Genomic DNA, 114,067 nt, shown 5'->3' on the forward strand with positions numbered 1-114,067 from the left:
GCTGGGATTAAAGGCGTGCGCCACCACCGCCCGGCCAAAAACAACTTTTTAATAAACAGCTGTGGTAACTGAATTACAACACACAAAATGCTAACTTGATTTTTACCTTAACTTTATACAAAACCTGACGACCTCGAGGTGAAACATATACCTGATATAATAAAGAAAACTACAGAACAGACAAAAATACGAGGAAAATGCCTTGACTGGCAAAGGTTTCTTTTTAAAAATTATTTTTGATTTGCATTTCCCTGATAACTAAGGATGTTGAACATTTCTTTAATTGCTTCTCAGCCATTCAAGACCCCTCAGTTGAGAATTCTTTGTGTAGCTCTGTACCCCATTTTTAATAGGGTTATTTAGTTCTGTGGAGTCTAACTTCTTGAGTTCTTTGTATATTTTGGATGTTATCCCTCTGCCAGATGTAGGATTGGCAAAGATCTTTTCCAATCTGTTGGTTGCTGTTTTGTCCTATTGAAAGTGTCCTTTGCCTTACAGAAGCTTTTCAAGTTTATGAGATCCCATTTGTCAATTGTTGATCTTAGAATCTAAGCCATTTTCCCCATGCCCGTGTGTTCAAGGCTCTTCCCCGCTTTCTCTTCTATTAGTTTCAGTGTATCTGGTTTTATGTGGAGGTCCTTGATCCACTTGGACTTGAGCTTTGTACAGAGATAAGAATGGATCAATTTGCATTCTTCTACATGCTGACCACCAGTTGAACCAGCACCATTTGCTGAAAATGCTGTCTTTTTTCCCACTGGATGGTTTTGGCTTCTTTGTCAAAGATCAAGTGACCATAGGTGTGTGGGTTCATTTCTGGATCTTCAATTCTATTCCATTGATCTTACTGCCTGTCTCTGTACCAATACCATGCAGTTTTTATCACTATTGCTCTGTAGTACAGTTTGAGGTCAGAGATGGTGATTTCCCCAGAAGTTCTTTTATTGTTAAAAATTGTTTATAATATCCTAGGGTTTTTTTTGTTATTCAAGATGAATTTGAGAGATTCCATTTCACATAAATCAGAATGGTTAAGATCAAAAACTCAGGTGAAAGCAGATACTGGTGAGGATGTAGAGAAAGAGGAACACTCATCCATTGCTGGTGGGACTGCAAGCTGAAAAAACCACTTTGGAAATCAATCTGGTGGTTCCTGAGAAAAATGGAAATAGTTCTACCTGAAGACCCAGCCATACCACCACTGGGCACATACCCAAAAGATGCTCCAACATATAACAAGGACATATGCTCCACTATGTCTGTAGCAACCTTATTTATGATAGCCAGAAGCTGGAAACAACCCAGATGTCCTTCAACAGAAGAACAGATTCAGAAAATGTGGTACATTTACACAATGGAGTACGACTAAGCTACTAAAAACAATGAATTCATGAAATTCTTAGGCAAGTGGATAGAACTAGAAAATATTGTCCTTGAGTGAGGTAACCCAAACACAAAAGAACACACATGGTATGCACTCACTGGTAAGTGTGTATTAGCCCCAAAGCTCGGAATACCCATGATGCAACCCACAAATCATACGGAGCTCAAGAGGAAGGAAGACCAAAGTGTGGATGCTTCAGTCTTACATTGAAAGGGGAACAAAATAATCACAAGAGATGGAGGGAGAAGGGGGAGGGAGAAAAAAGGGGGGCAGGATCAGGTATTGGAAGGGACAGGAGAGAAGTACAGAGGGTCAGGATAGCAAATAAAAATGAAAATATGTAGGAATGGGGGATGGGGAACTGTGGGTAGCCACTAGAAAGTCCCAGACACCAGGGAAGCAAGAGGCTCCCAGGACTCAGTGGGGTTGACTTTAGCCGAAATACACAATGAAGGGGGGATACAACCTGTAGAGACCACCTCCAGCTGAGGGTTGGGGCCACCCACCCATCTCAAAATTTTTAACCCAGAAATGTTCCTGTCCAAAGGAAAGACAGGGACAAAAAATGGAACAGAGACTGAAGGAAAGGCCATCCAGAGACCGCCCCACCTAGGGATCCATCCCATTTGCAGACACCAAACCCAGACACTATTGCTGATGCCAAGAAGTGCTCGCTGACAGGAGCCTGGTATGGCTGTTCCCTGAGAGGCTCTGCCAGAGCCTGACCAATACAGATGCAGATACTCACAGCCAACCATTGGACTGAGCCCGGGTACCCCGATGGAAGAGCTAGGGGAAGGACTGAAGGAGCTGAAGGGGACTGTAACCTCATAGGAAGAACAGTATCAACTAACTGGACCACCCAAAGCTCTCAGAGACTAAACCACCAACCAAAAAGTATACATGGAGGGTTCCGTGGCTCCAGCCTACATATGTAGCAGAGGATGGCCTTATCTGACATCAATGGGAGGGGAGGCCCTTGGTCCTGTGGAGGCTTGATGCCCCAGCATAGGGGGATGCTAGAGGGGTGAGGTGCGAGTGGGTAAGTGGGTGGAGGAGCACCCTCATAGAGGCAAAGGAGAGGGAGGAGAGGGGAGGTGGGATGGGGGGACTGTGGAGGAGTAACTGGATATCATTTCAAATGTCAATGAATAAAATGATTAATAAAAAAGAAAATTATTTTTATGTGTATAGGTACTTTGCCTTCATGTATATCTGTTGCATTAAATGCATGTTTGGTGCCCTCAAAGGGCAGAAGTCCCTAGGAGAGACTGACGCCCTTCACTATGCAGAGTAAAGAGCAGTATCCTTGGAATTGGTTTATGCTTTGTTTCCATGTCACCTCCATCTATCTGGAGCTAATGGTCATTTTTTAAAAGGTGGGTGAGGTGGTTCAACTGGTAAGGAAGCCTGCTGCTAAGACTCATAACCTCAGCTTGATCTCCAAGATCTACATGGTCAAAGGAGCAGCTCTTTTCTTTCTTTCTTTTTTTTGGTTTTTTTGAAACAGGGTTTCTCTGTGTAGCCCTGGCAGTCCTGGAACTCACTCTGTAGACAAGGCTGGCCTCGAACTCAGAAATCCGCCTGCCTCTGCCTCCCAAGTGCTGGGATTAAAGGCGTGCGCCACCACCGCCCGGCGGAGCAGCTCTTTTTAAGCATCCTCTGACTCCCACAGGTTAGCCCTTGCCTGTTGCCCGACCCACACAAACACTCATAAAATAAATAGAATGTAATACAAATTAGACTAAAACAAAAACCGGAGAAGAGGGTATTACATAATATACTGGTTACAGATATATTAAACACAATTCCTGCTGTCACACTTATTTTGGAAGGACTAAAAAAAAAGTCCTTCTTTCCAGCTTTTAACAAGCATGTCAACAAGCTTGGCCCGGGAACAAAGGTGCAAGCGAGTGACCCCCGCGAGGGGGCGCTCCACCACGCCGCCGGTCCGTGTCGGGGGCGCCCCACCCCCGCCGGCCACCAGGGGGCGCCGCTCGCATCCAGGGAGCACCGGCGAGCGGCAGAGGCCGGCCGGGTGGCGGCCATGGACCGCTTCGTGTGGACCAGCGGCCTCTTGGAGATCAACGAGACCCTGGTGATCCAGCAGCGCGGGGTGCGCGTCTACGACGGCGAGGAGAAGGTAGGGCGGAGGCCGCCCCGCCCCGCGGGCTCTCGGCTGGGCAGGGCCTCATCATCCGCCCTGGGCTGCCGGCCTCGGCCCGCCGCTCCCGCTGCACGGTGGACGGCGGAGCCGGGGCGCGGGCCAGCCGAGGTCTCGACAGGTCGGAGCCCGGGACAGCCCAGTTCCGCCTTGTGGCGAGCACGCCACCGGAACGCCGTCCCCACCCTCCTGCCGGACCGGTGATGATTTGTTCTGGGCTGAGCCGGGATCCCTCGCCCGAAAGGATTTCCGAAGGAGGCAGCCGGGTCCAGCCCCTTGGGGTTTTCTGTTTGCTTTGTAATGACTTTAGGAAGTGGGCTCCAGGCTTCGTTTGTTCTATGAAGTAATGCAGTTAAGCCCTTGCCTTGGAATGCAAGCTTAAATCTTCTGAGCCGATGCTCGCAGAGAAAACGCCGAATGCAAGTATTCTGTACCTGGAAACCACTTGCCATCTTGTTATGAATTAAATGTACGACCTGAAATCAGGAGTGGGAAAAGAGCTCACGTCCACCACTACCCCCACCCCACCCCACCCCCAAGCACTTTTAGTTTCCAGTTCTCACTTGGGGCATTCCGCCTTTCTCGCTGCTGTGGAAATGAAACCTCCCTCTGTAGTTTGATACACTTATTCCTGGTCAATGCTTACAGCTAACCCAGGTCCCCTGACTTAGGGTGTTTCCCTGTGGACTGTGCTACTGTTGCTTTTGAGGCAAGCTCTTATGTGCGACTGCTTCCATAAAGTTTGACTCACTTTTTAAGTAAACTTAGATTGTTCTGGGTTTGAGTAGTGAATATAAACGAGCCTAACTAGTCTGTCAGGGTGAGATAATAACCCACAGGAGACCCCAAAAGAACAATCTCGCCACTACAGCAACAGCCTTTCACGGTTCCTCTTGCTCCTTGACACAGCGGTGGTATACACTCTGGCTTGAGCCTTAAATGTATAGCCCAAGCTTTGATTTCAAGAGGAGAAAACGCAATGGTTCCTAGCCAGAACTGTTTGCTCTAAGGGAACATCATGCGCTTTCAAGTTAACATTTGTTTTGGAAATATGAATTTTTACTGATTAACACACACACAGAGAGAGAGAGAGAGAGAGAGAGAGAGAGAGAGAGAGAGAGAGAGAGAGAGAGAGAGAGAGAGAGAGAGAGAGAGAGAGAGATTCTTAAATTCAGTTGTTTGGTTTTGCGTAAATCAGATTAGCCGAGACGCTTAAAGTTAGGCCGGGTTACATGCTAGAAGCACTTGAGCATTACTTTTTTTTTGTTTTTAAATTTTAAAATTTATTTATTTATTTTGGTTTTTCGAGACAAGGTTTCTCTGTGTAGCCCTGGCTGTCCTGGAACTCACTCTGTAGACCAGGCTGGCCTCCAACTCAGAAATCCGCCTGCCTCTGCCTCCCAAGTGCTGGGATTAAAGGCGTGCGCCACCGCCCAGCTTCTTTTTGTTTTAAACATGTTCTTGCCTGTGGGTTCCTGTCATGAGTTCCTGCCCCTGACATCCTTTCAAGATGGAGTATAAACTGTGAATGGAAAGAAAACCCTTTGCAAGTTTCTTTTGGTCATGGTGTGCATCACAGCAACACAAACCTAAGTGGGAAAATATCCTTCAGGGAGTGCATTTAAACTGGTGGTGGATTTTATCCTTAGAAAAGAATGTTTTAAAATGTGTGTCAACGTGTCGGCTATTTGTTCTATGTGTGTATTCTTGGTTTAACATAAAAAATGCATATATTTCACCGTTATATGAAGCTACATATGTCAGTGACAAGTTCTTTTGTTGTTTTTGTTCCCAAACAAATATTGGTTAAGTACAAGTTTAAAAAAAAAAAAAAAGGTAAGAAAGAAAAAGAAAGAAATTTGAAATAATCATGAGCAGCACTACCCAGAAGACTTTTGGCATAGTACATAGGTTTGATATAAGCATGATATGTGGGAAAATGTACTTTTTAGTGTAATAAAATATCATGGATACCTTACAGTGTTGTCAACATAGTACATAATTTAACTTCTACTTAAGAATATCCAAAACAGATGCAGGTGGATCTCTGTGATTTCAAGGCCAGCCTGGTCTATAGAGTACTCTTTAGAACAGCCAGGACTACACAGAGAAAGCCTGTCTCATAAAACCAGGGTGATGGGATGATACAAGGCTGAAAAAGTGGCTCAGTCAGGGAACCAGCCAACAGCAACCTAAGTTTTATCCCCAGGTCTCAGATGCTGGGAGAACCAGTTCCTGAAAGTTGTCCTCCCAACTTTTGGATGTGTGGTATAGCACACGTATCCACATAGATATGTACAATAAACAAACAAACAAATATATGTAGTATAAAATGTGCATGGGTTTATAGAATGATGCTTAATAAGGCTCCTAGTAGTTACTTATTTAATACATTTTTTTTCCTGTTTGAGAATTTCTTACATGCGTATACTGTACTGATCAAAGTCCCTACCCAACTATTCATTCCCTCTCCCCACTATCACTTCTGCCTCATTTCATGTTCTCTCTCTTTTTTTTAAAAACCCATTGAATTCACTTAGGTGCTGTCAATATGTGTATGGTTGTAGGGCGTCCACTGGGCTGTAGGGCATCCACTGGGCTGTAGGGCATCCACTGGGCTGTAGGGCGTCCACTGGGCTGTAGGGCGTCCACTGGGCTGTAGGGCGTCCACTGGGCTGTAGGGCATCCACTGGGGATGTAGGGTGTCCACTGGGGATGTAGGGCGTCCACTGGGGCTGTAGGGCGTCCACTGGGCTGTAGGGTGTCCACTGGGCTGTAGGGCGTCCACTGGGCTGTAGGGCATCCACTGGGGATGTAGGGCATCCACTGGGGCTGTAGGGTGTCCACTGGGGCTGTAGGGCATCCACTGGGCTGTAGGGCATCCACTGGGGCTGTAGGGCGTCCACTGGGCTGTAGGGTGTCCACTGGGCTGTAGGGCATCCACTGGGCTGTAGGACGTCCACTGGGCTGTAGGACATCCACTGGGCTGTAGGGTGTCCACTGGGCTGTAGGACGTCCACTGGGCTGTAGGGCGTCCACTGGGCTGTAGGGCATCCACTGGGGATGTAGGGCGTCCACTGGGGCTGTAGGGCGTCCACTGGGCTGTAGGGCATCCACTGGGCTGTAGGGCATCCACTGGGGCTGTAGGGCGTCCACTGGGCTGTAGGGTGTCCACTGGGCTGTAGGACGTCCACTGGGCTGTAGGGCGTCCACTGGGCTGTAGGGCATCCACTGGGCTGTAGGGCATCCACTGGGGATGTAGGGCCACCGCCATCTACTGGAGCATGGGGAGTCTCTCAGGGGCCTGATCCCTGAAGAAAACTGACTGGCCCTCTGCCAGGAGCACATTCAGCTAGAAGAAGATTCCCAGCTTCATGATCCCACCCCCATCCATGCTTTGATTTTGTCTGGTTTATAACAAACATTAAAGCAAACATTCTCAGCCACATAATTTTAAACTCAGAAGACTTCTCTCATTACTTGAAGTAAACTGAATCCTTACTAAAATCTTTCTTCATTAGTATGTGGTGTGAGGTAGCCTTGAAAATAGGTCCAGCCTTATAACTTTAGAGATAACTAAACACTCCTGGAAATGATTCAAGCAAGCCTTATATAATGGCAAATTCTGCTCTCTAGTATTTAGAGGAATAGTAACCTCTAGCATGTATATATGTATGAATATATGTGTGTGTGTGTGTATGTGATACACACACATGTATACTTATTTTAACAGAATTGAAAGTATTTAATTTATTAATCTCTTGAATCCTAACTCTAAATTGGTTTATTATCTAATTTTCAAGAATAATAATCTATGAAATTAAAACTTCTGTCATAAAGACACAGATGACATCTTTTTCATGATTGTATAACAGTATTTTTATTTTTTTGTTTTTGAAGGGAAATAGAGAGAACAGGGTCTTACGTGGCTCAAGCCGGCCTCGAACCTTCTGCTTCTGCCTCCAGAGTGGTGGACTCACAGGCATAGGCAGCCATGCCGGTTTTGGTTGTGCTGGGGACCCACCCTGGCTTCATGTGTGCTGGACAGTTTATGAGCAGGTGCATCCCCAGCCCACGTTCGAGTTTTTAAAGCAGTTCAAAAACTTGTTCTAATACTGCTACAGACTCGGTGATGGAAGCACAGAGGAGTAGGCTCAGAACTTTCTTTCTCACAGTTGAGGAGGGAGTGTTCTAGGCAGATGCTGGGAGCCTTGGGGCTTTGAGGCTCTTCTTCTTGCCTTGCAGACAACTACTATCTCGCTGTGTGTACCTCAGCCTCTCCTGGTTTCCTGCCTGCAGAGAAAGCTTGCATCTGTTGTTCATACAATGACTTTGCTCCATCACTGGGCCTCTATCCCGTGACCATATCCAAGCATAAGCACTTCCCAGTGACTCTAACTCAAAATACCATCGTATTGGGGGCAATAAGCATACACAAACACACACACACACACACACACAACCAATATACATATGCATATATGTTATATGTATGCATGCATATATATGAATACTTTGTATATGTATATGAATACAATGTATACTTTCCAACTTTCTTTTTTTTTTAATTAAGGAAATTGGTCTAGAGACTATGCTGCATTTATTGGCTCTCTGTGTACCTTTTGTTTTTTCTTTTTTCTTTTTTTTTTTTTTTTTTTTTTTTTTTTTTGGTTTTTCGAGACAGGGTTTCTCTGTGTAGCCCTGGTTGTCCTGGAACTCACTCTGTAGACCAGGCATCGAACTCAGAAATCCACCTGCCTCTGCCTCCCAAGTGCTGGGATCAAAGGCGTGCGCCACCACTGCCCAGCTCTGTGTACTTTTCACATTTTTATTATTTTGAAATCTGGGTGACTAGCCAGGCATAGGGGTGCATGCTTTTGATCCCTGCACTTGAGAGGGAGATCTCTGTGAGTTTGAGGCCAGCCTGGTCAACATATCAAGTTCCAGGACAGCTGGGGCTACATGGATGATTGCTATAGTCAATGGCATCCTATCAGATACATTTAAATGCACAGTTGTTTGCTTTATTGAATACTGTGAGTACAGTCTCCATATTCATTTTCTTTAATACCACCCATGGTAGTCATCAGTGGGGATCTGTTAAGGTTTTACTGCTGTGAACAGACACTGTGACCAAGGCAACTCTTATAAGGACAACATTTAACTGGGGCTGGCTTACAGGTTCAGAGGTTTAGTACATTATCATCAAGGCAGGAGCACGACAGTATCCAGGCAGGCATGGTGCAGGAAAAGCTGAGAGTTCTACATCTTCATCTGAAGGCTGTTAGTGGAAGACTCACTTCCAGGCAGCTAGGATGAGGGTCTTAAAGTCCACACCCACAAGGCCACTTCTAACAGTGCCATTCTTGGGCCAAGCATATACAAACCATCACACATGTTCACATCCATTTCTGGATTTTCTTTTATACAGATATTTTAAAACTGTAATCTCATTGTAAAATCATCCACTCAGTTTTATAGAACAAAGGAGGTGGGGCTGGTGATGGCTCGGCAGATGACAGCACAGACGGATCTTCCAGACCAGCCGCTTGCTCCCAGCACAGCTCACAGCTGCGTAACTCCAGCTCCGAAAGATTCAACACTGTCTTCTGGCCTTGGCAGACACTGGCAGTCATGCACACACACTCACATGCACACATTAAAATAAGTCCTTTAAAAAAAGGATCCTTTGCTTGTCTCCTCCCATCTCCTCACCCCTTTCCAGAAATAATCATTGTTAACCATGCACTCATTTTAGACTGCTTTTGGTACTTATATAGAGATGTGTGTACACACACATAGAAAACACATTTTGTTGAAGAATTTAATTCTGTGTAATACATTGCAAATTCCCTTTTTCCCTGCCAGTTCTGTCTTAGCATTCCATGATAATATATGTAGCTCTACCTTGTTAATTAACTTTGGTATGTGTGCTGTACTAAGGATATATTTTATTTAATTACTCCTGATTATATATCTAGATTATGGATTTTTCGTAGAATTTTGCATAATTCTATAATGAATATATATGCATATATATGTATATATTATGGAATTATATATATTATGATGTATAGCTTATATTTATGAAGTATATAGCTTTGCTTTTTAATTTGCGATACTCCTCATTCTAAAATGTTTAATAATTTCATATTGTGTGCTTAGCGAGTAAGAAAACCTGGCTAATATGGAGTAATATTGACATTTTTGTAATGATCTTATCGTTTTAGATAAAATTTGATGCGGGGACTCTTCTTCTTAGTACACACCGGCTGATTTGGAGAGACCAGAAAAATAATGTAAGAGACATTTTCAGCACCTGCCTGGGGCTTTGTTTAGTTATCTGTGTATTGGGAGTGTGAATTGGCACTGAACACCTTGTCCCAGCTGAGTGCTTGCTTCATCACTGAACAACAATCTTAGCTACCCCATTCAAGACTTTCAGCTTGTGTCCTCTCGTTTGTTTTTGTTTTGTTTTGAGACAGGGTCTTACTCTCTAGCCTACTCTGACCTTGAACTTGCTATATATAGACCAGTTGGGCCTCAAAAGAGATCTATCTGCCTCTGCCTCCTGAGGGAGGTTGCTTAATTCTTATGCTTTCAAACATGGTTCAGTGTGGGGGAGAGAAATCCTCTCATCAGCTGTGAGGATCCTTAAAAAGACAGCATGTCTTCTGAACAACCCATCATCATCGTACCAGGTTACTGGGAAGCAGAAGCATTCCGCTGCAGGGACTGGCCTGGCTGCTGAGAAAGCCTTCCCCTGCATCACTCAGGCAGAGAAGAGACTCCTCACCTCGCCCTGACTTTATAGCTTTTAGAGAGAGTGAGGTGTATGTGTACAGAGCCAATGTCTTCATTTCCAAAGAGTTTTAACTCTAAAGTTACAGCTGCCAGCAGGGTGTTAGTCTAGTCTAGATGTCTAGAATCTAAAATAATTTTATCATTATTTTCCTAATTATTCTCCAGCTCCAGCTGTGTTATGTATGGGTTTTCAGTGCACAAGTCTTTGCACCATGTGTGTAGTACCCACGGGGGCCACAAGAGGTCTCTGATCTCTTGGAACTGGAGTTAGAGAAGGTGAGCTACAGTGTGAGTGCTGGGAATTGAACCTGGGTCTCCCCAGTGCTTTTAACCACCGAGCCATCTCTCCAGACCCTCACCATAAATGCCTAGTACCAAAATGAACTTTAAAGTACCATTTGGAAGAGTTTTGTAGTAGTACTTTAGTCCGCTCTAAACTCCCCAGAGGGCACTGCTTCTCTCTACTCCTCCAATCCCCTCTACACACACGCACACGCACGCACACGCACGCACACATGCACTCGGCCTTATTTTTAATATGCCCTAAGCAGCTCAATGGTTAGGCCAGTGCCAAACTTCTGTGTTGCTAACGCCTCCTCTCCAGTATTCCTGAATTATTACTTACTTAAGTCTATAGTCCGTCTTTGCTACCCTAGACCCAAGCAGGGGGTCCCCTTAGGGCCGCTCTTCCCTGACTCCTACATGGCTGAACACTCTCCAGCTCTATGCCGGATCTTCCTGCCTCCCCATCATGGCGATTCTAAATCCTTCTTCTGGTGGTTTCCTTGTCTGTGTCCGGGAAATCTAAAGTCCCTCCTCTGTCTCCCTACCCAACCATTGCTGCCACCACCACCCCCCGCCCCCCAGCAACTTTATTTACCAGTTAGAACCAGCTGAGGGCACGGACCCTCAGCATCTCACACACAGGCGCACGAATTCCTGTGTAATTTTGGGACCCAATTAACATAATATCAGCAATGAACGAAATCCACAACAGAAGCGTGCTAGCTGTTGCAATACCGGGCTCCGTCCTTTAAGAACCATTTTCCCCTCTTGAGGGTGATTTTGCCTCATTTGATGCAGCCTTCATTAGTCTGTTAATGCTATGGAATCATTTTTAAACTATGTGCAGAAGAAAAATCTTTAGACGATGACGAGGTACCTGGAAACTAGATGTTGATAAATTAATTTTGGTGTAACCTTTCAGTTACTACATAGAGAGAACATTTAGGCAGGGAAGGGAAGAGAAGATTGCAGGGTAGATGGACATGACTGGTAAGTGATGTTTGCACATATGGAAATGTTAATGTGAATCCCATTGGGACCATTGAGATGGCTCAGCCAGTGAAGACGCTTGCCTCCAGAACTACAGACTTGACCTCTGTCCCCAGACAGCACATGATAGAAGTAGACAACTCATGTTTGCAATTTTGATCACACACATGGGGCTGCAACATCCATGGACATGCATGCTAGCGCAAATATATGCAAAATAAACTGTAAAAAAGGTGAAACCTATTAATTTGTACAATTAAGTATTAATAAAAAAAGAAGCCAGTCTTGAATTCTTAGACCTGTTATATACCAATCAGTGTAATGATTTAAATTAAATTTAACTTTTTTTAAAAGATTCATTTGTTTATTTTATGTAAATTTTAGTGGTCTCTGCATGTACACATGCATGTCAGAAGAGAGCATCAGATCCCATTACAGATGGTTGTGAGCCACCATGTGGGTGCTGTGGAAATTGAACTCACAACCTCTGGAAGAACAGCCAGTGCTCTTAACCACTGAGCTATCTCTCCAGCTCTTAACATTTTTTTTTTTTTTAAACAAGGTTTTACTGTGATGCCTTGCCTAACCTTCAACTCGAGTGGTCCTTTTTACTCTCCCAATAACTGGGATTATAGGCATGTGCCACTACAAATGAACTTATAAAATACTGTGAAGTTTGTAGTTAGTAATAACAAGGCTGCATTAGTATTCTCTCTTGAAATGTATATACATACATGTGTTCATATCTAAAGTGGGGAAATTATAAAGGAATAAAAAAAATCACCCGTATAAAGTGCACTCCTTAGAATTGTTTTGTTTTTCATATAAGAAATATGAGTTTGAGGCCAGCCTGGTCTACAGAGTAAGTTCCAGGACAGCCAGGACTACACAGAGTTTTTCCTGTCTCGAAAAAACAAAAAAAAACCAAACAAACAAAAAAAAGAAATATTACATCATTTTTTTTCATGCAGGTTCACTTTAATTAGGAGTTTGAACAGTGCAGATGGCGAATTATTTTACATTGGCTATAGATCATATTTTACAAAAGAGATATTCAAATTTTTTTCATAAATTTTATTTGAAGTATGCCAACTATAAAAACAAAGGTAGTTATAATTGTTTTATTTTACTTAAAATGATTTATTATTAGTTTGTTTCTTTACATGTGTGTAGTCACATCTATGCACATGTACTCACATGTATGTGCATGTGCATGTGTGCAGATGCCCAGGGAGGGCAGAAGAGTGCATTGGAGTCCCTGGAACTAGACTGACAGGCATTAGTTGCCCAACATAGCTGCCCGGAACTGAACTCTGGTCTTTGCAAGAGAAGCAATGCTCTTAGCTGCTGAGCCGTGTCTGCAGCCCCATTTACTTTTACTTTTTAAAACAGGGTCTCACTGTGTGTAGCTTGGGCTGAAGTCGTAACCTCCTGTCTCGGATTTGCAAGTACCAAGGTTACAGATGTATCACCATCTGGGTAGTTACATCTTTTTATTATTATTATTTGTGTGTGTGTGTGTGTGTGTGTGTGTGTGTGTGTGTGTGTGTACCGCTGTGCACATGTGGAGGTTAACCAGCAGATGGTTATTGTGCAGACTGGTTCTCTCTTCCACCACATGAGTCCCAGGGACCGAACTCAAGTTTAAGCTTGGGGGCAGGCATCTCTACCCACTGAGCCATTTTGTCAGTCCTGCACTTGCCTTTAAAACTCTTCTTATGTCTTCTCATGTACCAAATGCCAGCATGGAATGTTATTTAAATTCACCTGCCATTTATTAAGGCGATTGGAAGTGTAGCTGTGGTGGGGCCAGGGAAGAAGGAGCAGTTTCTTCACGGATTACGGCACTGTTGGTTTGGTACCTCACAGGGAACAGCACTGTAGTGCTGTTGGAGCCCATCTTCTGATGAGTGTAACGCAGCTCTTTTTCTGTTGGTTTGCTTTAGGAGTGCTGCATGGCCATTCCCCTGTCTCAGATTGTTTTCATCGAGGAGCAGGCAGCTGGAATCGGGAAGAGGTGAGGTCTAAGAGTCTTCATTCACAAAACCATTTCCTGTCACAGTCCTGGCCTGTCACAGTCCTGGCCTTTAAGGGTGTGTTTCTACCTTGAGTCCATTCTGAAGTCTGAATAAAGTAGTAAGGCTTGCTGTAGTATCCTTACGTCATAATAAATAGTGTGGCCCTGCTCTTACCGTGTGTGCTTCCACAAGCACACAGGACTTTCATGTATGTGCATTATTCAGCATTTAAACCCAGAAACATCTCATCTGAGAGAAAGAACTATTGATATTGATAACTTATTGATAACCCCATTACCTTAGGGTTATCAATCCTTGTTATGGTTCATTGGGTAGGACTATGGTTCGTAGTGTCATAGTTGGGTAGAACTATGGTTCATGGGGTCATAGCTGGGTAAGACTATGGTTTGTAGGGTCATCGCTGGGTAGGACTATGGTTCATAGTGTCATTGCTGGGTAGAACTATGGTTCGTAGTATCATAGTTGGGTAGGACCATGGTTCATAGGGTCAATGCTGGGTAGGACTATGGTTTGTAGGGTCATAGCTGGGTAGGACTATGGTTCATAGTGTCATCGCTGGGTAGGACTATGGTTCATGGGGTCATCACTGGGTAGGACTATGGTTCATAGGGTCATCGCTGGTTAGGATTACAGTTGCTTCTTTAGAATGTCACCTTCTGGAACCATGACCTCAGGGGGAGGCTTTAAAGTCAGAACCATGTTGGGTCCTCCAGATCACGTGTCTGAAGTGTGTGGTGTCCTCAGCAATAGAGACTTAACCTCCCATGTCTGAGAGACAACCAAGGCAAAGGCAATAGCCTAGACTGTCTGAGGAGTCACCAGACAGCCCTGGGCAGTCAACCAAAGCAGAGCCTCTCATGCTGGTGTTGGGGTTTTTGTTAGATAGTCTATGGCTCTGGAAGGGAGTATTGTCACAGTTTTCTCATGACTTTTCAGACATCCTGTTTTTACTAACCCCCTTCTTTTTGATTTATCTTCTTCTACATCCCTAATTAAAGCCTCCTGCCCCCCACCATTTGTCAGGTTTTCCCTTCACATCAGTAGCCTTCTGTTCAAGTACCTCCTCTATTACCTTCCCCCTCTGTGGACTCTTGTGATTTCCTGGTTTCTGTGGTCACTACAGGATACATACTTGCACTACAGAACCTGAGGAGGTTAAGAGTCTCAGATGGCACTTGGGAGGCAGAGGCAGGCGGATTTCTGAGTTCGAGGCCAGCCTGGTCTACAGAGTGAGTTCCAGGACAGCCAGGGCTATACAGAGAAACCCTGTCTTGGAAGGGAAAAAAAAAAAAAAAAAAAAAGGAAAAATAAAAGAGTCTCAGATGAGAGCGAGCAGGGGAAATCTGTCTTTCTGGGTTTGAGTTACCTCAATCAATATGATCTTTTCTGCTTCCATCCATGCACCTGCAAAGATCACGATTTTATTTCTCTTTACAGCTAAAGAGTATTCCATAGTATATGTGTACCACGTTTTCATCATGTGTTTGCTGGTTGAAGGATACTTAGGTTGTTTCCATTTCCTAGGTATTATGAGTAGGGTGGTAATGAACACGACTGAACAAGCATCTGTGGAGTAAGATGTTCAGTCCTTTGGAAATAAGCCAAGGAGTGGTGTATCTGGGTCTTACCATAGATTGGTTTTAGCATTTTAAAGGGTTTTCCACATTGATTTCCACAGTGGCTGCACAAGATCGCAACCCTGACAACAGTGAGCGAGGCTTTCTTTCTCCCTGTGCTGTCTGTACATTAGTTGTCAGCTGTTTTGTTATCTTTGCAGTCTCACTGGAGTAGGGATGGAATCTCAGTTGTTTTGATTGTCTTTCCCCAATTGCTAGGGATGATGAACCTTCAGAGGATATTTCCTAGGCATTTTTTGTCTTCCTTTGAGAATCTTCCTTTGGGAATCACAGATCCCATGTGTGTGTTTTGAATGGGCCATTTGTCATCAGAGGAAACATATAGAGAGATAGAGAGAGATAGAGACGTCAGATGTATAGCTGACAACAATTTGCTCTCATTCTGTGGGCTTCCTGTTCACACGATTGATTTTTTTTTTTTTTTTTTGAGACAGGGTCCTCTGCTGTGTTTTGAGAGTTGTTTTTAGTGTCAGATCTTCTAGGTCCTTGCTGCCTGGGTGGTATTTTCTAATGAACAACATTATAGAATGTTAGCTTTGGATGAGTTTTTATAAAATATCAACCAGTCTATTTTACAGATAACTTTTCACATGTTGTTTTCAAGTAAGGCAGAATGCTTTGGTAGAAGTCATTACACCCCTATAAACTCAGGAGATGGCTGTGTAGGTGGGAAGCCTAGCCATAAGCCACTCAAAATGCCAGGAACTTATTTTAAATTCATTTCTAAAAACCGTACTTTTGTTTCATTTATATAGCCAATAACATTTAGTTCATACCTTTTGTATTTATTTTTTTAACTTATGGGGGAAAGGGTTTATTAGAACTGGAACTCGTACAGGGCGGGCACCTGATGGCAGGAGCTGGTGCAGAGTCCATAAAGGAGTGTTGCCTGCTCCCTTTCTTCTGAAGCCTTGCTCAGCCTGCTTTTTTTCTTTTTTTATTCATACCTTATGAGTTTTACTTTTGCAGGCCTTAATGATCCTGAATATAAATTAGAAAAGAATGTCTTTTAGGAAATTCAGTGTTTTTATATAAATTTAAGAGTCATTTGAAATATAAAAGAAGCTTTAAAAATCAGTGCTTGTAGTAGCAGCTCACACTGTCAATCTCAGCATTCGGGGGTAGAGGCAGGAGGATTTCTGTGTTGGAGGTTAGCCTGGACTACAAGCAAGTTCCAGGTTTGCCAGAACGACACAGTGTTCTGTGTTTAAGATCCTCCCTTAAAACAATACATAAATAAGTAAGTAAATACAAAGTTATAAAAAACAGAATAAGTGATTTTAAAATGGCCAACATATTTGCTGTTTCATTAGCGCCAAAATCGTGGTCCATCTGCACCCAGCTCCTCCTAACAAAGAGCCTGGTCCAGTCCAGAGCAGTAAGAACTCCTACATCAAACTCTCCTTCAAAGAACATGGCCAGATTGAGGTAAGCTCCCTCGAGAGTGCAGTTGGATTTGGAAGTCTGTATTGTCTGTTACTACGGCAGAAGACAGTATTATGAAGCATACCAGATTTTGTTTAACAAAACAAAATTTGTGTTTTGATCCTTATCAAAACTGACAAGCAGGGAGGCGTGGTTATATCTGAAGCTAGAAGCCTACCAAGCGGTGGCCCTGCATGGCTAGTGAAGTTTTTAGTGGTTAGTTGATGAACATGTCGTGGGAAGACATTAAGCTGACCTATCTGAAAGCTCACCAGCAGGCACCTGGTGTCGGATAGTCACCAGCAGGCACCTGGTGTTGGTTAGCTCCATGCAGAGAGCGATTCCAGTAAGGTCCCCCAGCATCAGGGTTCAGAGGACCTAATTAGGAAGTCGCTGGACACTTGTTCTTAAGACAAATGCAGTTGAAGTGGCTTTGCCAAAGGTGTTTTCATTATACTAGAAAATATATTTGATTTTTTTTTTCGAGCTTAGCCACATTTTGTCCCTGATTTTGGTTTTGTTTTATGTTGTTTTTTGAAACAGAGTATAATGTGGCCCATAGTGGCATTAAATTTGTTATATAATTGAGGGTAACCTAGAACTAATCCATCTGCCAGGATTTTAGGTGTGTGCTTCTGCATCTGCATCTGGCTTGTCCCTAAATGTTACTTTATATTCTCTGCTGCTTTTCTGGAAAAATGGTCAAAAAGTGTTCCACATACATAGGATTGCTTAAAGTGAGGGCGTTCACTTCAGTATTGCTCACATGTGGGGAGAGAACTGCGCTCTATGTAGAAGGCCAGTGTGTGTGTGTGTGTGTGTGTGTGTGTGTGTATGTGTGTGTGTGTGTTTTGATTTCTTTGTTCTTTCTGTAGCTGACCCTAGAAAACAACTTCTGACTTGCTTTGCTGTCTACGGGTCTAGTCTTGTTACTGATGACTGAACAGAACCTTGTAGTAAAGAAATGTTTATGGTATGTATGCGATGGCTGCCACTTGACTCAGGTCTTTGCATGTGGTTTGCAGTTTTACAGGCGTTTATCAGAGGAAATGACGCAGAGAAGATGGGAGACTGTACCAGTTTCCCAGTCACTACAAACAAATAAAGGACCCCAGGTATATTTTTAAGAACTATTTGTAAGTGTAGTATCTTCCTTTTGTTTGTGTTCTTACGACAAGGTGACCTAGAACTTGTGCATAGCCCAGTTGTCCCCTGTCTTGAAGGGGTCCTCCTACCTGAGCCTCCCAAGTGTTGGGATCATGAGTGTGAGACAGGCTCAGCTGGTACAGTGTTTTCATCTCTGTACCTGTGTGCCCTGTAAGAAGACTCTGGCCACGTGGTGGCGCACAACTTCAGTCCAAGGATTTGGGAGGCAAAGACTGGAGTATCTCTCTGAGTTCAAGGCCAATCTGGTCTACACAGTGAGTTCCAGGATAGCCAGGGCTACATAGAGAGACCCTGTCTCAAAAAACAAAAACAACAAATAACAACAACAACAACAACAAAGAGGAGGAGATCACAAAGTTGTCAAAACAAAATAGTACAGTTCTAATTGTAAAAAAATGAATTTTCCTAAAACTGAATCTGACTCATTCGCCCAGCTGTGGACAGGCTCTCAGTTGTGAGAAAATAGCTGAGGAGCTGATCAGCTACAAGAATTTATACATTTGATAAATTCTCAAGTATCGAATATACAATAGATCCCCAAAGAATAAAAAATGAATAAGAAATTTAACTGTACCTAAAATACAGAGAAAAAAACATGCATGCCGTTGATTAGTGGATTATAACTTTACTTTTTCCCTTAATATTTGAAGGTTATTATGTGCAACCAGAAAGAAGCAAGTGTTTTGAAGGGAAGGGAGATGCAATTGTATGCGGCTTTCTTTGTGGGTTCTTTCCCACCTTTGAAAACTCAGTGTAGTTTACAAAGGGTTTTGTTTCCTTCCTGTCTTGTGTGTTTTATGAGCTACTTTTTTTTTCTATTTTTTTTTTTTTCCCAGCCAGGAAGAGTAAGAGCCGTTGGGATTGTAGGTATTGAGAGGAAACTTGAAGAAAAAAGAAAAGAAACCGACAAAAACATTTCTGAGGTAATCTTTAAACATCCTCTTACGGCTTTGACGGTTCCGGTCTGTAATTTGGAATATATTTAGCTTGCCCACAGCTCCGTGGTCTCCCGTTTCCTACAGATCTACCTCAGCTTGGCATACTTTAACATTGTTTTCCTTTCGTGGTTACTCTTCCAGAGAGAGTTTGGAATAGCGAGCTGTTTTCTGTTCTTCGATTTCCTTTTTTCTGAAGGTTGTTGAAATGCTCAAAATAAAGCTCTTAATTTATGAAATAAATTACTTCCATTTTCATGGATTCTCACACCTCAAAGAATTCTCCACAGACACCATATTCTGTGCAGAGCCTGACTTATTTAGGAAATAGTTCTTGTTATCCACACTGTGACCTACATGAGGAACTGTGGCTACTCTGAGGGCAGACTGGGTAGACGGGCAAACTGGTGTATTGACATCAACACACCTTGTGAAGAGAGAATTTAGGATCCAGAAGGATCCATGACATCACGCTTACCATCTCTGGGGGTCAAAGACTTGTTAACAGCAGGAAGATGGGATCGAAGACCAGAAAGATGAATGGGTGTTGGTGTCACCAGCGTCACCAGCGTCACCAGGTAGAGGGTGGGCTAGGCAGAGGCCTACAATCTCCATTACAGAGACAGAAAACTCAGACACGTGTGGTCGTTCATGAGATGAGTAACTGGCCAGAGCAGTGGCTGCAGTCGATGTAGACCAGCACACAGGTATCTGTGCCTTCAGACAGGCGCCCGTTCCACACAGGTGAAATGGGAATCTGTGGTGTGAAGGTAGAATGCTCTGTAAACCGGAGGACATAATACTAGCATGGGCGTGTGCTTCCCTCTGGCCTAAGCTTTTATTTTACATGCCTATCGACACTTTTTATACTTCACTGATTTTATAGTTTATAATAATAATAGAAATAAAAGGAAGGAGTCTTTTGTTAGTGCCTTGTAATTACTTAAAATGTTTTCTAACCAATTCTTTTAAGGTACTGTGATGTTTATATTTTTTTATTGATTACAACTGATAAAGGATGTATTCTGTGTACACTCAGGATTTTAGGGTTTTTTTATGAAAATATACAACAGTGATTTCTCATACTTATTTTACATATACAAGTAAAATAAATCTGTTAACAATTTGTGTAGTCCATGTGAAAATCCAAGATTGCACCATGTATCTTTGTTCTAGTTTTGAAAACTAGGTTGGTGTGTGATTTAAATGTTAGAATTCACTCAGTTTCATAGCTGGTGCCCGGAGCCTCCCACAAAGGGCTTCCTGCATCTGCTGGCCCTTGCTGATAAGAACCCCGTGTCTAAGCCTTTGTTTATCTGAGGAAATTCCTGTGAGGTGTGTGCACGTTCCTTTTGTTTTCAGTGTTAGCTTAGTGAACTGCCTATTAAGGATCTTACACGACTATTCTTACACTATTCTTTGAGCCAAAGGGGGGGAAAAAAAATGCAGGCAGTACCTTCCTGCAGATTAGCGTAGCTGATCAGAGCCATGGCCCTGTACATCAGAGCACATTGTGGGCTGAACTTTCAATTAATGATAAGCTCTTAATTGGTTTTCAAAAACACACAGCTATCTATGCACATCACTTAGTTGAGAGATTCTGCAGTTATTTTCAATAGCCTGAAATAATTTATTAGAAACGTATCTGATTCAGTTTGAAGAAGCCCCTGGAGTAGTCACTTGCTGTGGTGGTTTTGTTTAATCTGTTCAGGTGGCATTTGTATGCTTTTTGCATGTAGCCGATACATGCAAAACTGTAAGTGTCATGGTTTAACTAACGTTCGTGGGCTAAGGCTCAGGCAGGTCATTCCTGCATTTGAGCCAAAATAATTATGTTGGGGGGAAAAAAAGTATTCCTGCAGCTGAGTATTGTCATTTTCAACCTGGAAATGGTTTGTTACTTTTTTTACTCAATGTGTGTCTGTGTCTTTGTGTGTGTGTTAGGGACGGCACAACCCAGGACATCACAGATGCCAGAAAAGCATTCTATCACTGAACCACACCCCAGATCCAGATTTTCTTATGTGTTCAAGAATAGGAAATAATAATCTATGGTTGTAGTTTGAGGAAGTTTACAAGTTTCTTAAAGTAGATTTTTAAAATGAGGTAGAAGTATTGCTTATACAATTAATAATAAATTGATATTTGTAGGAAAGTTTTTTGTTTGAATCATTGCTTTAAAACATCTTAATTCCTTACAATGATTGTATCACAAACCCCGTTTCTCATTTCAGGCCTTTGAAGACCTGAGCAAGCTGATGATCAAGGTATGTGGCATGGATCCACTCACACTCAGTCATGATGATCTTGAAAATATATTTTCTTAGAAGGTTCTTTGTCTTTTCTCTACCCAGGCTAAGGAAATGGTGGAGTTATCAAAATCAATCGCTAATAAGATTAAAGAGAAGCAAGGCGACGTCACAGAAGATGAGGTGAGGGAGGGTTTTTTTGTTTTGTTTTTGTTTTTAATCTTTACAGGGTTAGACACTGGATGGAATACGGTGATGTCCTTGAGGTTGACCAGTTCTCTCCCCTCCCACTGAGCTATGTCTGTGGCTTCTCACAGTTTGCTGCCTTCTAATTTTATTATTATTACATCTATCTATCTATCTATCTATCTATCTATCTATCTATCTATCTATCTATCTTTCTGGGCAAGCTGTGCTACAGTATGCATGTAGTGGTCAGAGGACAACCTGTAAGAACTGTTTCTCCCCATTCCATTATGGAGGACCTGGGCATCCAGTTCAGGTGTTTAGGTTTGCTGGCAAGCACAGCTGCCCACTGAGCCACCTCAATGACCCTGCCTTGTTAATGTAATGTTTTTATTCCTTAGGTGAATGTGCTAAGGGGAAATTAGGTCATGCTCTTTGTTTTTTGTTTTTGTTTTTGTTTTTGTTTTTGTTTTGCTAGTTCTACAAGGATTCAAGATTATTTCAGTGCTCTTTCTTATGGTGTAGGAAATAATGCTATTGAAATGTCTGAGAAGTAGCTGTTTCATACGAATCTGTTTCTGATGCCTGCTTTCTTAAGTTTGGCCATAATCTGGTCATATCCAGTTCTCCCTTGTAAGTTTTTAGTTTTAGCATTTGGTTAGCATTAAAAATAGCATAATTATTACCTAATTTACCTCTCATATAAAACTTCGAAAACAAACGGTATGGTAGACTGGGATAGAAGGAAGGAGAATAACGATTTGCTGAAGGGATGACTAGGAAGTTCCCCGCCTTGTAGTTCACAGCATGGAAACACAGAAGACATGGTTCTATAGAGAAGTCATGGAGCCTCACTGACTTTATGAGTTTATGATGAGGAGTCTCGAATGCTGTGAGGAGAAGCTCGTGTTACAGTCTTCTGATGCATCCCTCCCCTCTCTTACAGACTATCAGGTTCAAGTCGTACTTGCTGAGTATGGGGATAGCCAACCCTGTTACCAGGGAAACCTATGGCTCAGGCACACAGTACCACATGCAGCTGGCCAAACAGTTGGCTGGGATATTACAGGCACCTTTGGAGGTAGGTAAAGCCAAACCCCAGCGTACTTACAAAGCTGTGCCAAGTTATTTTCCTGTAATCAGAATCTCAAGAGCCTGTTTTTTTTTCATGGTGTGGTTAACACTAAATGATATTTTTATTCTTTCGGGACTATTAAGTATTATTATTAAATATTATTATGGTTTTGCTTAATTCTCTATACTTTCTTCCTTTACTAAGTAAAATGAATTAAAACATTAAATACACATTAAATTTTGTTAGCATTTAACAACCTTCCTCTGAGAGGCTTCAAGCCACCAGGCTACTTGGCCCCCAGTACCTTCTGCTTTCTTCTCAGCTCTCAGGCTGCAGAATCAGGGAGGTTCTCCAAGGCTCTGTCATAGCCTCCATGCACTTGCCCATGATGGGGTGGCTCCAGGCTTATCTACTTGTGTCATTTCACCAACTGGTGTCACAAGGCTGAGAATGTGGCAGAGGCTTGCTCCTTCTTTGCCTCATGTGGCTCTGCTTCATCCCACTCTTCCTGAATTAGCCAGTGTCATGCTTGTTGAAGCTTACCCAATAGTGACACATGTTGCCAGCATTACTCTGGCCTCTTGGGTGCTTCCAGTGCTTATCAGTGTGGCTGTGGCAACGACACACGTGGCCCCTAAGTTCTCAAATTTTTCTTGATCTGAATCACAAGTCTGCAGCCAGAAAGCCTAAGCACACCTTTTGGGACATGGTATACTTCCCTTCTTTTCATTTAAATCATATTAAAGTCCATATATGGAATTTGAACCACTACAAAGTATGTCAGTAGGCTCTCTGGTATATAATAAATACAGCTTTTTAAAGGAAAGCGGTGTTCTAATTTGTGATTTCACTTAGATCGTGGTCTCTGTTAAGAAGTGCTAAATGCTTGTTGTGCTCTCCTACCTAAACAGGAACGTGGGGGAATAATGTCACTCACAGAGGTGTACTGTTTAGTGAACCGGGCCCGAGGGATGGAGGTAAGAAGAACAGTTTTAGATGATTTTTTACTAAAGCTCCCTTCTCTAGTGAGTACACATTGAGGAAGGGTACGTCAGAGCTATTTTCAGAAGCCAAGTGGTGAGAGAAAAAATGTTGACCTGGGGTCCAAGAAATAGATTCTGTTCCTGGTTCTGCCAGTGACCACTGAGCAGCCTTCCACGGTGTGCTACACTGTCTTGGTCCTCAGTTCTGTTACCTTGAAGTGAGTGGTGCCCATCATCTATACGCTCCGTGTTTGCACTGGATAAGTGGAAGCTTTTCTCCGTAGGGATTTAACTCTGACATGAGCTCAGCTGGACTCGGATTTCTTTGTAGATGGTGCAGAGGCAAAGCCCCCTCACTCTTTTGGCTGTGTGTGAGGTAGAGCTGGCTGTTCTTTAGACACTTAGTCAATCACACCTGGTGCATCAGCCTCTGACACTCTCTCCTGGTCCCGTGATGCCCCGCAGTCCAGTGCAGACTTGTGTAAGCAGTCACTTCGTGTGACTCATGGATGCCTTTCCAACCCTCTCCCAAGCCCCATGAATGCAGCCGTCCTCATGTCACCAGACATAGGATTGTCCGTCAGCACATGCCACCTGTTGCTCCACTTACCCTCAGTGACTCGGTGACACAGCTACTTTTACTATCCTCGCCTTGAAGATAATTTGGGGGATGAGGAAATTAAGGTGTAAATAATTTGGCTGAGGTCACCTGGAGACAGTGGCTTAACCAGTATTGTACTTGGGCTTGGCTGGCTCTGTGCTTGTGTCTACCACAGCACTGATTTATTAAGGCTATGTTATCTAAAACAAAGGCCACTGGTAACTACATGGAACAGTTGTGAATTATAATACAAAGATAAAATAAGCAAAGGTCAACATCTATGTCCAAAAGGTTTTGTTGTTATTAGTTATTACAGAACTGAAATGTGAGCCCAGAGCCCTCACACACTAGGCCAGGGTTCCACTGCTCAGCTCCACCCCCAGCCCTTTTTTCTGTTTTGATTTTTATGCGGGTCCTAGAAACTGTGAAGTCATGCGTGCGACCTGCGCTGCATTCGTGTTGGACAGCGCTGCTGAGTGGAGTGTTCGGCTTCTTTGTTTATCCTTTTTGCCTTATGATTGAGTTACCTGCAGTACTGGATGAATAACACTTTTTTTAAAACTTTATAAAAAAGCATTTTAATTTTTATTATTAAAAAAATAACTTGAAAATAAAACACCCCATACCAAAATTAAACAGACCCAAAGCTTGTACACCTCGGCGAGCTCCCCTGTGGTTAGAATGGACACTCAAACTGAAAGCCATGAGGTTTCAGATTAAATGTAACATTTCCAGTATCAAGGATATTTTATATACTTATCCACCATCAAAACCAAAAATCCTGAGACAGAATTATAACTAGAGAAATAGCATTTTCTCCTCTTTCCTAACCCGTCTCTGTCACCTGCTTCGGTTCTTCCTCATCCCCTTAGATTAGCCTTTCTCGCTCTTTTTCCCCCCGTTATATGGTACCCACATGTGCATTCCTTCACACGCACGCACACACACACACACAATGTTTCATTATCCACTCGTCTGCTGATGGACAAGTAGGTTGAATTCAGTTCTTTGCTATAGTGAGTAAAACAGCAATAAACCATGGGGTACAAGCGTCTCATGGAGGGTACGCAGGGCCCTGGGTGTATGCTAGGAGTGAAATGACTGGGCCGTATGCCACTGAGTTTTTATCTGATTAGGGATTATTACAGTTATATAGGACCACTCTGTTGATTTTCAGTGTAAACTGGATTTCTTTTCCTCATTAGTTGCTCTCACCAGAAGATCTAGTAAATGCATGCAAGATGCTGGAAGCACTGAAATTACCTATCAGGTAAAGGAGTCTTCAGGGGAAGTTTTCCAGCTGTAGCCATGGTTCTCCACAGAGCAGACCTGAGTGAGAGTCTACCCAAGCTTACCACTGTGCACGGCAAGCCAGAACGATGGCCTCTTGAGGTTATGTTGTATGTGATCTGAGTTCACCTGTACCGCAAGCGTCTGCTGTCCTCTAACCTTCATCCTATCAGGATGGGTGTGTCCTGGGACAGATCAGATTCACACTCTTGTGATTTCCAAGAGGACACTCAGGAACCTTCAGTGGGTACACATGTCCAATTCTGAATTGCCTGTTCCTTCTCCTCAAGCTAATATCACCCCAAACCAGAAAAACCTTATCGTGTAGATTGTAGCCCATTGTCTTATTGTCTCTTAATTCTGGAATTCTTGAATTCTATCGTGGTTGCATGTGCTCATTACGGCTTAAACATTGTGTGATTGCCCTCAGGCCCGGGCATTAAATCAAATAGAGCATGGTTTGCTTCTCCTGTGTGGTTGAGCATTGTAGATGTATCCACACTTTGTTCTCGCTTCTGTGTTTCCAGGCTCCGGGTTTTTGACAGTGGTGTCATGGTCATTGAGCTTCAGACTCACAAGGAGGAGGAGATGGTGGCCTCGGCCCTGGAGACAGTATGTGAATCCCTTTTCACCTTTGCTAAAAAGGCACTCACAGGATCAATGGTTTGTGATTGATAATGGCATGCTCATTTAACCAGCATCCGTAACAGGATCAGTGGTTTGTGATTGATAATGGCGTGCTCATTTAACCAGCATCCGTAACAGGATCAGTGGTTTGTGATTGATAATGGCGTGCTCATTTAACCAGCATCCGTAACAGGATCAGTGGTTTGTGATTGATAATGGCATGCTCATTTAACCAGCATCCATAGTAAACGTTTTTGAAGTTTTTGTCCCTCTAAACATCATCATCATCATTGAGATAGATTCTTCTCTCATACAACACAGCCCCACCACAGTTTCTCCTCCCTCCTCCTCTCCCCGCTCTCCCCGCTCTCCCCGCTCTCCTCCCCACTCTCCCCCTCACCAGACCCACTCCCCCTGTTAACCTTCAGAAAAGAGCAGGCCTCCAAGACACACCCGCCAAAGGTGCTTTCTTGTTGAAGCTCAGCATTGGGAAGAGGTTCTCAAGTCACATTCTTTCCTGGACCTGATTATAACTCTGTGTGTCCCCTACCAGGGCGTGTGATGCACAGAGTTTGCTCTGTTCCTTTGTTAGGTTTTCATTAAGGGCCTGCTTACATCATGAATGGCTTCGTGGTGTTCTGTAGCCTCTGCTCTACCTGTTCTGAGTCCATCAACCTCTATAGAATTGATCACTTCAGATCTGGTCCTATGGGAGTGGAGAGATGACTCAGTGGTTAAGAACACTTGCTCTCCCGAGGACCTAGGGTCAGTTCTCAGAACCCTCATGGTAATTCACAACCATCCATAACTCCAGTCCCAGGAGATCTGACCCCTCTTCTGTCACAAATATGGTGTACCTCCATGCAGGCAAAATACTCAGACACATAAAAGTAAATCTACAAATAAAGAGGTTTAGTTTAATAGTGGCTGTTTGGGTTTTAGGAGAAAATCCAGTAAAACATTTCCTGCACGTGCTGACTATCTTCCTCTAAGCATACTAGGCTAATCATGCTTGCTTGCTTTTCTTGCTTATTTGTTCACTTTGGGTTTGTTTTGTTTTTTGCTGCGTGTTGCCGCTAGGTTTCAGAAAGGGGATCCTTAACGTCAGAAGAGTTTGCCAAACTTGTGGGAATGTCTGTCCTTCTGGCTAAAGAAAGGTAAGGAAGCCCTTGCCCCCTCGACATGGTGTGTGATGTGTTTCTGAATGAGCAGATCACCGTGGGGTTTTTCTTTTTGTTCCCAGGCTGCTTCTTGCAGAGAAGATGGGCCACCTTTGCCGAGACGACTCCGTGGAAGGCTTGCGGTTTTATCCAAATTTATTTATGACACAGAACTAAGAATTTTGTACCTGAAATACTTTTTTGTCAACACACTTGCATTTTGCCAAAGTCTCATGACATTGAGTTAAGAGATTAAACCCCCCCAAAACAAAGAATTTGTTAGAACTTCATAGTATAATATAAAACTCTGAATCTCTCCCAAAATATGGTCTCAGAAACTTATTTAGGGTACACATAGGAAAATACAGGAAAATGAATATGCATTTAAAGTCATGCTGTAGCTGTAGAACTCCTGGGAAGTAACTTGAAACCTGGTGGATATTAATTTGATCCTGAGTTCAGGTCCTTGGAGGAAGAAGAAGTGAAGTTGCATGTTTGGATAGATCAGGTAATCATTTCGCCATGACTAAACCTCACCGAGTTGTAAATGTTTTCCTCTGCATCTAATGTGCCCATCTTTGGGCCAGGCATGAAGGGAGGGGACAGCTGCTCTGTAGTTTAAGAACCAACATTACTGAAATGAAAAAATAAAGAAATCAAACTGCAGAAAGCCGTACCAGGCTCTTCCCTGGGGGCATTGGAAGCAGACTTAGGCATGCCTCTACCAGATCAAATGAAATACCCTTGGAAAAGGAGAGGGCTCGCCCAGGATGCAAAGGCCTTGGGCTTCAGGCCTACCACCCATGGGGAAGAAGGGAGTAAGAAAATGTTATGCATTTACTCCTCAGGTTCTTTTTAGGTTTTAAGCGATAATTTCATGACTAGCATTTTTAAAGCCTACAGCACTATCATTTTGTTTATGAAATGTGGATTTTGAAACGGAAGTAAAGAGCTGTATAGACAAGCCCTGAGTTGTAATCACAGTGGGAGAGTTAGAAAGTTCTGGTTCTGGAAGGGCATGCAGTGCATAGGACCTTAGGAACTCTTGCGTGTGAAGCTGGGTTGTGAAGTAGGAAAAGGTTAGCAGATCTCCTGTCTCTTCTCACAGGAAGTCTCAGTACTCAACCAGAAGCAAATTCTTATCATAGGCCAGCCATGTTCCTTTCGTCTATGCCCTACATGTTATCCGTTGTGTAGAAAAAGCACCTGACTGTAAGTATTGCTGATAACAGAACCTGGGTAGTGCCACCTCCAGATTGCTGGAGCTTTAGGTTGTCTGACTTTATATGTATAGCATGGTGACATTACCTCAAACTCGGAGCCCATAGGACAGAAGGTGACCGACCGCCTTTCAGAGACTGAGCTGGAAGTGGAAAGGCGGTGATAGTGTGGCCTTGGAACCACAGGGAGGGATGCCCAGGGAGGGATGCCCAGGCACACTTCCTGGGAGTTTGAGGATACTCTGTCTGGGTGAGGTGGAGGCTACTGCAGATGCCCTGTGGAGAAGTACCAGTGTCCTCAGCTGCAAACCAGGGAGCTCCACCCTGACACCTTTCTGGAAAGTGACTGCTGCCACCTCTGTTCTCCAGTGTCGTCGTGAGACCACTGTGGCCAAGGCTGCCTCCTTAGTGTGGGTTTTCCAGTCTGTCACTGATTGTAGTGACATTAGGTCTCCCCTAATCACCTCATTGTTTATCTCAGGGTTACTTGAGGGTTAATTCAGTGTTGGCTACCCAAATCTTCTAGGGATTGGGTAGACTAGTGTCAGTTTATCAGTATGTCTCGGCTCTCTCTGGGATGCACATAGTCTATCACACGGTCCTGATGCGCGCGTGTGTGTGTGTGTGCGCACACACACACAATCCACAGGTCACTGATAACCTGTTTTAGCACTTGGATTGGTTGTAAGGTTGTTGGGTTGTAGGGGCTGCTGGATCTAGCTCTAATGGTTTGGCTTCACCACCACAAACATACTACATCTGTTTATTCAGTGTGACAGGAGATTAACAAAAATGGAGCAGTCTGATTTGTAGAACGTGGATAAAAGATGAAGTGACATAAACATACTTTGAAAAAGTCACATTGATTTAAAAAAAGAAGAAACATTGTTTGGGTTTTTTGTTGTTGTTTTTAAATCGCTGTTTCTGGACCTTGGTTTATCCTTTGGCTTTCCTTTTCCTGCCCCGTATGTCGCTGTGGTCCTTTGGTACTGGCTGTGTTTAAATACAAACCAATCAAGCCCTGGGTGCACAAATGTCCTGCTCTTGGTGCTCATCACTGTCATTTTGGTTTTCCTGACTTTGCTCTTAGGAGCATGAGTGTGTAAATGTATCGTAACAAATAGTTTAGTCACTGTCAAGAAAAGTAATTTACACTGTATAACAGAAGGTGGTTTTCAGGGTTAGATGCTTCGTATTGATGTATATGTAGTAAAATTATTGTAAAATTTTAAAACTGATTTTCTTGACTTGATGTTCTTTTTAAAATTTCTGTAAAATACATGAAAATGATAAATGTTTAGTCACACTAAGTCAATATGGTAACTTTTCTGTTTTATAATTAAGCATTGCTTACTGGTTGTCTTTGAGATTTTATAATTTAGTTATCATAAAAAATGGGAAATGAGTTACAAGCTTTTTTATAACTCTTGATTCAGACCTCACTGTAGACCAACTGTGTGTGTGCATTTACGTGAGTGTGTTACCTTATGTTCCTGGTTACTAGACTAAGCTGACCAGGATGTGTGCTCATCATTATCAGAGGCAAATACTTAAAATGATTTTCTTTTGTGCAACAATCCCTGCACCTTTATTTTGGTACAATGGAGCCACAGCTTGTTCTGTGACGAGGTTTTGAAACTGACTAAAGTCAAAGTCAAGCATGCTCAGAAGGACTCAGAAGGTCTCTTAAATTGCCAGTAGAGTTGCTTCTATGGTCTTACAGTGCGAGTTCTGGGAAATGATATGTAGGTGTGAATTTATTATGCAAACAGTAAACGCAGCACATGATGATATACATGCCAACGGTGGACTTTTAACAGCACTCACACTGTTTAGCTGTGTATAGTGCCCTTTTGACCAATAGCTGTGGTTGGACTCATACAAATCTGTTGTTAGTCCTGCCCTTTATAATAGACCCAGAGGGCAAGCTTAACAAAGACAGGTTTTCCTGACTTGTTCATGGGGAATATTCCAGAGTCTGGACAAAGTTTGGCACACAGTAAGCATTGAACAAATATTTACTGAATAAATGATCTTGATATAATAGATAACATATATTATATATTATATAATATATAATGTGTGTATATATATACATACACATATGACCATATGTGTGGTTTAAAAGACTTTATTTTTTTATAACTTATTTTATAATTTTATGTAAGAAACTCTGAGAAGGTGACCTCATTAGGAAAATAGCCACAAAAGCAACTTTCACTAAAGGTAGAGATTGCAGGTATATGCTGTCACACCTGGTTTAAGGAACCTTATCAATTTATTTTGTAATTTTTTTCTTATTTTTATTAGTTGTGTGAGAATTTCATACAATGCATTTCAGTCTTAATCCCCCATTCTACTCCTCCCAGAGTCAACCCCCTCTTTCCCTGCCTTCCGTCTCTCTCTTTAAAACCCATCAAGTATAGTTTCTGTGCCTCCTATACTCCTGGATGTATAGCCCCTACTGATGGGTGATTAACCCATCAGGGGCTGTAAACCTTAAAGAAAGCTGACTCTCTTCCCAGCAGCTATAGACTGACAGGGATGGGACCTCAGCCCAACTCCCGTCACCATGCTGAGGTTTGGGCTGGCTTGAGCTTGTGCAGATCTTGTGCATCTCAACTGATGTAAATCCATATGTGCAACTGCCCTGCTATATCCAGGAAACATTATTTCCTTATATCCATCCTCTGCCTCTGACTCCTACAGTCTTTTAGCCCTACTTCTGCTGTGACCTTGTAACCTCTGGAGGAGGGAATATGATATAGATGTCATGTTCAGGGCTGAGAATTCCAGTCTCTTACTCTCTGCACCTTGAACAGTCTTGAGTCTCTGTTAATTGCTATCTACTTCAAAAAGAAGCTTCTCTGATGAGGGTTGAGAAATGCACTAATCTATGGGCATCATGATAAGTCACTAGGAGAACTTTAATACTGTGTCCACTTAGCAGAGTAATAGTGGTAGGCTCTCCCCTGGGGCCTATGACCTGCCTAGCTACAGGTTCTTGAGATTGATAACAGTGCCAGGTATGGGTTTGAACTTGTAGAGCAGGCTATGTGGTTGTCAGCTTCCATGACAGTTGATCCCCTACTGGACCAGTGGACATGCCTTGCCTGGCCAGTAATTCTTAAGCTCTCAGGACTCACAGTTCAGTGAGATTGGTGATTCCTTTTCTCCTCTGGTGGCATGCATAGAACATTCCAGTGTTATAGACGTAGGGATGAAGCTTCCAAGTGAGTACCAGCTTGATGTCTCCATGTTCTATGACTCGGGTGTGTGGCAAACACCACAGGATAACCAATAGAAAGCCTAGTGCCGAGAACAGGTTACCTCTTTTGGAGTTACTGGCAACTGAGGTCCCATAGACCCCCAAACATGTCCTCTTGCCAGTGGCCCACTCATGAAGACAGTCCTGTTTCTGGCGTGTGCCTTGGTCTGTCCAGACTTCATTCCTTACTGACTTCCACTCACCCATAATAGACTAAATCGTACCAAGCCTTGTACCGTCCATCCTGCCATAGAAAACCCCATTTCCTGGATATATAGCTCTATTTTTAAAGTTTGTAAAAGTTGCTGTCTTCCCTGTATATTTAACTCTATTTGGTCTTGTTCTTTTAACTTTTGCTTTGAGGCCACAAGAAAATACCAAGTTTCTTTTAAGTTCAAAGATTGCCACTTGTCACATCCTAGGTGGCTCAGGTTCCAGAACCCTGGCTAGGGGAGGAGAAGGAATGAGGAAAGGAGACACATGCACAGATAACATATACTATGAAGCACACATGCACAGATTACATGCACTGTGAAATACACACTGCATAGACATGTACTGTGAAGCACACATGCACGGATAACATGTACTGTGAAGCACACATGCACGGATAACATGTACTGTGAAGCACACATGCACGGATAACATGTACTGTGAAGCACACATGCACGGATAACATGTACTGTGAAGCTGGGATCCGCTGGAGCTCTGTGACCACTGCCACCCTCACAGCCCAGAACCTCAGAATGTTTTTCAGTACAGGAGCAGGGGGTAGCTACTCTCAGTCTCATCTCTTACCCCTCAGGAGGAAGCTGCAGGGTTGGTCTTTGTGCAAACTGATCAGTTATTCATAAGTACTCATATTCGGGCTCCTGAGGCTGACCCATATGGGTAACAGCTTTGCCAATTTATGACAGGCCAGCTGGCTTCTCAGTCATGGACAGGCTGTGCCCACGTCAGAACACATTCACTTAGGGCCTCTCTACAGCCAGCCATGTGGCACTTCCTTTGACTCCTCACTGTCCGACATCATCGAATGTACACAGCACACTTGTAATTGTTAAATTCACTAAGTGGCTTTCAGCTTAACAGGTCCTTCCTTCCAGGAGGCTTCTCAACCAGCTCTGCCTGTCTGAGATCTGCCCTGCCTTACTCAGATGCTAAGGCATGAACCATACCCACAATGTAAGAGGCACTCCTGAGAAGTCAGATTGCTCACACAGAAGATCCCGATTTCACAAGCTGTTATTACAGTGTGAAAATTGGGTCATCTCCGTGCTCCCTTGTGTCCTGGTGTGAAATCATTATTACTTCCAGACCATTGCTTATTAAAATAAAGAACATTTGTATACAGGTGGTTATTAAGTGTATAAAGTTTATAATTGCACAGGTGAGCAGAATATTTGCTGACTCACAAAGAGAGTTCAGTGAGTAAGGGTTAGATCCTTGGGCCCTGCGCAGGCTAGGTGAAGTGTGCTTTTTCACTGAGCTGTCTTCCTAGCCAGGACTCAGTGTATGGTAAAAGCCAGTTTGAGTTCAGCACCGAGGTCACACCACTGTCCTTCAGGAAGCTTTTCCTTCCTCTTATGTTACCTTTATTTCAGAAAAGATGTTTATCATGTTCATCTCCTACAAATACGGGGTTTTTGTTGGTGTTTCTCTTGCTGTAATAAAACACCACGACCATAAGCAGTATGGGAAGAAAAAGGCTTATTTCAGTATGGTCCATCACTGAGGTAAATCAGAGCAGGAACCTGGAGACAGGAGCTGATGCGAAGGCCATGGAGGGGTGCTGCTTACTGGCTTGTTCCTCCTGGCTTGGTCAGCCTGCTGTTTGGTAGCACCCGGGATTATCTGTCCAGGGATGGCCCCACCCACAATGGGCGGGGCCTCCCCCTGCCCTCTCCCAACAATAACTAATTAAGGAAATGAGCCACAGGCTTGCCTGTAGTGTAACTTTTTTTTTTTTTTTTTTTTTATGGAAGCATTTTAAAAATTGAGGTTTTAGATGACTCTAGCTTGTGTCGAAGTGACATAAAACTAGCCAGGATAGTCGGTTTGTCAGTAACTATAATTAACATAAAAATGATGAGCCGTCTCAATAAAGCTTAAAATGCATGTAATATTTAAGTCTCACAACCAAAGGAAGATTTTTTTGGTGAGAGTGCATTTGGGAAGGTTAATACAGAGCAAGTTGCCTTTTATGTGTCCCTGAATCCCCACAAAACTTTATTATATACCTTTTATAGCAGAGAAAAGGTGGAATTGAGCAACTCGGGGCTTCTTGGGATCAAGTGTGGCGGTAAGACTGTACCCGATGAACTCTCCACAGGCCCTTCCACTGAGATTTTAATTTTATTTTATTTATTTATTTATTTATTTATTATTTTTGTTTTCAAAACCAATAGTCCCAGAACTATTTGATGCTTGTATACCAGGCACGTATTTGAAAGGAATCCTTCCGAGAGCTGATGAATGACTAACAGAGCACATCTTTGGCAGTGAGAACAGATGACAGCCGGAGCTTCCTTGGTCACTTGGCTGATTAGAGCCTAGAAAAACTTGAACTTTGATGACATCTAAGTGACTATGCTGTCTTTTAAGATCAACGGCATATTCAAAACTCGAGGTGAAATTTACAAGCAAACCATTAGCAGCAGCAGCCCCCCCCCCCCCTCACCGACTTGCTAAGCAAGAGATCCCCTGCTGATCTGAATTGCCTCACCCACGGTCTGCTTCCAGAAACAGGCTCTCATTTATACAGTCCTGGCTGACCAGATACGTGAAATCCTGTTTCCCCAGTTGCTGAGAATACAGGCATGTGCCCCACATCCAACTCTTAAGTCTCATGGGTTTGACACATGCACAGTAAATCCACACAACTCAGTCCTAACATGCTCACTCCTCCAGAGTTTCCTGGTACCTCTTGCTGGGCGCTAGCCCTCTAGAGTCTGCGCTCTGATTTCTCTTACTAAATGTGTCTGTTAAGTGGTTGTTACACGCAAAAGAAAGCTCATTTCACATCGCTGGATGACAAGCACAACTGTTAAACCATGTGAAACGTAGCCTCCCGTTCTTTCAGAAAGAAAATACTCGCAGAGTAGACTTTTAAAAATGTTTGTTTTTAATATAATTAACCAAGGTTTGCTCCAGAGGAAGAGAAAGGAAAGCGCACTTTACCTGAAGTATAGTCCTTTGAAACTCCAGTGATATTTGGGGAGCAAGTTTACAGATTCCCCATGCCACTTTAGTGGCTCTTCTTGTGACCCCCCAAAAGAAAATGACATGGGGGAGAAGTGAATGGTTTAAGGGCGAGGCTGCTGGCTCTCCCGTAAAGCGCTGGGTCTTTGCAGCGGGGAGGTGGACTGTGGGTGTAAAATATGTGCTGCACTGGCAGCGACCACACCTCCTCCTCCTCGCAGGGCCTCTGGACCCAGAGTTTCCTGCAGGTTTCCTGTCGGGTGGCTGCAGGGCAAGCTAGGGGTGGGCTGGAAAGGAAGATGCGCTGCCCAGGAGTGGGGGCGGGCGGACCTCTTGCGCTTGACCCCCGCCCTCTGAGAGCCCGCCTCGGGGCGTGGTCCCGGCAGACTGGGAGGGTGCCCGAGCTCTGGACCCGGGAGTGCAGCAGCCGGACAGGAGATGCTCGCTCAATCACCCTGTGGCCGCTGAGGCTTCCCTCTCATTTCCACCGTGCCAGCCAGACCGGACCAGAGAGGTAAGGATCCGAACGAAGCGCAGGTGGCCCACGACCAGGGCGGGCACCTGGCGCGGGCGTGGCCGAAGGACGGGACTCACATAGGCAGGAGTTCAGATTGGGACCTTCGGAAACTCAGCGTTGCGACATACGATTGTGACTTTCCAGAAAGAAGTCTTTCTGGGATACTAACAATAAGCAATGACCTCAGTAACAAGTTTTATGACTACCGCTGGGCTTTTGGGCTGGGTTTGCATGCGTGAACTTGAGACACCTTTGGAAAGTGAGTTGGTGGGAGAGCAGGGCTTCACGTGGAAGCTCCACCCAGCCAGCCATCGGGATAGGGAAAGCTTGCTCACCAGCGCAGCTCTGGGATCAGGATTTCCTCCTTACAAACATTATTTCTAGATATACGCCGAAGCTTTGCTTGTAAAATCACTTTGTTTCTCCTTCTATTCTTTTTATTTCCTTCCCTTTGTTCTTTAACAGTGTCCTGTGGATATAAATTAATTTTCCTTTGTTGGCGGCTATGAAACATTTACTTAGCTGCTTTCTGAAAAACATGGCTTTAAGGGGAGATGATGCCGTTAGCCACTGAGAATATCCACACACACACTTTTCTCCATTTTCTCGGCTAGGGCTTTTACAGTTTATCTGTAAACCTTTGTGTGACGCCTCTTAGCTCCAAAGGTTCAAATGCAGGGTCTCTCACAAGCTAGGCAAGCCCTCTACTGCTGACCTAAAACCCAGGCCCTATACACGTATTTCAAACATCTTGAAAATGTTCCCAACTTCTTGTTTTCTTAAAATGATTCTCACACTAAACATTTTACTCAGCAACTACTCAGGGAATTGGGGACATGGTGAAAAAAGTAATAATCAGGTGGCGCCCCCTCCCATTTTAGAGGCTTATTATAATTATTATCATAATGCATGTCATGATGTTCAGGTAGACTGCGTTCTATAATTCCATCTCTGTTAGGCTCTAAGTACAGATCATCACACAAGTCTGTATTTAACCACCCATCTTCATAAGCAAGAAAATGTAATCACAGAATCGGTTATGAGAAAGAGGTTTAAGAAGAATATTATCTCGGAGAAGTGAGCATCAGAGAAAGCTGAGCTCATCTTTCCAGAGGTTGCTGCTAGCTGGGATCTTATGTTGCCCAGGCTGGCCTCAGACTCCTAGGCTCAAGTCATCCTCCTGTGCTGGGGCCACCATGGGATGCTTCCCCTGAGTCTCTCATTGGCAGTCTTCGGCCATATCGCCAATCCAAATTCGAGGTAGTGATTAGATCAAATCCATGATGAGTTCCACTAAAACAACATTTTCTTTTTTGGTGTGCTGAGGAGGGAAGGGAGCCAGTCATCTGCGTACTTAAACCTGCTTCCAGGAAGTGCAGAGATTCCTTTGTTCTACCAGCTTTTACTGAACAAAAGCTAACGGAGACTCACCAGTTTCCTCCCCACTGAGTGGTGGCCTATTTCAATCAGCCTGCTTAACTCTGTCAGTTCTGCCTTCCTATCAGAAGGTATGGAGTCTGTGTTTGCAAAGTTATACCTAGGGTAGAGATGCACCTCAGTGGTAGAATGCTTTCCTGGCCTGGATGAGGCCACAGGGAAATGGTTATCTATGAATAACAAGGGACTGTTAGCATTAAGAAAACATATATTTGCCGGGCGGTGGTAGCGCACGCCTTTAATCCCAGCACTTGGGAGGCAGAGGCAGGCGGATTTCTGAGTTGGAGGCCAGCCTGGTCTACAGAGTGAGTTCCAGGACAGCCAGGGCTACACAGAGAAACCCTGTCTCGAAAAAACAAAAAACAAACAAACAAACAAACAAACAAAAACAAACAAACAAAAAAACCACAAACATATATTTGGTTATGTTTATAGAACTGTTTGCTAGATTCTAGTAAGAAAAAACTACCTGTAAGTGACAAGACTTATTCTTTAGCTCTCTGGTATTTCTATCAAAGTACAGTATCCCTTCCGACAATTCACCGGGAACCACAGGTGGGTAAGGTCTTCCCTTGCCCACCTACGTGGTCTGGGAAGATTGCTGCGTGAATCAGCCATCCCCTGATGCATATCAGCACCAAGGCTTGGAAGACTGACAGGAGCTGGTAATTTTTATTTGTCTGTTTTCTCCTTAGACTACCCAAACAAGAAAAGCAGGGCCAGATGGAGCTCACATTATGTTGTAATAAACTGAGTATCTATTGTTTTGGGTTTTTCCTCATTTTTTTTAAATTTAAAAACATTTTTTATTTATTGAAAATAGATAATTTTTCCTCATACAATGTATTCTGATTGCAGTTTCCTCTTCCCCTACTCCTCCCAGTCCTTCCCCACCTCCCCTCCCATCCAGATCTACACCCTTTCTGTCTCTTGTTAGAAAACAGGCAACTAAGAATAATAATAAGATAACATGCAGTAAGATAAATCAAAAAGCATCGGAATATGACAAAATAACCAGACAAGAAAAAGAGCCAAAGAAAAATCCACAAGAAATATATATAGACAAAGAGACACATTTACATACAAAGGGATTCTATCAAAACTGAAAACCAGAAGAATTACAATATATAGGTAAAGGACCTGTAAGGTTAAAAAAGCCATGAGTTAACATAATGAAACAAAGGGTCTCCAAAGATGGCACTGAGTTCCTCTTGTGCTGGCATCTACTGCGGGGCATGGGGCCTCGCCCTTAGTGTGTGTTTTGTTTCCCCAGTGAGACTTCTTTGGAAAAAACTAAATTTTCATTTGCAAATGGCTATCAATTGGAGATGGCTTCTGGGTTAGGGATGGGGACTTGTGTCTACTTCTCTCAGCTTAGGATTCATTTTATGCAGACCTGTGCAGACCCTGTGCAGACTGCCTCTATCTCTGTGAGTTCATGTGAACACCAGCCCTGTTGTGTCTAGAAGCCCTCAATTCCTTGCTGTCCCCCATCTGCTCTGTCTTTATAGTCTTTCTGTCTCCTCATTCTCAGTTCCCTGAGCCCTGAGGAGAGGGATTTGATGGAGACATCCCATTTAAGGCTGAGTCTTTCAAGGTCTCTCACTTTCTGCATAAAAATAATTTTGTCATACCATATATTTTAATCATATTCTCCCCCCAAGCTTCTCTGACTTTTCTCCCTAACCACCTTCATGTTCTTTTTCTGACTCTCAAAAAAACAAAAACAAAAACAAAAATCAAAACAAATGAGCAAAAAATAAGTGATAAAAAATTTACCAAAACAAAAAGCACACACTATCCACGGGGTTCATGTTGTTTTGGCCAGCTACTCGTGAGAAAGGGTCAGTCCTGGAGTATGGCTGTTATACCCAGTGACACTCCATTGGAAAAACCTGATTTTCCTTCTCCCAGCAGATATTAATTGCTAATAGCATCTTGGTTAGTTGGGGAGACTTTGTGTCCACTTTTGTCTGGTTTGGACTTGTGTGGATCTTGTGCATGCCTTCACAGTCTCTGTGAGTTCACGTGTGTACCAGCCCTGTTTGAAAGACATGGTTTCCTTGGAGCCACCACCTCTGGCTCTTACAATCTTTCTGTCTCTTCTTCCACGTAGATCCTTGAGCCTTGAGGGGAGGGATCTGATGATGACATCCATTTAAGACTGAGTGCTTCAAAGTCTCTCACTCTTTGCCCATTGCCCAGCTGTGAGCTTCAGTGTTAATCCTCTGATGGAAGCAAGCAAGGCACTGATCATGGGTACAGCAATATTTCATTAGGAGTGATTCTATTGCTGGGTTTCTTCAGCAGAATAAAAGGTTTTCCCCCTAAGACTCATGATCAATCTAGCCTTAGGTTCTTGGTCACGTTAGCAGTGTCAGATATGTGTGACATGTCATGGAGGGCCCTTAAATCTAGTCAGAAAGAGATTGGTCACCCCCATATTTATGCCAATGTTGCACCAGTATACGCTGCAGACAGGTCAGTGTTGTCAGTCACAGGGTTTGTAGTTGTGACTGATGACTGATGATGGTCCTTGAGTGATGTGCACAGTACCATAAACTCCAGTCAGAAGAGGGGAAGCTTCTGGTAAGGCTCCATGTCTGACGGCATATGTAAGTTGTGCCTTCAGCAATGAGGCCTCACCAGTAGGTTATGGGGAGCAACCAATAGCCTTGATAATAGTCTGTGATGTTTGGGGGACTCCTTTGGCCAACAGCTCAACAGAATGTCATCTATTCTTGGCATTGGGAGCTTTACTCAGTGACGTAAGACTTCTAGTTGGCCATTGTCCCCCCCCCCCCCAGTAGATGGTAACTCCATTCAAATCCTTTCCATATATGTATACAAGGAAGTATCTACAGCAGGAGGCTTCATTTGGCTTCTCAAAAGCCCTCTAGGATGAGTGGTCCCTCCCCATATTCCCTTCTTTATCCCGTCCCCCCATCACCCTGTACAGTTAAAGCTCCAACTTTATCCCTTTATCTCTTTATAATACTATGTTCTATTTTCCACTTCCTGGAAGATTGTCTCCTCTTTCTTAGTCCTTCACTAGCTACATAAGCTTGTGACTATTCTAATTGACACCCATATATCTAAGCCTTAAAAGCTAACATCCTCATATAAGAGGAAACACACACTATTTGTCTTTTGGGCTCCAAACTACTTCACTCACGACGACGGTCATTCCCAACTCCATCCATTTACCTGCAAATCCCATTTTACTGAAAAGCTTAATAATATTCCATCATGTAGATTTACTACATTTTCATTATGTAATCATCAGTTGGTGGATATGCAGGCTGTTTGTAATTTCCAGCTATTATGAATGAAAGCAGTAATGGACACAGATAAACAAGTACCACAGGAATAAAATGCAGAGTTTAATAAAATGCCTTAGTTTAGGCTCCCGTTACTCTAATGAACCACCATAGTCAAAACCAAGCTGGGCAAGAAAGGGTTTATGTGAGTTATGTCTCCACATCCTTAGTTGATCAATGATGGAAGTCAGACCAGGAATTCAAACAGAGCAGGAACATGGAGGCAGGAGTTGATGCAGAGGCCATTGGTAGTGCTGCTTCCTGGCTTGTTTATCATGCCTTGCTTGGTCTGCTTTCTTATAGGACCTAGAATTACCAGCCCAGGGATGACACCACTCACAATGGGCAGGGCCCTCCCCCTTCAATCACTAATGCCCTAAGGCTGGATTTTATGGAGGTATTTTTTTTTCAACTAAGGTTCCTTCCTGCCTGATGACTTTAGCTTATATCAGGTTAACATAGAACTAGCCAGCACACGTCTTTGGGGTATATGCTCAAGAGTGGTACAGCTAGATCTTCTGTGGATTTTTGAGGAACCTCCACACTGATTTCCATAGTGACCTTACCAGTTCCCACTCCCACTGGCAGGCAGTGAGTGTTCCCCTTTACTTGCACCCTGGCCAGCATGTGCTGTCATTTGCTGTTTGTCATGTGCTGTTTTATTAACCTTGGCCATTCTGACTGAGCTTAAGATGCAATTCTAAAGTAGTTTTAATTTCCATTCTTTGATGGTTAAGAATGTTGAACATTTTTAAAGGCATTTTTTAAGCCATTTGTATTTCATTTTTAAAGAACTTTCTGTTTAGTCCTATGCCCCATTTTTAATTAGATTATTTGTTTTCTTGATCTGTTTCTTGAGTTCTTTGAATATTCTAGACACTAGCCATCTGTAAGATGGAGAATGGGTCAACATTTCTCCACATTCTGTAGTCTGATGCTTGGTTCAAATGCTGGTATACAGAAGCTTTGTGGTCATTTATTAAGTGTTGGTCTTCTGACATTTGACAAAAATTACACACTGTAAAAAAATGACAGCATCTTCAACAAATGGTGCTGGCCAAACTGGGTATCTGCATGTAGAAGAATGAAAATTATTTCCGTATCTATCACCCTGCACAAAGCTCGACTTCAAATAGATCAAAGACCTCAACATAAGGCCAGAGACCCTAGCTCTGATGGAAGCAAAAGGGGATGAATAGTCTTGAACTCATTGGCACAGGAAAGAACTTCTGAGCAGGACACTGATAGCATAGGCACTACGACCAACAATAAACGGGACCCCAGAAGCAGAAGGGCTTCAGTAAGGACACTGTCTTAGTGAGGGCTTTACTGATGTGAACAGACACCATGACCAAGACAACTCTTATAAGGATGACATTTAATTGGGGCTGGCTTACAACAGGTTCAAAGGTTCAGTCCATTATCATCAAGACAGGAACATGGCAGCATCCAGGCAGGCAGGGTGCAGGCAGAGCTGAGAGTTCTACATCTTCATCTAAAGGCTGCTAACAGAAGACTGGCTCCCAGGCAGCTAGGATGAGGGTCTTAAAGCCCACACCCACAGTGACACACCTACTCCAACAAGGCCACACCTTCTAATAGTGCCACTCCCTGGGCCAAGCATATGCAAACCATCAATGATACCATCATTTGAGCATGGCAGCAGCCTACGGAACAGGAAAAGATCTTTACCAGTTATATGTCTATAGGGAGTTAGTATCTAGAATTTAGAATCTATATAAAAAAAAAACTTAAAAAAAAAACCAAATGAGAAAATAACCAAGTCAAAAAAGAGGCACAGAACCAACCACAAATTTCTCAAAGGATGAAACACAGTGACGGAGAATTTTTAAAATGTTCAACATCCTTAGGTTCCTCAGGATGCTGGGAATTGTTCAACCCCAAGATCCAGGGCCTATCCAGAGGACTCTGCCTTGTTAGAGACACTTCCTCATCCATGTTCATTGCTGTTCTACTCATAATACGCAGAAATTGGAAACAGTCTAGATCTCCGTCTACTGATGAGTGGATAATGAAAACAGTACATTTAAACAATAGAGTATTTGTTAAATATGTTTTTAAAATGGAATATCTGTTAAAATCTGTAATTATGACATTTAAAAGTAAATGGATGGACCTAGAAAAAAAATCATCCTGAGTGAGTTAATCCAGACCTGAAAAGACAAATATTATATGTTTTCTTTTATATGGCACTGATGGGTTGTAAGCCTTCGGAATGTGTGCAACAGTCTCAGTAATCACAGAGGTTAGGTGCCTCCATATTTAATCCTCCTTCTCTACTTTTCCCTTTATCTCTGCAGAAATATCTTCTATTTCCTCTTTCTGGGCAGAGTGGGGTAAAGGGGGAAACATGTGGAGGGACACTTGAAAAAGTGATATGGAAACCTAATACCACAGAAGCTTCCCAAAACATAAACATATATGAGGACTATCAATGGATGTTCTGAACAATAGGGGAGACAGTGCCCAGCTACAGATCTTATGCCATCAGGTAAACCCTCAAGGGCCAGGATTGGGTTACAGCTTGTTGACCAACCCAAAATAAATTCAATGGTGTTTTTTGTGGACTTTTTGCTTTATTTTTTGCTTTACTTTGGTATTCTTTTGTCTTGTTGGTCTCCTCTGGGCTTATTTTGTTTTGTTTTGTTTTTTCAATTTTTCAAAGAGGAGAAAAAGGACATAAAGAGTGAATGAGTGTGTGAGTGAGTGAGTGAGTGAGTGTGTGAGTGAGTGTGTGAGTGAGTGAGTGAGTGAGTGAGTAGGGAGGATTTGGGGAGTTGGGGAGTGAAAAATATGATCAAAAGAAAACATGGAAAAAAAAACATTAGAAAGAGAAAAAAGCAGCAGTCTGTTCAGACTGCCCTTTCCTTGGCTAGTGAGTTCAAGTCTATTCCCCACTTTTGCTTCTCTCAGATGCAGGTTTCTGGCCTTAAATGAGGTCCTTGATCCATTTTGAGTTGAGTTTTGTGTAGAATAATAGATATGCATCTACTGGCTTTCTTGTACACTCAGCTGCCCAGTATGACCAGGGCCATTTGTTGAAGATGCTGCTTTTTTTCCCCAGTGTTTCAAGCTTCGTTATCAAAAATCAGGTGCTCATACATATGTGGACTTATGTCTGAAAGGAAGGCACACCAATTTTAAAAAAAAATGCCTCCATAAGATCCTGCTGTAATGCGTTTTCTTAATTAGTAGTTGATGAAGAAGGCCTAGCCCATTGTGAGTGGGGCCATCCCTGGGCTCAAGGTCCTGTGTATTATAAGAAACAGGTTGAATAAACAGTGAGGACCAAGCCAGTAAGCAGTACCTTTCCATGGTCTCTGCATCAGCTCCTGTCTCTAGGTTCCCACCCTGTCTGAGTTCTTGTTCTGACTTCTTTTGATAGTGAACTATGATGTGCAAATGTAACCCAAATAAAAACCTTTCCTCTCCAGCTTGCTTTTGATCATGGTGTTTCATTATAGTGATAGTAACCCTGAATAATATAATATATGATATATCCTATATATGTTATATGTATTCATATCTTGTGTGTAGATTTTGTGCCCTACTATTTTGCTGAATGTGTTTATCAGCTGTAGGAATTTTCTGGTGGAATCTTTAGGGATTTTTACTTATAGAATCAAACTAAATAAGGATACTTCGATTCCTTCCTTTCCTATTTGCACTTTCTTGAGCTCCTTCAGTTGTCTTACACCTCTAGCTAAGACTTCAAGTACAATATTAAACAGGAATGGAGAAAGTGGACAGCTTTGTCTTTCTTTTTCTCAGTTTTGTGGAAATGCTTTGTGTTTTTCTCTGGTTAGTTAGAGGCTAGCTATGAGATTATGGTATTTTGCCTTTATTATGTTGAGGTATGTCACTTGAAATGTTCCTTGTTGTACATATCTGTCATAGTTAGAGTTTTACTGCTGTGAACAGACACCATGACCAAGGCAACTCTTATGGAGAACATTTAGTTGGGGCAGGCTTACAGGTGCAGATGTTCAGTCAATTATCCTCAAGGCGGGAGCATGGCAGCATCCAGGCAGGCATGGCAAAGGAGAAGCTGAGAATTCAATATCTTGTTTCAAAGGCAAACAGAAGAATGGCTTCCAGGCAGCTAGGTGGAGGCAACAGGTGGAGGGTCTTGAAGCCCATCCCCACAGTGACATACCTCCTCCGACAAAGCCACACCTATTCCAACAAGGCCACACTTTCTAATAATGCCACTCCCTCGGCCAAGCATATTCAAACCACCACAATATCTGATCTTGCTTTTTTCGAATGCCAGTCTTTGGTTGCTGTTGCACCAGTCTGGATCCTCATCTCGTGTAACAGTTGTGGGGTCCTTGAGTCCCACTGAGTGTGGCAGTTATAGGTTCTCCCCAGGAGAGAGCAATTCTGCAGGTTCTAAAGATAGGCTAGGAGGGATGGATGAAAGGAAACTACGGGGACCCAGGGTGTACAGCAGGAGGCCGAGTCCCAAGGAGATGGAATGGGCTGGGAGGTGGGACCCAAGCTGGCAGATAGTGACAGGTCTAAGAGCACTCTGTATGGGAGAAGCAGATCATAGCCGAACTGAGTCCCAGACAAGTGTCGTGAGTATCTCTTTGGACAAAGCTCATAGGGATCAAGGAACAAAGCAACCAGATTAATACACCAACTTGCGAGCAAAGGCTAATAACCCATTTGTGGTATCCATGCAAGGAGGATTTGAGTATGCATAGTACAGTATTAAATGAAGACTTGGAGACTTTTATTAAACCCATCAGTGTGAAATGCCAAACTTATAATCAGTGTGAAAGTATGTCACCCAGGTCAGCTGTTAGCCTTGATACAATTAAACAAGTAACAGACTCTTCACTGAAGGATGTGCTACGCAGGTGCAAGCTGGGGGTGTTTTGTTGGCACGGAGCATGCTTGAATGTTCTAGGCTAGGTAACTATAGGCCTTTGCTCCAAGGAAAGTTAGTGTCTCCTCCGTCTTTCTTTTAACGCCTCCTAGAAAGTTTGACTTCTTAGAATGGCTTTTCCATTTAAAAAAATGGTCATTTTAAAATTTGTGAATGCTTTTCTGTGTGCCTACTTGAGTGCATGCCAAATGTGTACAGGTGCCCTGAGCCACATGTCTGCAGGTGTCCTGAGTGCATGCCACAAGTGTGCAGGTGCCCTGAGTGCATGCCACACGTGTGCAGGTGCCCTGAGTGCATGCCACACGTGTGCAGGTGCCCTGAGTGCATGCCACACGTGTGCAGGTGCCCTGAGTGCATGCCACACGTGTGCAGGTGCCCTGAGTGCATGCCACACGTGTGCAGGTGCCCTGAGTGCATGCCACACGTGTGCAGGTGCCCTGAGTGCATGCCACATGTGTGCAGGTGCCCTGAGTGCATGCCACATGTGTGCAGGTGCCCTGAGTGCATGCCACAAGTGTGCAGGTGTCCCGAGAGCCCAGAAGAGGAGCATAGTGACACAGGTGTTGTGAGCTTCCAACCTGGGTGCTAGAAACCAACCTCTGATCCTTTTGGAATAAGTAGTAATCACTCGTAACCACAGCCATCCATCCAGTCCCTGGCTTTGTGGCTTTGTGAACAAATGCCATTTGTGGGTTTTATGGTTCTATGAATCATAGATTCTTCAATTTTAAGTTTCTAATTTCAGGTGCTTTTGGGGAAAAAAATCCCACAATTTTGGTGTGAGAAAGGACATGAGGAGACTACAGGCCTGGGATCTTCCCAATCAGAATGAAACCCATGTTGAAAGACTTTTCAAATCTCTTGCTGGTGGTGCTTTGTGACTATGGTAAGTATGGCGGAGAACACATTCAGCCATTGGTATCCATGGGAACCAAAGGCACTGTGGTTGGTTACCCTGCATGGGAGAGGTGGAGTGGACCAATTGAACTCTCTCGAAGTCACAGCCTTGGTGCCCTGGCCTCTCTGGAAGTACTGTACCCTGCTGATTTTGCCTAATTGATTCAAATTTCAATTTAAATGTATGTTCAACTCATAAAACAAAATCTCACTACCATTAAGCAAATGAAAACAAACATCTTACACTTTGGCCTCCCTCCCTTCTCTTTTCTGTCGGAGGCAGTCTTGCTGTGTAACCCCTGTAATGTACTGCATATACTTCCCGATCATTGGGTTAAAGGTGTATGCCATCATGCCTGGCAAAAAAGATATTTCCATAAGGGTTTTTACCCTTTCATATCTACTGGATATAGATGAAATCTATCATTCTGGCTTATCCACCTGTGAGTGCATACACATGTTTTTATGAGTATACCAGTTACTTTAAATTCTGTAATATATGGGAGAAAGGGAAATGAGGGAACAGAAGAAGCAAACAAAACAAAACACTAACTAGTGTGGTTTTAGGATGTTGTAGAGATGTAGAGGCAGGAGGATTGCTGTATGAAACCCTAGCTCAAAACAAAGCAACCCCACTGGGCTATAGGCAAGCCTGTACATCATTTTCCTGATTAATCATATATGTAGGAGGGCCCAGACCACTGTGAGTGGTGCCAAACCTAGGCAAGTGCTGAGCAAGCCATGAGAAGCAATCCAGTAAGCAAGACCCCTCCATGGCCTCTGCTTCAGTTCCTGCCTCCAGGTTCCTGGCTTGCATTCCTGCCCCGACTTCTTTCAGTGATGGACTGTGATATACCTAGTTTCAGAAATGTTCATGTTATTATGGGTGACTAATGAAGAAAAAAATAAATAACATCTCTCACTCACCTAAAAATTCCCTTTTCACCCCAGCAGAAAATACTACTGGGTTCTTTTACTGGTAAAAATTCCTAAGTGCTTATCCTGAATATCAGACAACAATAACTTTGAAGAGAAGTTAAGCATTTTACATTTTAAGTAATCTAGAGCAGTTTTTATTACACCACTTAAATCAAACTTTCTCTAACTATTGTATATTTTCCCTCCAACTAATAGCTAAACACCAGAATTAGTTAATCAGTAATAAGCTGAAATAAACTCTTCTCTCCCAAAGGTATTATTGGCCATGGTGTTTTTATGACAGCAACGGAAACTCAGTAACTAATACATTAATGGAGTGATTTGTGCCTTTTTATCTTAAGATGCACTAGAGAATCACTCTGCCCCCTTCAAATTTAAATTAAAATGACTTTAATGGGGCTGGAGAAATGGTTCGGCAGTTATTAGCAAGTAAGAAGACTCAAGCTACAAAATCAGCATCTGTGTTATGTGGCTCAAAACCACCTGTAACTCCAGCTTCAGGAGGGAATCTGTCTGGCCTCTCGAGACACCTATACATACATGCATACAATGCATACATATATTCATACATTCATACATTCTCTCTCTCTCTCTCTCTCTCTCTCTCTCACTTAGACATATTTTGAGAGAAATTCTTTAAAATTTCTTTTGCCTCTGAATTCCTTGTCTAGTCCGTGACAAGTGTGAGACCCTCTTTGGTCACTAGTGCGCACCTCCCTCAACTCACATTGTCCACAGAAACAAGAGAATAATATTCTTCACCTTCTGTTGTTCCTAAATGGACAAACAAAGCAAACTTTATCCTGTTATGACTTTCAAGTAAGTATCATCATTTCAAATCTATCCTAGTTTTATATATCTTATTTCAGTCTCAAGGAGGAAATGGATGAGGTGCTGACTGATCTTTGTGTTGATATATTCATGGGCCGACTCTCTTAAGCATTGATTAAACATAGACAAGGGGAGTTTAAAGATGGCAAGTGCAAACAAAGATACACGAGCCCCTTTAGACAGACGCAGTATGATATGTTTATACTATGTGTGGATGGGTATATACAGTAAGAATAATAAATTTTTAATTATGAACCTTTTTTTTTTCAAATCAAAAAGGGGTCCTGTAAGTTCTTTCATTACAGAATAATGTCTTATTCCACCGTGGACCAGCTGATTGTTGCATTGCCAAATTCTGCCTGCTTTGATATGTATTTGGATCCTGTTCAGAAAAGAAACAAAGATTCTTATGTGTCTGCATTCTCTGTACCATTTCAGATGCTTTGCTGGGCCTCTTTTTAAAGATATGGTTGATCATAACTTTATGGTACTTGGGAAATTAGTAGTCATCTTTCCTATTAATGCCATTACCGGTTGATGTTATGTCATTAAAGTTGCCAAGGATATGCCTGGTTATTTCAGAAATGTGCATGCTATTATGGGTGACCAATGACAAGTAAATAAATAGCATCTCTTGCCCACCTGAAAATTCCCTCTTCAACAAAGTGGTGAACACTGGTTCTTTTACTGGTAAAAATTTTTGAATGCTTATCTTGAATGTTGGACAGCAATTATTTTGAAGAGAAGTAAAGTATCTTACATTTTAAATCATCTAGAGTAGTTTGAATTGAACTATTTAGATCAAACATTCTCTAACTGTTGGCTATTTTCCCAAATACTTAAACACCAGAAAAATGATTAAGTAAAAAATGTGAAGGACTGAGAATTGTCAGTTATTCTTTTATCTTCACTGTCATTTACTGCAGTTAGGAGTGAATACTGTGAATTCAGACTACCTATCACTACTCACCATTTTAAGCATAAGGATGAGGAGAGACCAGAGCACTTAGAAAAGGACAAACCTTTTCTCAACCTCTTAGGGGCTGTGTGTCACTCTATAACATCCTTGGCTTGGTTGCACATTCTCTGGTGTCTGAAAAAAAAAAGCTATTTTTGTTGCATCACTCATCATCCTGCTCAAATGCATCCTTTAAAATCCAATTCTGACCATTTCCTTTCAGTCCTTGGAGAAGCTGAATACCTCCTCTTACAAGAGCCAGTCCATGTGGCGCTGAGCGACAGAACGGTATCAGTGGGTTTCCACTACCTCAATGACGTCAACGGGACTCTGAGGAATGTGTCTGTCATGCTGTGGAAGGCCAACACTAACCAGACTGTTACCATTAAGTACCTCCTGACCAACCAAGCCCAGGGAACACTCCAGTTTGAATGCTTCTACTTCAAGGAGGCTGGTGACTACTGGTTTGTAATGATCCCGGAAGTGACAGACAATGGCACTCAAGTTCCCCTCTGGGAGAAAAGTGCCTTTCTGAAGGTAGAATGGCCTGTCTTTCACATTGACTTAAATAGGACAGCCAAGGCCACAGAAGGCACCTTCCAAGTGGGTGTTTTTACCTCCCAACCACTCTGTATGTTTCCCGTGGACAAGCCAGACATGCTGGTGGATGTTATTTTCACTGACAGTCTTCCCGAGGCAAGAACAAGTTTGGGACAGCCTCTGGAGATCAGAGCCAGCAAAAGGACAAAACTCACTCAGGGTCAGTGGGTCGAGTTTGGCTGCGCACCCATAGGGGTGGAGGCCTATGTTACCGTGATGCTGAGGCTGTTGGGTCAAGACTCAGTCATTGCTTCTACAGGACCGATTGACCTGGCCCAAAAATTTGGATACAAATTGATGATGGCACCGGAAGTCATTTGTGAGTCTGTGCTGGAGGTAACGGTAGTGCCACCTCCTTGTGTTTTCATCCAAGGAGTGCTGGCTGTTTACAAAGAGGCCCCCAGACACCCGGAGGAGAGGACTTTTCAGATGGCTGAAAACAGGCTGCCCCTGGGAGAAAGGAGAACCGTGTTTAACTGCACTTTGTTTGATATAGGGAAGAACAAATACTGCTTTAACTTTGGAATTTTGAAGAAAAGCCATTCTTCTGCAAAGGAATGCATGCTAATTCAGAGAAATATAGGTTGGTATTGAGATTTCCTAGCCTTTAAGAAAATCAAATCAGTGCCTTCATGTAATCATTGATTAGGATCTAGGTGAGCCGTGGTATTCATGATTCATTCATCCTTCAGGTGATGTCAATTAGTGTTATTGGCTTTGTTTTCTGAAAAATTAAGAGCATATTCATTCATCTTTCAGTTTCTGTGGGAGATTGGTTTGGGGATCCAGAGATAACAGCATTGCTTAGTATTCATATAAAACCAACGTATCACTTCCTGTAACCCTCAAGTCATCTCGAGGTTACTTGTAAGCCATGTAATTCTGTGTAAGTAGTTGTTATACCACACTGTTTCCAGAATGATAACAAGAAGAGAGTCTGGACATGTTCAGTACAGATGCAGTATTTTTCCTGAAAGATTTCTATCCACAGCTAGTTGAGTCTGTGGGTATGGATTGTGGGATAGGTTGGAAGCCAGGGAACCATCCAAGTAACCATGGTAATCAGATGCGCATTACCCCTCTAGGTTTTCTCTTTCCCTCCAAAACTACTAATGGTCAGTAGCTCTTCAGCTAACAATGGAGGCTCATGAGGCCTCTCCACTCCATGGTGGTCTCATTCCGGCAGCCACAGTGGGTTCCCGAGTGCAGGGGTCATGCCACATCCAAAAGACACTGTCTCACTCCTGTTCTCAACTTATGGTTCCTACAGCTTTTAATCCCTTCTATCAAGATGGCCTTTGACCCTTGGGGGTGATGCTATAGTTTCTTTTTATTGAAAACAGCTATTTTTTTTCTTAGAATATATTCTGATTATGGTTTCCCTCTCCCTACTCCTCCCAGTTCCTCCTCACTTCCCCTCCCCCCCAGAGCCACACCCTTTCTGTCTCTCATTAGAAAACAAACATGCATCCAAGGAATGATAATAATACAATAACATAACGTAAAACAAAAACAAACAAGTTGGAACAGGAAAAACCAGACAGAAGAAAGAGCCATAGAGAAGGACTAAGGCGCACAGATGCCCGTGCACAGGAATCCCATTAAAACATAAAACTGAAAGTGATGCAAAGGACCTGTAAGGTTAAAAAAAAATCCCAACTTAACATTATGAAACAAAGACCCTCCAAAGATGGCATTGAGTTCATTTTGGGTTGGCCATCTACTGCTGGGCGTGGGGCCAGAGAGACTCCCTTGGAGAAAACTAATTTTCTATTTGCACATGGCTGTCAGTTGAAGTTAGCTTCTGGGTAAGTGATGGGGACATGTGTTCACTTCTCTCAGCTCTGAGACCCCATCTGGTGCAGGCTCTGTGCATGCTGCCACAGTCTCTGAGAGTTCATATGTACATCTGTCCTGCTGTGTTCCTTGAGTCCTCTGTCTTCCCTGGCTCTTACAATCTTTCCATTTCCTCCTCTGCAAAGTCCATAGCTCTGTGAGGAGGAATTTGACAGAGACATTCCATTTAGGGCTGAGTGTTCCAAGTTATCTCACTCTCTGCATATCATCTGTCTGTGGGTCTCTGTGGGTCTCATCTACTGCAGGAGAGTGTATCTCTGATGATGGCTGAACAACGCACTGATCTATGAGCATGGCAGAATGTCATTAGTAGTCAGTTTATTGCTACAACCCTTCCCCTGCACCCCCCACCCCCCACCCCCGGGTTCCTGACCTATCTAGTCTCAGGTTCTTGGTGACAGCATAAGGTATGTTTTCCATCTCATGGAGTGAACCTTAAATCAAATGAGACACTGGTTGGTTGGACCCAAAAACCTTGTGCCAGTGTCACACAGCAGATCCTGCAGGCGGATCACCATTGTGGATCAGAGGTTTTGTAGCTCTTTTGGTGTTTGCCTTTCTCCTGGCAATGTGCGAGGTTCTTTCCAGCGCCACAAACACTAACTAGTCTGTATGGGTGAAAACGTGGGAGTCGTAAACATAGGGATCCCTGGGCCTTGCTGGTAAGACAGTCTAGCCTAATCGAGATGACCCAAGACCTGGTGAGAAACCATATCTCAAACAAACAAACAAAAGTAGGTGGATCCTGAGAAATGAGTCCCCAGGTTTTCACATGGATGCTGGGGAGAGGGCCTTAGGTAGCAGCACTTTACCCATAATTCCCCCAGCCTCCTCACTGTAATTCCTGTGAGTCACTGGTCACTGAATCCCTTGTTAATCGAAAATGGAATAACGTGTTTATTTCTGTCTCCTCTTCTAAATATGTCTTAGGACCCTAGGATATGGTACGTTTTGGATGTTGCCAAAAGGGACTCACAGTCTTTATGTGATTAGATTGTTCCTGGTACTGTCTTCAGTGCCTTTTGTAAATATTAGCCTGTTCTGGCCTTGTAATCCTGTAGTTTCGGCTCATTGTAGTGTCAGTTTTAGAGATGAGGAAGTAAAGACACAGAAGAGTGAAGTGATTTGCTCAGGATGTTTGAATGAAGAATCAGAGCACCAAGCTGCAGAGACCAGGGATCTAGCTAGCTCAGTAGCGGCATGTCCGCCCTGGGTTCTGTCCCCAGCACCAGGAGACAAGTGAAAAGCAGAGGTTAAGCAGACAGTTTGACGAATAGCTTTTACCACTCTCCTGCATCACCTTCCATATTGTCAACTCCTACAGAAGACAACAAAAAGTTTCAGCTTGGAAACGGTCCTGGTGTTTTACTTCCTTGTTCATCCTGGACTATGAGGCCCTTTCAGAAGACCTACAACTGTTTCTGAGTCCAATGGCTGGGGGGCAGGGCGGGAAGCATAATTTGTTCAATAGAAGTGAGCCATGCTCTGTGCAAAAAAAAGAAAAAAGAAAAGAAAAAAGAAAAAGAAAAAAGAAATCTATCTGCTTTTCCCAGCCATCCCTGGTTCTCACTAAAGTCTGTGGGGTTTTCTTCTAAGTATGTTTTGTTTAGTTACCTTGGTCCCTGGAGCACGGTGTCTTACAAAGGTCAGGATTTCATCAGCTTTGGTCCTTCAGATGGTCTTAGAAACAAGAATACTTCTTCCTTATCACATGCCAGGCAAATTTTGCTCATCCAGAATTGATTTCTCTTGTGATGGTTGGAAAGGCATTTTACCTGGCCAAATAAGTTTGTTTTAAGTATGTATGTATCTATGGACATCTAAAGAGGACCAAATAAAATGACCCTTCATTCACAAAGAACAGCTACTTGGAATAGCGGTCATCTTGCTCTTCGTGTGTGACCTATGAACTATAGATGTCTAATGAATTCCCATTTTAGAGAATTTTCTTCAAAGTTATTTAATATTTTCAAGGATCTGAGGCATAAGGCATTTAAATATTTGTCTGGGTAAGTTTGAGCTTTCCTTTAGTTGAACTAAGCTAATTCCTATTTAGCTATTTCTATTTAGAAAGAGATTTAAAAAAAAATCTGGATGGTGGTGACACACACTTTAATTCCAGCACTCAGGAAGCAGAGGCAGGCAGATCTCTAAGTCTGAGGCCAGCCTGGTCTACAGAACTGGTTCAGGAACAGCCAGGGCTACACAGAGAAATCCTGTGTTTCAAAAAACCAAAAACCAAACCAAACCTAGTTTAAATGTTTACTTTTTTGTTGGAACTTTGAGCCATGCCTTTGCTTTCAAGGGGAACAGACGTCATCTGTATGGTGGATCTCAGTGTGTGTCATGCATATGTGTGAGGGCTGGTAGTTTTATCAGAAGGCACCTCCTTCCAGAGACTTCCTCTCTCTCCATCTTCTTCTTCTTGTTCTTGATCTGGGGTCTCTTACTGAACCTGATGCTCAGGTTCATCTGGGATAGCTGACCAGGTTGCTCTCAGGATTTGCTCGCTCCCACCAATGCCGGTGCTAGAGTTACAGGCAGAGGTGGCCATGCCTGGCTTTTACGTGGGCGCTGGGGATGGATCCAGATTCAGGCCCAATAAGCCCCAAACACAGCCTTTTAAAATGAGATATATTTTGTTAAACATTAAGATTCATGTTTTTATCAAAATAGATTTTCTTTTTCTGGTTCCCACTAAGGGAATTGCTGGTTTTATCTCACAAATGACTTTATGGATTTAAAGAACTTATCCTTATATTTACAAACATTTAAACATATTTTTTAAACAGCATCTAGCTGTTTAAAATGCCTAGCATCTAGGGTCATGTTTTGTTTTGTTTTGTTTTAATTCAACTTAACAAGCTTAGGCTTTTCATTGGTATGCTTAGAGAAACAAGAGGATTATTGTCCTTTGTAACTCTTCATTTCGTGGTATCAATCATGACCTGGAGGAAAGGATAAATCAACTGTATGCTCATCGAATTTTCTATCAGATTGTATAGTAATAGAATTCCCAGTAGATGTTTAGAGAATAAATCACATGAGAGGAACACAGAGAGACTTTTACAGGAGATTCCCAGAGCTTTACAGGCACGAGACGTTCAGCGAATGAGCTGCTCCAGAGCCTGGCAGACAAAGCCTAGTCATTGTTCTTCCCCAGGACGCACTGCAGTGTGAGCCGAGAGGCACAGAACCAATATTGTGTTCAGTTGGACCTCTGTATGGAATATCATTACCACATCTCCATTGGATGCTGGTCCATGCTGCTCATTTATAAAGGCTCATACTCTTGTGAAAAAAAAAATTCCTCAGAGACTTAATTACCTTAATGAACTCAGATTCCATGACTCACCTCTTGGCTCCCCCGAGATCACACCTGCCCTACACATTTTCCTTGTTTTTTTGTAGCGCTTTGTGTACCTGAGGTTGGGTCAGAAGTTTTTGTCCATGATGGATGAAGAGACATTCTATATAGAGGATTTGTGTGCTGGGTAATCTGATAGATATTGGGGTTGAGTGGAAATGGATAGAGAAGAATTTGGATGACTTTCCAATAAGAAATAAGTTATTATGTGTGGCAGTGATTTCATATCTGCTTCTAAGAGAAGTTTGAATTTAACAACAGCTTTTGTCTGAAGGATACAGATCAATGGTAGAGCGGTTACCTAGTATGCCAGGGGCTCTGGGTTGCATTTCCCAGGACTGCAGGAGTGGGGAGGAAACTGTTTGGGGGAGTTTTGTGTGTATTTTGAAGTTCTGTTTATACATGACTCTGCCTTTAGGATTGGTAAGAGTAAACTGATTCATTTGTCCAGCAATGTTCCTCTGTATCCAGGTAATGTCTCAGGTTCTACAGCCAGTTTGGTCTTTTGTTAATATAGACACTCATTTCCTTTCAGTGCTCACAAGTTGTATTTTCTTCTACACTTTTATTTTTTTAATTAAATTATTTATCTATTTATTTTATGTATATGAGTATACCATTGCTCTTTTCAGACACACCAGAAGAGGACATCAGACCCCATTACAGATGGTTGTGAGCCACCATGTGATTGCTAGGGATTGAACTCAGGATCTCTGGAAGAGCACTCAGTGATCTTAACCACTGAGCCATCTCTCCAGCCCTACACTTTTACTTTTAACCTACATGTTTTTAATATATTATACATATTTACATGTGTTTATATAAATAAAGTTCTTGGTTTCAAACAGCACACACACACACACACACACACATATATATATATATATATATACATGTATATATATACATACATACATACATACATACACATATACATATCCACACACCTACACCCCAACCTACCCACACACTTGGGTCATGTCAAATTTTTAATCTAATCTAACAATCTCTGTTTTTTAAAATTGGCATGTTTATATCACTTATGTTTAGTATTATTATATGTTTGGATTATAGTCTCTTTTTCTAATTTCTTCCATTAGATCTTTGTTTTGTTCTTCTAATTTGATTTGTGTAGATTAATTGAAGATTTTTATGGTTTACTTTAACCATCCTGTGAGTTTATGATTTCGACCTTAAAATAGTCTTTGAGGTTGCAATATATACCTGTGCCCCCAGTCTACTTGTGGGAAATAGTTTGGTTTTTTTTTTTCTTTAATAATGTTATTTTAATTGAAATATAATTACATCATTTCCCCTCTTGGCTTTTCTCCCTCTAACCCCTTCTCCTTCCCCCTTACTCTGTCTCAAAATGATGGCATCCTTTTCTTTATTACTGTTAAATATGAATATACACACCTATATATACACACATAAATATATGAATACAACTTGTTGAGCCTGTTTAGTGTTGCTAATATGTATATGTGGCAGGGCTGACCAACTGAGGGGGCTTAGCTCTAAGAAGACTAATTCTCTTAGCAGTTGTTGGTTGCCTGTGGTTCTTTTTCTCATGGTGAGACCTTTAAAGATTTCCCCCCTTCTCATTAGCATATGTATTAGCATTTTCATTGTTCTGGTCTTGTTTAGGCAGCCATGCTGCTGAGATATCATGGCTGTGGCTTCCCTGTCTTTTCTGGGAGATACAATCTCACAGGAGATTTCCTGGTCCAACAGTCTTTCTGCCCATCTTTCATGGTGTTGCCTGAACTGTAGGTGCAGGGGTTGTGTTGTAGATGTGTCTGCTGGGGTTAGGTACCCCATGGTCAGGTGTTCTCTCTATATTTGACCAGTTGTGATTTTCTGTGAGGATCTCCATTTGCTACAAAGACAAGTTTCTTTGATGAGGTTTGAAGTCTACAAGTCTCTGAACGTAACGATAAATATCTGGAATGCAGTTAGGAATTATTCTGGCCTAGCAAAGTGGCAGTGGGAGGTTTCCTCTAAGATCCATAACTTCACTAGCCCAGGGTAGCCCAGGGTAGCCCAGGGTAGCCCAGGGTAGCCCAGGGTAGCCCAGGGTAGCCTAGGGTACCTAAGTTTCCAGTACCAGGTATAATTTCCCTCCTGAGGGGCAGGCCTTAAGTTTAATTAGACAGCTGTTGGTTCCTGCCAAGATAGAGCTCCATTTTTGCACCCTTGGAAGTACCTTGGCATGCTGGTCATTGTTGCAGTTCACAGGCATCAGAGTTGGAAGTACTGATTGCCTCCCTCTTTGGAAGCAGCAGAGCACTTTTTTGGTATTCTGAAACCTAGTCCTCAGGGAGGAGGGAGCTCAGAGATAGCTAGGATTTTCCAAATTTTTTGTCTGAAGTTCATAGTTTCTTCAACAACAAGGACTTGTCTTCAACCCCTCGGAGGCAGCCAAGGCCAACAGCAATAGCCTATATTGTTTTGTCTCTTGTACTCTCTGACTGAAAATTCTCACTCATCCTTGGTGCCAAGGTTTTGTTAGATGGTTTATGGCTTTTGGGGGAGGCAATGGTAGTCCAAGTGGCAAAACCTGATTTAAGATATATGTGTGTGTGTGTGTGTATTTATATGTATGTATAATTATATATGTTATATGTAATTTTAGACAAACATAGACCAATATATATTTTAAGACTTTTCAAACATCCAGTAGGGAGGAGAAAAAAAAAAACTATTTATTTATTTATTTATTTATTTATTTTTAAAAGGTAGTTGGTGCAGCAAGGACTTACTTCCTGAACCTTCCCCTTTCCCTTTGTCTTAATCAGATTGTCACATCAAATTGTGAAATGGAGCTCCTACCAATGGGATGAGACATAGTTGCCTTCGATGTCAGGGATAGGACAGGAGCCCTGTTGGCACTTGTGTGTTGTTAGCCCAGTTTAGATTCTGACACACACACACACACACACACACACACACACACACACGGCAGTTGCCCTGCTGTAGCACTGCTGCTCAGTTTGTGTGCTCCTATGTGTAACACTAAGGTTATTTCTAACATGCCTTCAGGTGTTGCTCCATCCACGAGGTAAATGTTTAACAGAACACTCTCAGTTCCCCTCTCCTGTTCACTGCCCAATAGTTGTCATGTGTTTTACTTGATTGTGGTTTAAATCATATAGCACTGGTAAAATTCCAGTTTGGACTTAGTTATATTTTAGAACCCATGATTTTTGTTTGTTTGTTTGTTTGTGCACCAACACAAAGAAATAAGCATTTTTTGGTTTATCTGGAACTTGTTTGGAACTATGTTCCCTTTGGTTGTAACGCTTGTCTTATGTACTTACGGTAGTGAAGGCTTGCCAGTTGTCAGTTCTCTTAGTCTGGGTTTGCCTGGAGAAGACAGCTTTGTCTTCATTTTTTAGAGATATTTTTCACCGAGTGTGGAATTCCCTAGACTCCACTTGTGGCTTTCACAGTTTGTGATGAGAACTCAGCTGTAATTCCTTGTCATTCTTCCATGTGTGCTGTATCTCCGTCTTCTTCTTCTCAATTCCCAGTCACAGCCTTCAAAGCTTCCTACCTGGTTTTAGTTTTCAGAAGTTTGAATATTGTATGTGTACATTATTTGTTTTTTTTTGTTTTGTTTTGTTTTGTTTTTTAAAGAAATAAAACAGGTGTGTGTGTGTGTGTGTGTGTGTGTGTGTGTAATCATGCCAGAGCCCTTATGTTGAGGTCAGAGGACAGCTCGTGGAGTTGCTGCTTTCCTTTCACCAAGTTGGTCCTGGGGATTGAACTCAAGCTGTCAGGCTTGGCAGCAGGTGACTTTCCTGACAGAGCCATTTCCCAGCCCTTAAAACCTGTGTGTGTGTGTGTGTGTGTGTGTGTGTGTGTGTGTGTGTAATTGCCTAGGAGCTGGGACCCTTGTGTATGATCCTGCAAGTCTGTTCTTCTTCTACCTTTACCCCAGTTTGGGGCTTAGACCTCCGCCTTCCAGGTTTCAGGATGAGCATCTTTATCCCTCAAGCCAACTCAGTGACCCATGTTTCTCTGTTTTGTTTTTCCTTGTCTTTTTGAATGTTTTCCTACTTGACCTTTTCTGAACATCTTGAATTTGCCCTCTAGTATCTTTATTAATTTTGGATAGTTTTAAGACATACCTTTTCAGGTGACTTTTTCTCCCTCTCCTATTCTGCTGAAGTCTTCCAGAATTCCACTTACACTCGTGAGCGTCTGTTTGGTGTCTTCCAGTTGTCCACAGTTGTTTGTGTTTCTCTCGCTCATATCATCCCCCTCATTATCTTACCGCATCTTGGTGCGATACGTACCAACAGAATATCTGAGTCTGGATAATTTATAAGGAATTTGTAATTTATAAGGGGTTTGTTGCTAATTCTAGATCCTGGGGAGGCCACAGTCAAGGAACCTGCATCTGGGTAAGGATCTTCCATCTATGACATCAGGGGGAACAGCAGAAAAGGAGAAAGAGTGCTCATCCCAAGTCCTTTGCGATGAAACTAATTAGCATTGTTCATGTTGGCAGAGCCCTTAGGACTTACATACTTTCCATTAGGTCGAGCCTCCCAACACGTGTGCCAGGGTGGGGTTGGGGCGTGTTTCAGACTCCTACCATGTGCTCTCGGGTACATATTCTGCTTAGAGATATCTTTATGTTTTCCTTTGAGTTGTTTCTAGTTCCCTGTATCCGCATTTAGTTTCTTTAAACGTGCCAATATACTGGGAGCTGGTGGAAGGCATTGTCCATCTTTATCACTGTATTTTTGTGGTTTTAGCATTTCTGCCGGTCTTTTCAGTTTACAGCAGTGGTACGTTTTCATATGTGCATGTCCATCTTGTGTGGCTATCCGAATCTCAGGGATGAAGCAGGCCTCTGCGATCTGTGGCCTTGAAAACTGTGGGCCTAGGACATTTTCAGCTCTTCCCCAAGTCAGGGAACTTCTTTCTTTCCAGTCTGTGGAAGCAATTGGCCTCAGCATGTTCTTTCAACATGAGTCTGCTATGGTTGAGGCTGATGTTTGTGGAGGAGATGGAAAGAAGGATCTGTAAAGGCTGGATGTCTTTTTGTTACTGTGACTTAGCTCCCCCCGCGCACGCGCGCGCGCGCGCGCGCGCGCTCACACACACACACACACACACACACACACACACACACACACACACAGAGTAGAGGCTTGTCTAGTCCCATGTTTGTCCCCAGTCTTTTTGGTGGGATCCCTGAAGAAGAGGCTATGAATGGGTACAAATTCCCCCTCTTATCTTATCCCCCAGGGGCTGTGTGTTCTCATGCTTCTTTCTCAGTGATTCAGTATATTTTAGATGTATTCATCTGATGAGCTTGTGTGGGCAAGTCCTGGACTCTGTCCCAGGCAAACAGGAGTTTGCAGCCCCTTTTTCTTTGGAGGGGCCTGGCTCTCCTTTCTCTGTAGGCTGGTCCTTTGCCCCCTTGACCTCAGCTCTCTGGTGAGTTGCAAGAATGCTAGGACTAGCTAAGGTTTTTTTATAGAATATACAGCTTTTTCTTTCTTTTTTCTTTTTTCTTTCTTTCTTTCTTTCTTTCTTTCTTTCTTTCTTTCTTTCTTTTTTTTTTTGAGATGAAAACCAGCAGAGAGCTTTACATCTGCAAGAATTTTTTTTTTTTTAACTTCTAGCCTTTTAAAACCAGAGCTTTGAGTTTCGCTGCTTCATTTGGATGCAGTTAAATTCCGATTCTCAAATGAATTAGCACTAAAAGCGTGACTTATATCCTTGCAGAAACTTGGGGACCATGGCAGCCGTGGAGCCCGTGTAGCACCACGTGCGGGGATGCTGTCCGAGAGCGTCGCCGTGTGTGTGTCACTTCTTTTCCCTCCAGACCCAGCTGCTCTGGAATGTCCTCAGAGACCTCTCCATGCTCCCTGGAGGAGTGTGCTGGTAGGTGTTCTTGCTTCGTTTCGGTCACTCCTCAGAGCCTCTGTCAACCAGGCCTGTCTGGGAACCACCAGTGTGTTCAGAGGAAGCTTGCTGCTCTGACCATTGATTGTTCTGGTTTTGTACTTAGCAGTGTCTAAGACCTGGAGTAGTCAGGGAAAATAACTTACTGGTGAGATGACAGGATTTAATATTGGAAGTGACACAGAAATATATCTAAAGATTCAGACATATTAAGTAATTTTTTAAAAATACAGAAATCGTTGGCAGAAAGTATCTTGAGAATCTGTTCTTTCTTATCCATGTGGAGTCCAAGGCTGGAGCACAGACTCTCAGGGTTGGCAGCAAGTACTCTACCAGTTGAGCCATCTTGCTGGTATCAGATTTTTTTGGGGGGTGGGGGGTGGGGAGTAAGGATGATCAGATCTCACTCTGTAGCTTGGGATGGTCCTGAATTTTCATCTTGCTCCAGCTCCTGAAATGCTCGGGTTGCAGACATACCCTTCTGCCCTGCTAGTTGCTGTCATTTCTCCCCCTGCATCTCCCATACCAGTCATTTCAAAGATTGTGCAAAGGGGTTGTCATCAATTGTCAAAATGAAACAGTTGTTCCCTTCTGTTCAGTGGCCTAAGCTTATTTGTTACCAGTTCTATCTGGGAGGAGGGGTGGGGATTTTTTTTTTTTCTTGCCATTCACAGGGACTGAATTTTTCTGCATTTTCTAAGCAAGGTCTCCTCTGATAGGTTCTCAACAGGCATTTGACGTAAGCGGTCCATGAAGATGATGATCACTTGTCAAGCCTGGTTTGCTTTCTCTGTGGAGCTGAATGGTACTTATTCAGTTACAGTGATGATGGCTCCCTGGTTTTCTTACACCAGCCACACCCTGAGAAGCAGTTTGGTTGGTTGGACATCTTTTGTTGTGGCCCTGACCTTTAGATAAAGTTCCTCTGCCGTGGCCCACCTTCTTATATGCTCTGTTTCCAGATTCAAAGGCATCCTTAGCTCCTGTGGGGATTGGGAGGAACTAGAAGCTTTCCTGTGTTTGGATCTTGGAGAACCTTGAGCCAAAACCGTAGGCATCTGGCAGCCTTTCCCAGAGTCCTCACCTGTGCCTTTGGAAGGTCTTTCTGTTACTTTGTCTTTCAGCCAGTGCTATAGGCCCTATCTCCCTTGTTTTAAAGTCTGACAAATGTTATTCTCCACTTTGTCTTCTTGCAGCCCTAGGCTCTTCTTTTCACCATCAGTCACTCCATCTTCTTTAATAAGTCCCGAACCCGTCAAAGGAAATTGCATCTGAGCATGTAAAGATATTTTTCTTTTCTTAACATTTAAATTTTTTTGCGTGTACACAAACTCTTGAATGTATGCATGTGCCATGGTACTTGTGCAGAGGTCATAGGATAATTTGCAGACATTTCTTCTTTCTGCTGTGTGGATTCTGGAAGTCAAACTCAGGTTGTCAGTGCCTGTGGCAAGTGCCCTGTAAATGTATCTTTTATTCACCAGAGGTAATTATCTTCTGGGACAATTATGCTGAATAAGCTCACCCTTTCTAGTTCTTTCTGAACTCTGGCTGGCTAGTTCAACTCAGCTGTTCTGGCTCAAAACCCTTCTCTACGCGTCTCAATTCAGCTTCTCTTGGCTTCTGAATGGATTGCTCTGCTTGGCCTCAAACTAACTTTGACAATCTGTTCTGATTTTCTAGCCCCTTTTCACTTTCTGGAATGTTCTATCTTTACCTGCAACTTGTCTCTGTAAAATTGTCTTGTTAATTGCCTCTCCCTCCCCTCTGTCTCCCACTTCCCTGTCTCTTCCTTCACTGCTCTCTGAAGTTGCCTCTCTTTCCTGTCTGTTCTTGTGAGAATTGGGTGTATCCTACCTCTGGCTCATTCTGTCAAATCTTTCTCTGGTTCACCACTTTGTCTGCCTCTCAATTAGATGTCACTTTCAAAGATGGCTGCTTCTTTCTACAAACTAACTTTGTTTACATTGTTTGGGATTAAAGGTGTGTACTAAGGGTGTGTCTGTATTCCAGCCAGAGGGATTAAAGATGTGTCATTCCAGATGGATTACACAGACCTAGAATGTCTTTGAATGTGATCCCTTGCCAGAGCAGTCTTATTGATGGATTAAAATTCCTCTATAGTACCCTTACCTGCTGAGCCATTTTGCTAGTCCCAGCCATTTTTCTTGTCATTATTGTGTGAACAACACAGTATTGCAACTAGTTATACAACTTTTGTACTATATTGAGCAACATAGGTGACCTAAGAATGTCTTTGTGAACAAGAGGATGTTTGTGAACTCTGTGTAAATTAGACACAGACAGAGTCTGATGTCTCCAAGCATCCAGGAGACAATGCTTAGGTACTAAGTGACAACTCTACACCCTTCACATTTCAGAGGAAGGCTCTGGGCACATGGAGGTGCCTTGCCCAGAGTCACAAAATGAGGGATCCAATGGAGTAGTACCAACTCCATAGTAAGCTGCCTGTCTCAAACACTTTGTCTTTATATTCGTGCCAGTGTGGCTTTCTGGAAGAGGCATCAGCAAGTGGATGTAGCAGTTGATTTGAGAGAAACATGATTATATTTCGTGTCCTGACATCTAACTTCTGTTATAATGGATGGGGTCTGGAAATGCACGTGTTCTTAACAAGAGAATTAGGTGCTGAATGTCCCTTCTTGTACACTGAGGGCCTGAGATAAATGATTAGTTGGATAAAATTATTTTTCCATATATTTGCTTTTTTCCTATTCTCTGTCTGCCGCTGTCTAGAGAGGTAAAGATTGACTTAACGACAGGGTCATCTCCTTTTCCTGACTTCTAGGAAGTCTTAGATATGGCAGGGATGGGCTAGACTAGCAGCTCTTTTCCAGCTGTGTTTGTTTTGAAGTGTCCAGCCAGAGCCAGAAGGTAATAGAGCAGAGAAAGCAGCTTGTAATGTGGGACAGGAGTGTCACTACACCCTGTCATCAGGAGTCACGACCTATAAAGGAAGTGATACATCAGGGAACAGACATTCACCAGTTGTTGCTGAATTGAGGATCCAGAGTCTTGACTGGCTATAGAAGGAAATGCTTTGGTGTCCCTGTCTGAGGGCAGCTACGTAACACTTCGACAGGAGAGTACAGCATCCCATGTGGTAGAATAGTGCTCCTTTTGCTACTGTTATTTTCAATAATGAACGAATCAGTCAATTAAACTAAGGTCTGTTGGGCACCAACTATGTGCAGGTTACAGTTAACTGTGAGTAGGATTGGGGATATACTGAATTTACTTACAAGATACATCCTTGTCTTGAAATGAGATGTAGTAGCCTGGAGGGAACATAGAGAAATGTAATGCAATACAAGACCTGAAGTGACAGAGCTACACACAGCTTTCTATGGTAGCATGTAGGGTGAAATTCCATGCTGGGGACAACTCGGTTCTCAAAGCAGGTGATGGTGGAGCTGAAGTTTGAGAAGGGAGGCTGTACCACCCAGGCGAGCAAGCTAGGCAAGAGAGTTTTAAAAAAGTGATTGAAGGTGTCAGAGAAAAAAGCTCGGAGACCTGAAAGCTGCAAAGGGCTCACTGTAGCTAGACAATGGTGTGATGAGAGGAGACGGGGAGAGTGAGGCGTCCTGATAGGTCTCAAGGGTTTGAACCTGTGCTGTGGGTGCTTCTTAGGCCGTAACATAAACACAAATGAAAAGGGTAGGTGTAGGAAAGAGGGCCCCTTAAGGGTTTTTCAGTGCCCTGGGTGGTAACAATAGGGATTCAGGGAGAGGTAGGGGATGTACAAGTGGATGTGACAAGTGACAGGCATGAAGGGAGAAAGCTAGGACCCTATCTAATGCTGCCCACTGAATGGCCTGTGAAACTGTAGTCCCTTAAAATTAGATACATCCAAAGAAGGCACAGGTTCTTGGGGGAGGAGGAGAAAAAGCTAGAGATGTACTTCAGAGACTAGAGCCCTTAGATGTCTGAGGCTCTGGATTCATCCTCTAGAAGGATGTTAAATACAGGTGGTTGTGCTCATGCTTTTCTCTCTAGTAAAATGACTTATAGTCATTGAAGCAAACGGCGGGAGGGGGGTGTTGAAAGAGTCACAGAAGGGCAGACAGTACTGTGGGACTGAACTGTACGGTGAAGGTTAGGGGCTCACTCGTGAGCATAGGGAGAACTGTACTGTAGGAGGCTAAGTTAGTGATAGACCAATGTCAGTAGACATAGCTCTGTCTTCCACTAAGCAGGGCAGGGAAGACATGGAGTATGAGAGGCTATGGGAGCGTGGGGGCTGGAGAAGGTCTTTCTAAGGTAGAAAGAGTGTGCACATTTCCATGCAGAGAAAAAAAGAACTCCATAGGGAAGTCATTGGGATGACTGGCCAGGGGGATGACCCCTTGGGGAAGGGCGGCTTAGAGAGCGTTGGTGGGTAGACCCGTTTTCTCCGGGATCACACCTACCCCCACTCCTGATGCAAGTGTGAGAAAGAGGCCAGCAGAGGTGCAGCACCTGCTGTGCTCATGGCAGAAGAAGCTCTGTGGGGGTCTGAGGTTGAGCAGTGCAGAAGTGAAGCTGGACATTGCATAGGCCTGCCCAGCCATGAGTTTTCTCTATCTTTGCTCAGACTTTAGGTGCATCAGCTGAGAATTCACATGCCTAGGTTGTTTACTGTACACTCTTGCTTCAGGCTAGGGTGGGAAAGGGTGTATTTCATCATACACATTACAGTATACCACTGAGGAAAACCAAACAGAGATCTGGAGGCAGGAACTGAAGTGGAGAACACAGAAGAATAACGCTGTTACTGGCTTGCTCCTGGGTTCCTGTTTAGCTACCTTTCTAATACAGACCAGGCCCACCTGCCCAAGGATGGTGTTGCCCACAGTGGGCTGGGATCTCCTACTTGGTTTATTAACCAAGAAAATGCCCCACAGATGTGCCCTAAGGATAACTGGGTGAAGGAATTCCTCAGCTGAGGCTGCTTCTTCTGGGGTATGTCAAGTTGGCAATCAGATCTTGCAGACGCCTGAAGTACAGTTTCCTGTAACTCCAGCTCCAAGAAATTTGAACACACACACACACACACACACACACACACACACACACGCACGCGCGCGCGCACACATGCATATGCACATGCACTCACGTGCACACATATAAGCAAACACACATGTGCACAAGTACACACGTGCACATGTAGACACAGATAAAAAAAACTGATATTTTAAAAAAAAAAAACAGACCTATCATGTGTAACAGCTTTCAGCTGAAAAGGCTGGGGAGTCACTCTGTGGGATGGACAGACTTCATCTGAGAAGAGGAAGCTGAATGAGGCGCCCTCTGAAGAGAGATGGAGTTTGAGGAGTTTGTAATCAGGTGTGCTCTGGAGACAGTAGAAAAGCACAAGAGAAGCCCTGGGAGAGGTTGAGGTGGCGAAACACGGAGTATGACCTTAGAGAAAAAGGGATAGGTGACTTAGTGGGCAGTGACGGGGTGGGTGGAACTGGGACGCAGTGAGGTCAGCTGGCCATCTGTATCAGGGTACCATGTGTTTGGGTGGTGACACAGGCTCAGACTCCATGGGGCTCTGTACCTTCACAAAACATCTCAACTGTGGGATACGCGGTGGAGTTCGGCTGTGAAGGCAGCATCTCCATGTGGATGCTGGGAAGGGTCGTGACAGTTGAGAGCGGAAATGCAGGATGCTCTTTGAGTTTTATACTAGACGTCCCCCCCCCCCCCTGCCTCTCACAGGTACACTTGATTAGAGGTAGGCTGTGTTCCCATCTTCATACGCGGGGAGAAAGTCTTGGCAGGAGCGACTGAGCACAGAGGTCTCTTGGTGGCTTTCTGGGCAGCCTGCTTTCTCTGGTCCTATTTTTGCAGGGTTTCCGCTTTATTGCTCATCTTGTTTGTCTTCAGCGCTCAGCATGAATCCGGGCGTTGGTTCTTTCCTTCGACTTTTAAATTGCTCTCTACCTGGGGCAACTGCTGGCCCTAAAACCTCGCAGAGAAATCAACATAAGAGAATATATTTGTTTTAACCTTTTTTTTTTTTTTCTTTTTCAAGTTTTCCGGCCACCAGGTCCATCGCCTATTCCACCCCAGGACCCGGTGAAGTCCAACAATGTGGTGACCGTCACAGGGATATCCCTGTGCTTGTTCATCATCTTCGCCACGGTGCTCATCACTCTCTGGAGGAGATTCGGCAGAGCCCCCAAATGCAGCACCCCGGCTCGCCACAACTCCATCCATTCTCCTGGCTTCAGGAAGAACTCGGACGAGGAGAACATCTGCGAGCTGAGCGAACCTCGTGGTAGCTTCTCAGACGCGGGTGACGGGCCTAGGGGAAGCCCAGGGGACACAGGCATCCCATTGACTTACAGGTGCAGTGCATCAGCGCCTCCTGAGGATGAGGCCTCCGGCAGTGAGAGCTTCCAGTCCAACGCTCAGAAGATCATCCCGCCCCTGTTTAGCTACCGCCTTGCCCAGCAGCAGTTGAAGGAGATGAAGAAGAAAGGGCTGACAGAGACCACCAAAGTGTACCACGTGTCTCAGAGTCCCCTGACAGACACTGTGGTGGATGCCACTGCCAGCCCTCCCTTAGACCTGGAATGCCCCGAAGAGGCAGCAGCAGCAAGCAAGTTCCGAATTAAGTCTCCATTTCTGGACCAGCCTGGGGCAGGTACCGGGGAAAGACCCCCCTCCAGGCTGGATGGCATCCTGCCTCCGCCCAGCTGTGCGGTCAGTCCCAGCCAGACCCTGATCCGGAAGTCGCAGATGAGGTCGACTGGTGGGAGAGATGGCTCGTCCGAGAGGTGCCACTCCAGAAGTTCCCTCTTCAGAAGGACTGCTAGTTTTCATGAAACCAAGCAGTCTCGCCCTTTCCGGGAGAGGAGTTTGTCAGCCCTGACTCCTCGCCAGGCCCCCGCCTACAGTTCCAGGATGCGGACCTGGGACCAGATGGAGGATAGGTGTCGGCCCCCCAGTCGAAGTGCCCACCTGCTTCCAGAGAGACCAGAACACTTCCAAGGGGCGGGTCGGACCAGCAGTCCTTTGGGTCCACTGTCCAAATCCTACACTGTGGGGCATCCCAGGAGGAAACCGGACCCGGGGGATCGCCAGGCAGGATTGGTGGCAGGAGCTGAGAAAATGGAGCCTCACCGAGCTCACAGGGGACCGTCCCCCAGTCACAGGAGTGCCTCAAGGAAGCAGTCTTCCCCCGTTTTCCTCAAAGATAGCTACCAGAAAGTCAGCCAGCTTAGCCCTTCTCACTTCAGAAAAGATAAATGTCAGAGCTTCCCCATCCACCCCGAGTTCGCCTTCTATGACAATACCTCTTTCCGCCTCACCGAGGCTGAGCAGAGAATGCTGGACCTCCCGGGATACTTCGGCTCCAACGAAGAGGACGAAACCACAAGTACACTTAGCGTGGAGAAGTTAGTGATCTAGGCTAGGAAGCCGCAGGACTCACCCAGGGTCCTTCAACCGTCTGGCGATATCCGATACTGCTAACGTACTTGCTGTTGGCCGCATTGTACAACCGTGGAAATTAGTTCGCCCAGAGGATGTGTGTGTACGCATGTGGTTTTAATTAATCAGGAAGAAGTGATTTATCCTGAACTTTCTTTTTGTTATCCCCTTTCCATTGGCTTATTTCTACTAATAAAATTTAAAGAAGGCGAACGTATGATGCATTTTGAACACTACACGGGATGTTTCCAATTTAGGAATCCGGGAGCTTTTCCCAAGGGGGAGGAGCCTCCCAATGCCTGCTGTGTATGCAGAACCATTTTCCCTGTGACCTTGCATCTTGCTTTGTTGTAAAGTAGGAACCAAACAAAGGAGTCTAAATATGGGGCTGCTTCTTTTTAAGTTTGTTACCAAGGCCTAATCCCTTTAGGCCCAGTGGCCTAACACTAATCAGCATACTCCATACCTAGCTCCACGCTCCTGGTGACCTCCAGCTACCCCGCCCATCCTGCCCTTAGACTGATTTCCTTCTTTTAGAGTTTATCAGGATGTCAGGCAGCTGGGGAGGTTTCAGATAGGGGGAAATCACAAATGTAAACATGGTAGTTTCAAAAGTTAATATTTGTTCAACTGTCACTTGTGACTTTTTGTTTTTAAATTAAAATGTGCTTCCTTTGGGACTGTTTTAGTGATGACTATTTGCTCTTCAGAAACAGGAGGGGTGGGTGGATTGTCCAGAGCTGTCTGACAGTTGCTATGTATGGATGAAAGAAGAGCCAGGCTTGTTATTCTCCAGTTTCTTTATTTATCGAACCAGAAAGCTTTATTCTTTATCCAAGTTCACAGGCCTGTGGGTCAGCCTTTGACACAGAGGGCACATGATTGGTTGTTCCAGATTTCCCAGTGATTTACCCAGCACTGTCAGCTGGAGACCAAAACAGCTTTGGAGAAGTGGAAAGTTATGAGAAAACACTGAGCTGAGAGATTTCTTGTTAAGTGGTCCTCACCGTCTACCCAGCCCAGTGTTCTGGGGCTCTCGCTAACAGTGAACCCCTGCCTCCAATAGAAAAGAAGCTTCATTGCTGTCTTTAAAGTGTGAGTTGTAAATTTCAGTAAACATATTTTCTGTATCTTACCACCGTGTCTCCGTGTTCTAGCCTCAGTAGCGGCTATAGAATAGGGGCTCAATAAAGACAGAGTAAGAGGCCAGCTAGTGAAATGCCTTAAAACCAGTTGTGGTTGGATTAGAATGATTCTTTATAACACTTTACACTGTAAATCATTATAAAGGAAATGTGTTTGTGAGACATTGTGAGAGTTCAGTTTATAGAGGTCTCACAAACATACGTTTTTTTGGTTTGTTTTATTTTTGGTTTTTTTTTTTTTTGTGTGTGTGTGTGTGTGTGTCACCAATTTGTGTGTTTCCAACCATCCTGCGAACAGTCAGTGATGCTTGGCCAGCATTTTGCTGGTTCCATGTTTCAGATTATCTTAGTATATGTAACTTCATCTGGATAAGCTTGCCACATTTATGTTTATTGTCTGTGTCGTGACCAGTCGTGACGCCCTGCGATGGGTCTGTGCTCACCTTGCTGAGAAGAAATGTTCTTTCTAAATATAGTTTTTTTTTTGTTTGTTGGTTTGTTTTTTGTTTTTGAGACAGGGTTTCTCTGTATAGCCTGGGCTGTTCTTGAACTCACTCTGTAGACCAGGCTGACCTCGAACTCGGAAATCCGCCTGCCTCTGCCTCCTAAATATAGTTCTTAATCTACAATTTTAAAATTAGCCTGAGAATTTCACACAAGCACTGTATTTACACCCTTCCCACCCCTCTCTAACTACTCGCTCTCAAATTCATAACCGTGTGTGGATGTGACTGTGTGTGACTGTGTGGCTGTGTGTGATTCTGTGTGTGTCTGTGTGTGTCTGTGCGTGAGACTGACTGTGTGTGACTGTGTGTGTGTGAGACTGTGTGTATGTGACTGTGTGTGTGTGATTGTGACTGTATGTGTGACTCTCTGTGTCTATGTGACTCTCTGTGTACATGTCTGTGTGTATGTGACTGTGTATGTGACTGTGTGTGTATATGTGTCTGTGTGTGATTGTGTATGTGACTGTCGGTGTGATGTGACTGTATGTGTGACTCTGTGTGTGTATGTCTGTGTGTGTGACTGTGTATGTGACTGTGTGTGTGTGTATATGTGAATGTGTGTGTGTGACTGTGTGTGGCTGTGACTGTATGTGTGACTCTGTGTGTGTATGTCTGTGTGTGTGACTGTGTATGTGACTGTGTGTGTGTGTATATGTGAATGTGTGTGTGTGTGACTGTGTGTGGCTGTGACTGTGTGTGACTGTGTGTGTCTGTGTATGACTATGTGTATGTGACTGTGTATATGTAATTGTGTGTGTGTGAGATTGTGTGTATGACTATGAGTATGTGTGACTCTATGTGTGTGTGTGTGTGTGTGTAGACTGGCCACTTGCGATTGACTTGAAACCTACCCCCTGGAGAAACTTTCTCTCTCTCTCTCTCTCTCTCTCTCTCTCTCTCTCTCTCTCTCTCTCTCTCTCGCAGCCACCAGTTGCCTGGAGCTCTTTCTCTAGAGTTGGGGCCTTGTGTGATTCCCCCTGTCGTGTTGGCATATTGCCTAGTGTTGTCACTGCACAGGCCTTTTTGGCCAACTGTATTGTTGAGATTTCATGGTTACGACTTCATATTCGTCTTCGTCACTTACCTCTTCTTTCTTAGGACACTCCCAGGTTAGCCCATCCAGCCATCACCCACAAGGTAGACTCTCAAGCACATGATTTTCAGCTCTTTGACTATGATCCTTCTAGAATTCTTTGAACTGGTGATCCAACTGTAGGCCCCCACACATCCTTCTGCCCTCCCGCAATGGTCCTATACACAGTACCACACCGACACACAGTTGACCACCAAGGCTGAAAACTTGGAAGAGTCACTTTGAACTTGGTTTCGCCACGTCTGTGCGGCTAGTAACCATTAGACCGTGCTTTCTCTGTTCCAGTTGTACAGCGTAACACCTTCTTTGCTTAATAAATGTTATTTGAGAATGTTGTACAATGGGTTTTGATCCTATTCACCTTCCCAGTTCTATGCCCCCTCCCTTCCCATCCAATCTTGTGTCTTTTCCCCCATCAAGGCAAATTGCCCAAATACACTTCAGTGTGTGGACTTTCACTGGAATGTGATGGCCCTGTCATGGGTTCCACATTTAGAGAGAACTGACCATTCCTCCTGGGAAGCTAGAAACTGCTAACAATAGCTCTTCCCCTAGGGGTGGAGCTTCATGCCCAACTCTCTTCTCCATGCTGGAGTTTGGTCTGGCATTTGTGCACTCTGTCACAGCTACTTTGAGTGCACATGTACAGCTACCATGTTGTGTCCAGAAGGCAGTCTTCTTGGAGACAGCTGCTGCCTGAGAGCCTTACAGTTTTCTCAGACCTTCTGCAATGATCTGTCTGTCTGTCTGTCTATCTATCTATCTTTGGTTTTTCAAGACAGGGTTTCTCAGTGGCTGTCCTGGAACTTACTCTGTAGACCAGGCTGGCCTCAAACTCAGAAATCCGCCTGCCTCTACCTCCCAAGTGCTGGGATTAAAGGCATGCGCCACCACCGCCCAGCATGCAATGATCTTTTGAAAGGAGGGCTGTGAGAGAATTTATTCACTTTAGTCTGGACCAGTCCGAGGTCTTTTTCTTTTCAGTACCTTGGTAAGCTGTGGGTTTGTCTCTGTGTCGATCATTGTTTACTGCAAACAAAAGCTTCTTTCATGAGAGCTGAGAGGTGCCTTGATCTGTGGGTATTATCATAGGGCATCAGGGATTGGTTTAATACTATGCCCACTTTGTAGAATAATGGTAGTGGGTTCTCTTCTAGGGCCTAGGGTCTATCTAGCCATAGGCTTTTCATCCACCATGATCCTTTCTATTAAAATTCTAAAATGTCCCTGTTCTGTCTTATACTCATCTAATTCACTCCACCCACAGAAGCCAGAATATTCTTTAAGAAACGCAAACCTGATTCTTCCACTCACCCCAAGGGACCCCCTTTCTTTGACTCCCAATGGAAGAACTCACACAAAGTTCTCAGCATAGGTCTTTCAGGACCAGGTGTATCTGCTTGACACAGCAACTCTGTACACCTCATGGACTATTAACACAGCAACTTTGTATACTTCATGGATTGTTAATACCCTTCTTCATTCTGTGGGCTTCATACATGATGTCAACACACAAGGCCCTTCTGTGCTGTGTCCATCTGGTGAGCAGTCAAGTCTGCTCTCCTATCCCCCAACAGAGACAATTGCTTTGCCGCTGTCTGCCTTTCTGAGAGGCTTTGAGCATAAGGAGAGAATAAAGGAAGTATCGTTATTTTTTTTAATTCCCACATACTTAGAAAAAGCATCTAGAGCAGAATTCTCTATCTGATTGAACTATAAATCACCACCTCACACTGAACATGAGGGTTGGTTGCTTGTGTTTTCAACTGGTGATCAAATCCAACCGTAAGAGTGCTATCACTGAGCAGATACAACAGATTCAGTCTAGAGGTTGACACGGCCTTCGTGTGCTTGAGGTCCTGGGCTTGTTTCCTACAGCCACCACCACCGAAAAACAAAACAAAAGAGCTCATGGACAAGAGCAAGATTGGGATATTAGAAGCAGGTGGGCTGTGATTTTAGTTATAAATATCAAGAAAAAAAAGTTTTACTTCTGGCAATTGTCATAGCAAGTCTGTCCAGAGGATTAAGAGAAAACCGAAAGCCGGGTGGTGGTGGCGCACGCCTTTAATCCTAGCACTTGGGAGGCAGAGGCAGGCGGATTTCTGAGTTCAAAGCCAGCCTGGTCTACAGAGTGAGTTCCAGGACAGTCAGGACTACACAGAGAAACCCTGTCTCAAAAAACAAACAAACAAACAAACAAACAAAAAACAAAAAACAAACAAACAAAAAAAAAAGAGAGAGAAAACCAAAAACCTAGAGATTTGGCTTGGTGGTAGAACATTTGCCTAGCATGTGGAAGGACCTGGATTCAATCCTTAACATAACAAGAAAGGAAACTGATGTCTGGACTTGCTATATTTAAATCCTCTTAATAGGATAGGGGATGAAGGGCTGGAGAGATGGTTCAGCCGTTAAGCATGCTCTTGCGTAATCCTGCTCTTGCGTAATCCTGGAGTTCAGTTCCCAGCACCAACATGGCCAGCTCACAACCATATGTAACTGCAGTTTCATTGTATCAGATGCCCTTTTCTTACCTGTGAATGTACCGGGCGTGCGCATAGTGCACATACATGCATGCAGACAAACATTCGTTCTTATAAAATAAATAACTAAAAAAAAAAAAAACAAAAAACAAAAAAACTTAAATGAGCGAAAAGCGGGAAACCATGCCTTCGCTGCCTTTGTGATTCTTCATTGTGATCAGAGTAGGTGCCCCATAAATACCTGTTGGATGAATGTGGAACGGCTCCAATTGACGCCATCGAATGCAGCTTTAATGAGTTCCTGGGAGAAGGTAATCTTAAAGTTGCTCCAGTGGCCAGCTGCCAGGTGTGTGTGGTGCCAACAGAGTTGCTAGATGGTTCGTGGATGGAAACGTAAGTCTTGAATAAATGTCTAGGAATTTAGTAAGAAAGGCTTAGCAAAGGCTTGCATAAAACAGCAAATAAAGTGAGGTGACTACTATTTAAGGACAACTCCACTTAGCACACTCAGGAAAAAAACAAAAAGCTAACTATGGCCTGAGAACAGACGCCAACCTACACACTCATTCTGAGCAACAACAACAAAGAAATGTTGGTTGGAATCCTCTTTATGACGGCTATGCAAGCCAACTTTCCAAAGTTCACATAAGACTCTGTTATCTTACTCCTCTCATTAACACAACTTTCCATTGTCTTGCAGCTTAAAGGCAGCAAAACCTAGGAGAGACTTTTGGATGCCAAAGTGGCCTAGAGGTAGGAAGGTAGGATTTAGTCTTGAAAACTGGCTTGACCAAGATTACTAAAGTCATGGATATCATTTCTCTCTCTCTCTCTCTCTCTCTCTCTCTCTCTCTCTCTCTCTCTCCCTCTCTCTCTCTCTCTCTGTGTGTCTGTGTAAGTTTGTAAGTGTGTATGTGTGTATATGTCTGTCTGTGAGTGTGTGTCTTTGTGTGTGTGTGGCTGTGGCTGTATGTTTATGTGTATGTATGCCTGTGTATGCTAGTGTGGATGTGGCTGTGTATGTTGTGTGTGTGTGTGTGTGTGTGTGTGTGTTTCCTCTCTCACTCTCCACTTTATTTTTGAGTTAGAGTTTCTCACTTCTGGATTGCTAAGTAGCTAGATTGGCTGACCAGCAAGTCCCAGGAGCCCTTTTGTCTCTGCCACTCTAGCACTGGGAAAAATTCTTATATTTGACCTTGGTTTTTATGTAGGTTCTTGGGAATGAACTCAGGTCCTCATGATGGTGCAGCAAGTACTTTATTGACTGAGCTCTTGTTCCTGCCCAGCATATTTCAAATTCATCATAAGTTAGAATGGTGTCTCTGTGTGTGTGTCCTATGTGCCTGTGTCTGTTTCTGTCTATCTGTCTCATCTGTCTGTCTCTCCCTCCCTCTGTGCTCTTCCCCCCTCTATACTCTGTGTGTGTGTGTGTGTGTGTGTGTGTGTGTGTAGACAGAGAACCAAAAGTGACGTTGACTTTCTGATTCTTCTGCCTCTCTCCTGAATGCTGCAATTGCAAGCATGTGCCACCATACCGTGTTTATGTGGTGCTGGCCATTGAACTCAGGGCTTTGTGCATCCAAGCCTAGCTCTCTGCCAGTTGATTTGCATCACCAGCCACCATTGTACAGGTTTTGTTTGTAGCTACAGTCTGTGAAAGATTAAAAAAAAAAAAAAAAAGCTGGGCGGTGGTGGCGCACACCTTTGATCCCAGCACTTGGGAGGCAGAGGCAGGCAGATTTCTGAGTTCGAGGCCAGCCTGGTCTACAGAGTGAGTTCCAGGACAGCCAAGGCTACACAGAAAAACCCTGTCTCGAAAAACCAAAAAAAAAAAAAAAAAAAAAAAAAAAAAAAAAAAAAAAGTGTTTCCCAGAAGTATAACTGCATGTTTACTTCCAACAACTAGAAAGCATTTACAATGTGGATTTTATGGACCAGTCTCATGGCACATAGGTGTATGTTACCTATGGCATTTGCACAACTGTGGGAAATTCAGAGTAAGGAATTCTCAAGAGTACCTAACAATCACTATGCAAGAGTGAGATCATGCTTCTCCCCCTCTCTGACATCGGTTCATGATGCAACACATGACTTCCTAGTGTACTTGGCTCTGAAACGAGGGATAGTAATTTCATAATCTTAAGCAATCTGATCTGCTGTAAGATTGTACTAAATTAAAATAATTAGCACTTATTGACTGGCTGCTATGTGTTGACATTATCTCAAGCTCTTATGTGTATCAAATTAATTGAATTCTCAGATCAACTCTATGAGATACCATGCTCACTTTGCAGATGAAGAAAGAAACGTTAAATTACTGTTTGTCTAATGCTACAGGTAATCAGGGGAAAGTCAGGATTTGAGTTGATCATTTTAGTTCCAAAGGTTGCATATTATACATAAATCACCTTGTAGCTATTTTTCTTTAGTTCAGAGAGGAAATGGTAAATTAGACATTAGCCTGCATCCAAGATGTAAGGAAGTAGTTCTGGTTTAAAAAAAAAAAAAAGTCAACGATTTAATCTTTATTGGTATTTTTGACAATTGATACTTTGTTACCAGCCCATCCCATGGCACACATGTACAATTTTGGAGAAAAAGTTCTGGAAACATAGAGTATTTTGAAAGCCGATTAAATGGAGATGGGCTTTGTGTGTTAGACAAACAAGGACAGGGCCATGGAAAATACACCTCTCAGCATGAGAGCCACAGCTCTTCCAGGAAGCTGCAGAATGTTTCTACTCTATCGGCTGACTCTGTTTCAGTTTCTCAGGGAAGATTTTCCAAGTAAAACATTTAGTTCAATCAAATCAGAATAATATCTCATATAGATTACATTGTATCTCTTTTGAGCCATTCATTATTAAATGACTTACAGGAAAATGATACTTGAAATATGTGTGTGCTTGTCTACGTGCAGGTGCATAGGCATGCGTGTACATATGGAGACTAGAGGCAGATGTTGGATGTCTTCCGAGATTGCTCTCCAGTATACTTTTTAAAGATTCTATTCATTTGTTTTGGAATTGTTCTTGCTTATTACTATTTTTTGCTAAGGTTTTGTGTGTATGTGTGTTTGTGTGTGTGTGATTAGACTATAATAACAATATTTCTCCCTGTCTTTTCCTCCCTCCAAACCCTTTCATGTATCCCTCTTCACTCTCCTTTGAATTCACGGCCTCTTTTTTCACTAATTGTTATTGCATGCACATATATATATATATATATATATATATATATATATATATATGTATATATACATATATATGCATGCAATATATATAATTCCTTAATAAAACTTTAGCCCATATAATGCTACCTGTATTTATATAACAAGATTGAGAAACCATTAGACAAATTAATCAAAATAAAAAAGAGAATCCAAACTAATAAACTGAGACATGAAAAAGGAGATGAAGTAGAAAATTCTGGTTTCTTTGGAAAGTCAGTTATGTCATGTGATGTTTTGCTGGGGAAGATGGGTGAGAGGATGTTTTGCTGGAACAGACATGTGAGAGGATGCATGGTGTTTAGAAAGAGTATAAATATGACCCCACAGACAGTGGGAGGAGACTGTTGCATTGGTTTGCCTTGTATCACATTGCAGATCTTCACTTGTCCTGGCTTTGTAAAGAATAACTTGCCAAAGAACTTCTCATGATATTCTGGTGGCTTCTTGATGCTTCCTCAAACTCGGGCTGGTTGGGCAGAATCTCTTGGTTTCTTCCGGATTGAACTGCCGTGGTAATCGTTGAGTGGACTGAACTGCCTCTGCTGATTTGCATTGGTGTTTGCCAGAGGTCTAGACAGCTGACAATGAAGCTTAGAATAGCTCTAAAGAACTATTTCTTAACAGGTCCATAACCCTTGTCTTTTATTAACCTTCCTTTTCCACTACCTCTGGTGGGTGGTGGGCTAGAAGGGAGGATGAAGAATTTAAGAACCCTTATTAAAGTAAGTTTTTGAAATAATCTAAGCCTACAGGAGAGATCACAATGGACGCTGAGGAAATTCAGATCATTATACTTTAAAAAGCACTACTCCTCTAAACTGGAAGACATCAAAAAATGGATGAATTGTAGAAACACTTGGCACACTAAAGTTAAATCAAGATGAAGGAAATAATTTAAACAGAACCATAATATATAATAAGATAGAAGCACTAATTGAAATTCTACTAACCTAAAAATGCCTACTGAGTCTACATGGATTTAGCTTGGAATTCTACCAGACCTTCTTAGAAGATCCAATACTATCCCAAGGTATTTAATAAACTAGGCAAGGAGTTCCAAATTCTTTTTATGAAGTCAATCTGACATGGATGACAAAACTGTATAAAGATGCAACAAAAAGAAAATTATAGGCCAATCTCTCTGATGAACATATATGCAAACATTTCCAGTCAAACGCTTCATGAGAAAAGAGAACATAAATTGTAAGAGAAAGAGAGAACAAAAAGGGGTGTGAGGGAGGGGTTGGAGGGAAAAGGGAAGGAAGAAATTACATAACTGCACCACAATCTCAAAAACAAAAGAAATGATTAAAATCTACTTGTAAACCAAATTTATAAACACATCAAAAAGATCACCTAACATAATCATGTCATCTGCATTCTGGAAGATGCAGGGATAATTCAACTTACAGAAACGAATACATGTAATCTACCACATAAATGGACCTTTGGGCAGAGACCCCAGCATTGTCTCATTAGATGCAGAAAAGGCCTTTGATAAAATCCAACATCACTTCATGTTAAAAGTTCTTGAAAACCCAGGGATACAGGGGACATATCTGCACATAGAGCAGACAATATACAACAACCTCACAGCCAATATCTAACTAAATGGAGAGAAACTCAAAGCATTTACCCTAAAATCAGAAGAAGAGGAAGAAGAAGAAGGAGAAGGAGAAGGAGAAGGAGAAGGAGAAGGAGAAGGAGAAGGAGAAGGAGAAGAAGAGGAAGAGGGAGAGGAGGAGGAGGAGGAAGAGGAGGAGGAAAAAGGAGAAGGGGAGGAGAAGGAGAAGGAGGAGGAGGAAGAGGAGAAGAAGAAGAAGAAGAAGAAGAAGAAGAAGAAGAAGAAGAAGAAGAAGAAGAAGAAGAAGAAGAAGAAGAAGAAGAAGAAGAAGAAGAAGAAGAAGAAGAAAAGACAAAGCTATCTGCTTTCTCCACTCCTGGTCAATATTGTATTTGAAATCCTCGCTAGAGCAGAAAGACAAGGAGATACACTCTGATGGTCATGGTTTGCAAAGACCACCACATTAAATAATCCAGCATAAAACTCCTACAGCCAATAGACAAATTCTGCAAAGTAGTCAGGCACAAAATTGACATATAAAAATCAGTTCGTGTCCTCTAACAACAAACATACTTAGAAAGGAGTCAGAGAAACAACCTTTAATTCACACGAGCTTCAAAAAAAAAAAAAAAAAAAAAAAAGAATCTTGGGGTACAGAAAAGCTACTACTGATTTTTATGTATTTCTCTATTTCATCAGAGGTACATTTGAAGCCAACTGAAGAAGCTGGTTCCTGTGCCCATTCTTCTAAGAAGAAGCTTGGTGAAAGGGCTGCAGCCAGACACCACTCACTGATAAATCACTTCTTTAGAGTGACTCCTTGGTACTTGAAATCAAACAAGCAATCTCATTTCTCATTCTTTACTTTGCAAGGTTACTTTATTATCTTAACCGCATTTCTTCTAGATTTCCTGGAAGTACACTTCACCGACTCATAGAAAATATCAAGCCTGGCCCTTTGTGGTGGTCCGAATGAGAATGGCCCCGGAGACTCACAGATGGGAATGCTTGATCACTATGGAGTGGCAGCATTTGAAATGATCAGGAGGTCTGGCCTCGGAGGAAGCGTGGTGGGTCTGGGGATGGGTTTTGAGGTTTTCAAATGCCCAACCTGTGTCGATTTGTTTATATAAAACTCTCAGCTTCTCCCCCAGCACCATGTCTGCCTGTGTGCAGCCGGGCTCCCCACCATGATGATAATGGGCTAAACCTCTGAAACGTAAGCAACCGGCAATTAAATGCTTTCTTTTATTAAGAAATGCTTTGGTTGTGGGAGTAATGGGACACTGGCTAAAAAACCCTCCCCCCCCAAAAAAGATAAACTGAGATTTCAAAGATAGTTCTTGCTAAATTGCTCAACCACTTTTAAATTGTTCTTTACACAGAAGTTACTTTCTTAGAGTTGATGACAGGAACTCATATGCCAAGATATTTCAAATCTGCCCTCATCTCTGCACCTCAAGTCTAACATGCTTGCTTCTCCAGAGCTCTGCTGCAGGAGCATTATCTGCCTCCCCTTTACAGGGCTGTCCTTCTCTAAGTCATTTTATTCTATTTCCAAGGACCATTTATTGAGTGGAGTTAAGATGAAGCCAGGCATGCTGAGTGTATCCTAATAGGCCCTTCCTGGTCTGACTCCAGACACCCTCATCCCCCAACACCCTTTCCCTCAGATAACATACACTATCACGCCGCCTTCTTTGGGTCCTTAAATGCATCATATCTTTTCCTCCTTGAGGCCTTTTCTTCTACCCATCAATCCATGTTTTGATTTAAAAAAAAAAAAATTAAAAAAAAAAAACGGTTACTTTTCACTTGCTTTGATTATAGGCGAAATCTAAAAATTAAAACACAATAAATATAATTGGAGAAATGGTTTTGTGTGAGAGCAAACTGGTAATAGGATTGAATCTACTTTAAAAATTCCACACTTACATGTTTAGCCAAGAGAAATGAAGCACAGGTCCACGAGATGATTTGTTCTCTAATATCCTTAAAAGCTTTTATACGTAATATCCTGTGGTGACTTAATCTTCATTGTCAACTACATTGTATTCATAACTTATGCTGATTAGAAATACCTCTATCTGTGTCTATAAAGGTATTTTCCAGGTTTCATTGAGCAGCAACGACTCAGCCTGAATATGGGCAGCCCTTTCCCCACAAGCTGGGGTCTCGTACTGAAGAAAAGGGAGAGATCAAGCTGAATGTCAGCAGTAATTCTCTTTGCCTCCTGGTTGTGGCTGGAATGTTCCCAGTCTGTTCCCCACTAAGATAGACTGTATTCTCAAACAATGAACAACAAATACTTTCTTCCTCAACTTGCTTTGGCCGGGCATTACATTACAGAACAAGGAAAGGAACTGATGGTAACAGTCTTTCCCAAACTGGAAATGACCCAAACTCCAGCAGAAGAAGGGATCAACAAGTTGCGTTATATTTATATATCACAGGACTCCATTAATGAACAGTTCAAGGGCAAGCAAGCATGCATAGAGATAGAAATCAGGAGTATTGCTTCCACTTGTGTGTGGAGGGGGTGCGGGGGGGGGGGCAGTGCGTTGTGTAGGTTTGAAAGGCATAAGAAAACATCCATGCGTAATGGAAATGTTCTGCATCTTTCTTTGAGTAATGAGTTGACAAACACATTCTCAAAACCTATTAAACTGTATTGGAGGCCTATGTGTTTTATGTATATGTATATATATGTATACATATATGTGTGTATGTATACACATATACATATATACACCTATATACACACACACATATGTATGAAGTACATCTCAAAAAGTAGCGTAATGTTGTATTTTTGCAACCTGGTTACTCAAAAGAGACTCTCAAAAGAACCATGTCTGATGAGTCATATTTTCTTTCTCACTTCCTTTGCTTCTTTTGGATCATACTCAAAGCTTATCTATGTCAGTGTGAGTGGTTATCATACACTCTGCATTCTAGGTCTAAAGACTTTTATTTTTATGTATAGTGTATGGCTCCCCATATCATCCCAAAGCTACATTAGATTAGAAGATGATAAAACATACACAGACAGGCATGTGAGCCACTGTGTAGGTGTGTATCGTGACACTAGGAAGGCAAAGGGACGCTGAAGCATGATCTAAGAATTCTAAAGAGCGTGAGCTTGGGATAACAGATAAAAATCAGGCTGTTGGATGTTTCCCTTCTCAGGGGGAATTGTATTTCCTAATATGTTTCATCCAGAAATCTTAAAGTTTAGCCTGTTTAAAATGCAAGGCAGAATACATAAATGACAATACTGTAAAGAAGTGTCTTAATGAAGTAATGTTTTTAAAACAACGATATTAAAATAAATAATTATTTATATGTAATATGTTATGCTGCTTGTTATTATTCAGTACTACAGAGAAATAACATTTTAAGTACATGGTCAACCTTTCACGGAACAAAATGAGGACTAATGTTGAACTAAATGGCGTGGCCTTGACATTATGAGTAATCTGTTTCAAATCTGCAATCTCAGATTATTGTCTGTTAAATTAAAAAGAAGAGTATTTCTCAAAAAATAAAAAAGGGAGAACAATTTAAATAGTGTGTTTGTTTTGGTGCTCATAGGTATAAAACTTTAGATATTTAAATTCATCCAGATAGGGATTAAAGTCATCCCGTGGTATCCTGTGTAGGATCGTGGTTAAAAAGTCACCTAAGAGGAAACAGTTACTATTAAACAACCAAGTACAATTCCCAGCAGCTGAAAAGGGCCATGTAATCCCAACAAGTACTGACTGAGCACAGTCACTGCCGGTAAATAACCTTCTTCCTGTGGTGATGGTACTGAGGGGTGTGGAAAGCACATTCTCCAAGGCCTCCTGGCTCTGAACACCCTCCAGATTTAAGCCATTAAAATGGTCTTGCTAGTTCCTCTGGAAGCACACCATTCTAAATGTCACCCCAGAGAGCCTTCTAGATGAGCTCTACAGAGATTTAATTGTAGAAACTCTCCAGTAAGCCTTGAAAACAAACCAAACAAGCCAAGCTAAGCCAAACCAAAACATTCTTACAAATGCTACCAACTCTCAGTTCCTGTGTTGAAGGAGACTCTTCAGGAGTCAAAATTAGAGGAAAAGGGTGACCTTCCAAAGAGAATCTTGCCTAAGGTAGGGAGTCGTGAAAAGGATGGAGTCCTCCTGCAAGGCTGTGTCCCTCAGATCAGAATCTTGCTTGAGTCAGATGCAGGGATAAGGAAACCCTGGAGAAATAAACAGAGGGAGACAAAAGCTGATGGAGGAAGAAGAGAGCCTGGAACATCAGACCTAGTCGGGAGAAATGTGCATTCAGTGTGGGAGGGCGTCTAGGGAAATGATCACTGCCAAGCAGATTTGGTTTTTTGACTGCCAAAAGCATTCCTGGGATAGTCTCCCTACTTGCTAGGACTAGAGAGGCAATACATTTCAACAAGACTACAAGTACAAGCAGATGTGGGTTGTTTTTTTTTTTTTTTTTTTTTAAATTATGGATTAAGTTTAAATTATAGAGTTAAGTTTAAATAGCAAATAACAAATATATTTGTGTAACTCTAAAGATGCTTTGATAATCCTAGGGGGAAATGGGACAAAGTAACTCTTATTAATTGTGACGGGTTATTGACCTACAAGCGTCAGGTGGCCTGAGAGGCCCTGGACAGGAAGGCTGACTTGATGAGCCCTGTGGAAGCTTCTGATGAGGAGATCCCAGTGCCAACCCTACTGCTGTCTACACATCCAGACTGCGGAGGACTCACTCCTCCATCCCCAAATTTCTCCCTATTCCATCCTATCAAACCCTATGAGCCCACATCACGTGCTCAGCCTCACTTCCGGGAGAGATTAAGGCCTTCCTTCCACTGTGCTGATTAAGGAACAATCCTGCTTCTGGAGATGCCTGCTTTTTCATTTATCCTCTCGGGTGATCCCTCTCTACAAATCCCACTACTCTTTAACGGGTAATATTGTATTTTTATGTTCTCTAACAATTTTTATTTTGTCTCATAAAAGCAAAAACTCTCTCTTCTGGAAATAACTTTCAGCGGGGTAAGTTTCCTTTTGGCCTGAAAGCTTTTGAAGACACTCCCGGCTCCTCACCAGTTGGGAACGGTTCTTCAGGCCTCTGCCATTTGGAAACGTGAGCAGTGGAGATGAATTGCCTCAAATGTAATTTCATGATTTTTGCCAAGATTCCTGCTTTTAGCAAGCGCTCATCTGTGTTTGTTTGCTTTGTTGGAATAAAGCAGGAGAAACTCCCAAGTGGGAAACTCGACCATTCTGTGGTTCTCAAGTGGACTTGAAGAAGCATCTGTCCCAATTCATTCTTTAGTGAAGAAACAGGCCCCTGAAAATTTAAAGTTACTAGAGCTTAAGCTTAAATCAAGGTCTTAAAATTAAAAATTTAACTTAAAATTAAATTAATTAAAAATGAATATCATTATATTCTAGTAAATCTGTAAAAACCCAGCAGAACATATGTGTACACCCTTCCCCTGGCCCCTGCCAGCACTAACCAACTCAGCCACAGCAGATTCGTCAATGTTAACACAATATTATGAAACTATAAATATTATTTAATGGCATGAATTTCCCCCTTAGTATCTTTTCCCCATGTTGTTGGCTATCTTGATTTGTTTCAGATATTATAAATCCTGTCTTCTCTTGTATGCTGAGAGTATTAGAATTGCGTGTGCTTTCTCTTCATTTTTATTTATTTATTTATTTATTTGGACACAGGTTCTTGTGCATTCTAGACTGATCTTGAACTCAGTACGTAGTCAAAGGTGACCTTGAACTTCTGATCCTCCTGCCTTCACCTCCACAGTACTGAGAGTCCAGCTGTGGGCAATCGTGCCTTTTTATGCAGAGCTGGGGATGAAGCCCAGGGCTCACTGCCTGCTTCCTAAGTATTCTACCCACTCAGCTTCAGTCCGCCCGAACTTTCTCCTTTATGACACTGACACTTTAAATTTACTTGATTCTTTAACTTGTGCATTTGAACTACACACACACACACACACATACACACACACACACACATACCGGCTGTTAAAAACCAGGCCTTCTGTGGAGCAAGAGAATCTACATAGCCCAGATACATTCACCTGGTGCTAACTTTGTTGCTGCAGACCTCATGCTGAGTAATGTTTTCAACCTTCCTAATGATGTGACCTTTTAATACAGTTCCTCATGCTATGGTGACCCCACAACTATAAAATTAGTTGCTACTTTATAGCTGTAATTTTGCTACTGTTATGAATCATAATTACATATCTGATATGCAGGATATCTGATATGTAACTTCTGTGAAAGGGTCGTTCAACCTCCCTCCCCAAAGAGGTCTCAACTCATAGGTTGAGAACTGCTGAGTTACAGCTAAGAATTTACCTATAAATTAACACATCAGAAAAGAATGTAATGAACTGGCGAGATGGCTCAATGCGTAAGAGCACTGGTTAATGCGCTCTTCCAGAGGACCTGGGTCTGTTTCCCAGCCCCTATATGGCAGCTCACAATTGCCTATAACTCCAGTACTAGGAATCCAACACCCTCTTCTGGCCTCCACTGGCACCAGGTACACATGTAGTGCACAAACATACATACAGGCAAAACATCCATATGTATAAGATAAAGTGAACATTTAAAAAATACTATATTTATAAAAGAATGTAACTGTCATGTGAGGTAGGCAGCAATTTTGAACTATGTATGTATTCCTTAACACCTTGTCTTAAAAAGTAGTTGTATGCAATAGGGATCGTTCTAGAAGATAAGAACACCTAAACAGTGTTATATAACTTTGATGAAAATGTGCTCGTCAGATCTCAGCAATAACCTGAGAATTATGTATGCACTATCACAGAATGTATTTAAGTGTCTTCAGAACTTAAAGTCGGTGTTACAGAAAATTTTAAATGTAAGTCTTTGACAGTTATTTTTGTAAGTTTATTTTTTAATGTATTTATTTTATGTATATAAGTACACTGTTGCTGTCTTCAGACACACCAGAAAAGGGCATCCAATCCCATTACAAATGATTGTGGGCCACCATGTGGTTGCTGGGAATTGAACTCATGACCTCTGGAAGAGCAGTCAGTGCTCCCAACCGCTGAGCCATCTCTCCAGCCCCATTTTTGTAAGTTTAAAAAACATAATTACATCATTTATCCCATCTCCTTCCTCATACCCCTCCCATGTCTGCCCTTCTCCAGTTCGCAGCCTCCTCTTTTTAAATTGTTACACATACATATAAAAGAATATAAAAAAAAATATGTCCTGCCCAGTCCATTCTGTGTTGACTGCAAATATGCTTTTATGAGCAACCAATTGGCATTGGATAAACAATCAAGGGACTTATCCTTGGAGAAGACTAATTCTCCTTCTCTTGACAGATGTTAACTGCTTGTAGCTCTTCATCTAGGGATGGGGGTTGGGCAGTGAACTTTCACCCATCTCTATTGAGATGTCAAGATAAAACTCAAAATATCAGCAATCCACAGACATACCTTTTGATAACTCTGACATGGGAAGTCTCAGGACTCTCACATTAAAAGCATTGTCCTAAAAAGACAAAAAAGTTATTTTTTAAAGAACTTTTTTATGTTGTTACTTTGGGGTTTGAATTGATATTTACATTGCTTTTGTTTTTGAGATCTATGGTATGCATTGAGAAACAAGCTGATTTCCTTGGACTTTGTGTTATCCCATTGTTGGTTTTCAACATTGATGCAATGTTAAATATAAAATGTTCAGTAGTTAGGGGGTTTCTTTACTTACAATATCACTGGGAATTATTAAATTGTTTTCCTTCTTAAAAAGAAGAATTTAAAAAAACAAAAACAAACCAACCCCAATCTAGTAAGTGACACGAAATAATAAAAATGGTAAAAATCAGAGCAGAGATAAAAAGAAAGAAGACAACATAAAGAATCAATTATTCCTAAGTGCTGGCTCTTTGAGAAGATAAACAAGATCAACAGACCCTTGGCTCAAAAACCAAAAGAAAGAAGACTCAAATTAGTAATACTAGAGATTAACAACAGACACACACACACACACACACACACACACACACACACGGAAGAAAAAAAAGGAAAAAAGAGCATTTTAAAAACCTATGTGTCTTTAAGTTAGAAAACCTAAAAGAAATGGATAACTATTTAGGTTTATTCAAATTACCAAAGTCAAATTAGAGTGAGATTAGCAAGTGAAACAGGCCCATAACAACTAAGGAATCAAAACTGATAAAAGTCCTTCTGTCTAGAAGACCAGCTGCAGATGGAATCATAGCAGAATTCTACCAGACTATCAAAGATCTAGAAAAAAAAATCCTTCTTAAATTATTCAAAATAAAAATAAAAACAGAGCACCTTCAGATTACTTTTGCAAAGTCAGTATTACTCTAAGATCCGTGTAGAAAAGGACTTTGGAATAGGACCCTATTAGCTCAGAAATTAAGGCCAACAATTGCCAAGTGTGGCCTCATAAAACAAGGAAAAAAAGCTGTATAGCAAAAGTAACAATCTGTTTGGCGGTTATATGACTGGCAGAGGACTAACATCCAGAACATACTAAGAACTCAAAATAGTTTAAGAGGGGCCTGCAGAGACTGCCCAGCACTTACTGCGTTTTGCAGAACTGGGTTCAGTTCTCAGCACACACATGGTGTTTCACTAGCATCTTTATCTCCAGTTCCAGGGGATCCAATGCCCGTATCTTACCTCCGTAGGTATCAGTCACCCACTTGGTATTCATACCTACATGCAGGCAAAACATTCACACACATAAAACAAACCCAAAGAACTAGTCAAAAAAAAAAAAAAAACAACCAAGAGGATCTGAACAGAATTCTCAAGAAATAAAAACATCTCAAAGAGTGTTCAACATTGTTAGTGATTAAGAAAATGCAAATTGTAACTACTTTTGACAGATTGGCCATGACCAAGGGAACAGCTGACAGCAAATTCTAGAGGCTGCAGGAAAGGGGAGAGCTTCTTTCACTGTCGGTAGGATTGCAGCCACCATGGAAATGACTGTGGAGAATTCTTAAAACGATGAAAGTACATCAGTCACATGACCCAGCTACACCACTCCTTGGCTCAAGTCTCCATCCCACTCCAGAGATGCTCACACAGCCATATTAAGGTGCTGCTCTCTGCACAATAGCTAGGAAATGGACACATGCTGAATGTCCCTTGGCTGAGGAGTTGATGATAAGAATGTGTGACGTGTGCACCACAGATTTCTAGTCATCTGTAAGGAAGAGTGAAATGTGCAGGCAAATTGATGGAGCTACAGAATGTTTTACCCAGTGAGGTGACGCAGACTCAGAAAGACAGACTCCTCATATCCTCTTATTTCCGGATCCAAGTTTGGAATCTTTAGGTGTGACAGGGAGTAATTAGCAGAGACTAGGAAGGTAAAAGGAAAACATGGTGTGTAGAAAGCACTCCGAAAAGCAGGATAGTGGGACACAGATGCTCTGGAGCGGGAAACAGGGAAAATGGAAGGATGTAATTCATCAGGGGAGGGGAGAGTGGGGCAGTACAGAGCAAGAGCAAGGCAGGAGGGTACAAATAACACTATGGATGATTGAAAAAGCCATGCTTATTTCATGTTTACTTAAAACAACACGTAGAATGTATATGTGTACATACATGTAAATAGTTTAAATGAAATTGTGCTTTTGGGGGTGATGTTGCTCCCCTCAAATGCCGTAGACTACCCAGCAAGCCCCAGTGCCACACATAGGAAGCCTCCTTTAGTTAGCGGAGCTTAAGGTTTCTAGAACAACATAGGCTGTGGCTGTTGCCCTTGATCGTTTTCTAGAACCTGAAGGTAAGACCCCATTAATGAAGACGCCATGCACTTCAGACATAGAAACTTGGAGGAGTCAACCTGGGACCTGATGTGGAAATCTCCTCCCTGGGCATGGACTCTCATCAGTATCTGGAGGCACAATGCAAGCTGCCAAGGGAGAAAAGCAATCGTAGTCCTACCTAGCCAACATGCCTGTGAGCCACGGGGACCAGAAAGGTAAGATATACCCAAAGGTGTACAGTAGTGGCACTTTTACTTTGGGGAAAACCGATAGCCATCTAGTTGGACTTGAGGCCTGCTCAACAGGAGGCAATTCATACCTGGTACTAATGTAAATGTAGCTAGTGATGTCATGGGCCCAAGAGGGGATCCCCCACTACTAAAACTTTCCTAAACCAGTATTATAATTCCCAGCTGTGATTTAAATTCTCATCCTTATATCCACAGATAAGTGTAGTTCTTGCTCCTTATCAAAGAAACTTCTTTTTGCAGTGGACAGAGACTACTCACATTTGGTCGGAATGTAAAAACCAACTGACCGTGAGATTCTCATCCCCAGTTGATATACCCACAGCACAAGGCTTGGGAAACATCAAGGAAGAGAGAGGGTCTGGACAGATTGTAAAAGCCAGAAGTTCAAGTTGTCTGCTACAAGATACAGTCTTCTATGTATGATAGAGAGATAGGCGGTGAATCCATAATCATACTCCTAAACAAGACCCATACAATGGCAATACAGGTTGACATGACAATGTGGATCAGGGAAGGGATTAATAGCTACTAAGATGTTGGGAGCCGACTTTAAGCAGAAAGCAGCTAGAAAGTGGCTATCAACTTTGCAGCCATCTGGAGCCATATACCCTGATAGAGACTTGTTTTTCAACAGCCTACAACAGCTGAGCACACTCTGACAAACATCTTGTTTATCCCACATAACTTGTTCTGCTGTTTAGTGACCCCAGCTGCATGGTGCACGTGGTAAAATGTCTTCACCTGTGTTCTCCTGCTTGTGCTTATAAATACCCAGGATTTCCTTGTAATCGTGTCAATAGGAGAAGTCAAAGAGAGGTCTATATAAGAGTGTATAGGAGGTGAAGAATAGGAGGTGTAGATATAGTGAATGGGAGACAGTAAAGAAGACTTGACTACACACCCTGGTTTGTCTCTATTCTTTGTGTCTCTTCCCCTTCTTCCCCCCACTCTCTCTCTTGCTAGACCCCCCCAACCTGCAGAACAGAGCGGGTCGTTACTGTTTGACGCCCAACGTGGGGCGCCACTAATGTTGAGGACCACACTGCCCCACACTTTGGGGCTACTATGTTGCTGTCCACACTGCCCCACGCTTTGGGGCTAAGTGCTCTGGTCAAGAGAGAGAGTGGGGATGGAGGGGCAAGAGACTTGAAGAATGGAGACAAGACAGGGTGTATGTGGTCAAGTCTCCTTTACTATCTCCTATTCACTCATATTGACCTCTCCTATTGACCCTATTACAAGGACATCCTGGGTATTTATAAGCACAAGCAGGAGAACACAGGTGAAGACATTTTACCATGTGCACCATGCAGCTGGGGTCACTAAACAGTAAAACAAGCTATGTGGGATAAACAAGATGTTTGTCAGAGTGTGTTTCAGCTGTTGTAGGCTGTTGAAAAACAAGTCTCTATCAGGGTATATGGCTCCAGATGGCTGCAAAGATGATAGCTGCTTTCTAGCTGCTTTCTGATAAAAGTTGGCTCCCAACACTAAGAGAGGGAGAATCAGTATTTCAATATGGGTAAGTCCTCTGATAAGTCATTCAATCCCAAGTGACCAGCTCTAAACACGTATACATTGGAGCAACAGTAAATGGAGCCTGCATGGGTGTGGTCAGGCATGAGAGGAGTTGGAAAGGGGAAAGGGTGGAGTGGACGTGATATAAAGATGCTGCCATGAATGAAATGTAATGGCTTTACATTTTAAAAGTGTGTGTGTGTGTGTGTGTGTGTGTGTGTATGTGTGTACATGTCATGATGTGGAGGTCAGAGGACCACTTTTGAGAGTTGATTCTCCTTTTTCCATTTAGGTCCTTGGGATTGAACTTGGGTTGGCATGCTTCATGGCAAGCACCTTTATCTGCTGTGCCATCTTACCAGCCCTATGGCTTGTCAGCTCTATCTGGTGGGGGATATTTCTCACTGGCCATGCTGCTGGTGACTCTGAGTTTGTGTCCAGGCCAGTTCTTTTAGTTTAGGCCAGTTTAAGCATCTGTAACTGTTTAATAACCTTTTATTTCAGGGATATGTTGGTCTCAAAGCTTTTATTAAATAGTGTGTCTTTGTTACTTTTCAGTTACCATGACCAGTACAACATATAAAAGAAAGCTTTTAATGTGGGAATTATGGTTTCAGGGGGTTTGAGTCCATAATGATAGAGTACTGGTGTGGTGGTAGGAACAGTTGAGATCTTATATCTTCATTCACAATCACATGGCAGAGGGAGAACATTGGAAAGCATGTGAGTCTTTTGAAGAGCCTAAGTCCACCCCCAGTGACACACCTCCTCCAACAAGGCCACACCTCTTAATCGTTCTCAAACAGTTCCACCATTGTGACCAAGTATTCAAGTATATGAGTCTACAGGGGCCGTTCTCATTCACATCACCACAAACAGAAACATCCTCACTCTAAGACTGAAGAATAAAAACAGAAGCCCTACAACTGCTACTTGGAGATACTATCCTGTGTTCTTTGATTTCACAAAGCTCGGGACCTCTTTGCCTACACTCTTTAAGAACAGCATCTGTTTCTAATTTCGTGCCATACGGAATCAAACTCTTTTTATTTCCCAGTTCACAGCAATCTCAAGACTGTCAGAATCTTTGGCTTACGGTTGCCATGGCATGGATTTCTATTTACATATTGGCTTGTTTCTTAGCAACAGATAAAGACTTTGGGTGAGGGTCTGAGCAAGGATATTCCATTCTGCTCTCTGGATCTGTGTTGTTATCTCATTCTCACTAGGAGAATTTTAAAGGGGAAAGTTTTAGGGGAAGGTCTGTTGGGTGGGGTTGGGGAGCAGAAAAGGTTTACTGGGGGTTGTTAAGGTCACTTAAACAAGAAGGTTTGCCTTGTGCTCATCTGAGGAGAGCACAGATATGCCTCTTTCTTTCTGGAGGAACATCCAAAGCCTCGACCCTGGACATGAGAACTTTTAGATTGGCAGATGTGGTACTATCCTTGTTTCTGGCCATGAACTGACAGATTTTGTTGACTTACCAAGCTTAATTGGGGGAAAATTAAGAAGAAAAGAAAATGAAAAAAAAGGAAAAGTTCTTTATTCTGAAGAACAGCAGGAGAGAAGACTCGTAGGCAGGAATTGGAGTGAACTCAACTCCCCCTTCAATCAAGGGGTAGCTAAGCTGTAAGACACTAAATAGGCTTCGTGGGTCCCTCTGCCCAGCCCTGCTGCAGGGTCTCACTGCAGGTTTAGCTCCTTCTGAGCCCCAGCATCCCAGAAAAACGTACCTTCAGGTAATGGGGTACAGGATTTGCTGGGGGGGGTCGGACCCCCTAGAAATCTGCCTTTGCCTGGCTTGCCTTAATTAACACCTGTGCAACTCCAGGCACTGCGTGAGTGGTGGTAGACTCTGCCTCTACCATGCATAGCTACCACTGCTGGAGCTGTAGGAACTACAGGTGGCTCTGTTGCAGCCCCCAAATCAAAACCAGAATCTTTGTCTAAACTGATCCATTTATCTTTATGTTTCAAAATTGTTGGCTGCATCTGCAGATACCCTTACTAACTTGGCAATATCTATTTTCTAATGACTTGGAATTTTCTTGCATAACATAAATCCACTTGTGAACTCTAGAGTATGTCTCTCTTTCTTTGACCTTGAATATTCTTTAACTAGACTGTTTCAGGATGAAAATATTGTAATTTATCATGTTGATCTAAAAATGGTTGGAAGCCAGGCATTCAGCCACAAACCTAACACTTAGAAGGGCGGGGCAGGAAGATCTGGAGTTCCAGGCCAGCTTTGGCTACGAAACAACACCTTGTCAAAGCCACAACAGAAATAACAAAAGAAAAAAAAATATTTTATTGCACTTTCTTGTCCCATGTAGCAAATGTATAATCTCTAAAGTGTCTTGTATTTAAACTAAAATGAAAATGTTGAACATTCAACAAGTCTGTTCTGTATTTCTGGGATTAAAATACCAGAAATAAACAGAACTCATGTTTCACCAATGTGACAAATTTGTCATATTGAAAATCTAAGAATATTAAAACTCCAAGACTTTAGAAATTAGGCATATAAATTTCATTTTGATTTCAGTAATATAAAATGTACTTTTAATACACTGAATATAAAATTCATATGTGCCATTTCTTTTTTTAGACTAATTATAAATTAAGTTTGATCACAAGACAATACCATGGAGGGACTCAAGAAGAGCCATTTGTGTCTCTGGATGGAACACTATGGATATGACAGGTGGGTGACCATCCAAATGCACTGTCTCAGTCTGTATAAACAGAATTAGGAACATGTGTGCACCTTCATTCATTCATTCATTCATTCAATTTACATCAAGTCACAGCCCCCCATCCCTTCTCTCCCCCCTCCATCCCACCCTTATAAGTCCATCCTCCATTACCCCCTTTCCCTTCTCCTCAGAGAAAGGGAAGCCCCGCCACCCCTGGGCATCACCCAGCCCTGGGACATCCAGTTGCAGCAGAGGTGAATCCTCTCCCACCAAGCCCCCAAAAGGCAGTTCACACAGGGGAAGGGGATCCAATGGCAGGCAACAGTTAGAGAGAGTCCCTGCTCCAATTGTTAAGGGACCCACACGAAGACCAAGCATCTGCTACAAATATGTAGGGGGTTTAGGTCCAGTCCCTGTAGGCTCTTTGGTTGGTGGCTCAGTCTTGTTTAGCCCCCATGGGCCCAGGTGAGTTGACTCTGTAGATCTTCTTGTGGGGTCCTTGACCTCACCAGCTTGCTTAATTCTATCCTAAACTTTCCCACAAGACTCCCTGAGCACCACCTGATATTTGGCTGTGGGTCTCTGCATCTGTCTCCATATGCTACTGGATAAAGCAGCTGAGGAGACAGTTATGCTAGGCTCCTGTCTGCAAGCATACCAGAGTGCCATTGATAGTGTCAGGGGTTGGCTGTCCCCATGGGGTGGGTCTCGAGTTGGGCCTGTCATTGGTTGGCCATTCCCTCAATCTCTGTTTCATCTTTATCCCTACACATCTTTAGGCAGGACAAATCTTGGGTTGAAGGTTTTGTGAGTTAGTTGACATCCCCTTTTCTGCACTGAAAGTCCTGTCTGCCTACAGGAGGTGCCACTTGAGTCTCTCACTGGTAGAAGTCTCAGCTAGGGTCATCCAACCATGACTCCTTGGAGCATTCCCCACTTCCAGGTAGTCCCAGAGATGCCCCTCACCGATGTCTGTTCTCACTCCCAGCCTCTCCCACCCCACCTTTCCACCACACCTGATCCCCCCCTCTTTCACCCAGTTCCCTCCATCCATCCACCTCTTGTTTCCCCTTCAGAGTGAGATTCACAAATTCTCACTTGGTCTCTCTTTGTTACTTCGGTTCTTTGGGTCTGTGGATTGTAGCATGGCAATTCTGTATTTTATGACTAATGTCCACTTACGAGTATCTATCATGGGTGTCTTTCTGAGTCTGGGTTACCTCAGACAGGATGATCTTTTTTAGTTCCATCCATTTGCCTACAGATTGAAATCAGGGGTAGTAATACTTCCAGAAGTTCTTCTATTGTACAAGATTGTTTTAGCCATCCTGGGGTTTTTTGTTTTTCCATATGAAGTTGGGAATTGTTCTTTCAAGGTCTATAAAGAATTGTGTTAGAAAACTTGATGGGAACTGCATTGAATCTGTATATTGCTTTTGGTAAGATGGCCATTTGTTCAGTGTTAATCTTACTGATCTATGAGCATGGGAGATCTTTCCATCTTTTAATATCTTTCTCATTTTCTTTCTATGGAGACTTGAAGTTCTTATCATACAGATCTTTCACTTGCTTGGTTAGAGTTTCACCAAGATATTTTATATTATTTGTGGCTGTTGTAAAATATGTTGTTTCTCTAATTTCTTTCTAAGCCCAGTTATTGTTTATATAAAGAATGGCTACTGAGTTCTGAGTTAATTTTGTATCCAGCTACTTTGAAGGTATTTATTAGCTGTAGGTGTTCTCTGGCAGAATTTTTGGGTCACTTATGTATAATATCATATCATCTGCAAATAGTGATACTTTGCCTTCTGCCTTTCTGATTTGTATCCTTTGATCTCATTTAGTTGTCTTATTGCTCTAGCTAGAACTTCAAATATTATGTTGAATAGATAGGGAGAGAGTGGGTAGCCTTGTCTTGTCCCTGATTTTAGTACTATCGCTTTAAGTTTCTCTCCATTTAATTGATGGTGGCTATTGGCTTGCTGTATATTGCTTTTATTATGGTTTGGTATACACCTGTATCCTTGATCTTGCTAAGACTTTTAACATAAAGTGGTGTTGGATTTTGACAAAAGGTTTTTCAGCATCTAGTGAGATGATCATGTGGGGTTTTTTTCTTTAAGTTTGTTTATATGGTGGATTACATTGATGGATTTTGTTTTGAACCACCACTGCATCCCAGGGACAAAACCTGTTTAATCATGGTGGATGGTGTTTTGATGTGTTCTTGGAATCTGTCTGTGGGTATTTTATTGAGTATTTTTGCACCAGGGTTCATAAATGAATTTGGTCTGAAATTCCCTTTATTTGTTAAGTCTTTGTGTGGTTTATGTATCAGGGTGACTGTGGCCTCATAGAATGAACTTGGCAATGTTTCTTCTGTTTCTATTTTGTGGAATAGTTTGAAGAGTTTTTGTATTAGTTCTTCTTTGAAAATATGTTAGAATTCTGTGCTAAAACCATCTGTCTCTAGGCTTTTTCTGGTTGGGAGACTTTTAATGACTGCTTATATTTTCTTAGGGGTTATAGAACTATTTAAATAGTTTATCTGATCTTGATTTAACTTTGGTAAGTGGTATTTGTCTAGAAAATCATCTATTTCATTTAGATTTTCCAATTTTATGGAGTATAGGCTTTTGAAGTTATTGTCATGACTCTTGAAACAAACCTAGATCACAAAGTTGAAAAAAAAAAAAACTAGACTCACTTTCAGAGTAGTGTAATGTTGTTAAAAACACATATTAGTGTTTTTGCAACCTAAAAATCTGCTGTGAACTTTGACCAGTTGTGAATCTCTGTTAACCACCATCCCCTGTACAGAGAAGTTTTTCTATTGAGCATTGAGTGTTGCTATAACCTATGGATACAGAAAAACATATTAAAAGGCAGCTGATAGTATGTCCATTTAGCAAACTTACAGTAGTAGGTTTACCCCTAGGATACATGTGCTCCCAAGCCATGGCTTCTTGATCAGAATTACAGTTCCACAATTCCCTCTTGCGGAGCAGGCCCTAACTGCAGTCAGAAGTATGGTTACTTCCATAGCACTTTTGCCAGTGGTTTATGCATGGACGTATCCTGCCGTTTGGTTGCTCTCATAGCTCTCAGGATCCACAGCCATATAGCACTTATTCCAGCATCTTTAAAAGATAATTAAGTGTGCGTGCATGCATGTACACACATGCAGTCGTACATGCACACACATGCAGTCGTACATGCACACACATGCAGTCGTGCATGCACACACATGCAGTCGTGCATGCACACACATGCAGTCGTGCATGCACACACATGCAGTCGTGCATGCACATATGTCACAGGTATGCGAGAAGGGCAGAAGACAGCCTGGTTGAGTCGGTTCTTATTTTCTACCTTACGTGTTCTGAGGATATAAGCTGCCATGCTTCCATGGCATGCGCCTTCACCACAGAGCCATCCTGCCACCCCATCAGCTTTCTGTTTTCTCATACTTAAGTGTATTTTCTCATATTTATTAAAAATTTTGTTTCTTCATATATTGTTCCCAAGTGCTGTATTTTGTCTCAGTAGGTGAAGAACTACAAAGTCACCTTGATGAAAGCCAAGACTGAAGACATGCCTTTCTTTAATTTAGTTTAGGAAAGGTAGAGGGGTGGAGAGTTCCAGAACACAGGAAACACTGTAAGCTGGCAACTGCTTGGGTACAGGCTACATCCCCTTCAGGCCCCTGGGAATATTAGCATCGGAGGAGACAATCTTCAGAGGTTGTCACCTGGGCTTTGGAGAGCAAAGACCCAGTGCCTGGTCTTGTCCCTTCTCTGGGGTATAGGCTTGTCTACTCTACCCTGATCCCACCTGAGCAGTCACTGCTGGTGTCTGGGAAAAGGCTCTGGTGATCTTCAGCCAGGATGAGAACTTGAAAATATTGGTCTCTGCTTACCCTGATTGCCTTTGGCAGCCCTTCTCTCCTGGGTATCATGGGTGTCCTTGGCATGGCTCTCCTTGATGCCTTCTTTGTTTCTATTTTTTTTTTCTTTTCTTCTTTTGTTTTGTTTCTGTTTGTGTTTTCTGAGACAGGGTCTCATGTAGTTTAGCTCCATGTTGATAAGTAACCAGATATGAATTTGATCTCTGCATCTTCCCATCCCTACCTCAGCAGTTCCAGGATCAGTCTTGGGGTCAGGTGTGCAAATATCATAGCCACCTTCATTGTTATTTCTTAAAATATGTATTTCTAGTCTGTGTCTGGAGAGCGGGATGGATTGTGCCTCATGTTGGACTCCTTTTGTCCCCATATAAAAGAATGCATGATTTCTCAGGTTATCATAAAGAAAATTTATTTTGATGTTTTGAATTTAGAGTATCTTCAACCTGTCTATTTTTCCCCCTGAAAACGGTGACCAGGAACTACCCTTGATAGTATGATGCTTGCTGTTCTGGCGTTTTCTTTTTCTATTGTTTCCATCAGCACTTCGTGGGTCCACCTCCTTATCGCTACACTCATGGGTCTGCCTTGCCTTTACTCAGCTGATCTAGAGTTGCTTAAATGACATAACAAATGGGGAACAAAACGAGGAACCATGATGTTATCTTTAGATTCCCTATCCTCGTTTCGGTGATCTGCACATGTGCAACGCACAGCGGTTGCTGCTGCAGGGTTCCCGATTCTGAATTCGGAGTCCCTTCCTTCAGCTTTTCCAGAATTCCTTGTGGCTTTTACGTTTTATCCCCTGAAATCCTAAAGAAAGAAAATGTGATTGCCTTGTAAAATATTTGACTTGACCTTTTGCCTGTGTTCTTTACTTCTTGGCAGGCCTGCAGATATTTCCATGCAGTCTTCTCAGCTCTTCAAAAAAAGCGACAATATGTGAGTTGGCGAGACCGGTCTGAGTTATAATGGACTTTGGGAACATAAATAGCACTCTTTTTTAGGAGCAAATTAAAAAAAAACTGATCACCAGGGGGAAATTTATGATAATTTGTAACTCTAATAAATAGTAGTCAGACATAGGGGTTGATGTCAAAGTATCCCCTCTCCAGGAAAAAGACATCTGGATGGGTATGGCCCTCATGCCTCACTGGACAATGACAGGAGGACCAGAGCCATTACAAGGTCCCCTTTAATTACTGGAGGTCAGATCTCTATCCCCGCCTTCGCAAGATTAGAATCAACATGGCCCTTCTATACTTGGAGAAGGGAGGAGTTGTCAGGGGCAGCCCTGCTTATACACTGAAGGCCTAAAATCAGCCATAAGCCTAAAATCAGCAATAGGCCTGACATACATGCCTGTTAACACAAAGTCTTGGGTCTCTGTGGAAAAACACTGAAACAGATGGCTATAAGCTATTGTAAACAGGCAGCTTTTGTGGAAATTTGCCAGCCTGAGTAGTCATAGACCTTGTAAATAGGCAGCCTTGGTGGATAATACCAACTTAGATAAGGACAAGTGATCGTAGGCAGAGTCATAGTGACCTGACCCCTGAACCTTCACCCAGCTGATACCCTGTTCTGAAAGATATCTGTACTCCTCCTGAACACCTATGCTCCTGTGTCATCCCCTTCCCCACATCCTGCCTCTTTGTGTTTATAGCCCCTGTGTGAAAAAGTAAAAATTACGATTTGATTTTTAAAAAAAGAAAGAAAATAAAACATCTGTAACAATATATATATATATTCATATTTCCAAATAAAATTTGCATGTCTAAAACCTCAAAAAAAAAATAAATAGTAGTCAGAATTCTTAGGATGCTATCAGAATTCCTGCATATGACCCTGTCTCAGAGTAGCGCAGAAGAAAAGAAAACACTGCTTGGGACATGGAAGGGATGGGAAAGAAAGGTAGACAAGTCCCCAGCAGAAGGGGGAGGGGCACAACGGGATCTGAAAGTGTCCCTCACCTTCCAGAGCTCTGCCACTAGGGCAAGTAGGGGTGGCCTCAAACTCAAAACATCAAGTAGGGCTGAACCCAAGATCAGGCCTGACACTACTATCCCTTACTTGAGAGGCAGGGCAGGCAGACACAGTTGGTAAGAATAAGGAGGGATGGGAGGACTGAGACATTAGATGGCACTAGAAGGATGCTAACAAACCAGAGCTGCACTTTACGTATGTCTGGTTCGGTAGTAAATAATTGTTCTTAATCTTGAATCACTGTATTTTAATAGGACTCAAATATTATTACAATCATAAAAAGCATCATTTGCAGGAAATAAGACATTAAATTTCAAATAACTGATTTACATTGATTTTAAGAATCACTGTGTTTATAAATAGCAGATTAATTTGTGACTAATTTGGACTTTTATAAAAACATGGATCTGGGAAGAAACTCTGTGTCTTATTACATACCTTTCTATCACTTAGGCACTGTTTCAGCTGAGTGCAAAACAGTGCCCTCAGGTGGAATCCCTAAGGTGTAAATGAAAAATCGTACATGTGTACATACGTGTGCACATGTATTCACTCATGCACATAGCAATTGAAATATGGGATGTTTGTGCAGGGACATCTAAGTGAGCATAGAATTTCCTCAGTACTGTTTCTAACATTCTCCGACTTTAGGGCTCTGCATGGATAACTTTTAGTGTTTAGCTTAAAGTAGAAAAGAGGTTTGAAGCCACAGGAGTCTTCTTACTCCTGGGGTGTTGTCTAATATGTTACTGCATATGAGACTCTAATGAAGTTGGCTGGTGAATGAAAGAATTCCATGGGAGCCAGGAGGAGATAGTGGTGAGCCTGGGACAGAGGACACCATGAAAACCAGTCCTGCAAGTGTTTCTCCCGCTGCTGGGCTGCTGCCACCTGGCAAGGCTGCTGCTCTAGATCTGTAACCATCATCAGACAGAATGGAGTTCCTACATCTGTTTTGTAGTAATTTTACACAGTGTGAAGGCAGAAAGGTCACCTGTGATTTTTTTTCTCACTAATTTATTCATTCATTTTAACAACCAGATCACTGCCCCTCCCTATCCCCCTTCACACATCCCTCCCCGTATTCCCCATCTCCTTAGCCTCTGAGAGGGTACCCTCCTTGGTATCACCCATCCTGGTTCATCAGGTCTCTGCAGGGCTAGGCAAATCTTCTCCCACTGAGACCAGACAAGGGGATCTAGTTAGACAACAGCGTTAGGAACAGTGCCTGCCCCAGTTGTTGGGAGACCTACATGATGACTGAGCTCATCACATCGGCTGCATATGTGCAGGAGGCCTTGGTCCAGCCTGTGTGTGCTCTCTGATTGGTGGCTCAGTCTCTAAAAGCCCCAAAGGACCAGGTTAGTTGACTCTGTTAGTCTTCCCGTGGAGTTCCTATCTCCTTCAGGCCCCCCAATCCTTCCCATAACTCTTGCAGAAGACTCCCCAAGCTCTGTCTAGTATTTGGCTTTGGGTCTCTGCATCTGTTTCAGCCAACTGCTGGGTGGAGCCTCTCAGAGGACAATTATGCTACACTTCTGTCTGTGAGCATAATAGAGTATCATTAATAGTGTCAGGGATTGGTGCTTGCCCATGGGATGGGTCTCAAGTGTTTACAATGCAGAGTAGGGTGTGGAACAGGACTTGTAAGCCAGGAAATTAAACCAAGAGCAATAGAAACTGAAGTAGAATTTGCTGCAAATCTGAGCTCACGTATTATGTATGATATTAGGTTCAATAAGAAGGAGAAGGACTTTTAGTTTGTCCATGTGTTTACTTGTGTTCTTTTCAATGCTGAATCTCAAACCCAGGGCTAAGACTCTGCATCACTGAGCTGAGTGCCCAGCTCGAAATCTGATTACGTTTTTTATTCATTAGACTTTTAAACAAGCTTAAGTTTTTGGGTCACCATGAGCTACAGTGTGAATCTTTGTTTCAAAATAACAGTAAATCAGTCAATCAACCAACCAAATGAGTAATTTGTAGACGGTAACAATTCAGTTCAAACTAAGAGAAGTTACAATGTTACATGGTTTCATGCAAAGTACATTCTATCCCTTTAGCTGGGAACTGAATTTACAGCCCCGACAATGCCAGCACGGGAAGCTAATGTCTTAGCATCTCTTGGGGATAGTGGATGAGGGAGATGTGTGAAATCTGTCTTGGAAGTATCCATGAGAAAAGCAGAGTTTTATGAACACCGATCCTATAATTCTTTCTGAAAATCTAGGTTTTTCACTGAGTAACGTCACATGAATTGTATACTTTACAAGTTTTTTTTTGTTTTCTTTAGTTTTTGAGATTAAAGTTATATCATTTCTCCCTTCCCCTTCTTCCTTCCAAACCTTCCCATATATCCTTCTTTTTTTCTCTTTCAAACTCATGGCTTCTTCTTTTTTTTTTTTTTTTAAATCAATGTTACATATATGTACATACATCTAGATTTCTAGATGTAACCTGTTTGGTCTGCATAAGGTTACTTAAATGTTTGTTTTCCAGGCTGATCACTTTGTGTTGAATAACTAAAGAGTGTTCTCATTCCCCTCATAGATCTGTGTGGCAGATCTCTAATTATTCGTTTGGCATTTGCTGTGTTTAAAGATAAACGTGACGACTTCTTATGGTAATTAAGGCACTGACTATATCGCTTCATGTAAGTGAGGCAATACTATTCTTGAAGGAAGGGAACAATTGGTGAATTTCTTTTCTCTTTTTAATTTTTAGCATTAAAATTGCAGAGTTTTGGTGAAGCCAAAAGGAAAACTATGCAGCGATATAGAATAAATCACATTGGCTGCAGAGGTGTCTGAGTGTTTAAGAGCATTTGCTGCTCTTACAGGGCATCTGGATTCAAGTTCCAGGATCCACATGGTGGCTCATAACCATCTCTAAATCCAGTTCCAGGGGATCTAATGACCTCTTGTGACCTTCATAGACACTAGACATGCATTTGATACAAACAGATGTTACCCTGCTAATTAAAGTCAAAGTCTCCTGTTGTCCAGCTAGCCTTCTGAGCTTGGTGCAGTATGGAGGACTCCCTTCATTGGCAGGGCTTCCCCTTCTCTGATCTTGTCTGGGGAGTTCAACCCCCCTACACACAGCTACCTATAGAACATCACATAGCCTTGGTTCAGATTATAGGTTCAACTTCCTTTCTCCCTAGAAGAGCCTATTTTAGCTAGAGATTCCTGAAATGCTTCCCCATGCTAATGAGGAATTTCTGTACAGTAGGCTGTCAGCCAATGGCCTTTGCCCATTATTCATATTCTGACCCCAATCCACGAAATTACAAAAGCCTTGAATCACCCCAAGTAAAGTGGATCTGCAGCTGGTCCCATTTACCATACATCCCCTCTCCATGTCTGTCATCTCTTTGCCCTAGGGGACCCATATCAGCTGATGATCCCTGGGGGCAGTGAGGGTCACACATATATGCATGTAGGCAAACACTCACAAACATAAAACTAAAATCAGTAAATATTTTTAAAAATTTAAAGAATGAATCACAGAAAGGGAATGTAACAACACCATGTTTGAAAAAAACAAAGCCTACAGTTTACATACAGATAGTTGTTGCTTTTCTACTTTGAAAGAGTGAAAATACTCTCAGAAATGAACAAAAACTTTTTAACAAGAGAGATGGAAAATGTTCCTTAACTATAATCTTCTCATTTTCTAATAACCAGTTTGCAGATTTTATTTACGAGCACACAGGGCTGATAGCAAAGGCCCCTTCATGTTCTTAGGGGTTTTACTAATTTGGGTTTCCTTCTGCAGAAGCCCTCCTGGGCCACTTCCTTTTGCACTGGTCTGATGCATTCTACATAGAAAGACCACAGTAGATCAATATATTTGTTTGGAAGCAGGGAAATTCTAGTCTATGAGGATTGGCCTCACAGTGCTGTGAGACTGGACACAGGCAGATAGATGATCTCTATTCTGCAGAACAGAATTCATTATGATTTGCTCTCAGATGCACCGTCCTGGAGGCATTTGAGCAGTGAATGGGTCCTAGGGATCTGGGTCAGAAGGAAGGGTGCATCTAATGGGCAGGACAGAAGTGAAATCACCTAGCTGAGGTATGCTTCATCTACCTCAGCTGGGACTCTTCCAGAACTGGGGATGTTTATGGTGGGATATGGCCAGGAGCATTGACCAGACTGCTGTGATCTAGTCAAGCTGAGTCCCTAGAGCAATTTTTTTGTTTTGTTTTTACTTTTTAAATTCTAATTATAACGTGGTTCTATGCTCAATAACTAAGATGGAATCAGCTTCCATGCCCCCACCAACAGATGGATGTATGAACAAAGCACACACATAAACACACAAATACACATGTATACATATAGACACACAGACATACATGCACCACATATACACATGCACACACCGAGGGGCACGCATTCACACAGACATACACATTCATGAACATAGATAGGCACATATATACACATACATACATACATACATACATTTACACACAAATATATACACATGCACATGGGCACATACATGTGTACATGTACATCCATAGATACACACATACATACCTGTGCATACATAAGCACACACATGCACAGATACATGTATGCACATACAGGTACACAGACCCAAATACATCAGCATATACATATGTAAGGGACACACATGACCACATACACAGAGACAGAACAAGCACACATATGCATATGCATACACACATGCACACACACACATACACACACACATGCACATTCAGGAACATAGATGAACTGGTTAATGTCCAGGCCAGCTGGACAATCAAGTGGGACCCTTAGACCCTGTGGAGAGGACTGAGATTCGAGAGAAAATAAGGAGGCACAGCAAGTCAAGAAGTCTGATCAAGCTGGAAAATTTTTTATTGTTCACACAGGTTATATACTCTAAAAACAGAATATTGGGGAGGGGTAGGAAAGGAAAGAGGGCTTTGCAGGTGGAGGAAGCTAGCTGCAGCTGTGGGGTCTAACTAAGTTTTTCTCACAAAGCCTTTCTGTTACCACGAGTTCTAAAAACATCTATGTAGCAGGATGTTGGCTAAATCTAGAGATCAGGAGGAAGGGTTACTAAGGTGGGTTGCTATGAGGCCTTGTTTGAAGTTCTGAGAACTGAGAAGTGAATCATGGAAGGTAAGCAGAAAGAAGAATAGTAGATAGGAGAGCCAAGGGTGAGTGTTTGCCAAGAGTAAGGCCTTGCCATGGCTTCCCACGGGTTAACATCATTTTAAATGAAATAAACCAGGCACAAAAAGCCAAGTATCACATGGTTTCTCTAACATGTGGAAGCTAGCATTAAAAACAGAACAAACAAGCAAGCAAACAAAAAGATGGTCTGAAAGCTCAAAGGGACACCAGGGGATGGAAAGGGGCTGAACAGCAGGATGCAGGGGGAGAGGGGGCTCAGGGGCAGCTGTGGTTAGGCAGGGCACTTGCGTGTGTGGAGAGGCCACAGTGACCCACTGATACTCTGTTACGGCTGATAGAATCCAGGAATGAGTCTGTCTTGGTCGTGTCCTTTTTTTAGTCGGGAGATTAATTGCTGCTTTGACCTCATGTTTGATAAGTGTCTCTTGGTTTTCTAGTTCCCTCTTAGTTCAGTTTTGAAGATCCTGTGACTGGAAAATTCCAGTCACCATATATACTTTCAAAGTCTTCCCCAGTGATCCTCTGGATTTGATTGGTATCTTTTGTGGTGCCCCATTTTTGACTCTGATTTTATTTTGGGGGTCTTTTTTTCCTTTCTTTTAGCTAGTTTGGTTTAGAGTTTTGCTGTCTTTTAAATTTTTTGAAATTAATCGTATGTTATAATTAACCCAGTACATTTTAAATCATATCATTTAAACATGTAAATGTTGTGGCCTTTACTCTGCCTCAACACTTTGGGGCTAAGTGCTCTGGTCAATAGAGAGAGTGGAGCTCTTGGGGCAGGAGACGCAAAGAATGGAGACATGACAGGGTGTGTGGTCAAATCTCAAGTCTCATACCAAGTCTTCTTTTCTCAAGTCTCTAGTCTTAAGTCTCTCTTATCAAGTCTCTTTTATTGTTTCCTTTATTGAAGGGAATTCTGAGGTATTTATACGCTTTTGCCATGTGCCTTGTAGGCGCATGGATACCACGTGCCTTGCAGGTTTTGAAATGACGTAAGCCTTACAGGCATCTACAGCGTGGATAGCACGTGCACCTTATAAGCATGTATGGCGTAGATAGCACGTGGACAGCACAGCACGTGAACTGCATGCCTTGCAGGCATGGCTACCACGTGCGCCTTGCAGCTGGGGGCAGTAAACAGCAACACAAAATATGTGGGATATCAGAGTGTGCTTCAGCTGTTGTAGGCTATTGAAAACCAAATCTCTTATCAGGGTATATGGTTCCAGATGGCTGCAAAGATGATCTAGCCGCTTTCTGCTAAAAGTCGGCTCCCAACATGTAAACAGTATTTTTAAAAGCTGGGAGGCGGGGCTATGGTAGCTCAGGCTGGTCTGAAACCTGCAAGCCTGCCCTCTCAGCCTGCCAAGAGGATACAGGAGTACAGCCCAACTCGAGGTTTAATACACAAACACTAACGAGATAGTTTTTATTCTTTTTGAATACTCAAGTTTTTCTTTTGAAAATTTTGGGTTTTTATGTATAAGCTTTTATATTTTGTTTTGTTGTTTTGTTTTTTGTTTTGTTTTTTGAGAGAAAAAATGAGTGTGAAGTTGTGTGGGTAGAGAAGAGGGAGTCTGAGAGGAGATTCGAGAACAGAGAGATGGGATTAATATATATCCTATGACTTTTTTTTTGTACTTTTCTGAGGTGACCAACTCTTTGTATCATTGTGCCTTCATTATTTCTTTAGTTTTGGCTTCATTCATTTCTGCTTTGATCTTTGATTCATTTCTACTGGTTCTGGCTCATTGTTTTCATAAGATGTTGAGATATGTCATTAGTTTATTTGAGATATTTCTGGTTTTGAGGCAGCATTTTACAATATAGCTCGGGTTTACCTGGAATTCTTGTGTTGCCCATTATGCTGGCCTGAAACTTAAAATCCACTGCCTCCAACTCCTGGCTACTAAGCACATTCACCACTAGGCTCCTGTCTTTGCTATTGTCCTTTAAATGTGGAACTACTCACTGCATTTAAATGTAAATACTCAAAAAAAAAAAAAAATCAAAAGCATAAGACTTCCCCTTAGAACAATTTTTCCTGTATCTCATAGACTGTGGTGCTTTGTGTTTCTCTTTTCCACTGATACTGTATTTTTTTTTCTTTAGTTCCCCTAAGTCTTTAGTGACCTGCTGATCATTGTCTGGTCTCCATGTGTTTGTATAATTTGGCCGTTGGGTTTCAGTTTTATTCTATTATGATCCGATGAAACATTTGTTAAGAATTGCTTTGTGTGCTGGGCGGTGGTGGCACACGCCTTTAATCCCAGCACTTGGGAGGCAGAGGCAGGTGGATTTCTGAGTTTGAGGCCAGCCTGGTCTACAGAGTGAGATCCAGGACAGCCAGGACTACACAGAGAAACCCTGTCTCGAAAAAAGAAAAAAAAAAAGAATTGCTTTGTGACCTAAATATAGACTATTTTGGAAAAAATCATGTGCTGAAAGATATTCTGCACATGTTATATGGAATATTCTATAGCTGTGTGAGTCCATGTGATCTATAGGTAATACTGGTATTTTTTTGTTGATGTTTTTCTCTGGATGATGTGGTGTGTGTGTGTGTGTGTGTGTGTGTGTGTGTGTGTGTTTGTATGTGTGCGCAACAGTGTTATCTATTAATACTGTATTGGGGACTATTTCTCCCTTGTATAGAGAATGTATAGCACAGGTTCTATAAAGTTGTATGTTTCAACATTTGGCACATGTATGATAGATTGTTATAACTTCATGGTGTATTGATCTCTTAGTCAGTATGCAGTAACCTTCTCTGTCTCTTATGATCCACTTTTGCCTGACATCCATTTTGTTGGGTTTGTGTATTAATTCTCCTTCTCGCTTTTTGGATTCTAGTTGCTAAAGATCATTTTCCACTCCCATTTCTACTCTTACTTTCATATTTCTGTTGGTGAGATGATATTTTTTCTCTCTCTGTGCTGAGAACTGAACCAGGGTTTCAAGGATACTAGAACATTGATTACTCTACTACAAAAACACACACTTAGCGCTGAGATAAATTTGTGGCAGATAGTAAACTTTGAGTGTTTTATAAAGTCTAATAAACCTATAGTTTTGAATTGGAGAGCCCAAGTCATTTCATTCAATATGACTACTAAAAATTATATGAATTAATTTCAGTCATTTCTTGGTTGCCTTAAATAATGGATGTTCATTTTTCTTCCATTAGTTTTCTTAGAAGTTTGATGTCTTACAATGCGTGATTATTTCTTAATTCCCATTCGCTTGTCTACTCTTACAGTGGAATTTCCTCTTTTTCTTGTCTTGTGATTCTATTAGGTTTTGTTTTGTCTTCTGTATGTGGGATTCCGTTAAATGTCTTCTGCAATGCTGGCTTAGTGCTCATGAGTTTCTGTAGTTCCTGTCTTTATGATTTGTTCGATACAGGAATCCAGGTTGACAGTTACCATTTTTTTAAACGGATTTCAGATGTACAAATTTATGCTTTTCTGACTTTTAATGTTTCTTCTGGGAATTCTGATGTTGTTATGACATGTTTTCTTTGTAAGGGACTTTAAGTTTCTTAGCAACATTTGTTGTTTTATATTGTCTGTGCTTTCATTAGTTAAACTATATTATGTTGTGGAGAGGTTATTTTTTTGGCCAATTCTACTTTTGGTTCTAAAAATCTCCTGTACTTAGCTGTCTGTATCTTTCCTTTTGTTTGAGAAATTCTCTGTTATTTCAGTGAACATATTTTCTGTGCCATTAGCCAGACTTTCCATTCCGATCCATACCTATGCTTTCAATATTCACTTGGTCTTTTAATGGCATCCCAGAGATTTTACATTTTCTGTTCACTCCCTTTAAAATACTGTTTTTAGTTTTACTGTTTGAATGTTCTAATTTGCCAATATCAATACTGTCTTCAAGTCCTGTTTTTCTTTTACTTTGTGAGCTTATACATTAAGTTATTTTAAAATTTCATCTACTGAGGTTTTCATTTTAATTCCTAGTTGTCCCCCATCCCCTGCAGAATCCTCATCTCCTGACTGAATTGCTTTTTAACATCTTTTGTTGTCTTCCCTGATTTGATCAGCTGCTTCTTTATGTATTTTTAAGTTATTGATAATCTAAAAAAAATTCTTTTAAACTATTTATCTGGTATTTCTTCTAATTTTGTATCTTTGGAGTTCATTTTTAGAGCACTCTTAGCTTTTGGAGAAGCCATGTTGCTTGGGTTTTGAAACTTATGTTTCTATGTTGAGGCTTATGTATTAAGGTCTTTCTTATGAAGCAATCTTCCCTTGGAATGCCTAGGGAAACCAATTTATAGCATTGAGTTTAATTCCAAATTGAACTTAGTATCGTTTCTTTATGGCCTCTTTGGCAATGATTAGTGGCTTTGACACAGTGTAGCTGTGCTGGAGCCTATTTGACCCATTTTCTCTGTAGGTTATAACAAGAGTGGGGACTCTCTGGAGTTGAGGCAGGTGTTGGTAGACAGCTGTGCATGTAGAGTGTGCATGCTGTGTTTATTTCTCCAGACTTTCAGCAATATGTAGTCTGAAAAGTTATGGGAGTTACCTATGCTTAGGGTGTGTTGATGTGGTATAAGTAGAAGTTGTGTGCTCTCTGCTGCTACCATGGAGGTAAAACAGAACCTGGTTCTTCAAGCCTTCTCTTTGTGCCTATTTGGGGCAGAGTTAAGGAGTGGATGCTTTTATCTACCTTATTATTTAAGGTTTGAAGTATTTTCCAAATTCAGTCAGTGCTATATCATCGCTGGATTGAGGTATGGTTTTTCAAAACAGGGATGGGAGTATATCTTAGTAACAAAACATAGACCCAAATGCTCAGGGCACTGGGATCTGGTCCCAACACCTCCCAGAAAGAAGAAAACAAGTAGCAAAAACAACCATGATTTATGAACAAATTAGATACGAAAACACAGTTAACAAAAATAGCTAATACCATTACATCAAATATCAGTAGAAAAGACAGTGGCAAAATAATGTAAAATAAGTAAGAAAGTAACTAGTTCATAAAAGTAAGAATTTTAAAAATCAAAAGAAATAGCACTGTTCCGAGCCCCTCTGTGTCCCCTTCTCCCGCGAAAAAGACACGTGAGGCAGTGTTCCGGTGGTTACTACAGCGAGGCTTTACTTCTTGTATAAGCAGAAGCGGAAAGATGGAAAGACCTGAAAAGGCACTGCTTATATACACCCTAGAGTGACGTGTTCACTTCTGATTGGCTGTTCACTCATTACCCATAATACGCCCCGGGATGGGCAGTGACTTTTGGCGCTCTTTTTGCCTTTTGCACCTGCGCAGTCAGTTGTTTACTTGTGGGAGGACAGGATGCCCGCGCCATCTTGGAATGGCGGAATATATCACTGCTAACCTCGGCTTCCTACATAGCACATAGGGCCAGCCATATTGGATCGGTGGTTAATGGTGTGTTTGCCCCAAGCCTGATGACTTGAGTTGGTTTCCAGTGATCCACAGGACGAACAGAGAGAGTCAGCTCTCACCAGCTGTCCTCTCCTCTCTACATGCGTGCTGTGGTATGAACATGCACACATACACACACAATATACATATGAATAAGATTTAAAAAATTAAAGAAATTAATTCAGAGCGTCTAAGGCTGATGACGTTGCCCACTCCTTTTGAGAGGCATCTCCCTAACCTGTTTCACAGTGTGAAGCGTTCTGATCTGTGTATCAAGGGAAACAGCATGGAGTTTTATTTCCAACTTGTGGCAGTCATAACACTTTATTATCATGGGCTACATGACAATAAGCAATCTCATGATTTCTGTGGTTCTGGACAGAGAATGCTGCATGTCGATATACTTATCATTTTGATAGGAGCCCATAATTATACAAGATTCCATAGGGGTTGCATTAATTTAATAAGAACATGTGTCTATTACGAAAACCTAAATGTAAGTCAGTTTGTATGGTTGCTCCATGGAAATTTTAAATGATTGGTCATTTATTTATTTAATAGTATTATTTTTTGAGACTTTCATATTGTATTTTATTCATTATTTACTTCTTATTGCTGAAGAATTTCACACAGAGGGTCTCCCTAGCTCTTTCCCATGGAACCTTCCAGCCTTCCCTTCTGCCCCATATTCATTCCTTACTGTCAGCCACTGATCTTCAGAAGCACTTTCTACCAAGGTCTCCCAGTAGCCACACTGGGCAGAGATAAAGGTGGGCAGTAGTTACTGTCCTTTCTGTCCTCTTTTCTGGTCTCTTCAGGCTACTCTTTGTCCTGCAGCAGCCTGCTGACCAAAATGGAAGAAACTATGTGGTGGACGTTAAAGCATTGTTGCTGATCCTGTATTGTTCTGCCCTTCTATTTCCAGTCAAAGTGTGTGTCTCAGCCAGAGAAGCTTCTTTTGGCAGTAAGCCGTGGTCAATGAAGAGACTATGAATGCTCTCTCTTTCACACACACACACACACACACACACACACACACGAGTGCATGCACACACACACACACACACACACACACACACACGAGTGCATGCACACACATTGGTGAGAATGGCTCATGTTTTCACTCTGGTAACCTGAAGTCATAGCTTAAGCTTCTTTGATGCCTCATGATTTGTTATATAGAACTTATTTTTGAACCATATAGGGAAAATCATGAATTCTTTGATAGTGTCTGACATTATTCTTTGTATACATTTTTTGGCTTGTTCACAGAAGTAAAACGGTGTTAGCGAATACTTCAAGCTCCATTAAACTGGATGACAGCATCGGGTGAGTTGACTTTTTCCACCTCTGAATGGAAAACCATTCTGAAGTAGTCATGGCAATGCAGAGCACACAGGGCAGCTGCTGAACATCTGTGTATGCAGAGCACACAGGGCAGCTGCTGAACATCTGTGTGTGCAGAGCACACAGGGCAGCCGCCAAACATCTGTGTGTGCAGAGCACACAGGGCCGCCGAACATCTGTGTGTGCAGAGCACACAGGGCAGCCGCCGAACATCTGTGTGTGCAGTGTTTATGGCCAAGAACTTAGTACACAGTGATGGCTCTGAGCAAAAGACACTTGATCATAATCTGCTGAGAACTCTAGAATCTAGCAACCCAAATCCTTAGTTAAAATGTTAAAATGCCTGGATGTGCTGTTCACAAAGATCTAGAGAGGCAAGAGTCTCATTCAGAAACAGAGGTAGGATCGTCAGGCAAAGAAAAGCACTCCAGAGCTTCGCTTCCACCTGAGCCGGCTCACCCACCCCACTGTCATACAGAAGCACCTCCATAGTCATGGGCTTTTGACCAGATTTGCAGCATGAGTTTTCTTCTGCTGAGCTGGTCTCAAATACAGTCAGAAAGCAGTTGGTTGCCCCCATAACAGTCATGCCCTGATTGCTGTAGCTTATGCATCCTGCCTGCAGGTCAGCATTGTGACTGGAGAAAGTTCCAGTCAGTTCCAGACAGTTCCCCTGTCCTATAGCCAGAGTGTGCAGAGTCTTCAGCAATAGAGTTTTACTATACAGATCTGGTGGGAAACCCAAAGCAAAGCCAATACCTGTGTTGCTTTGGGCGTTCCAGGGACCTCTGAAGCATCCCATTCATACCCAGTGTTGAGAATTTGCTCTGGAAACAGCATTGCTCACTCATGCAGGGTACCTCCATGTTAAAAAAAAATAGCTGACAAAGTAATGGGTTTCCTTAAGAATTTTTATACAGCCTTAATGTTAATAAACCCACCTCCCATCCCCTTCTCTCTCCTATTATGTCAAGTTTTTTTTTTTTTTTTTTTTTTTTTTTTTTTTGGTTCAACCAATTTAAAAGTTGTAGGAAAATGTAGTGAAAAGTAATTCTGTGGTTTAAATGCTATTTGATTGTGTACAATTTTAACTCTTCAGCTATGAAACAAATGACCAGACAACACTACTCACTAATGGAAGCAGCATATGCAGGTCAGTTACATATATGTGTCTATAAAAACAAGTATTAAGCACAGGGTATTTCTGAAGTACTAGATGGCCAGCTTCTGTATTTCATATTCCTTCTTGTTTTGGATCTAGTTGAACAATAATGAGAAACATGTCACAAAAAAATTGCCTGTGTGTGAGAACAGACTGGAAGTTGTATTAATTACTGGTAGCTTCGGTAGTAAAGCATCCCAAACTAGGTAGAACTAAACAATAGCCATTCATGGAGCACCCCTCAGTGGTAGAAGCCCATCTGTTACTAGGTGCCTGCGAGGCTTGCTCTTTTTGAGGGATGTGAAGAAGGGTGAGGTATTGCCACTATTGCTTGGGGAAAGGCTTGACATTCCTTGGCATGCGAATTTATTTTCTATGTCTCTGTGTCAGTTTGTATTTAGAATTCATTGCGTGGGTGCCTTATTTTAAAGTGTTCATCTCTATACGGATACCACTCACATTGGATCAACACTAACCTTGTTAGTGTGGTTCCATCTCCTACCTTTCTATGCTTGCAATGATTGTCTCCAGAGCATGACAGTGATTAGGACATCCCAATTTAGTTTGGGTGACAGCATTCAAAATGAGGAGAAATCCTACTTGGGATAAGGGCTGAGGCAACAATCAAACATGGAGCTGCAGGGCTCCCACAGAAAAGATAGATACTAAGATCGTCCCTAATCCACAAATAAAACTGCTGGGCTGATGCCCCCAGGAAAAACGTGCCATCATTTTAGAGTGAGCTGTTAAATCCTTTCTGATGGGCAGAAAAGACACACGTGGTCTGTGAAAATGAGCACGTGATGAGGAGAATCCAGAATCAGGACTCAGGTGAGGTCAGGGTGATGCAGACTGAAGTGAGTTTGAAATAATATCATTGCCGGGCAGTGGTGGCACACGCCTTTGATCCCAGCACTTGGGAGGCAGAGGCAGGTAGATTTCTGAGTTCAAAGCCAGCCTGGTCTACAGAGTGAGTTCCAGGACAGCCAGGACTACACAGAGAAAGCCTGTCTTGGAAAACCAAAAACAAAAAAAAAAAAAAAAAAAAAGGAAAAAGAAATAGTATCACTGCCAAAGGTACTTTTTTCATTCATTCATTCATTCATTCATTCATTTACTTATTCACTTTACATCCCAAATGAAGCCCCCTTTCCCTCCTGTCCCAATCCCACCCTCCTACCCCTTTCCCCCCACTCCTCCTGAGTGGGGCACGGAGATATGGAGAGCCCCACCCCCACCCTGCCTCTGAGTACTGGTTCGCTAGTACTAAGAGCACTAAGAGCATCCTCCCACTGAGGCCAGCACAAGTGCCCAGCTAGGGGACAGGGATCCACAGGCAGGCAACAGAGTCAGAGACAGCCCCTGCTCCTGCTGTTAGGGGACTCACATGAAGACCCAGCTGCACATCTGCCACATATGTCATTTTGATTTGCACTTCCCTGATGACGAAGGACATTGAACAGTTTTTTAATGTACTTCTCAGCCATTAGAGATTAAAAAAAAAAAAAAAAAAAAACCTTTACAATTTGCACTAAGGTAATAACTAAGTCTGTAAATACTGTTTTCATAGGCACAAGATAATCTGTCATTTTGTTTTGTTTTCGGTAGTCTTGCTCTGTAGTCATGGAGCCTGTGTTTGCCTTGTAGGCTGGCCTTAAACTCTTGGCAGTCTTCCTGCCTCAGCCTCTTTATCGCTGAGATTATAAAGCTTAGTACCTGGCAAGATACCATTAACATACAAAGGCACATTCCTAATCAAAATGCCATACCACATTCAAATGACAATCTGTGTATACATGTTCAAAGATCACCCAGCTAATGTTTACAGTAACTGTAGTTTATTTTTTATCTTAAAAAACAGTCCGTAAAAAAATATGTTTTGTGTGTGATATTGTACTTTTATAATCCTGTAGTTCGTTATATCCAGATGAAATGAAATCGACGAGTTATGAGGAACTCATCAGTGACAAGTGAGTTAAAAATATACATATACATACATGCATGAATATGTGAATATGTTTATGGGTATATGCATTTCTATGATGGCATGCACTCTACACAAACATGGAACGATAAAAGACAGAAGTCAACCTTACATGACGGTTGAATGGGACATATGTCTCTCACCCCCTAAAGCTTAAGGAACTCTGAAGAAGAGTGGGTAGACAGACTGTGATGACAACGTGTGTGCTGTGCAGCCTTATCTTCAGGGTATGACAAGGTGATGTCACAGCGGCAGTCTCCGCCTGCCTTGAGTCTGCATGAGCCTGTGCCTGAGAACGTTCATTAATAGGGAGTGGGAGGGGTGCAGGGAAAGAAGAGATGTGAGGTCCTGTGTTGTCTGTTGATGGCTGCCAAAGGAGGAATCATTGTCTTCAGTCTGTGTAGCCACAGGTGAGAGACCCGATACCCCATTGGCTAATTCCATACCCATGCCCATGTGGTGGCCCCAATTAAACTCAGCGTGTCAGAGAACAAAAACAGAGGAATATGGAAGTGGTAAGGGGCTTATCTGGGGAGAAGGACTGAGAGGAATGGGAAAGGGAAAAGAGATGAGAGAGACCAGAATGCACTCTATACATACATGACATAGTCAAAGAATAAACATAATTAAAAAAAACAAGGAAATTGAAATCTATAAAGGTCTTCCCTCAGTTATACATATGACAAAAAAAAAACAAAAAAAACAAGTGCTTAGTTACTATGCCTGTATAAATCTCTCTCAGTGAGATGCTCTGGATGGCAGTGTCAGTATTTCTCACCCTAAATAATAACCAATACATTGAAATCGATCATATTTATTAAATGAGACACTAACAGTGTAGACTGAAGAGAGACAAACGTCTATTGGAGCACAGAGACAGAGTGGTGGGCTGGTCACAGTTCAGAGCTTAGCAGAAAGAGATGGGCCAGTGAGGCCTGCCTGTATCCCTTATCATTCAAGTTCCCCTGTGAGGCTGACATGAGGAATCACTGTTAAATTAGATGGATCCCCTGCCTCTTATCTTCTCCCACTTCATCCTGACTCAAGGGGAAGAGAGGAACACCAGGGTTGAAAGTCAGAAGGTAGAAGGCAGAG

General features: G+C 42.4%; 2 protein-coding genes across 6 annotated transcripts; both read left to right on the plus strand.

Annotated features, from left to right (window-relative positions):
- The first annotated feature begins 3,378 nt into the window (after window positions 1-3,378).
- Window positions 3,379-29,626, plus strand: Vps36 (vacuolar protein sorting 36 homolog). 4 transcript variants are annotated; one of them, XM_034520493.2, is made up of 14 exons: window positions 3,379-3,527; window positions 9,779-9,847; window positions 13,574-13,644; window positions 16,617-16,731; window positions 17,754-17,843; window positions 18,732-18,818; window positions 21,065-21,097; window positions 21,185-21,262; window positions 22,212-22,346; window positions 23,252-23,317; window positions 25,130-25,194; window positions 25,742-25,826; window positions 26,922-26,998; window positions 27,085-29,626. In XM_034520493.2, exons 1-14 carry the CDS (start codon window positions 3,432-3,434, stop codon window positions 27,176-27,178), a joined length of 1,161 nt encoding a protein of 386 aa, XP_034376384.1. In that variant the 5' UTR covers window positions 3,379-3,431; the 3' UTR covers window positions 27,179-29,626. The 4 variants fall into 4 exon arrangements, with proteins under 4 accessions (XP_034376384.1, XP_076770005.1, XP_076770006.1 ...); XM_076913890.1 differs by lacking the exon at window positions 3,379-3,527 and adding an exon at window positions 3,888-4,017 and having other exon boundaries at window positions 27,085-27,244; XM_076913891.1 differs by lacking the exon at window positions 3,379-3,527 and adding an exon at window positions 7,589-7,607 and having other exon boundaries at window positions 27,085-27,244.
- A 5,305-nt stretch (window positions 29,627-34,931) lies between these two features.
- On the plus strand, window positions 34,932-68,905 carry Thsd1 (thrombospondin type 1 domain containing 1). Of its 2 annotated transcripts, XM_034520434.2 has the most exons (5): window positions 34,935-35,204; window positions 45,625-45,765; window positions 48,728-49,687; window positions 60,074-60,232; window positions 66,294-68,905. In XM_034520434.2, the coding sequence occupies exons 2-5, from the start codon at window positions 45,708-45,710 to the stop codon at window positions 67,673-67,675; spliced, it is 2,559 nt and encodes an 852-aa protein (XP_034376325.1). In that variant the 5' UTR covers window positions 34,935-35,204; window positions 45,625-45,707; the 3' UTR covers window positions 67,676-68,905. The 2 variants fall into 2 exon arrangements, with proteins under 2 accessions (XP_076770007.1, XP_034376325.1); XM_076913892.1 differs by lacking the exon at window positions 60,074-60,232 and having other exon boundaries at window positions 34,932-35,204.
- The last annotated feature ends 45,162 nt before the right edge of the window (window positions 68,906-114,067 follow it).

This window comes from Arvicanthis niloticus, chromosome 16 (genome assembly GCF_011762505.2).
Source record: "Arvicanthis niloticus isolate mArvNil1 chromosome 16, mArvNil1.pat.X, whole genome shotgun sequence".
NCBI lineage: Eukaryota > Metazoa > Chordata > Mammalia > Rodentia > Muridae > Arvicanthis > Arvicanthis niloticus.

Excerpts from the sequence above, each read along its gene's own strand:
- Vps36 (XM_034520493.2), top strand. The coding sequence starts at position 3,432 with ATGGACCGCTTCGTGTGGACCAGCGGCCTCTTGGAGATCAACGAGACC. Across the intron at positions 9,848-13,573 it reads GGAGAGACCAGAAAAATAAT|GAGTGCTGCATGGCCATTCC; the intron begins GTAAGAGACATT and ends GGTTTGCTTTAG. Across the intron at positions 25,195-25,741 it reads GCACTGAAATTACCTATCAG|GCTCCGGGTTTTTGACAGTG; the intron begins GTAAAGGAGTCT and ends CTGTGTTTCCAG.
- Thsd1 (XM_034520434.2), top strand. The coding sequence starts at position 45,708 with ATGAAACCCATGTTGAAAGACTTTTCAAATCTCTTGCTGGTGGTGCTT. Across the intron at positions 45,766-48,727 it reads GGTGGTGCTTTGTGACTATG|TCCTTGGAGAAGCTGAATAC; the intron begins GTAAGTATGGCG and ends ATTTCCTTTCAG. Across the intron at positions 60,233-66,293 it reads CTCCCTGGAGGAGTGTGCTG|TTTTCCGGCCACCAGGTCCA; the intron begins GTAGGTGTTCTT and ends TTCTTTTTCAAG.